Genomic DNA, 135,171 nt, shown 5'->3' with positions numbered 1-135,171 from the left:
CATATTGAAAAGATGTCAGTTCACAGCTTTGAGCAATAGAGTCAACAGAATTCTACTTAAAAAACCCAGCAAGTGCTTTATTTCTATAAACAAATTTGTTCTAAAGTTTATATAGAAAGGGTAAAAGATACATAAAGCCAGCACAATACTGATGGAGTCAGGCCTTACTTCAAAATGTACTACAAAGCTACATTGAAATAGAAGATGAGACATTAGTTATTTCTTTGTGTTGTTGTTGTTGTTAAATGTTTTTAAAAACATGACTAGATCAAAGAAGTAGCATAGAGGACCTCACAGCACACCCATACAACATAAAAATCTCATCTCCATAATTAATCAAGGACCATTCCATGGAAAGTAATCTTTGAGCGTTGGTCCTGGAATAGTGTAATATCCATATGCAAAACTATGAGTTTAGGCACAGGCCTGACAGCTATAAAAATTAAATAAAAATGTACATAAACATAAAAATGTTCACAAGATAGCAGAAGAGGAAAATCTAGGTGTTTTAGCTAGGTCTCTGTTGTGGTGGTTTAACAACGTGACTAGAAGTGGCTTGAGGAGGAGAAGGTTTATTTCATCTTCCAGAGTGAAGTCCGTCTTCTAGGGAACTCAGGGCAGGAACCTGCAGACAAGAACTGAAGTCATGGAGGAAGTTTGTTTACTTTCCTGGCTTGCTCCCCATGGCTTGGTCAGTAGGCTTCCTTTCAGAACCAGGAACCACCAGCCTGGGCAGATGACAACACTCACAATGAGCTGGGCCCTCCCACAATTGCTAATCAAGAAAGCACACTACTGGTTTGTCTTGTGTTACCAAAGGTCGTCTGGTGGGGTTATTTTCTCAATGGAGATTCCCTCTTTCCAAATGACTCCAGATTGGCCTAAAATCAGCCTGCCCTCTTGAAGCTTTGCTTGCGCTTGTTTGAATGTTTTACAACACAACACCAAAAGTGTGATTCTTTAACCTAATAAGCCAACCTTGAACTATGCTAAAATGAACATTCCTTGGGCTCAGGAGGCGCTCAGTGTAATACACTGGTTTCACACAGTGGGAGGACGGGAGTTTGCATCTTCTGCACCCAGGAAAATGATGAGTAAGCATGAGGCCACTTGTAATCCAATCATCAGGAGGCAGAAGCAAGATCCAGTGAGCAAGCTGCAGCTAGACTCGCCTAAGCAGAGGGCTCTGAGCTCAAGTGAGATACTCTACCTCAAGATATGAGGTGAAGAATAATGGGAAAAGACACCTTACCTTATCTTCTGACCCCACAAGCATTTGTAAGGCATGCACATGCACCTATATGCGTACTTGTGCCCATACACATACAAACACACAAATGCATGTCAGATACATGCACAGTCAAAAAATGAAAACCTCTTTTGAGAATAGACAATATTAGAAGAATGAAAACAGCAGGCAAAGACTAGGACTAAATATTTTCAAAATACAAATGTGATAAAGGGTTTCCATTCATAATACAAAAGACAATTTAACATGCAACAGATATAGACAAGCAGCCTAATAAAACAAGGGCAAACATCTGAATATATGTACATATTTTGTAAGAAGATGTGGGGATGGAGAATGAATGTGGAAAGGTATGCAATATTGCATGTGATCAGTGAATCATGCATTAAAAACTAGCACTGGGCATCATTTGCAATATCAAGTGCTGGAAATGCTGGTGCCGTGTGGATACAGAGCTAGAGGCCTCCCACTCACTGCTGGGGAAAATAAAAATTTTCTGGTTTTGCACCAAGCTAACATTATGCTATCGTACAACCATTATGCTTTTTAGCTATTACCCAAATGATCTGGTCCTGTCAGGCAAAAGTTTTCACATGAATTTATAGCAGCTTTTTTTCATAATTATCAAGACTCAGAAACAACCAAGATGTTTCTCAACAGGTGAACAGATGAGCAGGTGACGGCACAGTCATCTATTACCCAGTGATAAAAAGAAATGTGTTGGGCTGAGGTGTAGCTTAGTTGTGGAGTGCTGGCCCATTGTGCACAAGTCCCTGAGTAGATTCTCAAGAATGTGGCAAGAAAGGAGGAACTAAGAGAAAAAGAGGAAGAGAGGAGGAAGAGAAAGAGGAAGAGAGAGGGGAAGAGGAAGAGTGGAGGAAGAGGAAGAGAAGGGAAGAGACGAGGAAAGAGAAAGAGAGGAAGAGAGGAATTTGAGGAGAGGCACTGTCAAGCTCTGAGAAGAGGCAGAGGAACTGAAAACGTTTACTGCTAAGTGAAAAGGACATTGAGAACGGGTACTGACTGCATCCTTCCGACCGCGTAACCACAAGATAATCTAGGAAAAGCAAATTACTGACACTGTAGGCATATCAATGAGTTCCAGGTATACTTTTTTTGGGGGGGTTGAACAGATAGAATCCAGAGGAGTTTTAGAGATTCAAATAATTCTGTTATGATAATTTAATGGTGAGTCTGAAAAATTATGCATTTGTCAAAATTCACAGAACCAGACAACTCTGAGAATGAACTCTACTGCAAACTAGAGACTAATTACTAAGAGTGCATCTGTATTGACTCATCAGTTATAACTCACAGACTACATGAATCCAACATGTTAATAACAGGGGATGTTATTATTGGCCAAAAAGGAGATATGGAAACTCTGCTGAAAAATTTTTCTGTGTATCGGAAACTTTTCTAAAAAATAAAATCTGTGAGCAAGACAACAGCACAATGTCACTCTGTAGAAGTTAGCTCAATTCGGGAAATAACCAGGCTAGCTAAAAGATAAAACAATTGTATTTTATTTATTATAAGGGGAAAACTTACAAAACAGGAGCGAGAAGTACAAGCTCAGCTGTGCTGCGAGGGAAACACACACACACACACACACACACACACACACAGAGCGCACCTGGGCTTTGTGCCCTCCCGTTTTTCTCCAAGTCTCAGAAAGCCACACCCTAACTTGGTCCCACCTCTTAAAGATAATTGGTTAACAAAGTGTCTCCATCATCACTCCTTGTCTCTAGGACATCTTTGGTCACAAGGGTGATAATAATAGGTGTTAGGAAGGATGTGGGGAAACAACACTACCCCCCATTGGTTATTTGTGAGCATGGGAAATGGTGTGATCATTTTAGAAAATATCTGGCTGTTCATGCAAAGGCTAACCATGAATTATCAGGTGATCCCAGAATCCCAGTCTCAGGATCATAATAGGAAAATGTAAATGTCCGTCAAGGATGAGTTCATAAATAAAATGTCATGCACCCATATGATGGATTAAAGAAAACATTACAGCATGGAGGGACTTTGAAAACATGCAGCCAAGTGAAACAAGTCAGCCAGAAGTGACGACACATTGCACAATCCTATTTATATGACGTGTCCAGCACAGGAGTGTCTGAAGACAAAGAAAGCAGAGAGGAGAGAGAAATGGAACAAACTGCTTATGGTTGTGGGATTTATGCCAATCATATTAAGTGTGGACTGAGAGGATGGTACTTATCATATAACTTTGAGTATTCTATATTGGATTACATACTCAAAGCATGTATGTTATGGAGAAATTATTTGTCATGGAAGTAATTATCACACACACACACACAAGCAGGATACCTCTATTTTGATTCTGTAGGTTTAATTTGCCTACTTTCAAAACTTCTGAGTGTCAGACAAATATTATGTACTTGGAATTAAGAGGTGCTCCCTAGTATATCGTATTCACCTGATTTTTCTTGAAATAGAAGGCATTTCTGATGTCTCACAGCCTTGAGACCTAAGTCATCAATTTATATTACTTCATTTTCATTTCCTCTTTCCTCCCCCTGAGAAAAGTCATAGCTAGTTCTTGAGATTCTGGGAAGAAAATTATTCCAAGTCTTGGAATAGTAACAATTACTGCTACACTTTTCAAGACCTTTATGGTGTATAGGACTTTGTGTGCAGTGTCTGAACTTCTGCAGTAACCATGAGGGAGATTGATCATGAGTCTTAGAGATCAATTACTCTGATATGGAGATGCCAATCCCATCTGTACTCAAAACTAAGATACCCAATAACCATTTAAACAAATGTTGCGAATTTGTCTACTATCTTGGTTCACTTCCTGTTGTTAAACACAGTACCCGAGTCTGGAACACTTTTACATGAAGAGGGTTTGGCATGGTTTTGGTGACTGCAATGTACAAACACCATGGAGCCGGCATCTGGGTTCCACCGGGCTGTCACAACATGGCAGAAAATTGAAAACAGAAATAGCTGTGTGCGGAAGAGATTCAGGAAGTTATGCTTTCCTTGATATTTCTGAACTAGGTACATACTCGTCATTAAAAATAAAAAATCTGGGGTTGGAAAGATGACTCAGTGACTTAACACTTTACAATTATGTATTTTTTTGGGGGGGGGATTGAGTCAATATCTTTATGGGAGTTAGACTCTGATGTCCCAAACAGAGGTCTAGTGGTCTTGACCTGTATTGGTTAATTTGTTCTGTCAACTTAACCATCAAGAGTATTATTGAGGTACTGCTGGGTGTGTCAGGGAAGGCATTTCCAGAAAGAATTAACCAAAGGAGGAAGACAGACACCAGCTCAAGAGCTGTGGTCCAGCTGGGCACCTCACCCCCTTCTCTGTGTATGGTACCGATGTGGGAAAGCACTCACTACTTGCTCCTGGAGCCACAGACACACTTGTCGTCAGGCCTTTGCCGCACAACATCTCCTCAAATTGAGAGTCAAAGTAAGTCTCTGCTTCCTTGAGTTCAGAGAGGTGTTCCAGAAACCTCTTAGTAACTCCTCAGAGGCCACACGCAGGAGTGTTGAGGGAGCTGCGGTGGGCTGCGTTCCCACCCAGCTCCGCGCGGCTAGCTTTACCTGAAATAATTACACGGAAACTGTATTCTTTTAAACACCGCTTGGCCCATTTCTATCTAGCCTCTTCTAGGCTAATTCTCGCACCTGGACTAGCCCATTTCTAATATTTTGTGTAGCCCACGAGCTGGCTTACCAGGAATGATCTTAACCTGCGTCTGTTTGGAGTGGGAGAATCATGGCGACTCACTGACTCAGCTTCTTTCTCCCAGCATTCTGTTCTGTACTCCTCCCACCTATGTTTTAACCTATGAGGACCAAGCAGTTTCTTTATTGCTTAACCAATGAAATCAACAGACTCCCACATCACAAGAGTTCTATCAAGTACATGAGTGCAAAGACAGTTTCTAGTAGAGGCAATGTGTGGAAGGAAATCCTTCATATATAAAAAAGGCTAATTTGAGTTATCTAGAAATAATAGCCTTCCAGAAATAAACTCAATCCAGCACCAAAATGCATGACCGAGGCAGGAGGATCTCAGGTTATAGCCAGACTTAGCTTCATGGTAATACCTTTTTGATACAAAAATTGAAACACATCACTAAAGAAGGAGATTGATTTTTATCTTCGTCCTTGTATTCAATGTCTTACAGAGTGGTGATTGAACCAGGTGACTAAATAATTCTGTCCTAGAATTTTGGAAAGAGATTCAAGTAGAGTTTACATAATTATGAGGTGCTAAGAACTTTATAACTTCGTAAATAGCTAATTCTAAAATTTTGTCAAAGGTCCGTTCGGCACCTAATGATCATGTACTTTTTGTCTTCCAGTCCATATATGTGATATATTATGTTTATTGATTTATATATGCGGAACCATTCCTACATCTCTGGGATAAAACTAATATGATTATGATTGTGGTGGATACCTTTTTAAATGTTTTACTTGTTTATGTAATGCATGTAAGTGTTTACCTAGGTGTGTGTATCTGTGCACCACATGCATGCAGAGCACAAGGAGGGCAGAGGGGGTATTTGATCCTCTGGAACTAGAGTTACAGAGATTTGTGAGCTGCCGTATGAGTGCTGGGAACCAAAGCCAAGTCTCTGTAAGAGCAGTCGATGATCTTAAACTCTGAGCCATCTCTTCAGCCCCATAGTAGAAAACATTTTTGATGTGTTTTTAACTTCCGTTTGCAAGTATTTTATTGAGAATTTTTGCATCTATGTTCATAAAGGATATTGGTTGATAATTTTCTTTTTTTCTTGAGTCTTTATGTAGCTTTGGTATCAGGATAATTTGGTTTCTTAAGAAGAATTAGGAAATGTTTCCGTTTCTATTTTACAGAGTACCATGTAGAGTATTGGCATTAGTTCTTTGTTTAAGGGCTGGTAAAATTATGTGCTGAATCCATTTGTCCCTGGACTTTTTTGGTTGGGAGGATTTCTTCAATTCAGTTAAAATACATGTATATAGGGGTTTGCGTGGATGTATGTTTGCCCACCACATGAATGCCTGGTGCCCACAAAGGCCAGAAGACGGCATTAGACCTCCTGGAAGTGGAGTTTTAGACAGTTGTGAGATGCTATCTGGGTGCTGGGAATCAAACCCTGATCTGGAAGAGTAGTTGGTGCCCAAAACTACTGAGTGACCTCTCCAGTCCCCTTTGGGGGAGTTTTAATTGTTGTTTCTATTTTACTAAGATTTATCAATTAGTTTAAACTGTTTACTTAACCTTGATTTAACGTTAGTGGGTCATATTTACCAAGAAACGCATCTATTTCTTTTAGGTTTTCCGATTTAGATAAAATACTAAGAAACTCTTTGTGATTGATGTCTGCTGGAATATGTCCAGTGGATATGTGAGCCACACTCCAGGGCAGGCCTCATGCATAGGAGAGGTTGACTAATGCAAAATGAAATTTTGTCAGCTTTCTTTTCTTTTAGGTTTCTTATTTAATTATTTATTATTTTATTTCTTTTGAGAGAAAGAGAGAAAATGAAGTTGGATGGGTAGGTAGGTGGAGAGAATCTAGGAAATCTGGGGGACAAAAAATAACATGATCAAATATACTGTATAAAAATTAAAAATAAATTAAAAAATATAACTAAAAAAGAAAAAGTACCTGAAAAGGAACAAGAAACTGTGAAACAGCATGAACAAAATTTCACCTTTTTTGTAAAAAATATTATTAAGGTAAAATCAGTTGTTTTAAATGATCCAGTCATGAGTGGAAAGTTTCTAAGTTTTAGAAATTGTGATGATGGAACAGTCCATATACCTTGCCTCGTATAACCAGGTTAGATGTAGACTAAATTTAAGTGCTTATATTTGTGCCTGTGTATTTGTTCAAAGCTAAAAACCATACACTGAACTTAACAGAGAGAGGACTCTCAATGAAACGAAATGAAGTCATTCTTATTTGAGAAACTAAACACCGTACACAAAATACAATTATTAATTAGGTATATGAAATGCGCAGTGAAATTGCCTTTATTTGGTGTTACATTTGGAGTTTCTCCAAATTTCATATTTAGGACACTGATCTATTACAGGTTTTTTTTTTCATGTACAAATGCATTTTTCCAGGCAGAACAACATATGCTTCTAATTGAGAGAAAGGAGCATCAACTACAGGTCTAAATTTACCCGGAAGTAGTTGTTTAGACAAGGACTGCAGAAACCTTGGCTATATTTTCTAAAAACCACTTTAAAATCCCAGTTTACAGGTCATTATTGCCATCTGCTGGCTATATGGCTTAGTTGCATTTTTCATGAAAATGCTGTCACTGATCACAGTTCACAATACCTAGGAAATGGAAGCAAACCTACGTGTCCTTCAACTGAAGAGCTGGTAACGAAAATGTGGTACATATATGCTACGGGACACTGTCAATCTTTAAAAAAAATTAATCTTGAAATTTTCAAAAAACCAGATGGAACTAAAAGGATCTGCGGCTCACAGCTCCAGGTTTCTGGATGGGAGAATATATCCTGGAGGAACTCAGAAAACAAGAAAGTAGAAAGGGGTGTTGCTATTGCTGGGGCAATTGTTTGAGGGAGCAATAGAAAGGGAATAGCAAGCTGCCAGTGATCTGATGGGGGAAACTGGAAAATAGGGGGATTAATTAAAGAAGGGAAAAGTAAATATACAAGCAGAGAGGATAAACATAAACAGTAAAGATATCCTAAGAAGTCATAAGGAGTCATACTATAAAAATCTACCTAAAATGCCTGTAATACATGTAAGTTGATGTATAAATACACATAATATAGTTTAAATAAATATCTTCCATTTGGGATGGCAATGCTCTCTCCAAAGGTCAAAGACCACCTAACAAAACCCCCAAACACCAAATATGAGAAGCCTCCTTTTGAGTTGTTGATCAGGACTGTCCAAGAGACTACCAAAATATTATAGGCTAGGCTACTGATATGCCGTTGGTTGTCCCCCAGAGATGGAAGGTAAGTCCCATTGCTGAAGATACTATGCCTCAGAGTTGGAAATGACCTGAATGCCTCCTCCCTGAGGACTAGCGTTCACAGTAACTTAAGGTAATATGCAAGTTTCCAAAGAAGGGAAACAGTTAACAACCTTACCTAGCTATGATGCCTATCATAGCAAGGACCAGCATGGCACACTAGCATGAAGGGTACAATAGTGGTGCACATACCTTAATGACAACCAGCTTGTCTCTAAACAAACCTGAGACTCACTGGCACCAGAAACCTAGCCAACAACCTAGAGCTAGTGAAGTCATGGATTTACCACTTGACTAAACAGGCATAATTCAGAACTATGGTCTAAATTCTTGTCCTTATAATCACAGAGAAATGCGATTTTCACCCCTCATTGAGAAAACTTCTCTTTGCAACAGATAGAAACCAATGCAGAAAACTACAACCAATTACCTTGCTCAGCTTTCTCCTTTTCATGGAGAAAAATTTTTACAAATCTTTATAAGCATGAACAATAGGAACCACATGACAGAGTCTATATGACGATGCTTTGAGATATCTTCTGCCAACAGAGCTAATCCAAAACTCCTCACTTTAGTCTCAGGCAGACTCTTTGGCCAAGAGCAAAAAAGCAGCCTCATTCCTTACAAAAATATCCTGAGACCAGTCTCTAGGTCACATACTAACATTCATCTCCTGTAAAACCTCTTGATTCCCACAGTTCATCAAACCACACTCAGCACCACTGTCTTCCATGCTTCTACTAGGATGGCCCATTAACAGCACTTAAAACATTTCATTATTTTCCTAACCCAAACTCCCAAAGTCTATATTATTCCAAACAAAAACATGATCAGAGCTAGTACAACAATACCTCAGTCCCTGGTACCAACTTCTGTCTTTGAGTTTTTATTGCTGTGAACAGACTACAGCAACTCTGTTTTTTAAATGCCTATACATTATTTTAATATTTATTTATTTTTTAAAAGAAGGCAAATTATCTTTTTTCATTAAACATAACAATCTAAGTTCCTACTCTCTCCCCTCTTCCTATTCCCTTCACATACCCTCCCACCCCACCTTCATTCACTCCTCAGAGAGGGTAAGACACATTGCTATGTGGAAGTCCAAGGCCCTCCCTACTGTATCTAGGCTGAGCAAGGGGTATACATCCAAAGAGAATAGGATCCCAAAAAGCCAGTACATGCAGTAGGGATAAATTGTGGTGCCACTGCCAGTGACCCCTTAGTCTGCCCCAGCCATGCAACTGTCAACCACATTCAGAGGGACTAGTTTGTCCTATGCTTGTTCTTTCCCAGTCCAACTGGAGTTGGTGAGCTCCCATTAGCTCAGGTAAACTATTTCAGTGGGTGAACCCATCATGGTCTTGATTTTCTTGTTCATATTTTCATCCCTCCCACTCTTCAACTAGACTTTGAGATCTCAGTCCAGTGCTCTGATGTGGGTCTTTGCCTCTGTTTCCGTCTGTTGCTGGATGAAGGTTCTATGGTGATATTTAAGATATTCATCAGTCTGACAACAGGGCTAGCCAAGATCGGGTCCCCACTCTATTGCTTTGGGTTTTACCTGGGGTCATCCTTGCGGATTCCTGGGAATTTCTCTAGAGCCAGGTTTCTGCTAACCCTATAATGGCTCGCTCAATAAAGATATTTCTTTCCTTGCTCTCATCTCTGTCCTTCTTCCTTCTCTACTATCCCATTCCCTCGAGTTCTTCTCAACCATCTCCTTCTCCCCTCCTCTTCCCTTTTCACCCTCTCTTCTCCCCTTACCCCCATTTTTACTTCCAATTTTGTTAGGCAATCTTGTCTATTTCCAATTTCTAGGTCAATCTATATATGTTTTTTTGGGGGTTTACCTTATTATTTAGCTTCTCTAGGATCATGAGCTATAGGCTCAATATCCTTTGTTTATAGCTAGTATCCACTTATGAGTGAGTACAAACTATATTCCTCTTTTTGGGTCTGGGTTACCTCCCTTAGGATAGTGTTTTCTAATTCCATCCATTTGCATGCAAAATTCAAGATATTATTATTATTTTTTTTTTAACCGATGAGTAGCACTTCATTGTGTAAATGTGCCACATTCTTTATCCATTCTTCAGTTGAGGGGAATCTAGGTTGTTTCCAGGTTCTGGCTATTACAAATAATGCTGCTATGAACATAGTTAAACTTTATAGTATAATTGAGCATCTTTCGGGTATATGCCCAAGAGTGGTATTGCTAGATCCTTAAGTAGGTTGATTCACAACTTTCTAAGAAGCTGCCATACTGATTTCCAAAGTGGTTGTACAAGTTTGCATTCCCACCTGCAATGGATGAGTGTTTCTCTTACTCCACATCCTCTCCAGCATAAGCTTTCATTGGTGTTTTTGATCTTAGCCATTCTGACAGGTGTAAGATGGTATCTCAACCATGGCAACTCTTACAAGGAAAACAGTCAGTTGAGGGTGGCTTGCTTTTTCAGAGGTTTAGTCCATTGTCATCAGGTGGGGAGTATGGTAGCATGTAGGCAGACATGGTGCTGGAGCTGAGAGTTCTACATATTACAGATAACAGAAAGTCAACTGAAACACTGGATGGTATCCTAAGCAACCGAAACCTCAAAGCCTAGCCCCAAAGTGACACACTTCCTCCACCAAGGCCATACCCACCTCAAGAAAGCCACGCCTCTGAATAGTGCCATGATATTATGGGGGCTAATTCCATTCAAACTACCACAGAGGGATATTGGGAGGGTTTGGAGGGAGCAAATGGAAGAAGAAAATGTGATTACATTATAATTTCACAAAACATTTAAAATTTGATTTAGCACAAAATGGGGGGGCAGAGGCAGGTTCTATATATATAAATGCATAAAGTACCTTTATGTAAAAATGATTATCAGCCGGACGGTGGTGGCACATACCTTTAATCCCAGCACTTGGGAGGCAGAGGCAGGTGGATCTCTGTGAGCTTGAGAAACACTGTCTCAAAAAACCAAAGAGAGAGAGAGAGAGAGAGAGAGAGAGAGAGAGAGAGAGAGAGAGAGAGAAAAATGCTTGGGTCCCAGTTGGTGGAACTATTTGGCAAGGATTAGGAGGTGTGGGTTTTGGAGGATATGGCTTTGTTGGTGGAGGTGGGTCATCTGGGGTGGGATTGACATTTCAGAAGCCCATGCCATTCCAATTGGTTTGATTGCTGCCTTGTGGTTACTTTCTCAATTTTTAAACTCAGCCACTGCCCCAGTAGATGCCTAACAGCCTGCTGCCATCCTTTCCCCACATGGCCATGGACACCACTACTCCCTAGGACCATGATCTCTAAATTAAACACTTTCTTTTCTGTTGTCCTTTACACAGTGTTTTGTCAAGGTATTAGAAAAGTAGCTAGGACAGGAGTTAGTACTAAGGAGTGGTGTATTGATGTGGTTGGACTAACCATGCTCTTCCGTCCTTCCTTCTTTCTTTCTTTCTTTCTTTTTGAGATTTCTGGATGATTTGGGGACTTTGGACAAGGAAAGTGGGTTGAGTTTAACAGGCCAGTCTAGTAGGAGCTTAGAAGACAAGAGTGCTGGGGACAATGTGAACTGTGGAGGTCCAATTCAAGAGGTTTCAGAGGGGAACAATATTAGCAACTGGGCTATCGTCTATTCTTTTGATGTTTTGGGAAAGAATGTGGTTAGTTTCCTCCCCTGTTCTAAGAATTTGCCATTTGAAGCATTTGAGCTAATTTCATTTCTTCAGGTGATGCTCCCTACTGAGTGACAAGTTGACACTTAAAACCTAACAATATACATATCGGGTTGGATTCAGAAGACACATTCAGCTCGTGTTTCTTTTAACACTGTATACTATTTTCTATTATCACTAGCCATTCACTCAAAATGAATTAATGGCCCCAATACAGTATGACATGAGTAATTCTGTAACTTGGAGTTTGATGTTGAGGCTATTCTAATTTTAAAATTGACAATAAATAATGGAACAATGGTTATCTGTGCAAAAGATTATTTTAAGGGTGAAAGGGACTAGATTTTATTTGTAAGGGATGAACCAAAGGCATCTTCAGGCAGCTGGAAAGAGACTACAGGAAATTAACAAGAAAAGAAGAGGTAATCCCTGCACTCACCTTATTGCTACAAAATGCAGAGTTAAAACGTGCTCATTAAAAATAAGGAGCTCCATTTTGATTTTGTGGATTCATTTAAGAACAGGTTTTTGCCAGCTTAATATGGAGACAAAACTTGTAATCTTAGGATTAGGGAGACTGAGATAGGAGTTCAAGGCCAACCTGGACTACATGGCAAGATGTGTTAAATATACATTGTGTGTTTGCCAAATAATAATTAATAATATCTTGTATTTTAAACTCAAAATTGGATAGACAAAGTTACAACCTATTAAAATATGAGCAAAGTACTATATTTCTGGTCCTTTATTTCCTATGAACATCTTGAGCGCAACAAACAGTACCAGGAATGCAGAAATGCCTCTAGAGAAAAATCTTATAAAACATAAATTAGCAACAACTTACTTGTTTCACATGTACTGGATTTAGTCAGTAGATAAATATAACTACCAGTGAGCACTCTAGCTCTTAAGTGAAGGCATAATTAATGTGAACTAGAGAAAGGGCTTGGGGTCAGAAGACAGCATTCAAACAGGCAGGAGAAAAGGCTGGGAAAGCCATGGGATGGCAAGTATATGTGCGTGTGTGCGTGCGTGCGTGCGTGCGTGTGTGTGTGTGTGTGTGTGTGTGTGTGTGTATTTTACTGATACTCATCGGAAGATCTGTGTCCAGGAAAGTGGAAATTAAAGTCGGAAAGGTAGATTGGGAAATATTACTGAAGGTATCGCGGAGTAAAACCAAGTTTAAACTCTGAGGAATATGGAGGAACTAAGCGTTTTCAAGCAGTGTTCTTCCATGAAGATGAACTTGGTCAACATTATGGTAATTGTCTGTTAGAAGCTCAATAAAGTCCTAAAATGGATGCGTGAAGTGTTGTGGACTCCAGCCGTACAGACTGACGGCTGGAATGTGGCGTGGCAGTGGCCTCTATAGTGCTGTATAGAAACTGTGAGGCCAAGACCCTTTCCTGGACCAGGGTGGCTTCTGGTTTAGGAAGATAATGAACTGCTGATCCCGTCCCTTTCTTCTCCGAGCCAGGATCTGAGCAACTTCGTTGGAACAGACCATGTTACTTAAAGAATGAGCTAAGGAGTACTGTACTTCAGGGCCCAGGCCCTGGGGCAGGTCACACCACTCGCAAGTCGCGTTGTCGCGCTGGCGTGCGCGCGGGCTGCACGTGGAGAGCGCAAGGCTTCCTGAACCACACGCTCGCCATCTTTGTTTCACGGTCGCCATGACGACGAGTCTGCCCGCAACGGCGGCGGGGGCTGGTCGTTGAGGCTTCCAAGTGAGTCCGGCCCCCGAACCTCGCCCTGCGGTGACCCAGCTCCATCCACCTGACCACAGACTATGAGAAGATGGTGGGGCCGACGAGGAGTCAACTCAGGGAATCGGACCCCGACGCATCGCAAACCAGGATGAGCCGGGGCGCAGGGCCAGTGGAGCCCCCGCTGGAGCGCGCCAAGAGGTGGCTGCTGCCGCCTTTCTTCCTGGGCGGCAGGAACCTGCCTGGGGGCGCCCGGAACTACGCGCAGCGGAAGACCCGAAATCTGAACGAGCAAAATTACTTACACCTGGAAGAGGTCACCAACCTCCTTCTTCACGGCCGCTTCCAATTCCTCCACAGCCTCTTGGACCAGCTCCGCGACAGGGTGCAGGTCCTGCATAATCGTCGCTTCTCCCACAGGACCCTCTTTGGTGTAGGTGAGCAGAGCCTGCTCCAGTCCCAGCCAGGCAGGATTACCTCTCATCCTAAAGCTTTGAAGGGTTGACATAGGTCTTGGGGAATTTCATTCACCAGTGTTTGGTGTGTTGGAAGAGTTGATGGTGATGTCTGAGAATCTCATGCCAGGAATTCTCAGCCTTCGAGCTCCTGTTTTAAACTATCTTGTGGGATTGTCCGACTTAGTGGTCGCCTGTATGCCAACAAAAAGTTAACCCTATCAGAGCAACTAGTTAACACAAGTTTGTAGAAGTGATTGACTACCTTCGGGACAGAGTTATGCTGCTTTGTATTTTAAATCAAAGTTTCTTAGCTGAAATCACTAAAGGCGGAGTAAGGAGGAGAGTAGACGGTGCATTCATTACCCCTGCTGATACCCTCTTACTTCCATTCTGCCAAGCTTAACAGTAGCTGCTAGGAGTTCTTTCATGCAAGCATTTCCTCCATTTATACCTCTAATTTTCTGTGGTTTCTGAGGTAACTTAAGCATTGCTGCTGTCTGGTATTTGGGACGAGAGCTTTGCCACACTAACTGCGGATATAAATAGAGACACAAATACCTCAATACAGGTCATTCCCGCCTCTTCCCACCATATGCTATGTGGCTGCTGGGATAAAAAGGGGTTGTCACATTGAAGTGTTAACAGTAATTGAGGAATAATTGAAATTCGTACTTAGATTTCCATCTGCCGTCTATGCCAACAGACCCGTGCCACAGCCACAGTCCATAAGGGCTGGTTTCTGAAATCCAAGCTCCAATGTACCGATGTACCGAGGTGTGGCACATGGTTACCCGTGAGTGGCTAAGGAAATCATGGATGACTTTATTAAATGAATAATAACTTTACTAGCTGTGCTCAGGAGAGACAGTTAATTCTTTAGAATGGAAGGCGAATGTAGGAGAGAGAGAGAGAGAGAGAGAGAGAGAGAGAGAGAGAGAGAAAGAACTTTTAGAAAATGGTGGAACTTCAGTTGTAGCAAAGAGCTGATATATGGCCATGTGGAGCTGGGAACAGTGTGTGTGTGTGTGTGTGTGTGTGTGTGTGTGTGTGTGTGTGTGAGAGAGAGAGAGAGAGAGAGAGAGAGAGAGAGAGAGAGAAATGCTGACAGAATGGCAAGTTACCTGTCTTAACAGTAAGACAGCATGGTGTGGAAACAAAGTTAGGATGAAAAGAAAGGCATGAAGAATAGAAGGAGGATGCTATTGACATAAGCTTTCAGCTCAGTGATGGGTGTGAGGCATTTGAACTCTCTGTGTGAAGGCATGGATTCTTTTCTTGTTTTTTTTGTTTTTTAATTGTTAATTATTTTTAAGATAATAAAATTGCATAACTTATCCCCTCCCCTTTTTTCTTCTCAAATCCTCTCATGCATCCTCTTGCTCTCCTAAAAATTCATGCTCTCATTTTCTTTAAATACTGCTACACACATACACACACATTCCTAAGTACATAAATATAACCTTCTCAGTCCATATAATGTTACTTGTCTGTATATATTTTCAGAATTGACTATTTAGTAATGGATAACAAATTGGTGTGTTGCTCCTTGGGAAGGCTGTTCAAACAGTCTTTATGAATAACTAAGTGTTCACTTTATATACAAATATGGTTATTTATATTTAAAACACTAATTGTTCTAAAAAAAAAAATCCATGGCATTTGGTAGCTGTGTGATGTTGGCACTGAGTGATTTCTCCCTCCGGGAAGGCTACTTGGTCAGTGCGTGCTCTCGAGATCCTGCAGGCTGAAGTGTGTGCTGTGGACTGGAGGGTACTGAGAACGAAAGCAGAAAGAATAGTTGGGAAAGAGAACCAGGCTACAATGCTCTAATGATAGCAGCAGCAGGAGGGGTGGGGAGAAGATACTGACAGAGAAGGTAGCAGATGAGATTGTAGCGGCTGAAATTGAGGCAGTAGGAGGGAGAGAGGAGGGGAATGAAGGCAATCACTTTGGGTGTTATCCACATCTGAGTGAATGTGGACAATTAGGTGGCAAGGAGATTTGCAAGGCAAACACCAATGTACAGAAAGAATAGGGGCAGAGTAAAGACAAGTGGGGACAGGAAAACTGAGATGCATCTAAGCATGCATCTTTTGGGGAGTCGTGGCAGGAGGGGCTGGGAGACACGGTTGGATTTTGAGGATCTTTGGAAAGATAGGTGGATCATATTTGGTCTTTTGTGAGAATATGTGTGCGTGGGGTGGGGTGTGCACTGTACTGCACAGACTTACAGAAGCCAGAGCAAAACCTGGGCCGTCCTTTTCTGCCAGTCTTTACCTTACTTGCTTGAGACAGGTTCTCCCACTGAAATATCAGCTCACCTTTTAGTGTAGTCTGGCTGGCCAGCCAGCTCTCAGGCTCTGCTTGTCGTCACCCCTAGTCTTGGGTTATATAATATGCAGTTATGTCTGGCTTTATCGTATGGGTCCTGGCGATTTGGACTTAGGTCCTCACACTTGCAGAGCAAGTTCTTACTCCCTGAAGCCAGCTCTTCCATTTTTTTTATTTTGAAAATGTAATTTTAAATATTTCCCACTATATATCACTAACAAGAGTCTGGAAAAAAAAGAAAAAAAATAGTCAAATAGGACACCCTCTGTCATTGGTAACTAAACTATCTCAGGACATTTTTTTCCCAGCTGAATATACAGGTTATACGTTTTTATTTCAGAGTGTGCAGAGAACATTTATTTTGTGTAAGGGACTGCACGGCATCTATTGAATCGTTGTTTTAATAACCTTTTGAAAACAAAGAACATTTTAGCTTGAGCATAGCATGAAAACAGAGAGTGGGCTATAGTTTGCCCTCCCTGATACAATACAAGCAAATCTGAGAAGAATTTAAGATGAGCTCAGCATGGCCATTATGTAGGCAGAGGAGCAGGGCTGGGAAATTCAACATGGTGAGTTTATGTTTCTTTATTGAATTGCTTTGCTTTTATTCTGTTATCCAAGATGCGTGGTTAAAAAAAACAGTTTTAGAAGTTAATGCTGGTGGCTTATGAGGTATCGTGCCAAGTGTACTTGGGGCAACTCTGAGAAATGCAACACAAAGTCTGTGTGACTACTGCAGTGGCTGAGTGAGTTACCTCCTCGCTGTCAGCAAGGACCTGGGGAATGACTAAAACTAACATTCAAAACTTTGGAAATGAGTGTAAGCTTATTGTGATGAAAGGGCATTCATTTAGGAAGAACCGTTGGAAGAAATAGGGGCGTTGTGGCATTTAACTTGTTCTTTTGCCTCCTCGCTCCCAGCTCCCTCTCCTGATCACTGTGCTTGGAGCTCTGCAGAAAGCTGCAAACCTAGAGTAGCATGGAACTGGACTTGTTCCTCATCCCCTGTTAGCCTTGTGCTCATCTGGACCCTTGATAGTGCCTGGATCTAGGTTCTGTCCAGGAGCTGGCAGTTCATCAGGACCTGAATAGTACAACTTAGCTTTCAAAGGCATGCCTAAACAAGGGATTTTCTGCATTTAATGATCACTGAAGAGTGCAAGGGACAGCGTTCTAGGCTGGATTATGCAGAGTGTTTTCCAGAAGAACCTTACCTTGGCATAGTATACATGCTTTAAAAAACACTCTATATAAAGGAAGAAGAGAATAAAAACAATAGCCAGTCATACTGAAAAGTCACAAAAAGATCAAGTCACCCACTTAATCACTCTTAAAAGGAGGGATATGTAAAGCTTCTAGGTCCTCCCCACCTGCAGAGGGAGCATGGCTCAGTTTACTTTACTTCCTTCTGGGCTGCTTTCCTGGCTCAAGCAGACAGAAAGAGCTGACTGTCTAGCTCAGTGAGCTCTGGCTTTAGCTGTGCATTTGAAGTGCTAAGTGCTTATTTTAAAGACATTTAGCAATAAAACGTTTTTTAATTATTTCTCTTTTTTCTTTTCCAGCTGCCTTTGTGGGGATTTTGCACTGGTAAGATTTTTGTCTCAGCTTAAAATACATAGAAATATGTGGGTTAAATTTTGGCACTGCCATTTGTAAATAGCAAAGCAAGACATCGATACCCGTGTCAACTGACACCTATTCGTCGCTTCTGTATACAGTTCATGTGCACAGCATCATTTACAGTGTAGATGCCCTGGGGGCTAGTAAAAATTTTATATGCATAGGTATTTTATCTGTATGTATGCTTGTACACCACGTGTGTTCTCATAGAGGCGAGATGAGGGCATCAGATTCCCTGGGGCTGGAGTCAGACGTGGTTGTGAGTGCTGATCATCTTACCTTCTGAGTCTTCTCGCCAGCCCCACAAATTAATTTTTTCGCTTTACCAAAAGACTCATTCCTCTATTTCTTTAAGTGTCTCCCACCCCCACAAGGCTTTTCAGTTTATCTCACCTAAAGCCTTTGCTTTCCTGGAATACCTGTACTTTATTGTTGACTTAAGTTTAGAGCTAAAGTCTTAGGAAAGCCTGCAATCTAAAACTCAGAAAAGGAGATAAAGCTCACTTTCTTTCTGAACTGGAAATGGTGGAGCACGTCTGTAGTTCCAGCACTTAGAGACTAAGGTGGCAGAATTATGGGTTTGAGGACAGCCTGCGAGGCATAGTGAGATCCTGCCTCGAGAAAGCAAGCCTTTCCCGCAGTGGTGTGGCAGAAGTGCTCTGAGTCTGCACTCTGCGTTCCCTGGCACTCTCTTTAAAAAAAAAATTAAAAAATTATTTTTTTTAAATCATGTGTTAAAAAAACCTGAAAATTTTATCTGGAATATTTCATTTCTATGTGAGCTAACATCTCATAGACGTAGGAAGGTTTCCTGGTGAGTGTTTCTCTGCCTTCCCATCTGCCTAACAATTTTGCTGTGAGCCCTGAGGCTGGACCAGGAAGAAGCCATTCTTCTACACTGTTGGTTTTCTGGCATATGACCTGCATGTGAATCCAGGGCAGAAACTATGTTGACACATGAACTTTGTTTGTATTTTTGTTGGGAAGATTTTATAAACTGAGGGCAGCGTGTTCCCTGACTGTGACTAATTTCACCACATACACTCCTTGGTCACTAGCAATGGCTGCTGAGTTTCAATGCTGTGGACCTTCAAGTATAGGCCTCTGGGGGACTTAAAAGACCATTCTTTGTATGAACTTACACTTCTTTAACATAGTGGACAATGAGGACTACTGAGAACTCAAGAACAATGGCAATGGGTTTTTGATCCTACTGCACGTACTGGCTTTGGGGGAGCCTAGGCAGTTTGGATGCTCACCTTACTAGACCTGGATGGAGGTGGGTGGTCCTTGGACTTCCCACAGGGCAGGGAACCCTGATTGCTCTTCGAGCTGATGAGGGAGGAGAACTTGATCGGAGGAGGGGGAGGGAAATGGGAGGCGGTGGCGGGGAGGAGGCAGAAATCTTTAATAAATAAATAAATTACCTTATTTAAAAGTGATTTTATTTAAATTATATTAGAAGTGCTTTTCAGTGGTTACAAAAGTATTTTCCAACCCATTTGAATCACTCCTGCAACATAAAAAAAAAACTTTCTGATTTTTAATTTTTTGAGACAGGGTTTCTCTGCATGGCTTTGGCTGTCCTAGATCTAACTCTATAGACCAGGCTGGCCTGCAACTCAACAGGGATCTGCCTGCCTCTGCCTCCTGAGTGCTGGGATTAAAGGAGTGCGCCACCACTGCCCAGTTCTTCCTGTGTTCCTAAGGAGCTGGATGTGGAAGAAGAGTGGAGGGCACCATAGGAACTGTGCGTGTACAATAGGAGATGTGCATGTTCAATAGGAGATGTGCATGTTCAATAGGAGATGTGCATGTTCAATAGGAGAGTGTATGTACAATAGGAACTGTGCATGTACAATAGGAACTGTGCGTGTACAATAGGAGATGTGCATGTTCAATAGGAGAGTGTATGTACAATAGGAACTGTGCATGTTCAATAGGAGATGTGCATGTTCAATAGGAGAGTGTATGTACAATAGGAACTGTGCATGTACAATAGGAGATGTGCATGTACAATAGGAGATGTGCATGTACAATAGGAGATGTGCATGCTCAATAGGAGAGTGTATGTACAATAGTAACTGTGCATGTACAATAGGAACTGTGCATGTACAATAGGAACTGCATGTACAATAGGAACTGTGCATGTACAATAGGAACTGTGCATGTTCAATAGGAGATGTGCATGTTCAATAGGAGATGTGTATGTACAATAGGAACTGTGCATGTACAATAGGAGATGTGCATGTTCAATAGGAGATGTGCATGTGTGCAATAGGAGATGTGCATGTACAATAGGAACTGTGCATGTACAATAGGAGATGTGCGTGTACAATAGGAGATGTGCATGTTCAATAGGAACTGTGCATGTACAATAGGAGATGTGCATGTACAATAGGAGATGCGCATGTTCAATAGGAGATGTGCATGTGTGCAATAGGAGATGTGCATGCGCAATAGGAACTGTGCATGTACAATAGGAGATGTGCATGTACAATAGGAGATGTGCATGTTCAATAGGAGATGTGCATGTTCAATAGGAGAGTGTATGTACAATAGGAACTGTGCATGTTCAATAGGAGATGTGCATGTACAATAGGAACTGTGCATGTACAATAGGAACTGTGCGTGTACAATAGGAGATGTGCATGTTCAATAGGAGAGTGTATGTACAATAGGAACTGTGCATGTTCAATAGGAGATGTGCATGTTCAATAGGAGAGTGTATGTACAATAGGAACTGTGCATGTTCAATAGGAGATGTACATGTACAATAGGAACTGCATGTACAATAGGAACTGTGCATGTACAATAGGAGATGTGCATGTTCGATAGGAGATGTGCATGTGTGCAATAGGAGATGTGCATGCGCAATAGGAACTGTGCATGTACAATAGGAGATGTGCATGTACAATAGGAGATGTGCATGTTCAATAGGAGATGTGCATGTTCAATAGGAGATGTGCATGTACAATAGGAGATGTGCATGCTCAATAGGAGAGTGTATGTACAATAGTAACTGTGCATGTACAATAGGAACTGTGCATGTACAATAGGAACTGCATGTACAATAGGAACTGTGCATGTACAATAGGAACTGTGCATGTTCAATAGGAGATGTGCATGTTCAATAGGAGATGTGTATGTACAATAGGAACTGTGCATGTACAATAGGAACTGCATGTACAATAGGAACTGTGCATGTACAATAGGAACTGCATGTTCAATAGGAGATGTGCATGTTCAATAGGAGATGTGTATGTACAATAGGAACTGTGCATGTACAATAGGAACTGTGCATGTACAATAGGAACTGTGCATGTACAATAGGAACTGTGCATGTACAATAGGAGATGTGCATGTTCAATAGGAGATGTGCATGTACAATAGGAACTGTGCATGTACAATAGGAACTGTGCATGTACAATAGGAGATGTGCGTGTACAATAGGAGATGTGCATGTTCAATAGGAACTGTGCATGTACAATAGGAGATGTGCATGTACAATAGGAGATGTGCATGTTCCATAGGAGATGTGCATGTGTGCAATAGGAGATGTGCATGCGCAATAGGAGATGTGCGTGTACAACAGGAGATGTGCATGTACAATAGGAGATGTGTATGTACAATAGGAGATGTGCATGTACAATAGGAGATGTGCATGTTCAATAGGAACTGTGCATGTACAACAGGAGATGTGCATGTACAATAGGAGATGTGCATGTACAATAGGAACTGTGCATGTACTACAACAGGAAATGTACGTGCACAATAGGAACTGTGCATGTACAACAGGAGATGTGCATGTACAATAGGAGATGTGCATGTGTGCAATAGGAGATGTGCATGTACAATAGGAGATGTGCATGTACAATAGGAGATGTGCATGTACAATAGGAGATGTGCATGTACAATAGGAGATGTGCATGTGTACAATAGGAGACGTGCATGCGCAATAGGAGATGTGCATGTACAACAGGAGATGTGCATGGACAACAGGAGATGTGCATGTACAATAGGAGATGTGCATGTACAATAGGAGATGTGCATGTACAATAGGAGATGTGCATGCACATGGAAGAATGGAGTCAAGCAGCTTGGAATGTGTGTGATGGTGAATAATAAAATTCTCAAGAATATACAAGCAACTACATCAGTCAACTGTAAAATTATCTCAGCATTTGTTATAAAACTTGTTTTCATTGTATGGCTTTCTGAGCCCTGAAACTGTTTTAGGGCTGGTTCTGAAGCCCATTCTCATTATTATCATATGTTTCTTCCCCCCAGGATACACTTAATAACACTTTTTGAAAATGACCGTCATTTTTCTCACCTCTCATCTTTGGAACGGGAGATGACCTTCCGCACGGAAATGGTTCGGTTCTTTCTTCTAACTAACCTGTGCTGTAAGGATAGTGGGACAATACGGTAGAGATTTAGCAGGAACTGAAATGGTTTTGGGCAACTCCCATTGCCTTTATGCCCATCCTGTATGAGTTGGTCAGTACACAGATGATGGTGCTGCTTTCTGTTTTCTTCCAATTCCTCTTGAAGCACTGGAGGATTCGTTCGGGGCTTAGGTTCAGGGATTGAATATATCATTAGTGTCTGTGTGGCTCTTGAATACCTCAAAGGCATTATTTCCAAGGGCGCCATATGAACTACTATTAAATAAGAACATAGTTGTGGTGGGCCTTTGGGGACAGACACTGGGTGCAGACAGCAGTCCTGTGCTTATTTCTGTGAGGACTGATCAGTTGTCTCTGAGACTCAGTCACTTACCTGTAAGGTAGAAATCATATCAGAGTTACAGGACTGTAGTGAAATGAAGGGGTGAATGGATGAATGCACACACTATAGCATCTCCCATAAAACAATAGCTTATTATGAACAAAAATCATTTTTATTTTATTTCCCTGAAGGTAGACATTGGCATGTTAGGTATGATTTGGTAGTTTTATTGCTGTGTTATCTTCATTAACTGAAAGGAAAATCTAAACCCCGCAGAAACAACCAATTAGGAACCAGCTTGAATTTAGAAGCCCCTGGTGTTGGTTAACATATCAACACTGAAGCAGTTGGGTGAAGCAGGAATGAGCATGGAGTTTCAATTATTTCAAAATTTTGAAGAATGGGGCACTTGCTTTACTTTGAAAAACACTGTGGCACTTTATTTCTTTACTTATTTTGGCAAACAGCAAATTTAAGATGAAAATAACATAAAACAGTATAGACTTTTGAGTTGACATCCCCTCCTGGTCTAAAGAGGACATTGTTCCCTGTGCTGGAACTACACAGGGGTGATCACTTTATGACACAGCATTTGTGAACAGCAGAAGGCAGCTCAGGCACCAGCTGCAGCTCCAAAGTAAGCTGGACCAGTCACCCGATGCTGACGAGCATGCGTTATTAGTTAATAAAACTGTCGTTCCTTTCCAAATGCGGAGTTGCACTTCGACATGAAGACACCTCTGTTTTTGATAGAATTTATTATATGTCAACTTCTAAGCATATGGGAAAATAGATTTAGTCAAGTTAAAAGTACACTGACTAGATGCATGTCTTAAAGCACCATCCGTGCTACATGCAACCATCCACATAATCTGAATAATCTCAGACCTTCAGAAAGCTAGAAAGAACCATAGAGAAGACACGTGAAGATACATGTTTTTTAGTCTGAGAATCTTAACACTAAGAAGTCATTAGGAAGTCTTCTTCATGACCTTCTTTTTTTAACAGAAGAAAGATGATCTAAAAAATTGTTTTAAAAATGTTCTATAAACAACTCAAGGTTTTATTGACATTGATAGTGTCTTTCTTAAAAGGGACTTTATTATTCCTACTTCAAGACCATCATCGAAGCGCCTTCATTTCTGGAAGGACTGTGGATGATCATGAATGACAGGCTAACTGAATATCCCCTGGTAATCAATACAGTGAAACGCTTCCATCTTTATCCAGAGGTAAGGGATCTTTAGAAATGAACAATGCTATTGTCAAATAAAAGTGGTAAATATAAGAACAGAGGTGAAAAAAGAGGCTTTCTATTTTAGGTTCGTTAACTTTAGATGTTTTTAAGATTTGATCACACCATAAAGCGATCCTCTCTTAAAATCCATCCTACTGAATCCTCTTACATGATGTCAGAGAGGACACCTTAGTGTGGGAATTGTAACTAAGGCATCAGAGGACAGCTGGGACCAGGGCTTCTCTTGGGGCCACAAGGGTTGACATGGAGAGCACACGGAGGGACAGTGAGACTGGCAGCAAAACAAGGGCCTCGGAGTTCACTGCCAAAGTAAGATTTACTTGGTCACATGGCCAGAAATCTGTGGATTTAAAAAAAAAATATTTAGCCTTACAAAGTATGTTTTTTTAACGGGAGTTTAGAAATTTGATAAACAAGAACAAAAAACTTTGGCAAGTTTCATTTGTGAATTCTTTTTATTGAAAATATTTTTTATACAGTATATTCTGACCATTGTTTTCCTTCCACACCTCCTAGATTTCCCCACCTGCCCAACTCCACATCTTCTATATCTCTCTCTTTGGAAAGCAAACAATCAAACAAAAAAAAAACATGAGAAAAATGGAATAAAAAGTATCAAAAAAAGCACAAGAGACAGAGACAAAAATAAAACCTATAGAAATACAAAATTGGAAATCATAATATACATTCAAAAAAACAGTGAGATGAAAAAAAAAAGTCAAAGTGATTAAGACAAAAAGTATACGAAACTACCCCTGGAGTTTTGGGTTGGCCATCTACTTCTAGTCATGGGTCTTACTCTTAAGTGTGGTTAATATCCCCAGTGAGACTCAGTTGGCAAAAACTAATGTTTCCTTTGCAAGTGATGCGAGCTAGAGCTAGCTTCTTGGCTAAGGGTGGGAGCTGGTGCTCATTCCCCACTCTCAGCTCCTGGGACTCTGCCTGACTTAAGCCTGTGCAGGCCCTGTCCAGTTCCAGAGTTGGTGGTCAGCGCCAAGCCCTGCACAACACTGCTGCACCCTTAGGGCTATTGTGCCAGTCAATCTTGCTGCAGTTAATAGGCTTCATAGCTGGAGGACTGTTGGTGGCTTCCCTCCTTTGTAAGGTTGCCTGGCAACTCCTGGTACCATGAAAGTTAGTCCTCAGGGAGGAGAAATTCAGGTCAGTTCCAGTTCATGTCCCTGGGGCATGCATCTGAAGTGCATGGTGTCTTGAGCAATAGGGGCTTACCTTCTCCATCTGGGGGACCACCAAGGCAATAGCAATAGCCTGTATGTTTTGGGAGTCTCTTGTACAACACTGACCAACAACTTAAAAGAGGGCTTCTCATGCCTGGTCGCTGGGTTTCCTTATGTGGTCTATGGCTTTTAGAGGGAACATGGTCAGTCTACATGAGAAATTTCATTTGAACTACATGTGTATATTTATAAGCCAACTTCTTATAGGTGTCTTAAGTAGGTAAATAATCGTATGACTTTTTGTGACTTTTTCAGATATCCTTACTATTTTTACCTTTCTCCCTTTTCAATATTTATTTCCCTTCCCTTCTTAATTAATGCTCCCCTTTCCACTTCCCCAATTTGGTCACTTATTCAATACTATTCAAGTGGCTCCCTTTTAATACTTATAGTTTATGTACTTTAAGTAACATACCCATACCTAAAGATTTAAAAGTAGGAGCATCCTATGACAGAACATGTGACATGTCTTTCTAGATCTGGGTTACCTCACTCAATATGATTTTCTACTTCCACCCATTTACCCACAAAGTTCATGCCTTCATTTTTATTTACAGGTGAATCGTCTTCCATATTGTATATGTACCACATTTGCATTTAGTTTGTTTCCATTTCCTATATTATGAATAGAGCAGCAATGAACATGATTGAGCAAGAGTGTGTGGAGTACACTGTCCAAGGACTGCTACAGCTGGGTCGTATAATAGATTTACTTTTAGCTTTGCGAGCATCCTCCGCACTGATTTCCCCAGTAGCTGCACCAGTCTGCAGTACAAAGAATGAGTGTTCCCTTTACCCCACACCTCCTCCAAAATGTGTCGTCCTTTTCTTTTCTTCTTTTTCTTTGATCTTTGTTGTTTCCATTCTGACTGGTGTAAAATGAAATCTCAGTTATTTTGATTTGCATTTCCCTAAATAATAAGGACCAATGAACATTTTTGAGATATTTTCTAATCTTTTCTTTTTCTCCTGAGAACTCAGGCTATTGGTTTTGAATGTGTCATTTGTTTGTTTAATTCTTGCTTCCGAGTTCTTTATATATTATGGATTTCTTACACTGTCAGATGTGTAGCTGGCAAAGATTCTCTTCCACTTTGTAGGCTTTGTCATCAGCCAGGTGATTTCTTCTTCAGCTCTGCAGGAGCTTTTTGTTGTATGAGGTCCCATTTGGCAGTCGTTGCCCTTAATTCTCGGGCAAATGGAGTCCTCGTCAGAAAGTCCTTTTATACACCTCTATCTGATAGGGCACTGGCTATGTTTTCTTTAATAATTTCACTGTTTCATGTTTCTCATTTAGGTCTTTGATCAGTTTTGGCCTTAGTTTTTGTGCAAGGTGACAGATTGGGTTTAATTTCATTCTTCTGCATGTGAACATGCAGTTCCCAGCAACATTTCTTGAAGATGCTTTTATTCCTTCAGTGTAAATTTTTGGCACCTTTGTCAAATAGCAGACATCTGAAGTTATGTGAACTCATGTTTGGGTCTTTAGTTGTTTTCCCACTGGCCCTCATGTCTGTTTTTGTGCCAGTACCATATTGTTTTATTACTATGGCTCTGCAATATATCTTCAGATCTAGAATGGTAATCCCTCCAGTATTGTTGTTTTTATTCAGGATTGTTTTAGCTATTTGGAATCATTTCCATATGAATTTTATGACAATTTCTTTTACTTTGGTGATGAATGAATTAGGAATTTTTATTGAGATTGCTGCATTGAATTTGTAAATAAGTTTGGGGACTTTGGTTATCTTCACATTACCTCTGCCAATCCATGAGCATAGGATTCTTTTCCCTTTTCTAGCCTGCGATTCCTTCCTTGTGGCCCTTCACGCCTTTAGTTAGGTTTCAGTGGATGAATTCTATCTTGGTCTTGACCTTTTTGCTCATATTCTCATTCCTTCCACTCTGGGGAGCTCAGTGTAGTACTCCAATATGGGTCTCTGCCTCTGTTTCCATCAGTTGCTGGATGAAGGTTCTATGGTGATATTTAAGATATTCATCAGTCTGACAACAGGGCTAGTCAAGATCGGGTCCCCTTTCCGCTATTGCTTAGGGTCTTAGGTGGGGTTCTCTTTGTGAATTCCTGGGAATTTCTCTAGAGCCAGGTTTCTGATAACCCTATAATGGCTCCCTCAATCAAGATATCTATTTCCTTTCTCTCATTTCTATCCTTCCTCCATCTTGACTATCCCATTCCCTCAAGTTCTCCTTAACTCTCCCCTCCTTCTCCCCCAACCCCTTGCTTCCAGTTATGTGAGGCAATCTTGTCTGTTTCCAATTTCCAGGTGGGTCTCTATATATTTTTCTTTGGGTTCACCTTATTACTAACCTTTCTAGGATCATGAACTATAGGCTCAATGTCCTTTGTTTATAGCTAGTATGCATTTATGAGTGAGAACAAACAATATTCATCTTTTTTGGTCTGGTTTACTTCACTCAGGATAGTGTTTTAATTCCATCCATTTGCATGCAAAATTCAAGATGTCATTGTTTTTTACTGTTGAGTGTACTGTTTTTTACTCTAATGTGTAAATGTGCCACACTTTCTTTATGCTTTCTTTAGACGAGGGAAATCTATATTGTTTTCATGTTTTGGCTATTACAAATAATGCTGCTATGAACATAGCTGAACGAATGCTTTTGTAGTATGATTGAGCATCTTTGGGTATACTCCCAAGCATGGTATTACTGGATCCTGAGGTAGATTGATTCCCAATTTTCTGAGAAACCACGATACTGATTTCCAAAGTTGTTGCACAAGTTTGCATTTTTACCAGAAATGGATGAGTATTCCCCTTAGTCCACATCCTCTCCAGCATAAGCTATCAGTAGTATTTTTGATCTTAGCCATTCTGACAAGTTTAAGATGGTATCTCAAAGTTGTTTTGATTTGCATTTCCTTGATAGCTAAGGATGTTGAACATTTTCTTAAGTATCTTTTGGCCATTTGAACTTCTTCTGTTAAGAATTCTTTGTTTAGTTCCATACTGCATTTTTTAAAATTGGATTATTTATAATTTTAATATCTAATTTCTTGAGCTCCTTATATATTTTGGAGAACAGACCTTTGTCTGATGTGGGGTTGATGAAAATATTTTCCTATTCAGTAGGTTGCTTTTTGTCTAGTTGACCGTGTCCTTTGATTTACAGAAGCTTCTCAGTTTCATTCCCATTTATTTATTGTTGCTCTCAGTGTCTGTGCTGCTGGGGTTTTAGGTAGGAAGTGGTCTCCTGTACTCATGTGTTGCACTTTCTACTTCCCACTTTCTCTTCCATCAGGTTCAGTGTTGTCTGGTTTATATTGAGGTCTTTAATCCATTTGGAATTGATTTTTGTTCATGGTGATAGATATGGATCTATTTTCATTCTTCTACAGGTTGATATCCAGTTATGCCAGCACCATTTGTTGAAGATGTTTTCTTTCTTCCACTGTATAATTTTAGCTTTTTGTCGAAAATCAGGTGGTCATAGGTGGGTTAATATCCAGGTCTTCGATTCAATTCCATTGGTCAATGTCTCTGTTTTTATGCCAATACCAAGCTGTTTTCATTACTGTAGCTCTGTAATAGAACTTGAAGTCAGGGATGGTGATGCCTCCGGAAGTTGCTTTATTGTATAGGACTGTTTTGGCTATCTTGGGTTTTTTGTTTTTCTATATAAAGTTGATTATTTTTCTCTCAAGGTGTGTGAAGAATTTTGTTGGGATTTTGATGGGGATTGCATCGAATTTGTAGATTGCCTTTGGTAGAATTGCCATTCTTACTATGTTGATCCTACCAATCCAAGAGCATGGGAGATCCTTCCATTTTCTGGTATCCTCCTTAATTTCTTTCTTCAAAGCCTTAAAGTTCTTGTCAAATAGATCTTACACTTCCTTGGTTAGTTTTACCCCAAGATATTTTATGCTATTTGTGGCTGTCATGAAAGGTGAAGTTTCTCTGATTTCCATCTCTCCTTCTTTATCTCTGTGTATAGGAAGGCTACTAATTTTTTTGAATTGATTTTGTATCCTGCCACATCACTGAAAGTATTTATCAGCTGTAGTAGGTTTTTTTGGTAGAGTTTTGGGGGTCACTTATGTACACTATTATATCATTTGTAAATAACTAAAGTTTGACTTCTTCCTTTCCGATTCAAGTCCCCTTGATCCCCTTATGTTGTCTTATTGCTATTGCTAGAACTTCAAGCACTATGTTGAAGAGATATTGTGAGAGTGGACAGCTTTGTATTGTTTCTTATTTTAGTGGAATGGCTTTGAGTTTCTCTCCATTTAATTTTATGTTAGCTATTGGCTTGCTGTATAGTGCTTTTATGATATTTAGGTATGATTCTTCTATCCCTAATCTCTCCAAGACCTTTATCATAAAGGGGTGTTGAATTTTGTCAAATGCTTTATCAGGATCTAATGAAATGATCATATGGTTTTTTTCTTTCAGTTTATTTATAATATGGATTATATTGATAGATTTTCATATGTTGAACCAGCCCTGCATCTCTGGGATGAACCCTACTTGATCATTATGGATGATTTTTTTTTGATGTTTTCTTGGATTTGGTTTGCCATTATTTTAGTGAGAATTTTTGCATTGATGTTCATGAGTGAGATTGGTCTGTAATACTCTTTCTTGGTTTAGTCTTTGTGTGGTTTTGGTATCGGGGTAACTGTAGCTTCATAAAAAAGAGTTTGGCAATGATTCTTCTGTTTCTATTCTGTGAAACACATTAAGGAGTATAGGTATCAGCTCTCCTTGGAAGTTCTGGTAAAATTCTGCATTAATACCATCTGGTCCTGGACTTTTTTTTGGTTGGGAGGTGGTTTTTTTTTTCTTGATTTAATTTTGGTATATGGTATTTATCTAAAAAATTGTCCATTTCTTTTACATTTTCCAATTTTTTTGAGTACAGGCTTTTTTGTAGTAACACCTAATGATTCTCTGAATTTCCTCAGTGTCTGTTGTTATGCCACCCTTTCCTTTCTGATCTTGTTAATTTGCGTGTTCTCTCTATGCCTTTTGATTAGTTTGGATTGGGGTTTGTCAATCTTGTTGATTTTCTCAAAGAACCAGCTCTTTGTTTCATTGATTCTTTGGATTGTTTTCTGTGTTTCTATTTTGTTGATTTCAGCTTTCACTTGATTATTTCCAGTCTTTTACTACTCCTGGGTGAGTCTGCTTCTTTTTTTTTTTTTATAGAGCTTTCAGCTATGCTGTTTAGTATCTAGTGTGAGTATTCTGTTTTTTTGTTTATTTGTTTGTTTGTTTGTTTTGGGGGGGGTATTTAGTGCTATAAACTTTCCTCTTAGCACTGCTTTCATAGTGTTCCTCAGGTTTGGAATCTTGTTGTATCTTTATTTTTTTTTAATTCAAGGGGGACTTTAATTTCTTTCTTATTTCTTCCTTGGCCCAGGGTGGTTCAGTAGTTGACTGTTAAGTTTCCATGAGTTTGTAGGCTTTCTGGGGGGAAGAATTGTTGTTAAATTCCAACTTTATTCCATGGTGATCTGATAAGACACAGGTGGTTGCTAAAATATTTTTGTATCTGTTGATGTTTGCTCTGTTACAAAGTTTGTGATCTATTTTCGAGAAGTTTCCATGAGATGCTGAGAAGCAGGTATATTCTTTCCTATTTGGGTGGAATGTTCTATAGATGTCTGTTAAGTCCATTTGATTCATTATTTCTGTTAGTTCCCTTATTTCTCTGTTAAGTTTCTGTCTGGTTGACCTGTCCATTGATTGGTGAGAGAAGAGTGTTGAAATTTCCTAGTATTAGTGTGTGAGGTCTGATATGTGCTTTGAGTTTTAGTAATGTTTCTTTTACATATGTGGTTGCTTTTATATTAGGGGCATAGATATTCAGGATTGAGACTTTATCTACCTGATGAATTGTTCCTGTTATGAGTATAAAGTGTCCTTCTCCATCTCTTCTGATTTTAGTTTGAAATCAATTTTGTTAGATGTAGTAATAAGGGGCGGCGGGGCTGCGTCTCCAGCACCCTGGCCGCCTGCTCGGCTAGCTTATGCCCGAAATAACAACACACAAACTGTATTCATTTAAACACTGCTTGGCCCATTCTCTTCTAGGCTAATTCTCACATATTAATTTAGCCCATTTCTAATCATCTGTGTATGGCACCCCAAGGTGCGCTTACCAGGAAGATTCTAGCCTATGTCCATCCTGGGTCGGAGCTTCATCCCGGGAGCGGGGCATGGCTTCTCTCTCTGGCGTCTGCTCCCGAGAGGAGAGCTGTCGAGACTGACCTCACTTCCTCTTCCTCCCAGCATTTTGTTCTGTTTACTCCACCCACAGGGCCAAGCAGTTTCTTTATTGCTTAACCAATGAAATCAACAGATTGATAATATGACACTCCCACATCAGTTAGATATTAGTATAGCCACACCTACTTGTTTCCCTTGTGACAGTCTGAATTTTTTTTGTTGTCTTGTAGCATTTCCCTATTTATTTCAGACTGTGTTAGTTTGAATCTTTTCTTTCTTTTTGTTTGTTGGGCCAAAGCTTTGTTAATCTTTTTTATCTTCTCAATGAACAGGTTCTTAGATTCACTATTCTCAGTATTCATTTTTTTATTTATATTTTATTAATTTCTGCTCTAATGGTTATTATTTTTTGCCACTCTCTGGGCCTGAACTTTGTTTGGTATTCCTTTTCCAAATCATTTAGCTGCATCATTAAGTTATTTTTTTGTTCTTCTTGTGATTTTTTTATTTATTTATTAAAGATTTCTGCCTCCTCCCCGCCACGGCCTCCCATTTCCCTCCCCCTCCTCCAATCAAGTCCCCCTCCCTCATCAGCCCGTAGACCTGGAAGGAGGTGGGTGGTCCTTGAACTTCCCACAGGGCACGGAACCCTGATTGTTCTTGTGATTTTTTTGTATAGACATTTAGAACTTCTAATTTCTCTTGTAGACTAATGTCTCCCTGAGGTATATTTGCATTATCTTTTCATTTTGTTCTAGTAATTTTTTTAGCTTCTTTCTTGATTTTTTTCTTTGACCCATTCATCATTAAGTAATAACTTGTGTAATTTCTATAATCTTGTCTGTTCACTGGGGTTAGTTTGATGACAAGTTTAAATTCTATCGCATTGTATTCAAATGGGACACAAAAAGTTATTTCAATCTTTTAAAAAAAATTTAAGATTTGTCTTGTGTCCCAGGGTGAGGTCTCTTAGAGAAGTTTTTGTGTGCTGCTGAATAGGATGTGTATTCTTTAATATTTTGGCAGACTATTCTATAGGTATCTATTAAATTGATTTGATTTATGATGTCAGATATTTCTGATGCTTTTTTATTTAGTTTTTGTCCAGATGATCCATCTTTTAGAGAAAGTGGGTTATTTAATCATATACTTTTAATAGATTGATGCTAATCTGGGTCTTTAAATTTAGTACTATACTTTTTTATGAAATAGGGTGCACTAGAGTTTGGTGCTAGTATGTTTAGGATAGTAAGTCTTCTTGGGTAACTGTTCCCTTGAATAGAATGAAGCGTATTCCTTCTCTCTTAGTTTGAAGACTGATTTGTGAGCTATTAGAATAGGGACATTGTTATTGAGGATCTTGTAGACACAGATGCAGATGTAACAAGAAATGCACCAGAATCTTAGCATCCAAATTATCATCTTCAGGAGGTAAATGTTCAGCTTTTAGGCATTGGAATGTTATCTCAGGTAAAACAGAACAAGAGATGGGTTGGATGTATAGGACTAGAAGGACATAGAGGAATATTAAAGCCATAGATGAGTAACATAACAATGAACTTATGGGTATGTGATTTTTTATAGTAGTGGAAGACTCAGATTAAGATTCCTCCAATGTCAGAAACAAATCATAAATTAACATATGTTTCTGGGACAATATTAGAAGATATTATAATGAACATTCACTGATCATTCAGGTTGTACAAGAAAAGGACATAACAGCTACTGATCTTAGGTAATTTAGCCAATGGATAGCCTCTTATTCACTATACTTTTATAAGAAAGAGAGAGAGAGAAATTTGCCTTCACGATGCTTGTTAAGAGATATCAATGGAAGAGTCCCCCACAGGGAATGTTAAATAGCCCTACCCTATGCCAACTTCTGTAAGACAGCCATTTGAAATGATTCATAAGCAATTTCCTGAATATATATTTTACCATCATATGGACAACTTCTTACTAACTGATTCAAATGTAGATACTTTAGAAAGAATGTTTAAAGAAGTAAAGAAAATTTTGCCTTGTCAGGGATTACAAATTGTTCTGAAAACACAAAGAGGAAATTCTATTAATTATTTAGGGTATAAAATAGGTCTACAAAAAATTTTAACCCCAAAAGGTGCAAATTAGGAGAGATCGATTACGGACTCTTAATGACTTCTAAAGATTGCTAGAAGACATTTCTAATCTATGGCCCACTATTGGGATAAAAATAATGAACTGAGTAATTTGTTCAAAATCTTAGATGACAAGGACTTACATAGTCCAAGAAAATTATGCACTGAATCTGAGAGACAATTAACTCTGGTAGAAAAGAAATTACCGGTTGCATATCTGAATCATTTATATCCAAAGCTTGATTGAATTTTGGTTATTTTATTCTCTAAGCATTCTCTTAAAGGAATATTAATGCAGAAAAAAGAAATTATCTTAGAAGTGATTGTTTTATTATATAAACAGAGTAAACGAATTAAAATATTACCTGGAAAAGGTCTATGAGTTGATTTCAAAAGAAAAATTGAAACTTCATCAATTAGCAAGAACAGACCCAGCAGAAATTGTAGTACCTCTTAATAATGATGACTGACAAATTAAGGAAAGAAAGTGAACCTTGGCAAAGAGCTTGCAGCAATTATTTTGGGATATGCTAACATCAAATATCCCAAAAGCAAGAGAATTCAATTTTTAAAAGAGAACTAATTTGATCCTTTCTCACATTATAAGGGGAAGACCAATATTTGGAATCCCACATTCTATACCTATGCAAATAAATCAGGAAAGGCAGGTTGTAAATCAGAAAAATTTAAGTAGAGTGGCTCAAAGCCCTTATGGCTCTGTCCAAAAGTCATAATTATATGCTATTCATATGGTATTAATGAATTTTATGAAACCTCTTAACGTAGTACTGATTTGTAATATGAAGAAAGAGTTGTTTTGCATATTGAATCTACTGAATTTATACCAGATGATACAGAATTGACTTCATTATTTATTCAGTTACAAGAAACAATTAGGAGTAGGAATCATCCCATATATGTAAAACATATATCTGATCTCTATGGGTCTGCCAGGCCCTCTAGCACAAGGTAATGAAGAAATTGATCAACTATTAATAGAAAATGTGCTGGAGGCTTTAGAATTTCATAAAAACATCATGTCAATAGCAAAGGTTTAAAAAAAGAGTTTTTCCATCACTTGGCACCAAGCCAAGGAAGTTATAAGGAAATGTCCTACTTGTTCTTTATACAACCAAACTCTACTACCTGCAGGAAGTAACCCAAAGGGTTCTCAAAAGAATGAAATATGGCAGGTGGATTTGTCACAGTTTATAGAATTTGGAAAAATAAAACATGTAACCACACCATTGACACCTACTCAGAATTTCAATGGGTGGCTGCTTTGATTTCAGAAAAGGCTGATTCTGTAATCACACATTTGCTAGAAAGTTATGACCATCATGGACTGATAATACTCCAGCATATATCTCTAGTAAAATTAAACAGCTTTTTGCTTACTACAATATAAAGAATATTACAGGTATATCATACAATCCTACAGGGCAAGCACTTATAGAAAGATCAAATCAAACTCTAAAGGATATACTAAACAAATAGAAAGGGACAATAAAGACCCTCAGAAATAGATTGCACAAAATGCTTTATATTAACTTAGAATTTTCTAAATGCTAATGAGGAAGGATTTTACTTTCTCTGTAGGCATATAATGTAAATGGTCTTTTGTAGTCACAGTTCAATTTAAAATTAAAGCTGGCTCTATAGTTGGAGTGTGGCTCTCTCCTTCTCTAAACATAAGCATGCTTGTTAAAGTAAAATCCAAAATCTCTATCTCATGTCAGAAAGACCACCTGATAAGAAAGAGAAGATAAACCAAAATTTAGGGACTATTTTATTGACACTAATCTCATAATCCTTTGGTTTTATTTAGGTTCTTTAACATTTTTCTTAAGGTATAAATATTATCTCACAATTCCCAGTATATATTAATTTTTTGTTATGACATTAATGGTTATATAGAGTACTAACTAACTTTTCTAGAGAAAAGGCTTCATCTATCTTTCTTTAAATGATTTCTTGTTAGAGTCTCTATCAGAAAACTAGAAATTAGGTTTTTTACTCTGGATGTACATAACAAATATTAATCCTTTAAACTTTTTGAGATCTGCTGCATATGACACTTAAAATGTTTAAGTTTTCTGCAGTGAACCATGACCATGCCTAATAGCAACCTTTGAAGTCTCCAAAAGGAAGATGGGGGCCCTACAAATGATACCACCAGGATGATGATACCACCACTAAATTGAAAAAAATTGATGATACCACCTAAAGACCGGCTTTGGACTACAAGCTGCTCAGGACAATTTCAAAGTGGCTAGCTGAGATGATCCAGCGTAACAGACTACTCAAACCAGGACTTGGGACAAGTCCTGCAGTTTCCTATTATGCAAGGACTGGACAACAAATGATACAGCTATCTCTCCCAGGACTTGATGATTAACCCAAAATTTTTCTTTTCAGGATCCCCTAAAGATGTCATCACCCCCAGACAGAAGAACATGACTCCCACATTCCCAAGAGGTAGGGTTGGTGGTTTTTGGTTGTACAGTGGGTTATGGTTATTTGTCATCATTTAGGATGGTTGGTTACAAATTGTTATTAGTAATGGTGAGGAAAAAAAGCAGAACAAAATGATGAAGATACAATAGAGGAAATAGACTCATAAGTCAAAGAAAACATTAAATCTGACAAAGATTAACCTCAAAATATCCAGGAAATATTGGACACCATGAAAAGGCCAAACCTAAGAATAATAGGTATAGAAGAAGGAGAAGTTCACCTCAAAAGCACAGAAAATATGTTTAACAAAATCATAGCAGAAAACTTTCCCAACCTAAAGAAAGATATGCCTATGAAGATACAAGAAGCTTACAGAACACCAAAAAGAATGGACCAAAAAAATTTCCCATGCCACATAAAAATCAAAACAGTAAACATACAGAATAAAGAAAGAAAATTAAGAGCTACAAAGGAAAAAGGTCAAGGAACATAAAGGCAGACCTATCAGAATTACACCTGACTTTTCTCTGGAGACAATGAAGCCAGAAGATTATGGTCAAGCATTATGCAGACATTAAGAGACCAAAGATGTTAGCCCAGACTACTATAACCAGCAAAACTTTCAATCACAATAGAAGGACAAAATAACATATTCCATGACAGAACCGGATTTAACCAATACCTAGCCATAAACCCAGCCCTACACAAAATACTAGAAGAAAAACTCCAACCCAAGGAAGTTGGCTACATCAACAAAAACACAGACAATTGAGGGTCTCATAGCAGAAAATCCTAAATATGGGGAAAATGCACAAATTATCGTCAACCAACAATGAAAACAAAATTAACAGGAGATAACAATCACTGGTCATGAATATTCCTTAATATAAATGGACTCAACTCACCTATAAAAAGGCACAGGTGAACAAATAGGATACAAAAGCACAATCCATTCTTTTGCTGCATACAAGAAACATAACTGAACCTCAAAGACAGACATTGTCTCAAAGTAAACGGTTGGAAAAAATATCCAATCAAAGGGACCTAAGAAACAAGCTGGTGTAGCTATCCTAATATCTAACAAAATAGACTTAACTAAAATCAATCGAGTGAAGGCGTAAGTCACAAACAATGCCACACCAGTTTGGAATTATGATTAATAGGGTATTTATTTAAAGGGGAAAAAACTTACAGATCACCGTCCCAGACAACAGCCTTCTGCACAACCAGGAAGGGAGTCTAGTCGCCGGCGGAGCAGGAAGTGAAGAGAGAGAGGAGAGGGAAGTGGCCACTTTTTTAAAGGGAGAGAGACCACGCCCCAATGGGCTGGTATCTCAGTGGCTATAGGCTGGAGGAGCAGAAGGACCTCCCACAATAATCCAGAGACAAAAAGGACATTTCTTATTAGTCACAGGAAAAATCCATTAAGAGGAAATCTCAATACTGAACATCTATGCCCCAAATCAAGGGCACCCTCATATGTAAAAGAAACACTTCTAAAGCTTAAATCAGACATTAAATCCCACACACTAATAGTGGGAGACTTCAACACTCGCCTCTCACCACTGGACTGGTCAGTCAGACAAGAAATGAACAGAGAAATAAGGGAACTAACAGATATTATGATTCAAATGGACTTATCAGACATCTATAAAATATTCTATCTAAGCATAAAAGAATATAACATCTTCTCAGCACTTCATGAACCTTCTAAAAATTGATCACATACTTGGTAACAGAACAAACCTCAACAAATACTAATAATTGGAATAACCTCATGTACCTTATCAGATCACCATGGTTTAAAACTAGAATTCAACAGCAATGCTAATTCAAGAAAGCCCACAAACACATGGAAATTAAATAATGTTCACCTGAATCATCAATGAGTCAAAAAAGAAATAAAGGAGGAAATTAAAGACTTCCTAAAATTCAATGAAAACAACCTCACAACATACCCAAATTTATGGTACACAATGAAAGCAGTGTTAAAAGGAAAGTTCACAGCACTAAACGCCTACATAAAGAAGCTGAAAAAAATTCCACATTAGTGAATTAAAAGAACATTTGAAAACTTTAGAATAAAAAGAAGCAAACTCAACCAAGAGAACTAGATGGTAGGAAATAATCAAATTGAGAGCTGAAATCAACAAAATAGAAACAAAGAACACAATACAATGAATTAATGAGACAAAGAGTTGATTCTTCGAGAAAAAAATCAACAAAATAGGCAAACCTTTATCCAAACTAAAAGGCAGAAAGAGAATATCCAAATTAACAAAATCAGAAGTGAAAATGGGACATAACAACAGACACAGAGGAATTACAGAAAAAAAATTAGAAAACTTAAAGGAAATGGAAAACTTTCTGGATAAAATATCATTTACCAAAATTAAATCAAGACCACATAAGCAAATTAAACAGACTGATAACTGCTGAAGAAATAAACAGTCATCAAAATCTTCCAACCAAAAAAAGCCCAGGATCAGATGGTTTCAGCTCAGAATTCTAAGACTTTCAAAGAATAACTAATACCAGTACCCCTCAAATTATTCCACACAATAGAAACAGAAAAAACCTTGCCAAACTCTTTTTATGAGGCTCCAAATACCTTTATGCCCAAACCACAGAAAGGCATTACTAAGAAATAGAATTACAGACCAATCTCACTCATGAACATTGATGCAAAAATACTAAATAAAATACTGGCAAATCGAATCCAAGAACACATCAGAACCATCATCCACCATGATCAAGTTGGCTTCATCCCATAGATGCAGGGATGGTTCAACATATGAAAATCTGTCAACATAATCCACCATATAAACAAGCTGAAAAATAAAAGCCACATGATCATCTTATTAGATGCTGAAAAAGCTTTTGATAAAATACAACGTCCCTTCATGATAAAGGTCTTGGAGAGAGTAGGTATACAAGGAACATACCTAAACATAATAAAAGCAATATACAGCAAGCCAACAGCCAACATCAAACTAAATGGAGAGAAACTCCAAACAATCACACTGAAATCAAAAACAAGACAAGGTTGTCCACTCTCTTCATATCTATTCATTATTATTCTTCAGGTCCTAGCTAGAGCAATAAGACACCAAAAGGAGATCAAGGGAACACAAATTGGAAAAGAAGAAGTCAAACTCTCACTCTTTGCTGATATGATAGTTTACATAAGCTATCCCAAAAATTCTACCAAGGAACTTCTACAACTCATAAACATTTTCAGTAATGTAGCAGGATACAAGATTAACTCAAGAAAATCAGTAGTCGTCCTATACACAGATGATAAATGGGCTAACAAAGGAATCAGGGAAACATCACCCTTCACAATAGCCACAAATAGCATAAAATATCTTGGACTAATTCTTCCAAACAAGTGGAAGACTTGTATGACAAGAACTTTAAATCTTTGAAGAAAGAAATTGAAGAAGATACCAGAAAGTGGAAAGTTCTCCCATGCTCTTGGGTAGGTAGAATTAACATAGTAAAAATGGCAATCTTGCCAAAGCAATCTACATATTCAATGCAACTCCCATCAAAATCCCAGCAAAATTCTTCACAGACCTCAAAAGAATGCTACTCAACTTCATATGGAAAAGCAAAAAACCCAGGATAGTCAGAACAATCCTGTACAATATAAAAACTTCTGGAGGCATCACAATCCCTGTCTTCACACTCTACTACAGAACTACAGTACTGTCAATTGCCTGTTATGGTCATAAGAACAGACAGGAGGACCAATGGAACTGAATTGAAGACCCGGATATTAATCCACACACCTTTGAACACCTGATTTTTGACAAAGAAGCAAGAAAAAATTCAAATGGAAAAAAGAAACCATACTTAACAAGTGATGCTAGCATAACTGGATATCAGCAAGTAGAAGAATGAAAATAGATCCATATCTATCAACTCAAGTTCAAATGTATCAAAGACCTCAACATAAAGTCAACCACACTGCACCTCATAGAAGAGAAAGTGGGAAGTACACTTGAATGCATTGGCATAGGAGACCTAAATATAACCCCAACAGCACAGAGTCTGAAACAGTTAATAAATGGGATCTTATGAAACTGAAAACCTTATGTAAAGTAAAGGACACAGTCAACAAGACAAAACAGCAGCCTACAAAATGGGAGAAGATCTTCATCAACCCCACATCAGACAGAAAACTGATCTCCAAAATAATCAAAGATTTCAAAAAATTGGTCATTAAAGAACAAGTAATCCAATAAAAAAAGGGGTACAGACCTAAACAGAGAACTCTCAGCAGAGGAATCTAAAATGCCTGAAAGACACTTAAGGAAGCGCTCAACATCCTTAGCTATCAGAGAAATACAAATCAAAACAACTCTGAGATTCCATCTCATACCTGTAAGAATGGCCAAGATCAAAAATACTGATGACAACTTATGCTGGTGAGGTTGTGGTTTAAAGGGAACACTTCTGCATTGCTGGTAGGAATGCAAGCTGGTACAGCCCCTTTGGATATTAATGTGGTTATTTCTTAGAAAATTAGGATACAACCTTCCTCAAGACCCAGCAATACCACTTTTGGGTATATATCCAAAGAATGGTCAATCGTGCCATATGGACATGTGCTCAACTATGTTCATAGCAGCATTATTTGTAATAGCCAGAACCTGGAAACAAGCTTAATGCCCCTTGACCAAAGAACGGATCAGGAAAATGTGGTACATTTACCCAATGGAATACTACACAGCAGAAAAAATAATGACATCTTGAATTTTGCAGGCAAATAGATGGAGCTATAAAAACATCATTTTGAGTGAGGTAACCCAGACCCAGAAAGACAATTATCACATGTATCAATAATAAGTGGTTTTTAAACATAAAACAAAGAAAATCAGCCCACAAATCACAATCCCAGAGAACCTAGACAACAATTAGGACCCTAAGAGAGACTTACATAGATCTAATCTACATGGGAAGTAGAAAAAGACAAGATCTCCTGAGTAAATTGGGAGAATGGACAGAGGCATGGAGGGGAGCAGAGAAAAATGTAGAGCTCAATAAAAATCAATAAAAAATAAGTGCAAGTTAGTAGTTAGTCATTATAATTTAATTTTTATTCATATTAGGTATGTTTTTAATGCCAAACATATATTTTCAATAGACAGATCATCTTCGACAGTTCAGAAATATTTAGAATCTGGAATTTAAGATGTTTTAATAGCATAAGTTCTTTTAGTATGAGAATGAGACATGTCTGTTCCTGGCAACACCATTCTACTTCAGAGAAGATGATGGACAGCAAAGAAACTCCATATGGAGCTTACTTTCTTTGTGACAAAAGTTAACCATTGGGTAACAAGGTGCTCTTTCCTCAACTACAATATGCTGTCCAAATTGGATGAGCAGGACACAAAAGAAAGTGACTACCAAACTTTGCCAAGACAAGGTAAGACAGCCATTTAGAATATCTGGCTTTACAGAAAAATCTATTAAATATTCTAGGCCAGTAGATATGGATGTCCCAACGTTACAGAAGAACCTTTGGTGACTGTCTAGGCAGCTAGCTGTTCTGTCACTTCCCATATTTTTTTTGGAAGTCATTTGTTTGCACTTCCTGATTACTTAGATAATATTACTCTGTGATATATTTGATGATTACTGTTTTCCTTAGAATCAGATTCAGAAAAGAAATTCATTAAAGAAATGCAAATTGCATACAGTTGAGAGATATAAAAAGATAGTTCTGGTAATGCAAGTTAGAATAAAATGTAAATTAGGTAAAACCTTTTTGGCTCATCAAAATAGGATAATGGAATATTTTCTCTGAATTTGTCAAATGTTTATAGACTAGACATTTTTGATATATTTATTGCCTGTATATATTATATTCATTGATATAGTTTTTCTTATATTAATTATAACCTTTTTTATTTTAGACAAAAGGGGGGTATGTGGTGATATTTTGTTTGTTCTATAACAAATAAAGCTTGCCTGAGGATCAGAGTGTGGAGAAAGCCACTAGTTAGCTATAGAGGTCAGGCAGTGGTGTCATACACCTTTATCCCCATTACTTGGGAATCACACACCTTTAATCCCAACACTAATGAGCTGGAGACAGGAAGGGATTAGGCTGGGCAGAGAGAAATATAAGGTGGGAGGATACAGGAACTCATGGCATTTAGTCTGAGGATGTGTAGAGAAAGGATACCCCATTCTGCCTGTGGGTTTCATAGAGGTAAAAACTAGTGACTGGGTTCTCTGCTTCTCTGATCTTTCAGCTTTCGCCCCCTAATATATAAGTCTGAGATTTTATTATTAAGACTAATTAGAAATTACGCTACATTTGACTAATATTCCATTATGTAAATGAACTGCATTTTCTTTATCCATTCTTCAGTTGTGGATCATCTAGGGTTTTTTTTTTTTTTCCAGTTACTGGCTATTATAAATAATGCTACTATGAACATAGTTGAGCAAGTGTCCTTGTATTAGGTTGGAGCATCCTTTGAATATATGCCCAAGAGTGTTATAGCTGGGTCTTGAGGTATATTGATTCCCCAAATATCTGACATACCACCATATTGATTTCAAAAGTTGCAATACAAGTTTTCACTCTCAACAGCAATGGAGGAGTGTTCATTCCCCTTGCTCCACATCCCAACCTGCCTAAAGTATCATTTGTGTTTTTGATCTTAGCCATTCTGGCAGGCGAAAGATCGAATCTCAAGAGTCATTTTGATTTTCATTTCTCTGATGACTAAAGGTATTGAACACTTCTTTGATGGATCTCAGTCATTTGAAATTCCTCAGTTGAGAGTTTTGGTTAGATGTGTACCCCATTGTTTAATTGGAGTATTTGGCTTGTTGATATCTAGTTTCTTGAGTTTTCTTTGTATACTTGGAGATCAGTCCTCTGTTAGATGTGGCAGATCTTTTCCCATTCCTGTAGGCTGATTCTTCACATGTTTTTATTGTTGTTATCAATCCTATTTAATTAATTCCAGTCCTACCTCTTTTTGGTGTTATTTTCTCTTTTTGTTGTTGAGTTTTTCAGTGTTCTGTTCTGTTACTAGTATCAGCTCTCTCCATTTTTTAATATAGGTACTTAGTGCTAGGAACTCACTTCTTAGAAAACTCTTCATTATGTCATAAAAGTTTGGATATGTTGTTTTTTTTATTCAATTCTAGGTCATTTTTAAAATGTCCTCCTTAATTTGTGTCTTCACCCCTTTTTCCTTCTGCAATACTTTAATAATGAGCTGCATACTTTCCATGAGTTTGTAAGTATTCTGTTGTTTCCTTTGTTATTGTTAATCAGCTTTAATCAGTGCTGGTCAGATTGGATGTGGGATGTTCTGTCAATTTCCTTGTATCTGTTGAGATTTGCTTTGTATGTGGTCAATTTTGCTGAGTAGGTATATTTCATTGTTTTTTAGTGAAAGGTTCTATAAATATCTGTAATGTCCAATTTGGTTTATGATGTTAGGTAGCTCCAACATTTTTTTCTTCAGTTTTTGTCCAGATGACATGTCTATTGTTGAGAGTGGTGTACTGAAGTTACCCACAACATTGTGTGAGGTTTTATATGTGATTTAAGATATTGAAGTACTTTTTAAAAAAAAATGAACTTGGATGCCCTTATGTTTCATGTATACACACTAAGAATTGCAGTGTCCTCTTGGTTTTTTCTTTGGTGAGTATGTATTATTCTTCTCTGTATTTTCTGATTAGTTTCGTTTGGAGTCTATTTTGTCCGGTATTAAAATGGATACACCAGCATGCTTTTTAGGTCTGTTCACTTGGAATATTTTGTTCCATCCTTTTCCTCTGAGGTAGGGTCCATATCCTTGATATAAAGGTATGAACCCTGTCTCGAAAAACCAAAAAAAAAAAAGGTATGTTTTTTCGGATGCAGGAGAGAGATGGGTCTTGTTTTCTACTCCATTCTGTTAGTCTGAGTCTTTTTGTTTGGAATATTGAAACCATTGATATTGTGAGTTATCAATGAGCAGTGTTTTATGAGTCCTGTTATTTTTTTTGTGTGGTGGTGTAGGATTCTGTCTCCCCTTTTTGATTTGCTGTCCTGGGCTTATTATTCCATGTGTTTTATTGGGTGTGGTTATCCTTTTCAAGTTGAAGTTTTCTTCCTAGCATCTTCAGTAGAACTAGATTTATACATAAATACTGCTTAGTTTTTTTAAAATCATGGAATGTCTTTTTTCTACATCTAACATGATTGAATGCTTTGATATATATAGTAGTCTGTGATCTCTTAGAGCAGGGTTTCTCAACCTGTGTATCATGACCTCTTTGGGAGTCAAACAATCCTTTTTCAGGGGTCACATATCAGATATATTGCATATCAGATATTTATATTGTGATTAGTAATAATAGCAAAATTTCAACTATGAAATTTATGATTGGGGGGTCACCACAACACAAGGAACTGTTTTAAAGTATTGTAGCATTAGGAAAGCCGAGAATCACTGTCTTAGGGTTTGTAGAATATCTGTCCAAGCCCTTATGGATTTTAGAATCTCCATTGAGAAGTCATTGTTATTCCAATAGGTCTGCCTTTATTTGTTATTTGGTCTTTCTCCCTTGTATCTTTTAATATCCTTTCTTTGTTCTGTACATTTAGTGTTTTGATTATTATGTGATATGGGGAATATCTTTTCTTGTCCAGTCAATTTACTGTTGTGTATGCTTCTTATCCTTTGATAGGTGTCTCCATCTTTACTTTGAAGAATTTTTTTTCTATGATTTTGTTGAAAATATTTTCTTTTACCTGCATTTTTGCTCTTTCCTCTAATGATAGAACTCATAGATTTGGTCTTTTTATGGTGTTCTAGATTTCCTGGATGTTTTGTTCCTGGTTGTTATAGATTTTATACTTTTTTGACTGATTTATACATTTCCTATAGCTTGTCTTCAGTGCCTAAGATTCTCTCTTCCATTCCTTGTATTTTGTTGATAAGGCTTGCTTCTGAGGTTCCTGTATGAGTTTCTAAATTTTTCATTTCTAGTTTTCTCTCAGTTTGGGTTTTCTATTTCAGAGTTCATGTATTAAACTCTTTTATTTATATTCTTCCACTGTTTGTGTTTTCATAGATTTCTATAATAGATTTAATAATTTCCTCTTTGGGGACTCCTAAAATATTCCTAAAAGCTCTTTTGATGTCTTTTTCTTGTGCTTCAGCCATGTTGCATTTTTTTTTAAACTTACTGTAGTAAGGTTGCTGGGCTTTATTAGAAATATATTGTTCTGGCTGCCACCAATTGTGTCTTTACACTGGTGTCTAGCATCTTAGTTTGGGAAGGTGGTGACTCTAGGTGCTGTTACCTGGTCTCATCTTTGTTGGGTAGGTGTTCCCTTCCTTGGTTTTTGCTGCCTTCTCTGGTTCTTACAAGAGTGTGGTTGCTGTGTGTCACCTGGTAGGGAATGTTTCTTCATGTGACCACTGGGGGTTCTGGGTAGAATGTGTTTCTTGGTGTTGGGACAGATGGTTAGGGATGAGATGGTTTGGGGAGGTACTACAGGAGAGAACAAAGCAGGGTGTGATACCAGGATCTGCTGAGTCCCCTAGGAACAGGGACAGAGAGGGAGAAGAGGATTCAGCATGTAGTCTGCCACAGAACTGGGGCTGAGGCTGGAAGATTAGATTTGGAAAAGAGGAGGGAGAGTGAAGGTGTGAAGACCTCTTGCCTGCTTCCTGTCTAGGGTGGTTAGTGGGCTCCCAGGGAGTGCCCAGGACAGACAGGTTTTGAAGAGAAGATGCACTTGATTGGTATTTAATATTATTTCCATTTTGATGATGAGATCTTAGCATGTGAACTATTTTGTCAGTTTTGTATCTCACATAGACAGAGCAGGTTGGGGAGGAAGATAGGATACTGTGGGACTTGGACCTATGGGTTGAAAACGTCATGAGTGGAATGAAGTCAGGTGGAGAGGGAGAAGGGCTGGTGTATAGGATGTATCTCCTGGTGGAAGCCAGGAATGTGCAGGAAGAGTTGGCTAGGTGGAGAGGTGGGTTGTGCATGTCAAGGGCCTGTGCTATAGTGTTTGGGTATAGGTTGGGAGAGTCTTTGCAGAAGCGTAGAGATCAGTTTTGGCACAGCAAGGAGGGCAAGCTAGGCCAGGGCATTGGTTGTTGAACTCAAGCTAGGTCTGGTGGGTTGAGGAGGGTGTGTAAAGGGGACAGTCAGAGAGACTCACAGGGCTTGGCCTTAAAGAAAGATGTGGAAGATCTTGTGAATGGGGAGCTTATGTGTATTTCAGAAGGGGACTGTGGGTGATGGCAAGTTGTGTGGATAATGGAGGATACCTGGACGTAGGTTGTGGTACAGGCAAAGGGTGATCAGACTTGATTTGGTGCTCTGGATGTGAAAACCAGGCTAGATCTACCCAGTTGGGGAGGAAGCCTGGCTAGGTAATGGAAGAGAGACTTGCAGGGCTAGACCATGGAGAACAATATGAGATACCTAACTGGGTGTGGTGATTGGACATTGCCAACAAGAGATTTGTGGCTGCTCACAGGTGGGATGATTTCTGCCAGATGCCTAAAAGTTAGTTACAGCACAGACAGCGATGACCCGAAAAATCAGGACACTGGCTGTGGGACTCTGTACTAATAGTATGATGATTTTTTTTTGGTTTTTTTTTTGTTTGTTTGTTTTGTTTTGTTTTGTTTTGCTCTGGGCTCCACCACTCAGCTCCCAAATAAATTACACAGAGGCTTATTATTAGTTATAAATGGCTGACTTTAGCTTGGCCAGATTTTCCTTAAGTTATATTATTCCATCTACCTTTTTGCCTCTGAGCTTTTCCTGTTCTCTTCTGTAAATCTTACTATTAAACTCTAGATTTCTGGGTAGTTGGATGACTGGCCCCGATATTCTCCTCCTCCTCTCTCTATCCCTTAATCTCTTTTCTCAATTTCTCCTCCCATATATTCTCTCTGCCTGCAAGCCCCATCTATTCTATTTTCTGCCTCACTAATGGCATTCACATCTCTATTAGACCGTCAGGTGTTCTAGACAGGCAAAGTATCACAGGTTCACAGAGTTAAACAAATGCAACATAAACAAAAGTCACACATTTTAACATAATATTCCATAACGAGACTCTGCCTAGACTTGGTGGTTGGGGAGAAGGCAAAAATGGGGAGGAGACTCACAGGCCTAAATCCCTGAGAAGGAAATGGGTGACTCTGTCTTGGTGGAGAAGTTGGATGCAGAGCCTTATTATTAACAACATTCATCAATTTTTTATTACTTTGTAAATAATACCAATCAAAAATTCCACTTCCTTCCCTACTCCCACTTCCCTCCCACTCCTCCACTCACTCTCCCCTATCCCCCTCCAGTCCTAAGAGAGGGCAGCGTACCCTTCCTTGTGGGAAGTCCAAGGCCCTTCCCACTCCATTCAGGCTTAGGAAAGTAAGCATCCAAATAGACTAGGATCCCAAAAAGCCAGTACATGCAGTAGAGACAAATCCTAGTGCCATTATCATTGGCTTCTCAGTCTGCCCCAATTGTCAGCCACATTCAGAGGGTCCGGTTTGATTCCATACTCATTCAGTCCCAGTCCAGCTGGATTTGGCGAGCTCCCATTAGCTCAGGCACAATGTCTCAGTGGGTGGAACAACTCCGGGTGGTCCTGACTTCCTTGCTCATATTCTCATAGTCTCCCTCCTTCTGCTCTTCAACTGGACCTTGGGAGCTCAGTCCGTTGCTCTGATGAGGGTCTCTATCTTTATCTCCATTTGTCGCCGGATGAAGGTTTTTTGGTGATATTCAAGATATTCATCAGTGTGACTATGAGACAAGGCCAGTTCAGGCACCATCTTCTCTGCTACCCAAGGGCCTAGCTGAGGACATCCCCGAGGATACCTGTGATCTCCTCTAGAGCCAAGTCTCTTGCCAAACCTAAAATGACTCCCTTAATGAAGATATATCCCTGTTCCTACATCTGCCCTTTCTACATCTCAACCCTCCCACCCCCAAGCTCTCCCCAACTCTCCTCTTCTCCCTTCTCTCTCCTCCTCTCCCCTTCCCCCTACCTCAACCCACCCCCATACTCCCAGCTTTTGCCTGGTGATCTTCTCTGCTTCCAATTTACAGGAAGATCTATATATGTTTTTCTTTGGGTTCACCTTATTACTTAACTTCTCTAGGATTGAGAACTATAGACTCAAAGTCCTTTGTTTATTGCTAGAGTCCACTAATGAGTGAGTACATACCATATTCATATTTTTGAATCTGGGTTATCTCACTCAGGATAGTGTTTTCTATTTCTATCCATTTGCATGCATATTCCAAGATGTCATTGGTTTTTTTTTGTTTGTTTGTTTGTTTTGGTTTTGTTTTTACCCTGCTGAGTAGTAAGTATTCTAATGTGTATATAGTCCACACTTTATTCATTCTTCCATTGAAGGGCATCTAGGTTGTTTCCAGGTTCTTGCTATTACAAATAATGCTGCTATGAACATAGTTGAACAAATGCTTTTGTAGTACGATTGGGCATCTCTTGGGTATATTCCCAAGAGTAGTATTGCTGGATCCTAAGGTAGGTTGACTCCCAATTTTCTGAGAAATCGCCACACTTATTTCCAAAGTGGTTGCAAAAGATTGCATTCCCAACAACAATGAGTCAATGATCTCCTTACTTTACATCCTCTCTAGCATAGGCTATCATTGATGTTTCTGATTTTAGCCATTCTGACAGGTGTAAGATGGTTTCTCAAAGTTGTTTTAATTTGCATTTCCCTGATAGCTAAGGAAGTTGAACATGTCCTTAAGTATCTTTTGGCCATTTGAAATTCTTTCTTTGGGAATTCTCTATTCAGTTCAGTACCCCAAATTTTAATTGGGTTATTTGAAGTTTTAATGTCTAGTTTCTTGAGTTATTTATATATTTTGGAGATCAGACCTCTGTCTGATGTGGAGTTTGTGAAGATCTTCTCCCATTCAGTAGGTTGCCTTTTTGTATTAATGACAGTGTCCTTTACTTTACAGAAGCTTCTCAGTTTCAGGAGGTCCCATTTATTCATTGTTGCTCTTATTGCCTGTGCTACTGGGGTTATACATAGGAAGTGGTTTCCTGTGCCCATGTATTCCAGTCTACTTTGCACTTTCTCTTCTATCAGGTTCAGTGTAGTCGGACTTATATTGAGATCTTCAATCCATTTGGACTTGAGTTTTGTGCATGGTGGATCTATTTTCTTTCTTTTACAGGTTGACATCCAGTTATGCAAGGACCATTTGTTAAAGATGCTTTCTTTCTTCCATTGTATAATTTTAGCTTCTTTGTCAAAAATCAGGTGTTCATAGGTTTGTGGATTAATATCTGAGTCTTCAATTCAATTCCATTGGTCAATGTCTCTGTTTTTGTGCTAATACAAAGCTGTTTCCATTACTGTAGCTCTTTAATAGAGTTTGATGTCAGGGATGGTAATGCCTCCAGAAGTTCCTTTATTATATAGGATTGTTTTGGCTATCCTGTTTTCTTTCCATATAAAGTTGATTATTTTTCTCTCAAGGTCTGTGAAGAATTTTGTTGGTATTTTTATGGGGATTGCATTGAATTTGTAGATTGCCTTTGGTAGAATTGCCATTCTCACTATGTTGATCCTACCAATCCAAGAGCATGGGAGATCCTTCCATTTTCTGGTGTCTTCTTCATTTTTTTTCTTCAAAGCCTTAAAGTTCTTGTCAAATAGATCTTACACTTCCTTGCTTAGTGTTACCCTGAGATACTTTATGCTATTTGTGGCTATCATGAAAGGTGAAGTTTCTCTGATTTCCCTTTCTTCTTCTTTATCCTTCTTGTATAGGAGGGCTACTGATTTTTTTTGAGTTGATCTTAGAGCCTGCCACATCACTGAAGGTATTTATCAGCTGTAGTTCTCTGGTAGAGTTATTGGGGTCTCTTATGTATCCTATCGTATCATCTACAAATAATGAAAGTTTGACTTCTTCCTTTCCAATATGAATCCCCTTGATCTCCTTATGTTGTCTTATTGCTATTGCTAGAACTTCAAGCACTATGTTGGAGAGATATGGTGAGAGTGGACAGCCTTGTCTTGTTTTTTATTTTAATGGAATGGCTTTGAGTTTCTCTCCATTTAATTTTATGTTAGCTATTGGCTTGCTGTATATTGCTTTTATGATATTTAGGTATGATTCTTCTATCCCTAATCTCTCCAAGACCTTTATCATAAAGGGGTGTTGAATTTTGTCAAATGCTTTTTTCAGCATCTAATGAAATGATCATATGGGCTTTTTCTTTCAGTTTATTTATATGATGGATTATATTGATAGATTTTCATATGTTGAACCAGCCCTGCATCTCTGGGATGAACCCTACTTGATCATTATGGATGATTTTTTTGATGTGTTCCTGGATTCAGTTTGCCATTATTTTAGTGAGAATTTTTGCATCAATGTTCATGAGTGAGAATGGTCTTTCTTGGTTGAGTCTTTTTGTGGTTTTGGTATCAGGGTAACTGTAGCTTCATAAAAAGAGTTTGGCAAAGACTCTTCTGTTTCTATTCTGTGAAACACATTAAGGAGTATAAGTATCAGCTCTTCTTGGAAGTTCTGGTAGAATTCTGCATTATTGCCATCTGGTCCTGGGCTTTTTTTGGTTAGGAGTTTTTTTTTTTTTATGACAGCTTATATTTCCTCACTATTTATAGGTCTATTTAAATTGTTCACCTGGTCTTGATTTAATTTTGGTATATGGTATTTATCTAAAAATTGTCCATTTCTTTTACATTTTCCAATTTTGTGGAGTACAGGCTTTTGTAGTAAGACCCAATGATTCTCTGAATTTCCTCAGTGTCTGTTGTTATGTCTCCCTTTTCATTTCTGATCTTGTTAATTTGAGTGTTCTCTCTATGCCTTTTGATTAGTTTGGATAGGGGTTTGTCAATCTTGTTGATTATCTCAAAGAACCAGCTATTTGTTTCATTGATTCTTTGGATTGTTTTCTGTGTTTCTATTTTGTTGATTTCAGCCCTCAGTTTGATTATTTCCAGTCTTCTACTACTCCTGGGTGAGTCTGCTTCTGTTTTTTTTTCTAGAGCTTTTAGGTGTGCGGTTAAGTCACTAATGTGAGCTTTCTCAGTTTTCTTTATGTGGGCACTTAGTACTGTGAACTTTCCTCTTAGCACTGCTTTCATAGTGTCCCATAGGTTTGGGTATGTTGTGTCTTCATTTTATTTGAATTCAAGGGAGACTTTAATTTCTTTCTTTATTTCTTCCTTGACCAAGTTGACTGTTCAGTTTCCATGAGTTTGTAGGTTTTCTGGGGGAAGTAGTATTATTAAATTCTATCTTTACTCCATGGTGATCTGATAAGACTCTCACTTTTTTGTATCTGTGGATATTTGCTTTGTGATCAATTTTTGAGAAGGTTCCATGAGGTGCTGAGAAGCAGGTATATTCTTTCCTGTTTGAGTGGAATGTTCTATAGATGTCTGTTAAGTCCATTTGATTCATTACCTCTGTTAGTTCTCTTATTTCTCTGTTAAGTTTCTGTCTGGCTAACCTGTCCATTGGTGAGAGAAGAGTGTTGAAGTCTCCTACTATTAGTGTGTGGGGTTTGATGTGTGATTTGAGTTTTAGTAATGTTTCTTTTACATCTGTGGGTGCTTTTATATTAAGGGCATAAATATTCAGGATTGAGACTTCATCTTGATGAATTGTTCCTGTTATGAGTATAAAGTGTCTTTATCCTTCTCTTCTGATGGATTTTAGTTTGAAATCAATAAATTTTGTTATATATTAGGATAGCCACCCCTGCTTGTTTCTTAGGTTCGTTTGATTGGAAAACCTTTTCCCATCCCTTACTCATGAGGTAGTGTGTCTTTGAGGTGGAGGTGGGTTTCTTGTAAACAGCAGAATGCTGAATCCTGTTTTTGTATCTATTCTCCTAACCTCTGCCTTCTTATAGGTGAATTGAGTCTATTGATATTAAGTGGTATTAATGACCAGTGGTTGTTAACTGCAATTATATTTTGGTGGTAGTATTTGTGTATTTTCCTTCTTTGAGTTGTATTGGTGGAGGGTTATCAGATGTCTGTGCTATTGTGGGTGTTGTTGGTGTCCTTGGGTTGAGATTTTCTTTCCAGTACTTTCTGTAAAGATGGTTTTGTGTATATGTATTGTTTAAATCTATTTTTGTCTTGGAATATCTTGTTTTCTCTATTGATGATGAAAGAAAGCTTTGCTGGGTAGTCATGTCATTATGGTCCTTGATATGCTTGGTTCTTAGGTAGAAACATTGGTTGTCTCCTTCCTTTGGAAGCCTTCATGGTACTTGCTTGAGGGCCTTTGAAGTTTGTCAGTGGCTTTTTCTGTATCTGTGAGATGCCATGTGGTTTCTGTTCTTGAGTCCATTTATGCGATGAATTAGATTTATTCAAAACTAGAATCAGCAAGTGAACTGAGTGGGTTTTAAAAAAGAGCGCACGAGGTTGGTAGGGTGGGAGAGGTGTTGAGAAAAGGGAAGGAATCAGAAGAGTGAGAATGGGAAGTGAATTTTCTCAAAACAAATTATATACATGTATGAAATTCTAAAACAATAAAAATAATAAAACAGAATCTTCATTGAATCCTATCTTTCATATCTAAAATTGTCTTATTCTATTCAACTGTTTGTCTTGTATTGGTTTTCATTTAGGTGGTTATTCATTCTCCCTTTGAATTCTTTGTGCATATTTATAACTGATGCTTTGTGTTTATTGTACTGTGGCTCTTCTAAATTGTTTTTCTCAAAGAGAATGACTACGAGAATACTGTATTTGTTCTTTGTGTTGTGTTTCCACAGTAGAAATTGGGCATCTGTGGTTAGGCCATTGCCTGGGTCATTTGGTATGGATATCTGTGCTGCCATTGTTGGGTGGGTATTTGGATCCCTACTGACTGCCACCCAACTTTGAAGATTTGAATCTTCTGGGTTTGTGCTTGTGATTCAGTCTTGGGGCCACTCAGTGGTGATGTGCTATTGGGGTTTAGAAGTCATCCATGCTCAGCTGAGCCAAGATGAAGCTTTGAACACATGAAGGGGCTTTTATGGAGCTAAAAGATTTTCCCTGAAGTTCCTCAGAAATTGAGGTTAGAGTACAGAGAGAGACAAAGGTGAGATTTACCAGCATGGTGCGCAAGCATTTAATGTAGATCTCCAACTGACAGTCTTAGAGCCCTGATGGGCAGGGGAAGAGGAGGGCTTCCTTGGAGTGCACCAGGGAATCTGGCTTCAGATATGGGGACTTGAAATTACCACAGAGTGCTAACTAGCAGTGCTAATTGTGGAATACATGTATTAGTCCACAGATGCCACGGCAGTGAGGACTTTGGGATACAGGAGAGCAGATGCTACTTGTGAGATGTATGTATGTCTTAGTTAACAGCTTAGTGTTATATGGGTTAGGGTGAGGCTACCTGAGAAACACACACATGGGCTTGCTGCAAAGATCCTCATAGCCTTATTGAAGGTTTACTGTATTTTTAGTTTCCTCCTTGATGCCTTAAAAGTCATCGTGAAAATGTGATAAATTGCTTGTTAAAACATGATGGCATTGTCAAGACCTGAAGCCGGGGGTTTGTTCTGAGTTGTATTTCCATCTTGAGATGATGAAAAATGTGGAAGGCCTAAGTTAACTGATGACTACACAATATCACAGTTTTGTGTGTTCCCACTTTCTGTGTTTATATCGTCAATATCTAATCTGTGGGTTAAAAATGTAAGTTTATAACTTTTTTTGAGAAGATTAAATATATTTCATGCTTATTCTATGCCAGCCTTTTACACAGAAGTTCTCTCACTCCTTTCATGGTTAAAAATGGTTATTATTAAATTCACTTGAAAGACGAGCTGATGTTTTGAGGCTGAAAGTTCACTCAGAAACATGGAAATTATAAAATGCAGAGTGAGAATAGTTTTTAAAATCAGATTTATTTTATTTTTAATTATGTGTAAGTGTATGGTTTATACATGTGTGAGTGAAAGTGCCTGCAGAGTTAGGAGGGGACATCTGATCCCCTGTAGATGGAATTATAGGTGATTGTTAGTTACCATGGGTGCTGGGAATGGAACTGTAGTTCTCTGGAAAATCAGTGTGTTTTCTTAACCACTGAGATATCTCTCCAGCCCCAGAGACAGAATTTGAGTTAAGTTTGACTCCAAAGCTTTGCTTTCCTTACTATGTCAAAGTTCATACCAAGAGAAATATAATTCTAGATTTAGCATATACATATAATGTGGTATTTTTTGTACAGGCATGGCAAAAGTCACAAGAATAAAAATGTTAAAATTTTAACAGCGTGTAATTTTTAAAAGACAAAAGTATAAATCTATAGTTTGGACTGAGAAAGAACATTGTGAGGTTGTTCAGAGTTGTGTGTCATTGAGTAAGTGTAGCTACATGCTGTCAGTGCCAGAGAGATGACAAGGTGACTCCCAGCATTAAGTCTCAGATCCATGTGTTTCTTTTTTGAAATTCTTTTTTTACTTTCTACCAACAATTCTCATACCTTTTATCAAAAATTCACCTAGTTAAAAATCCCAGAGAGAGCATTTTGTGTTATTTTATTTTTCTCTGTTTTTATTTCCCTGTCTTGCTTTAGAACTTTCAAACGTAGGTTTCAGATGGAAAAGAACCAGTTGCTTCGGTCTTGTCCGTGTTCCGGTTGTTAATGAGCCCTGGAGCTGTTACCCCATTGTACTGCAGTTTTTAAATGATGTGTCTTAACAATAAAGAAATTCAGAGTTATACTCTCATATTTGGTTGTGTGGTTATATTACTACAATTAAATTGACTAATCTATGTAAATATTACTAATATAATAATATAAGTTTTTCTCAAATAAATTTGCTTAGGTTTATAATGTTATAGCAACCATCAAGGAGTAGCATTTTAGAAAAGCTGTCTTTGTGATCAGAATATGTTTTCTTTCATCTTCTCTTTTATAGGTAATCATAGCCTACTGGTATCGCACAATCGTGGGAACAATGGATTTATTTGGGTTGGAAACTAAGACCTGCTGGAATGTCACCAGAATAGAGCCTCTTAGTGAAGTTCAGAGCTGTGAAGGCATGTGTCCTATGCTCACTGGTGTTTTCGTAGACATCTGATGTTGTGACACATTTCCATGTTTATAATAAACTGTGATCAATTTTATTTAAGACAGTAAAGAAATGATCCATCACAATAAGTATTTCACACCTTATAGTTATTTTACGAAAAGGCCACATCCCTAATAATTTGAGTATAAACTGAAAATTTAACTTGAGCATCGATATATCCCAACATAAGGCACTTTTGAGTAAGAGTTTGTTTCAGACTGAGACGGTACAAAGAATATTTGGGGCAACGTTAGTACATACATTTGGGGGGCAAAGGGTCAAATACATACTTATAATAGTTACAGATTAGTTAATGCTAATAATCAGCTATTATAAATATTGCTTTACCCTTGTTCACACTGTAAGAGGAATTTTAATGAAACTCACCCTGAATATCTTCTATATTGGCATCTCTCCCAAAACAAAACAAACAAAAATGGAGAAACAAAAAAATCAAACTCTGTTGGAATCATGTAACAGTTTGCCACATGCCTTATGAGACTGTTGATAGCCACATAGAAACATGGATCTAACACAAAGTGCTTATAATATCTTCACACATGACTATTTTCCACAATATTGCTACTTACTACATTTATTTAATTCTTGGCATATTAAAAACATTGAATTTCCTGTACTTTTTAAAAATTGATTTCCTTAAAAGCCTAAGGTGATACTGGTGGAGAATGTTTAAGGAGTGAAATACTTCGTGAATTTGGCAACATACAGGAATGGAAATTATGGCTCATCAAACACTAGACTTTGTAGTGTGTCCATCGTCAGCTTTTCTGAGGGTAAAAGTCATCACCTTGAAGATGTGTGGTGTATATATTAAGTTCCCAATCAGAGCAGGATGGTGTTTGGTACTTGGAGTGCACAGAAGAGTGGAGAGACATGGGTCTTAAACTTGGAGAGCTTATACTATTAACAGGCTGTTAGCAGTTATAACCATAGTGCATACTATACTACAAAGGTTGATGCGCTGGGAATTTAATCAAGGACAGAGCACACTAGACCATGTACTGGCTGGGGACTTACTTGCCTCTTATCTTCGGATGTGCTGTAACAGATCTACATCCTGAAGCATCACTGCAAACTGCAGGAAAAGCACATTTGTAAGGGCAGTGGTGGCTTCCATGTGGTCAGGTAGATGACTGATATCCTCTCGGTCAGTTCATGAGAAAGATCACTATAAATGTCTGGATTTTGGAAGCAGCGTGTTTGGGTGAGAAGGAGAGTGAAGAATCATACTATTGGCTTCTAGCTTGAGTCTTTGGATGGACAGAGAATGAAAAGTAGCTAGTATGGATGTTGTTTCCCTTCATGTATTGGTTCAAGATAACTGAAAGATCCAGAACTGGAAATAATCAGTGGGCACATAGCTGTAGAAGCATAGAAATAGGAAAAAGATCAGTTTGGATATAGACTTGACACCGACTGTGCCTGGATGGTATCTGGAAGTAGAGAGAGCATGTGACAGAGGCCCTGTGGTCTTGGGATGGAAGGCTTAATGAACCAGAGCAAGCAGGGTCACAGGACCCACCTCCCAGCAGATAGAGCAGCATTAGCTTTGGAAATTATTTAGGTTTTTAATATTGTTTCCTCAAATACAAAAATCCTTTATACCAGTTAATCTCAAACCTGGCCTGAGAATTGTGTAAATCGATGACTATAAAACACACAGAAAGTGATGCACATACAAATACAACTACATGTATCAGATATGCTAGCATTCTGTCCACACCATAACAGATGAAGTGATTAGATCATATCACAGAGACTAAGGCTTTTCCAGACGTTAGGAACTGTATGCCACTCCTCAAGAGCCTAGGAAACACAAAATAATCAGTGGCTCCAGGGACTTCAAGTGGCTCTGCAGAAAGTCCCCCACACTGAACTGTAGCATTATCACTTCAATTATGTGAACCCCAACATACCATTACATTATAGAAGCAGGCCATTAGGGGAAAGTATTAATGTAACCAAATATATGTTGTTGGGGTTGGGGCTGTGTGAGAGGCCATGGCTTTTCCCCAGGACAGCAAACAGTACCGTCCTCTATGGAGGTGAAGATGATTGTAGCATTAAAGACTGATCATGAAAGCAAATGCTTTTGGCAGATTTATGAGTTCTTGAGTATAAAGCTCTGAAATAATTTTACTCCTTAAATACTAATCAAATCTGTGTCTTATTTTTTAAAGGATTGGGAGACCCAGCTTGCTTTTATATTGGTGTAATTTTTATTTTAAATGGACTAATGATGGGATTGTTCTTCATATATGGTACCTATCTGAGGTAAGACTAGTAAAGACTAGCAGAGAGAGTGAGCCTATAAAGACTGGTTGATACCTGTGACTAAATGAAAAGGAAGCTTGAGGAAGCCAACTGACTGGGCATAAGGAATTTCGTAGATTTAATTTTCCATAACCAATGCCACACAAACAGAAAATGAGATTCCACTGAAAAACACTCTACAGGTCTCTATTTTACCCTTTGGGGATCTTTGAAAACTAAGATTTACTAACAAAAATGTTAGTGAAGATAACTCTAGTGTAAGCAGAGACTGCAAGTTGGCTTTTGCCTGCCTGGAATGAATTATTAGACAGAAACTATGTTAATTACAACACTGTTTGACCAATGGCTCAGGCATATTTCTAGCTATCTCTTACATTGTAAATTAATCCATTTCTATTAATCTATGTATTACCATGGGGTTGTGGCTTACTGCTAAGGTTCCAGCATCTTTTTCCTTTGGTAGCTACTTGGGTCTCCCTAACTCCATCTTCTTTGCCCTATCTCTGCTAGGATTTCCTGCTTTGCTATATTCTGCCCTGCTATAGGCCAAAGCAGCTTCTTTATTAACCAATGGTAATTAACTATATTCACAGCATACAGAGGGGAATCTCACATCACTCCAGTTCATGTGTAAATCATGACAACATTACATAGCAGAATGTTGCTTCCAATTTTATTCTTTTTGACGTGAGAATTTAAAAACTATCAAAGTTTTTTAATATCATTTGCAGAAGACACATTAATTAGCCAGTCTTTATTGATCATAGTACCATAATTTTGTTTGAAGTGTAAATGTGCCTAGTCGCATGTCATAAAGTTAATTATGACAGTCACATATTATTCCCCCACTCCCCATTTCTCCTTAGAAGAGCCAAATGAGTTAACTTTTCTCATTAAAAATTAAGGTAAAGTCATCATCACAAGCAAAGCAAGTAGGGGAGAGAATAAATTAATGGCACATTTGTGGGAATACGTTTTAATAAAACTCATTTGTTCCTATGCTAATTTAAATAAAAATTTAAAAGTAGCAGAGGAGATGTGGTAGATATATAAATGGCTTTATCCAGCTATAAATAAAAATGAGATTATTTTGCCTGCAATAAAATGTATGGAACTGGAGAGTATCATAATTAAACAAAAACCCCAATAAAGACACATACCATGTTTTCTTCTATAAGTAGATTAAATCTAGATTTAAAAAATATAGGCTGAGCCATGAAATTGGAAGGACTACTGTTATTGGAGAACAAGGGACTAACGGGTGTGGGGATAGGGGACAAGAGTGATCAATGGGTGTTAATGGAGGACAGGGGACTAACGGGTGAGGGAATGGGGACAAGAGTGACCAATGGGTGGGATTGCTCAGTGATTAAGAGCACTTGGTGTCCTTGCAGATGACCAGTGTTCATATTCCAGCATCCTCATGGCAGGTCACAACCATCTGTAATCCTAGTTCCAGAGGGAATGGCATTTTCTCCTGGATTTCTTGGGTACAAGGCATGCACTTTCAAGGTGCACATAATATACATACATACAGGCAGGGAAACATTACCACATGTAAAGTAAAAATAAATAAATGTAATGGGGAAAGCATGCATATATGATTATCCAAATCTAGATTTTTATAGAGATATAATAGTTTATGTAATGTAGGTTAGAAATTAAGTATATATATATATATATATATATGTGCATATATGAGCGAGGAAAGCGAAGGCAGACCAAAAAGAATGCGAAGTGAGAAAGGAACTGAAGAATATAATGGGTTTAATATGTCCAAATTAAAATTATATATACTCATATGTATATATACATAGATATGTATGTATGTATGTATGTATATATATATATATATATATATGTGAAAATTTTATAATGAAACCATTATGTTGTAAGCTAACAAAAAAATTTCTAAAGTAAAATCACAATGACTTGTCACATTTCCCTTCTGGTCAATGTGAGGAAGCTGACAATGACTTATAACATCATTCTACTCCTCACTCAGCTCTTCCGTAGTTTATTACCTTATTACCTGTACACGGTGGTCAGGGCTGCTACCACAGCTTGCTGTTTTTGTTTTTATTTTTCATCCCATTCTTTCCTCATCCTTTCATTTCACCAATATTTATTGTATCCTAAACTAAGCAAACAGTGAGGAGTAGGCATATATAGAGTCTGCTGGCTTCACGGCCTGGGATATGGGCCGTGGATAAACGTACAAGATAAAACCCACTATGCAGCATGGATCTGAGAGTCTGTGATGATTATTAGGCCCTGTAGGTCTGCTGTGTAGAGTCTACAGCGTGGCTCCATCAGAGTATTTTCAGTCAGTCAAATGGTCATGCGTTTCTGCAAAGTGAAGCTGTTAGTCTTTTGACTTTAATCCTCAGTCCCTTAAGCCTAATTTCCAAAGACACAATTAGCACATTTACATTATTGACAGAACGGCATACAGACCAAAGGGCTGGGCTGTGTGTTTAAAATTATTTTTGGTCATGGTTTATTTAGAAAATATTTTGATGTAATTGTAAAACTGAGATTGTATTACATGTGCACTTTGTGTTTTTATACAGCCAGGATTAAAAATCCAACTACATGGGCTTTGGGGAAATATTTGTGGTTTTATGACTTCGTTATTCATGTTTTCAGCATAGAAAATTATGGTTTTAATTGTGATATAATTTTGTGGGAAGAGCCTATATGTTGCATGCTATGACTGTGTACTTTATTATTTTTACAGTGGGAGTCAGCTAGGAGGTCTGATTACAGTGGTGTGCTACTTTTTCAATCATGGAGAGGTCAGTTTTCTATTCAACCTTTTTGAAACATAGAGTGCCTTGTATGAACAAGAATATATAATCACTAAACTACTATGATTGCATTGTGTTGTGACTGTGAGATCTTAAAGTACTTTACTTTGTAAAATGATATGTTAATTACTAATCTAAAATTGTAAATCAGTACAATTTAAAACAGGTTATCCGTCAATATTTTAGTGCGTATTTATATGCATATGTTTTGTAGATAAATGACAACATTGCACTCCAGGAACCAGTCATTTAATACACGTCATTCATTGACTATTAGACGTCTGGTGTGTCGGTGTTATCTTCATCATATGGGTTATGAAATTGAAATTTAGAGAATTATATTACTTAACCAAGATTTCAAGGTGAAGATAGGCTACCTAATCTGTGTTGGTCTGAATCTAAAACCTCAGTTTCCTGTCTTTCTGAAATATAAACCTACCCCTTTCTCCTTTTCAGACAGGGCCTCCCTGTGTCTTCTAGTCTTGCTTCAACACTTTTGATTCTCCTGTCTCAGCCTCCTAAGGGCTTGAATTACATTGCCTGTACACCATGTCTGTCTTTGAAAAGTGTTTTCTTAATGGTAAGAACACTTAACACAATACCCACCCTCTTAACAGTTTGGTTTTTTATTCTACAATACAGTATTTTTAAAGATGGTGTGTGTGTGTGTGTGGTACAGGCAGTTATGAGCCACCATGTGGTTACTAGCAATTAAACACCAATCCTCTTGCCTCCAGATCCATCTGCCAGCCCTCAAATTTAACAAAATGTTGAGGGCATCATATCTCCAGAACTTGCCCATCTCCCATACTTGAAATTTTACGTCTTTGCTCTTCCCAGTGATTAGAATGGTGTTGGCCTGACAACAGGCACACAGTTCATTCAGTAGCTGCTCCGTTCCTTTGCCGCTTTTACTGAATTATTCTTCCTTTTCTATAAGCCATCCCAAACACAGTTGGCTGTAATGCTCCTAAAAACAGTTTATGACATAATGTTTTCACTGTGAGTGTGATCCATGTTCTGTGTTATGTATTAGGTGTTGAATGCATGGTAAGAAGACAGAATCTGACTATTAATGTTTGGAATCAGATGTGTTATGCAGTGGCTCAGGTGACATGCAGTGGGTGTTCTTATCTGCTGTTATAGTGGGCCAATTTAAAAATTGCTTAGATAAAGAAAGAGACAAAGTCACACATAAAATGCTTTAATATATGATATCCAGTGAAGACAAATGCCTTGTAATTCATCTGTTGGCACAAAGAAAAACATTTTATTTGGATGTGCAGGCTTTGGTGGACTGAGATTGAATAAAACCATTACTCATTTCAAGGTTTGCAAGTTTATAATTATAATTTTTGGAGGCTCTTAATAAAGCAGTCAGACTCTTACCAAATGATAAAAACTCAAATTCTTTCTATAAGTTTAGGGTTTCTGATAGGAAAATTTAAACAGAAAATGTTGATCCATATGTCTTAAGGCAATCTAAATATGTATATTCAAGTTTAATATTGTCACTGTGTCCATTACCAGCAATTCTTAGTGCTTTCAACTGTTTTTAAAAAGCTTGACTCATGTAGAGTATATTTGATTAACTCAGATTCAATTGACCGCTGATTATGTATATCTATATTAGTTGGAACTTAATGTGTATAGACTCCTGAGTTTTGCAAGTGCTTTATGTTTTTGATTAACATGGTTTCCTAGCCAGATCATGTACCTCAAAGCCCCAAATGCCAGGTTCAGGCTGCAGTGCACTCTGAGCCAGTAGTCCTCACAGCGCCTATCCCTGTGTATTTGTTGGTCCTTTGGCTAAATTGCGTGTGATTTAATACAGTTTTTACTGGTTTCTGAATTTGACAGTAATAGGGCTCCTCTTAATGGCCATGAGAGAGGATGTCAAAGGACCAAAAGCTATTCCAGACAGTGAGAAATAGGATCTAACGAGCCCAGTGTTAAAACTCTGAAAGTAAGCCAATCCCTGAGTTGTAAGTGAGTAACATTTACTTTCATGGAAAATAATGCAAACTGTAATTTTTATGGTTTCAGGCCACCCGTGTGATGTGGACACCGCCTCTCCGGGAAAGTTTTTCATATCCATTCCTTGTACTTCAAATGTATGTCTTAACTACTATACTCAGGTAATTTCTGTCATAAAACAAAGCTAAATAAGTTGTCTTATTTTTCTTAAGATTTGCTTTTACCTAAGTCATAATTACCTAATTTAAACTGTGTTTTACGGCTATTCAAAAATGAATTGATTAATAAGATAATTGCAACATAAATTTGTAAACTTTTTTAACATGAAAATGTTAGCCTACAGGTTCTAAATAATACTTAATAATTAAAAGAAATATTTATTTAGTTTTTATTTGTGTGAATAAGTATCTTGCCTTCATGTGTGGCATGTTCCACTTTATACAAGCCTGGTGCCCACAGAGGCCAGAAGAGGGGGTTAAATCCTCTGAAAAGAGCAAAAGATGGTTGTGAGTCACCATGTGAGAGCTGGGAATTGAACATTGGTCCTCTGCATAAGCCATGTGTCCAGCCCCATTCAAATGCTTTTGACAAATAAGTTCTTGATTCCTCAAAGCTGACATACTCCAGCTCTTTGTTTCCCAAGCTGTGTCTTTGAAAGAAGATTGACATAGTGCCATGAAAGGGGGACCCATGTTACACATGGATTTGGGAAGGTGTAAATTTTATAGTACCAGAGTACACACACACACACACACACACACATTCATGGATGGGTATATGAATGTTGTACATATGTGTAATATATGTAGGCTTCTGAATGATGTTTCTTGTAGTTCAGCTAGTTTCATATTGTCTTGGACACACTCTTTGGTGAATTAAGTTTTAAGCATTTTAGAAATGTAAGAGGTCTGAAGAAGTAAGAAGAGTAGAATACAATAAATAGCTTTGTTATAGGAATAGAGTTCGTAGAACATTAGTGAAAGTTGCCACTGAATGAAATTGTGATGATTATGCCTTCTAAACTCGCAGAGAATAGCCATAATCAGTTACTAAGCTCTGGCAGCCTCTGCCTCATATGGAAATCCTCGCCCCTTCCTGCCCTTCTTCCTAAAGTTGTGCATTATGCATTTAAAAGTACCCATAGACGCAGGAATTATGCCAGATTTCAATCTTTAGCCATAGACTACTTGGCACTGTCAAGTAAATGGTTGAGGCAACATTTGCTAGTGGACTGAGTGGCATGTACATCCTGAGCTCCCTGCAGATCTGGAGAGCAGGCTGCCCCCTGGCGTGCCAGCAATTAAAGCTTGAATGTGGCTTTGGGAATCTGTTCCCAGTTCAGGTTTCCAGATTCATTCCTTACACTGTGTACTTAGAAAAATTATAGAGAAAGATGCTACCCTCTCTTTTCCCAGGAGAAGAGGATTGTTCATTTGAAGTAATATTAGCCTGGCTAATTGAGGGTTAGGGAAGTCATACAGTGGAATGTGTTAGTTGGGACATTTAAGATCATGACCTTGAAGGCATGTACTCTATTTAATGAAAACCAGTTTTGTCTGAATAAATGCATGAATGCTCAGACGGACTTTGTGCTTTGCTTGGGACATGGGACTTGAAAATAAGGATCCCTCCCACCCCAGATTATACAAAACATAAAGCTGCAACTGCAGATTGGCTTTGTTCTTCACACACATTTATCTTTTTCATATTCTAAGAGATGCTCCACTTTCTTTGTGGAAGGTGTTGGCTCCCACAGTCGCTCTGTTGCAAAGTACACAATTCAAATGCCAGCTGCAACAGCTGGACTGTTCTCAGCTTTGCAGTTTTAAGAACTTCCCTGCAGTCCCCCACAAGTGTTGGTGTACTCCCTGACAGCATGTGTGCATCTCCTCACTAGTTTCTGAATCATGTGAGTGACCAGTGTGGGAAGGACTTCACCGTGCACCATGGGACACCCCGAGGAACACAGGATCAGTGTCAGGTCCTGTTTCCTGAGCTCTGCCTGGAGGATTAAAATTGAATGGCAAACATTTTTTTTAATAAGGAACTAAAGTTGTATTTAAATAGTTTAGTTTACTGGAAAAATCTGTCCAATACTATTTCTAAATATCTAATTTTGTTTTATTTAATCTTTCTATTGTTCAAGCATTTTAACTAATTTTAGCAAGTTAATTTCCAAAATGGAATTTTGTTGTGTTATATAAAAGGTAAGGAGATGAGTTAGGTTTCTGTGGTTAGCAAGAGCTTCATTGTTTCTGAGTTACCGGGCGTCTTCACAGCAGAACTTACTGGTGTTGCTTCCCTCCGTCAAGGACCTCCACCGTCCACAGAAAACACTACATAGCGCTCTGTCTCTCCAATGTGGCCTTTATGCTTCCATGGCAGTTTGCTCAGTTCATACTCTTTACGCAGGTAAGATGAATGCACGTGGCCATGATTGCTCCAGTAGAGGGTAGTAGAATGCTTGTTTGACTTTGTATTTTGAGGCTAGCCTCAAATTCACTCTGCAGCCCAAGTTGACCAAATTTACGATATTCCTGTCTTCTCAAGTGAAGATGTAACAGAGGCAACTGTCACACCTAGTTGATTTCCTTTATGCTTTCAAGGGCTTTCAAATTAATGGCTGATCCTAAAGTCTTTATAAATGTCTGTATCCTGTCTTTATAAATTCTTTATAAATGTCTGTGTTCTGTCTGTTTTGTGTGAGGAGCAAAAGTGTACTAGGAGCCATTTCTCAAGATTCTCTCTCTCTCTCTTTCTCTTTCTCTCTTTCACTCTCTGCTTCCCTCCCTCCCTCCCTCCCCCACCATTTTTGGAGAAAGTTTTTTTTTTTTTTAAATTTTGTGTGTGTGTGTGTCTTGGACACTGTCTGTCCTAGAACAGGCTGGCCTCAAACTCAAAGAGATGTGCCTGCCTCTGTCTCCTGAGTGCTGGGATTAAAAGTATGCACCACCACTGCCACCTGGCCATTTCCCAAGCTCTTATCAAGTTCTTTTTTATGAGAATTGAAGCCACATTCTTTTTTTCCTAAAATTCTTACGTAACTAATAGCAAGAAATTAAACTAGTGAAGCAGAGTTAAAAAACAAAGTGGTGAAGATTTACAGCAATAAGCATACCCAGGACAATGTAGTGAAGATTTATTGCAATCAACATACCTTGACAACGTGGTGAAGATTTACAGCAATAAGCATACCCATGTAGGTCCTTACCACCAACAGGGATGTGCTGTACCAGAAGCAAAATGTGACTTGTGACTTCAGCTCCATAAGCACAACTTGTTTGAAAAGTTATTAAAGGATTCTCAGTTTTTATTAGAGTTGGCTATAAGAAATGTCATTGTTTTTGCAGTCTGAAATAGTAGAATACAAATAACTTTATGTGTTGTTGTTTTGCCTGCTTATAAGTCTGTGTGTGCCATGGAAGCAGTCCCTGTAGCGGTCAGAAGAGGGTGTTGGATCTTCTAGGACTGGAGTTACATTGGTTGCTATGATCTGCTGTGTGAATGCTGAGAATCAAATCCAGGTTCTCTGCAAGAGTAACTAGTGCTCTTAACCACCAAGCTGTGTCTCCTGGCCTTGTATTTTAACAAGTCATTGTAAGCAAATTTATCAACCAAGCACTTTAAATGAGTTTGAAATTACATTAATGACTTTGCAACTATTCAAAGCATATTCAGGACTTAATTATTTTAACTTAAACGTGCACTTCCATTTGTGTCAGTATAATGGGGAGATTCAAACTTATTTTTTTCTGGTGGTAACAGCCCTGCTGTCCTGGAATTCATTCTGTAGACCAGGCTGGCCTCAAACTCACAGAGACTGCTTCTGCCTCCCAAGTGCTACGATTGTAGGTGAGATTCCTTCCTTCCTTCCTTCCTTCCTTCCTTCCTTCCTTCCTTCCTCCCTCCCTCCCTCCCTCCCTCTTTCTTTCTTTCTTTCTTTCTTTCTTTCTCTCTTTTTTTCTTTCTTAATAAGTGTGAAGATTAGTTCATATCCTCTAATCATTTTGTCTAAGACATGAATATAAAGGAAAGATGGCCCACATTTCAAAGAACAAAATAATGAGAATCACAGGAACCTAGGACATTTAATCTGACAAGGCCTTAGACATGATCATTTTAAGATGCTAAGAATTTTGGCAGTGAGTTTTAATTTATAATTTATCCAGCTTCCCTTTGAAAAATTGTATCAGGGCAAGGTGAGATGGAAGAAATTGTAAAACAAGTTAGATAGATAGAAATTGTATTTAGACAAGATAGTGCTAACATATTTATACCAAATTCATTATCAATTCAGTTGTCTTTCTTTAATATGACTGATTTTCAATTTAAGGTACATAATTAGTTCATATCTTTTGTAATACTTAAGTCAGTGTGACTGCATGACTTTCTGCTATCGTTGACAGCAGGGCCTGTTTCGCTGCCTGGAGTTTCTCCTTCTGTCACCAAAAATGCTTTAGGACAAGGGAAAGCTCCAGATGTCTAGGCTAACATAGGAGCTGGAAAGCAGACTGCCTGCATTGGCAAGGCTGTGTGCCCATCATGTATTCTGTGCGCTGTGGAAATGCCAGCATGCCCTTTTATGCATGAGAATGTGGCCTTCCATCAGCCTCCCAGCTCTTCCCTTTCACATGCATGAATGCGGCCTTTCCATTATGTTGCCAGGCGCATTGCTTGATTACTGTCTAATTGCGCCTCAATGGAAGGACTCCCAAATGAGCTGCATTCTATCTGAGGGATCACTGAACCTAGTGCTTGTTTAAGTAAGGAGACAATTGTTTTTTCTTTTTCTTTTTTTTAAATTTTTTTTATTGAGAAAAAGAAGAAAAAAAAAGTTTCTGCCTCCTCCCAGCCTCCCATTTCCCTCCCCCTCCTCCCACCCTCCTCCCCCTTCCCCCACTCCTCTCCCCCTCCCTCTCCAGTCCAAAGAACAGTCAGGGTTCCCTGCCCTGTGGAAAGTCCAAGGACCGCCCACCTCCGTCCATGTCTAGGAAGGTGAACATCCAAACTGGCTAGGCTCCCACAAAGCCAGAACATGAAGTAGGATCAAAACTCCCTGCCATTGTCCTTGGCTTCTCATCAGTCCTCATTGTTCACCATGTTCAGAGAGTCCGGTTTTATCCCATGCCTTTTCAGTCACAGTCCAGCTGGCCTTGGTGAGCTCCCAATAGATCAGCCCCACTGTCTCAGTGGGTGGGTGCACCCCTCGTGGTCCTGACTTCCTTGCTCATGTTCTCCCTCCTTCTGCTCCTCACTGGGACCTTGGGAGCTCAGTCCGGTGCTCCAGTGTGGGTCTCTGTCTCTATCTCCATCCATCACCATGTAGTAAAGGCTATGGGGCTGCGTCCCCGGCACCCCGGCCACTTGGCTAGCTTATGCCCCAAAATAACAACACACAATCTGTATTCTTTTAAACACTGCCTGGCCCATTAGTTTCAGCCTCTTAACCCATTTCTAATAATCTATGTAGCACCACGAGGTGCGATTACTAGGAAAGATTAAGCATGTCTGACCTGGTGGCTGGCTGCATCGCCATCTGCCTCAGAGAGCAGAGCTAGAGTGTCTGCCCGGGAGAGGGGAACATGGCGTCTCTGAGCTCACTTCCTCTTCCTCCCAGCATTCTGTTCTGTTTACTCCACCCACCTATGTTCTAACCAATAAAATGGGCCAAGGCAGTTTCTTTATTTTTTAACCAATGACCTTCCTCCATCATTTCCCCTTTTTCTGTTTAAACAAAAAAAAGGAAGGCTTTAACTTTAACACAGCAAAATTACATATAACAAAACAGTTATCAAGTAAAAATTACAATAATCTTTATCATAACTAAGGAAAACTATAACTATAACTAACTATTCTTAACTCCATCAAAAGCTCCAGAAAGATACAATATTACCTAAGCAAAGAAGAAAAATCAACTTTCAAAACTCTAGAAATGACAGAGACATTTTGCTGCCTGGACAGTCACCCAAAGTTCCTCTTACTATTGGGGCATCCATCTTCGGCCTACAGGCCCATAGTTTCCAGCAGACATTTCCATGAAGCAGGAAATTTCAAAGGCAGTCACTATCTGCTTGTCCTGAAGAATGTCTTGCAGACTCTTTCATGAATCACGAACCCCAAAAGATCATCTCACTTTTAGACAAGTTCAGTAGTCCTCTCTCTGCAGGTTCTCTGTGTCCAGTTTATGCAATAGACCAGGCAAGAACAGTTTCTTGCCCAAATGGCTATCAAACTCCATAATGATCCTCTTCAATGCCCATCTTCTTCTTGAAGTAGATTGGTGCTGCCAGGAGCAGAGTGTCTCATTGTCATGAAAAGTCCTCAGTTATTAAAACATTTAATAGCATATTCCATAGTCTTTGAAAGATATGAAGAATGCCGATCTAACTGAAATATATATCTATATATCTAGAAAATCTAACTAACATGACTACAAACTTGACTATTATTAATGATTATCCATTAACAACCTATATACATTACATTTTTAAATGAACGACACAATCACAATACCTTAATAAAGATCAGAAATACATATACATGTAACAAAATTGACCTTAAATCTCTATCAATAAAGCAAAATCTATACTAATGCAAATTATTCATATCTATATCATATCCCCCTTTAAATGTAAAAGAACATTTATAAACCATATTTGGGAACATGGGCACAGTTTTTTCTCTCCAAACTGCTTCCTGCTGAATGGGGGCGTCGTTAATTAGGTCTTTCATGGTATAACCTGCGTGCTAGTTTCATCTCAGTTGGGAGTTGAGCGAAGCAATTTTCTGAAGGTGTTCACAGCAACCCTTCAGGAGGGTGTTGTCCATCATACCGTATTGGAATAAAAGCGATCCACAGACTCTCACCCTCTGTGAAAACAAAATAAGAAACTTCTTTTCAAAGCATCATGTCCTTAGATCCAAATTTCAAAGTCAAGGCATTTTCAAAATATCTATGTTGGATTAGTTTAGCAGCTTTTATCTTTTAGCAGCTGTTGCTCCTTCCTCAGTATTCAAACAATTCAAACAGAGCATAATAGCATACAGTATCAAGATTCTCTGTGTATTTTCCATCTTTGTGTGGCTTTATTTTAATCTCTATTTCGTTTATTTTTACTTTTAACTTTTTGCTTTTTGAGACAAGTTCTCTGTATCTTTGACCTGGAATAACTCTGTAGACCAGGCTGTCCTTGAACTCTCAGAGATCCACCTGTCTCTGCCTCCCAGGCATTCAGGATTAAAGGTGTGTGCTACCACACCTAGAAGTCACAGAAGTCAATCTCCCTCTGCCTCTCAAGTGTTGGGATTAAAGGTGTGTACTACCACACCCAACTACTCTCTGTCTTCCATTTTTTACTTTTAAGAACTTTTAACTTTTAGCTTGCATATATTTTTAACACACTGTAAATCATTTAAACATTTTCTTTGTCTTTGAATCTCTCTTTACTATATATCTCTCTTTTTCTGACCACATGAGTCTTTAATGTACCAAGAAATATCAGTAGGACTAAAGCAGTGGCTTTGCCGGATAGATGTAGCCTATTCCTTAGCTTTCTGCCATACCAACCTTGTGGCTGAGGTACCGGCCAGAGCCGCATTCAGTGCCACAAGTCTACAGTGTTTCAAGGTCCTTGCCATCAAACAAGCTGCAACAGACAACACTCAAGTCCTCTCTCTGTAGCTGGCCCTCCTGCCTCAAACAGTCAGAGTTTGCCCTGGCAGGACGGTCCAGAAAGCCGGCATTTTAAAACAACACAGGTTTTTTCCTGCTACTGCTGAAAACAAACAAGCATTCAATCGGCTTTTATCAACACCATTTAAATGTTTCGTGGCAGGACCTCTTAAGAGCTGCAGGGTTTTGCAGCTGAAGTTGAGTCAGGAAGCCTCTCTTAGATGAGAGCTCTTGCTTGCTTCTAGCAAGCAGAGCAGACCCGAGAAATCGCTGCTACCAAGAAAACATGCTTTACTCTTTCCCAAGCTTTCTCAGGCTTTCAGTGGATTCAGTTGTCCACACGTCTGGGCGCCATTCTGTAGTAATATGAGGAGCGGGACTGCGTCCCCAGCACCCCCGCTGCCTGGCTAGCTTATGCCCCGAAATAACAACACACAAACTGTATTCTTTTAAACACTGCCTGGCCCATTAATTTCAGCCTCTTAACCCATTTCTAATAATCTATGTAGCACCACGAGGTGGGATTTCTACAGAAGAGAACCATCCACCTGGAAAATTGTGTCTCCTGTCCCAGTGCTTCTGAGGGAATTGAAGAAGACCTTTGGTTGGGCATGGCCATCAAGAACTCAGACAAAACAATGTCACCAGGGCATAGGTGTTGGGTTTCCTGCACAGATGGACCTGGACAGAGGGCTTGCCTGTGTGAGTCGCAGTCATTCTGCCTCACAGACATAGAAGAGGCTCAGCATCAACCATACAACCTCTCTAGAACTAGCTTTCTTCTGAGGCGGGCCTCCAAGTGCCAGTGATGGGCAAGTACTTAAATCAGGTTTTCTTCCCTGCGCAATTTGTGTTGCTGTTCTTTCCAGGTTAGGATTAGAATTTAAAGGTATCCGAACACAGTTAATTCTTACAGAAAAAGATTTCCAATTCAAAAGCTCCTGGTTTTGCAACTTTTTAATCTAGTTCTTTCTTCAGCAAACTTCAGATTTGACAGACATTAAGGAGCCAAGGAAGGACAGTCTTTGTTCATCAAGTCCACAGAACATTCCATTCAAGAACAGTGAGAACCTGCTAGTCTTGGGAATGAAATGCCAATAGAGGCCACTAAATGTGTTTCCCCACAGGCAATTTGATGTTTCTCCATCTAGAAGATGGTTGCTATAGCACTTCTCTTACTTGAGACCCAACCTCCCTTTGGACAAGCTTTGTCTTACTTGGTATCCCATTTAAGACTGTTAAATACTCCTTAAAAAGAAAACATTTGAAGAGTGGATTTCTCCGGGTTAGTTAAATGTCATGATGCTTAAAATATAATGTAAATTCTCTCTTTGTAAAACAAATAGCAAATGACAAGAAATATGTTTATACGATTTATGTTAATGGTTTCAAACCTCATAACTAATTTAATTTAAGATATATGAACACAGCTCTGATTTCAGAAACTAAAGTTTCTCAAGGACTTGAACAGATTCAAATCCCTCCTTTTGGTTCCTGGAGACAAATTCTCACCTGGAAGCCAGTGTCTAAAAGAAGCACCTGGAAGCAAGGAGCCAGGCCCATTTTCTGTGTTTCATTTATCAATTCCACTTCTTGTGTCTTGAGATAGAAATGGTCTTTAAACCAGCAATTAAGCTCATGACATTTCAGAAACCCTGCAGAATCTTTGCCTTTTAAAAGTATTTTTCTCAACCAAAGCTTAGCTGTGGCATTTTAGAAAGTGCTGAAGATGAGTGGATCCTAACTGTAAGAATGGAAGACTAATTGTGCCAAGCTTCAGAAGTGGGGGTCATTTTGCTTCAACCCCAGAGTAATCCAGTCCAGCAGGTGGCACTAGCTTCCTCTAACTGATGGAGACCACCAGGCCCAGGCATTCATCTAAGCCAGGCTGGTCTGTTAAGCACCTGCACTTTGTACTTTGTTTCTGAGACACACCCAGCATCTTAGACTGCACTCCACTCAAAGCTATGGTCTGACTGTACTGTTTATATTACTGTGATAAAGAAAGGACTCCAACTTTCATGCAGCTTTGATAAAGAAAGGCTTCTATATCCTGTATAAACTATCAATTAAATTTACTGTTACTTAATGGTTTTTCTATGTAAAAAAAAGCATTCAATTTTCCTCACAAGATGATCTTATGAACTGTCTTTCAATGCCTAAACTGTTTTATTAAGTGATCAAGACTCAGCAGGAAGCGTACGAAGCAATTGTGTTTTTTTCCCTTAAAACCTGATTGCTTTCCTTCTTTCTTTCTTCCTTCCTTCCTTTGCTGCTTTTTCTTAACTTGGATGAAATCCCAAGTTATTCCATATGTTTGTCTTTTGTTTAAAGAAAAAGTAATTTTAATTTAATCAAAGTAATTGTAGAATTTTTAACCCTCTCTATTACATCTTAGAGCATACAAAAATAATTTAATTGATATTTGATGATATCAGGCATATTTTTGAATGTCCTGATCTATCTGTCTGTCTGTCTGTCTGTCTGTCTGTCTATCCATCCATCCATCTAGATAGATAGATAGATACAGATTTATATCTATATATAATTGATGTGAATGTTTGTAAAAAATGGTCAAGAAAAGAAGGTGCAAGGGGGAAAATTGTGACACACTGAGCAGATCTGGCCTTTCACATAACGTTGACGGATTTGTGATGTAGGAGATTTTTTAAACATCTATTTCAGGAGTCTTTTGTGTTTTTCTATTCCCATGCCTGGTGGGTTGGTTTTTATGTGTGATTTAGAATTAGTGTAAGGTTAAGTTGATGATAATTTTCTCCAGGGAATAGTGAATTTGTTTCCAACAGGCAAAAGCACAATCAACCTTGAATTATTGTCACCCAGTGATGATCCAAAGTGGGTTTTGTTCTTTCTGATAGCTTCCTTCTTCCTGGTTCACATCTAGAGTTAGACCTTTGAAGCTTCAAACCAAAGCCTGAGAAAAGCAGGAGACATTTCCTTCTCGGTGTCCCCTTCGTGGAGTCTGCCATCTTAGTCTGCTAAGTCTGTCATATACCCTGCACGCTTCAGCCATTATTGGCTGAAGTTATTCTGGACGAGAAATAATCCAAATATCATGGTCAGAGGTAGAGATTCACATTATTAACTGGGAATTATCTTCTTAATTCTTAATCAGCTTGATAATAAAAATAGTAATAATAATATCATGAATGCACTCATATATGCTTATACTTTTGTATGTTTCCCCCAGCAATTACATTTCTAGGCCGGAAAATTATTTTATTCCTGCCATCAGAAATATAACTGCTCCCTTGTATTTGCTTTTTCTATGGATAATGAGCTGTCTGTTTTCTATATTTTTTCACTTTTGGGTTTTTATGTTTTTGTTTCAGATAGCCTCATTATTTCCCATGTATGTTGTGGGATACATTGAGCCAAGCAAATTTCAGAAGATCATTTTTATCAACATGGTAACATTTTAATATTTATAAGTCTGATATTAAGTTATCTCTGTTTGAAAAGCATTGTAATTCTCTTTTCCGGGGTACTTCTCTTGGTATTTCAGGTGCATGAGACTGACGCTGTCTCGAGGGAAAGCTGGAAATGACACGCCACGCTCTGTGGTGCGCTATGCTTTTTTTAAAACTGACAACCACACTACAGATGGACTGTCCTCTCTAAAGCTTTTATGTTTTAAAGATATGTTTATTTTTGTGTTAGGTGTTTTGAGTGTTTGTGCATGCATGTATTATGCACTGAGTGTGTGCAGTGCCCACAGAGTAAGAAGGCATCAGATCTCCCGGAACTAGTTACCGATGGTTGTGAGCTGCCACGTGGGGACTGGGAATAGAACCTGGGTCCTTTCTAAGAGCAGCCAGTGCTCTAAGCTGCCGAGCCATCTCTCCAGCACTTTAGTCTTTATTTTTACATTTTAATATTGTCATTAATTTTAAAATGCCTTTTATACTTGGGATTTTTAACATTGTGCAAATGTGAAATTTTGTGAGTGAACTTTTATAGTTGCAATTTTATCTTAGTTCCCAAATGCATCTTCTTTTAAAACATAAAGTGATAATAAATCTTTATAAGTTACAAAAGTCATAAAATGATACAACAAGACATTAGTGAAAATACATTTATCATTGTCATATTATGTCACTCCATTATTGGAACTACAGAAACCACAGAGGCACATGGAAAAGTATTTAAATTCTGCTCTAAGTAATTTATGATATTGAATTTTAATACTTAGATCATAGCAGTAACTTGAAATCTTATTTTATTTAGAAAACTTCATTAATACTTTAATCAATGGCTTATATGATATGATCAAATTGTATGGTCTTCTTACGTGAAAATGTCATAATGAAATATGTATAGTGAATATCCACTAATAAAAATGCTAAAGATATAATTATCTAACCTGCCTCCAAAGTGTGAATACATGTTATGAATACAAATCATTTTTGTTTCCATTTCTCAGAGTTCTGTTGTCCTCTGTTTCATTTTGATGTTTGGAAATCCAATGTACTTAAGTTCTTACTATTCCTCATGTTTGTTAGTGACATGGGTAAGTCACAGAAAGTCAAGCCTAAGTTTTGAGGGAAGGGGGATGTGAATATCTGTGTTATTATGAAGTAGAAAGGATGTCGGAAGCAAAGATATTAAAATTCCAGGGCAATCCCCAATGATTCAGTTAGTGCATTGTACCTGGGAAAGGCCAGTTTTGCTTTTCTATATGAAATGAGAGGGAACAGAGGGCAATCCCAATTCAGGCTTAAGCGTATCAGAGGTGTGACTAAAAGTCATAAAATGATTTATGGAGCCATTGCTATAAATATAAGAAGTAAACATCACGGTTTGTTTTTTAACAGTTCTTCAAACCAGCTTAGGCCATCTATAAATATAACACCAAGCCCCTGCTGATAATCTCCTAGCTACCCAAAACGAAGTAGAAAATTACTAATAGCCAATCTTGCCTGCAAGAGTCTTGCCTGAGAAATATTAAAATAAGCAGAGAGTGACTGCAGAGAGAAAAACACAAGTATAAGGATTAGAAGGACATATAAGGCTTCAACGGTGTAAAAATGTCCTTTCTGATTACTTGATAATGCAGAAATAGAAGAAAAGCACGCGCTTGTCTTTGTAAAAACTGACTTTGTGCAGAGTGCAGTTGACTGTCTCCGTGTTTCCCACATCCATCTTCTCTCCACAGAGAGCAAACCACAGAAGTGACTGAGGTAGAAATGTGGAAATGTGTTGCAGGAGACAACATCTCGGCACACAGGGCAACATCCTCTAGCTTCCAGGAAGTTTATTTGTCCACAGTTTGAAAAGTCAATAATTAAGACAGAAATTGCAGAAATAGTTGAGATAGGAGGGAGAGATTGTATAATGTAAATGTTAATTTTATTTCTTTCGTTTTTTGTTACATGTCTTCTAGGCAATATTGCAAAAGAAGAATAAAATCCAAAAATTAGGATCCTCTGAACTCCAATTGTGGGTAAGAGTTAATGTTTTTAAAAGTTTCTTACAATCTGCCTTTTTATTTCTTAAACTGAATGAAGAAGTGGATTTCAATTACGAAAAGAAAAACAAATGTACTGATCTTCTAGGTTCTTTCTGAGGCATTCTTGTACCATCTGGTGAAGATGGAGAAAGATCTGTCTGACACTTTTAATACACAATATTCCTAATTTCAGAAGAGTGTCATTTGATAAAATTAATGAATATCAATTGCTTTACTTGTGAGCAGTAAGTAGAACCATGGAGGCCATAAAGACAGGTGACATGAAGACAGTCGTGTTACTCATATTCCCATAATTGTACAAAAATGGCTAAGAAGAAAAGAAAAAAGGCATATTTGATTTATATCAGAGGTGCCAATCTATTGCCACTTGGCCCTGTTGTTTCTGGGCAGCAGTCATGTGGAACAGTGAGTTCGTGGTTACTGGGCAGCAGTGATGTAGGACAGGGAGTTTGTGGTTACTGAGCAATGGTGATGTAGAACAGGGAATTCGTGGTTACTGGGCAGCAGTGATGTAGGACAGGGAGTTCGTGCTTACTGGGCAACGGTGATGTAGGACAGGGAGTTTGTGGTTACTGGGCAGCAGTGATGTAGAACAGGGAATTCGTGGTTACTGGGCAACGGTGATGTGGAACAGTGAGTACGTGGTTACTGGACAATGGTGATTTAGGACAGTGAGTATGTGGTTACTGGGCAGTGGTGATGAAAGTTGCTCACCTCATGGCAGCCAGGAAGTAAAGAAAGAGGGAGGGAAGGAGTTGGGAACCTTTTATAACCAAGTTCCACTCTCAAATTCTATTAATCTAGGGATTGATGAATGGATTAATATTTGTGAGGCCAGGGCCCTTATGATCGAGTCCCCTCCCAGAGGCCAATTCTCAACCCCGCTGCACTGAGAACTCTCTGCCTTCAGCACATGAGCTTTAGGGAATATTTAAGATCCAAATCAAAATAACGTCTAATAATGAGCTCTCTACTTCCTACACCTTGTATCTGCCACCCTCCACTTAATGGCAAGAGGGCTGGTGAGGGGCATTCTCTCCCAATAGATAGCAAGAGTGAGGACTGAGAGGAAACCTCAGAGGCACCAAGTGAACTAAACTGACAAAAATAGCTCTACAAAGACTCTAAAAACTAAATTGCTTTTGTAACAAGAGTATATGAAAAGGTCAGGGTCTTTGCAGGATGATATGGAGTATAGGTTAAGATGGGGTGCTAAAATAGGTTCTACAATCTCTATCACATGATTCAGAATGCACTAGATGCAATAGCTACCACCCATAATAGCAAGAATGAGAAAAATAATGAGTTAGAAAAGGTGATCAGCAAATCTTCATTGAGATAAATTGGGTGGTGTTATCTTTGGAAATTGTTTTTTTTTTACTAATTATTCTAATTGTTCAGATTTATAGGATACTGTGTGATCATTGAGTCATGCATATAGTGTGTAGGGACTAGAGTAGTTAACTTTTCAAACTCCTTAACTGTTAACCAAATATATTACCTTGTAGTAATTCCATATATTTATGGTATAAAATTTGGTATTTCAGTTCCTGTATTCTATTGCTCTGACAGTCGTGATGACTTCGGAAACCTCTCCATCACTACTTTGTGTTTAGAGTTCTTGCATACCTAACTTCCGGTTTTCATAAAATCCACAAGAGATTATCATGAACTATAGCCGTGTCTTGGTGGTGTGGACCACTATTACTTACTCTGGCTAGATTGCCACTCTGGGTTTACAGCCAAAGAAAATGGCGTCGGTATATCAGATGGACACCTGACAGTCTATGTTTATGGTGCACTATTCTCAATAACCGAGACATGGGATCAATGTGCTTGCTTATTGGTGGATGAATAGAAAAAGGAAATGAGGTGTGCCTATGCACAGAATAATTTATCAGCTATAAATAAGAGCGATAACCTATGATATATAGAAAATACATAAAGCTGGAGGACATTATACATAAGGAGAGAAGTCAGGCACAGAAAAATTACTGCCTGTTCTTGCCCATGTGCAGATGTTTTACAAACACTGGCTGAAGTGTATTATAGTGATTACTCCAGGCTGTGAAGAGTGGAGGGACACAGGAGAAGGAGACTGGGTTTGGGCACTGGAATTATTCAATGAAGATTTTAAAACATCCTTCTTAAAATGCTTCAGTGAACATATTTAAATATGTTAGAAACAAAGAGATTATAACATCTCAGGAAATAGATGCTTTTAGAATAAAGAACTTGGGAATTATATAATTGAAAAACACAGTAACTATAAATTTAAAATTTGATGAATAAGGTTATGGTAAAAATGAATAAAAGAAGCCACATCATTGAAGATAGAGCAAGAGAAACAGCTTGATCTAAATTAAGAATAGACTGGAAATACGACAGTACCTCAGAAATATGTGGGCAGTAAGAATATATACATACTATTCTTATTATATATAATATATATAATAAAAATTCTAGAAGGGTCCAAAAATAGGCTAACAAAACTTGAAAAGCAATGACTGAAACACCAATCTGTCAAAAGGTGAGTCCTGATTAAGATAAATCCAATGAAATTGTTAAGTAATTTATTTAAAAATGTCAGAAAAAGAATTCATGCCATGCAACAAGGCTCACATAGGAGGTTGTTTTGGAGGGGCAGAGATGGGGGCAGAGACTGGTCCTGGGGATAAGAATGGCAGAAGAGAAAGGGAGAGAGAAAGAGAGAGAGAGAGAGAGTGGAGGTGGGCAAGGTCCACCTTTGGAAAGGAAACATAGCAGTTGTGCACATGGGTTGCTCTTAGTGACTTCAGGACTCCAAGGGCAGGCCAGTAAGATGCCTTTATTATTATAAAAAGGTGAGGAGTTAGAAAGGGTAGCAGGTGAGGTGGGGATGAGGATACTGTGTTCTGGAGACTTCATGCTGACCTGGGGGCATCACAATATTTGAGGTACCTGAGAAATCTGGGGTGCTGGCACCACATCCTGGGGTAGCTGGCTGTTTCACTTCATTGTCCAGGCTCTGTGGATCTGGCAGGCACCTCTTGGAACTGGCAGGTACCTCTTGGAACTGGCAAGATATTGGTCGAGGGGGATCCAAGTTGACTGCCTGGATCTTAAAGTACCTGATCATTTCCCATCAACACAGCATCACCTGGAAACCCTCTTTCTAGCCAACTAAGAAACACAGGTTGATTACTGAGGACAGTCATTGTAGAGTTAGTACCTTTTAAAGAAATGAATAGTAAAGAGGTACATTAGAATCTGTTCTGTGAGTCTCTTTTCTGAGTCTTGGGGAACGTGCATTCCTCTGGGGTGCTGTTGGTTCTCACCACCTTGCTTGTTTGGTAGTTGTGTGCCTCCAGCTCTGTATCTAACAGTTGGTAGTCCTGTAACAATAGCTGATTAGTTGTTTGATCAGGGATTTTTGAGGGTATGGTTGGAGATACATAGAAAAGAAATTGATGAAGCAGGGTGTGGTAAAAAATAGGAGAAAAAGGGAAAGGGTCAGGAAGGAAAGCATCCACTTTCATAGGAGTTTCCAATCCAGTAGAAAGCAGATTTTGAAGCAATGAAAAAGAAATAAAGTGGAGAAATTTTTTTTCTGTATTCCGCAACTGGTCCAAAGAATACCAAGACCAGATTTGATTTAAAAGGAGTGATCAGTGGGTGTCTAAAAGGCATCCCAATGGGAGCGAGGAGGCGTGTGACTCAGTTCCCAAGGATGGGGCAGAAGATTGAGTGGGTACAGCAAGTAAGCACAGGAGGTGCTCTTAATGGCTGCAGCTGAGGATGTATCCTTGGGGTCAGGCCCGTACAGATGCTTGAATACTAACAAAAACTAAAAAGAGAAATCTTGATATTAGGTAGAGAGAATCAGCATGTTGCCTCAAAGTGTAAGATTGAGAATTATAGAAGACTTCTATCTCCTACTGTGGAGACAGGAGCTGGCAGTATTTTTGTCTGGGTGTGAAGAAATGTGTCAAAAATTCCATACACAGTGATGGTGTCTATTTTAGTCACTTTTTGGTAGCTGTGATAGACACCACCACAGAGGCAACTTGTAGAAGGAAGACTTTATTTGTGTTTAGAGTTGAGAGGGATAAGAGTCAATCGTGGTGGGAGGCAAGACAGCAAGCAGCACACACTGCAGCAGGAGCAGGGAGCTCCGGTTTCAACCACAGGCACAAAACAGAGACCTTACTAATGGAAGTGATAAGAGGCTTTGAATTCTCAAATCCCACCCCTAGTGATGAACTCCTGCAATAAGGCTGTACCTCCTAAAGCTCACCAAATAGCACCACCATCCAGGTACCAAGTATTCAAATACATAGGTTAATGGAGACATTCGTCACATGAACTGCTATAGTACTGTCCATTAAGAATGAAAGGAAGGTGGGGGCATTCTTGATCAAGGATAAGTAACAGAATTTGTTACTAGAGAAACAATGGAGGATTAACTCTAGTTCATAAAACAAAATGAAAAGGAGATTTTAGAATGGCCTGGGGATGTAACTCGTTGTTGGCCTCTTTGCCTGGCATGTTTAAAGGTTCAATACCCAAATCCTCAAAGATGGAAAAAAAGCAAAAAGAAAGAAAGAACATCTTAACTATATGTATATATACATATGTGTGTATACACATATGTACACATACATACATGAGAACTTCTATAATAATAAGTTTCTATATGGCTTTTTCTAAATGTCTTTAGTACTATTGAGCCCTCCCTATACTGTCCTCTATTCAGCCCTCCAATCTTTTACCCCAATTTAACTCTCCTTGTTCAATTATTCCCCTTTAACCCTTTATACCCCCTCATCCTATCTCTTCTTTCTTGAAAGCACTGCCACCCATCCATGGTTCCTTACTAATTTTCAGACCTTTATGGGTATAGAGTGAAACACACATAGCTGAAGATTCAAAGGCAATGTCCACAAACAAGAGAAAGCATGTAACGTTTGCCCTTCTGGGTCTGACTTACTCAGAATAATTATTTCCAGCTCTATCCATTTACCTGCAAATTTCATAATTTCACTTTACATAACAGCTGAGAAATGGAGCATTGTGTAAATGTACCACATCATTAGATGTTGATAGACATCTAGGCTGTTTCCATTTCCTACCTATTGTGAATACAGGAGCAATGAACATGGGTGATCAGGGATCTCTGTAGTAGGTTATAGAGTCCTCTGGATATGTGTCAAAGAGTGGTATAGGTGGGTCTATGGTAGATTTTTTTTTCAGCGTTTGGGGAACTGCCACACTGATTTTCCCAGTGTTTGCATCAGTTTGAACTCCCACCCGCAGTGAATAACTGTGCCCCTTTCCTGACGGCCATGCCACCATTATTGTCATCCGTTGTTTTTTTAAACATTAGCCATTCTGAATGAGGTAAGATAAAATTTCAAAGTAGTTTTAATTGCATTTCCATGATGGCTAAGAATGTTGAACAGTTTTAAAAGTGTTTCTCAGACTTTTGTGTTTTATCTTTTGAGAACCCTATTTAGCTTCATTCCCGATTTTAATTGTTGGTATCATGTCTACATTCTTGGTCTTCTGCTCAGAAAGTCTTTTCCAGTGCACATGAGTTCAAGCACATTCCCTACTGTCCCCCTTCTCAGGTTCAGGTTATGTTGAGGTTCTTGCTCCATTAGGAGTTGAGTTTAATGCAGGATGAAAGATAAAACTCAAGTTCAGTCCTTCTACATGAGTTCTCCAGTTTGACGAGTGGAATTTTTTATAGATACTGTTTCTCTCTCCAGTGCCAACAATTAATAAATGAAACCTTATGAACCAAAACCCTCTCTTCAGCAAAGGACACTATTATTTAAGTGATCAGGCCATCTATAAATGGAGAAAAAAATATCAATTATATATCTATTGGGGGGGTTATATGTAGAATACACGAAGAACTAAAAAGAAATTAAATATCAAGAAAAATGAGTAACTTAAGTTTTTGGTTATGAGCCTTGCCTTTAACAACTGAGTCCTTTCTCCAGCCCACAACTCAGTTTTTAAAGAGTGGTAGTAGAAACCCTAGCTAAGGTATGTGCATAGATGAAGGGTATCTTTTATTGTGGACAGTTTGTTTTCTGTTGTCTCCTTCTCAGGAAATATAGTTCTGATAATGTGTTTATTCTCCTGCTCTGTTTCCTGTCCATTCTACCAGTCTACCCTCATTTCTATTCTGCTTGCTTATTTAGTTGCCTTTAATATCTTTGCCAAATTTTAACTTGGGTCTTTTCTGTAGACATCCTCTCTTTTCCTTTGTTTTCAATTATAATCTTCCTCACTCTGTGTTTAGTGAAAGTTTTATTTTGTCCTATTTTTCCCAACTCCATTATTGGCTTTTGAATTTCTTATGAATTTATTTTAAACATTTATGCATTTAAAAATATCTTCCCTACTGTTCAAAGACACTTAATTGAGCTCTTATTTTTTAATAAATATTTATTTATTTACTTACTTATTTTACATTCTGGTTACAATTTCTTCTACTTCCTCTCCTCCCCACACCCCTTCTGTTTGCCTCACAAATCTACTCCTCTTTTTCTGTTTAGGAAAGGCTGGTCTCCTATGAGCAACAATAAAACATGGCGTATAAAGTTGCAGTAAGACTAAGCATGCCCCATGTGTTGTCTTAAGGCTGGGCAAGGCAACCCAGTGGGAGGAATGGGGTCCCAAAAGTAGGTAAATGAGTCAGAGACAGCTTTTGTTGCCACTGTTAGAAGTCCCACAAGAGTACCAACTACGCAACTGTAACATATATACAGTGCCTAGGTCAGTCCAGTGCAGGTTTCCTGCTTGTTTTTTTTTTTTTTTTTTTTTTTTTTTGGAGTATCTGTTGGCCCCTAGGAGCCCAGGTTAGTTGATTTTCTGAGTTTTCTTGTGGTGTCTTTGTCTCCTTTGGCTCCCACGATCCTTTCCCCACCCCTTCTGCAGGATTTCCCGAACTCTTCTTAGTGTTTGTCTGCATCTGTTTTCATCAGTTTCTGGATGAAGCCTCTCTGATGCAAATTGGACTTGGCACCAATCTGGTCACAAGAGATGACCAGATCAAGGAATGTATCTGCTATTGCTAGGAGTCTAAGCCAGGGATCTTCCTTGTAAATTCCTGGGAAATTCCCTTGTGCCAGGTTTTTACCTGCTCTCAAAATACCCTCACTTCCAGTAGTCTCCCCCTGTGTCATCCCCCAACCTGATAACTCATGTTCCCATCCTGATCCTCCCTCGGTTCACTCACAAAATCTTTTCTATTTTCTCTTCTCAGGGAGATACAAGCATCCTCCCTTAAGCCCTCCTTGTTACCTAGCCTCTCTGGGGCTGTGATTCATAGTATGGTTATCCTTTCTTTTACAGCTAATATTCACTTATGTTTTTATGCCAATACCAAGCTGTTTTCAGTATTTTAGCTCTATAATAGAGCTTGATGTCAGGGGTGGTGATGCCTCCAGATGTTCCTTTATTGTACAGGATTGTTTTGGCTCTCCTGTTTTTTTTTTTTGTTTTTTGTTTTTTTTTTCCATATGAGTGTTATTCTGTCAAGCAAGGTTTGTGAAGAATTTTGCTGGATTTTTGCTAGGAATTGCATTGAATCTATAGATTGCCTTTGGTAGGATGGCTATTTTTACTATATTGATCCTCCCTATTCCAGAGCATGAGAGATATTTCTATTTTCTTATATTTTTCACAATTTCTTTCTTGAAAGACTTAAAGTTCTTTTTGTAAAGGTCTTTCACTTTGTTGGTTAGCACTACTCCAAGATATTATTTGTGGCTATTATGAATGATGATGTCTCTCTGACTTCTTTTTAAGCCCCGTTATGATTTGTATATAGGGGGGCTACTGACTTTTCTGAGCTGATCTTGTATCCTGCTACATTACTGAAGGTGTTTATCAGCTGGTGGAGTTCCCTTGTAGAATTTAGGGTCACTTTTGTATACTACCATTTCATTTGCAAATAGCTAGAAGTTTGATTTCTTTTTTTCCAATTTGTATCCCCTTGATCTCCTTTTCTTGTCTTATTGCTGTAGCTAGAATATTGAGTACTAAAATGAATAAATATGGAGAGAGTGAACAACCTTATCTTGTTTCTGATTTTAGTGGAATCACCTCGAAGTTTTCTCCCTTTAATTTGATGTTGGCTGTTGGCTTGCTATATATTGCTCTTATTATGTTTAGATATGTTCCTTGTATCCCTAATCTCTCCAAGACCTTTTTCATAAAGGGGTGTCAGATTTTTAAAATGATTTTTTAGTATCTAATGAGATGATAATATGGTGTTTTACTTTCAGTTTGTTTATTTGGTGGATACATTGATTTTCATAAGTTGAACCAACACTGCATCTCTAGGATGAAGCCAACTTGATAATGGCGAATAATTTTTCTGTGTGTTCTTGGATTTGTTTTGCCAGTATTCTGTTGAGTATTTTTAGAATCAATGTTCATGAAGGAGATTGGTCTAGAATTTTCTTTCTTGATTGAGTCTTTGTGTGGTTTCAGTATCAGGGTAACTCATAAAAAGGATTTAGCAATTTCTTTATGTTTCTATTGTGTGGAACAATTTATGGAGTACGGGTATTAGCTCTTATTTGAAGTTCTGATATAATTCTGCACTGAAATCATCAGGCCCTGGGCTTTTTTATTCTTTTTCCTTACATGTTATAGGTCTACTTAAATTGTTCATCTCGTCTTGATTTAATTTTGGTATGTGGTATCTTTTTTGAAAATTGTCCATTCCTTTTACATTTTCCAACTTTGTGGAGTACAGGTTTTCCAAGTATGACCTAATGATTCTCTGGATTTCCTTAGAGTCTGTTGTTATGTTTCTCTTTTCATTTCTTATTTTGTGAATTTGGATGTTCTTTCTCTGCCTTTTGATTATTTTGGATAAGGGCTTGTCCATCCTGTTGATTTTCTCAAAGAACTAGTTCTTTGTTTCATTGATTCTTTTAATATTGTTTTCTTTGTTTCTGTTTTATTGATTTCAGTCCTCATTTATATTATTTCCTACATCTGCTACTCCTGGATGAGTATGTTTCTTTTTGTTCTAGAGCTTTCAGATGGGCAGTTAAGTAGCTAGTGTGACATTTCTCCACTTTCTTTATGTGAAACTTAGTGCTATGAACTTTCCTCTTAACACTGCTTTCACAGTGTCCCATAGGTTTGGATATGTTGGGCTTTTATTTTCATTCAATTTTAGGAATTATTTAATTTCCTTATTTCTTCCTTGACCTAGGGATGATTCGATTGAGCTTTGTTCAATTTTGAGGGGTTTGTAGGCTTTCTGTAATTAGTGTTGTTGTTGACTTATAACTTTAATCCTGGTGATCTGATAAATTCACCAGGTAGGGAGTTGTCCCAATTTTTTTGTATCCATTGAGATTTGCTTTGCTAGCAAGTATGTGTTCAGTTTTAAAGGAGGCTCCATGAAGTTCTGAGAAGAAGGTATATTCTTTTGTGTTTGGGTGAAATGTTCTATAGATGTCTCTTAAGTCCATTTGAGTCATGACATCTGTTAGTTCTCTTATTTTTCTATTAAGTTTCTGTCTGGTTGACCTTTCTATAGGTGAGAGTTGGGTGATGACGTCTCCTACTATTAGTGTGTAGGATTTGATGTGCAATTTAAGCTTTGGTAATGTTTCTTTTACATATGTGAGTGCTCTTGTATTTGGGGCATAGAAGTTCAGGATTGATCCTTCATCTTGTTGGATTTTTCCTGTGATGATTATGAGGTATCATTCTCCATCTATTCTGAATGATTTTAGTTTGAAGTCTATTTTGTTAGATAATATGATAGCCTCACCCACTTCTTTCTTAGGTCCATTTTATTGGAAAATTGTTTCTCAACCCTTTATTTTGAGGTAATGTCTGTCTTTAATGTTGAGGACTGTTTACTGTATGCACCAGAAGAATGGATCCTGTTTTCATATCCATACTGTTAGCCTGTGGTTTTGTATAGATGAATTAATTCCATTGATGTAAAGAGATACTAATGGTGGCAGTGTTTGTGTGTTTCCCTCTTTTGGTTTATTTTTGTGTGTGTGAAGTTATCTGTGGCCAGTATTTTTGTGGATGCAGCTAGATTCCTTGGTTTTAAATTTTCCTTCTAGTATTTTCTGTACTGCTAGATTTGTGGATAGATACTGTTTAAATCCAGTTTTTTCATGGAATATCTTGTTTTCTCCATCAATGGTAATTTAAAGCTTTGCTGGGTGTAGTAGTCTAAGCTTGCATCCATGGTCTCTTAGTGTCTGCAGCATATCTGTCCAGGACTTTCTGGCTTCAGGGTTTCTATTGAGAAGTCAGGGGTAATTCCTTTATATGTTACTTGGTCTTAATATTCTTTCTTTATTCTGTATGTTTAGTGTTTTGATTATTATATGGCAAGGTGACTTTTTTTTTTGTCCAGTCTATTTGGCGTTCTGTAAGCTTTTTTGTACCTTCATAGGCATTTTCTTCTTTGGGTTGGGAAAGTTTTCTTCTAGGATTTTGTTGAATATATTTTCTGGGCCTTTGATCTGGAGTTCTTCTCCTTCTTCTATCCCTATTATTCTTAGATTTGGTCTTTTCATGGTGTCCCAGATTTCCTCGACATTTTATGTTAAGGATTTGTTGAATTTAACATTTTCTTTGACTAATGAATCTATTTCCTCTACTGTATCATCAACTCCTGAGATTCTCTCTTCTATCTCTTTTAATCTGTTGGTTATGCTTGCATCTGTAATTCCTGTTCATTTATCCAGATTTTCCTGTTCCAGAATTTTCTCAGTTTGTGTTTTCTTTATTGCCTCTATTTCATATTCAAGTCTTGAATTGTTTTGACTGTTTGCTTCAAACTGCTTGATTGTTTTTCTTGATTTTCTTGCATTTCTTCTATTTTTGGTTGTGAGCCTAGCCTTTAATGGCTGAGCCATCTCTCCAGTCCTTTCTTGCATTTCTTTAAGGGATCTATTGATTTGATTTAATTTTTGTTTGCCTTTTCCTCCATTTCTTTAAGGAAATTTTTCATTTTCTCTTTAAGTGTCTCTGTCATTATCAGAAAGTTATATTTAAGGATTTTTTTTTCTGCTTCTTCTGGGTTAGAATGTTCAAGACTTCCTTTTGTAAGACTACTAGGTACAGGAATTGCCACATTGCTCTTTAAGTTATTGATTGTATTCTTGCATTGACATCTACCAATCTCTTCCTTCAAGAGGTGCAGTTGGGGCCTGTGCTTCAGCGGAGGGTTCTCTTCGTCCAGTTGGTGCAGGTGAGTCTTGTGGCTAGGTGGTCCCTCTTCCTCCTGGTGCAGGCAGGGCCATGCCTCTGATATGGACAGAGCTAATGTGACTCTGGGGGCTCCTTTCCAGGTACAGTCAGGACCAAAGCTTCAGTGATCATAGATGCAGTGAGGGATGTTTGCTGGTGTGCAGAGGCAGTTCAGGGGTCTCTGAGTTTTAGTGGCTGGGGTGGGGCATAGGATGTTCCTCCATGGGCTAGGGTTCAGAGAACTGGGCCCTCCAGCCATGAGCCCAGACACTTACCTTTCTAGGTACAGCCAGGGCCAAGGCTTCAGTGGTCAGAGATACAGTGGCTGATGGCTGTGAGTATGGAAAGATTGCTCCCAGGTCACTGGGGCCTAGGTGAGTGGGGGTGTGAATGGAATGTGCCTGAGGTGGTGGCTAGGTTCCAGAGTACTGGGCCCTCCAGCCATGAACCCAGACACTCATCTCTCCAGTGACAATCAGGGCCAAGTCCTTGTGTTGGAATTTTAATGGGGATTACATTGAATCTGTAGTTTGCTTTTGGTAAGATAGTCATTTATACCATGTTAATCCTACCTATCCATTAGTATAGGAGATCTTTCCATCTTCTGATATCTTCTTCAATTGCTTTCTTCAAAGATTTGAAGTTCTTGTCATACAGATCTTTCACTTGCTTGGTTAGAGTTACACCAATGGATTTTATTTGAGTCTACTGTAAATGGTGTTGATTCTCTGACTTTTTTCTCAGCCTATTAACTGTTTGTATATAGGAGGACTCCATTTTTTTTAGTTAATCTTGTATCCAGCCATTTTACTAAAGTTATTTATCAGCTATAGGTGTTCCCTGGTAGAGTTTTGGAGGTCACTTGAATATATTATGTTGGAAAAGGGGCTCGTTTGTTCCCAGATGCCGAGACTCTAAATAACCACACAGAAACTATATTAATTAAATCACTGCTTGGACTATTAGCTCTAGCTTCTTATTGGCTAGCTCTTACATCTTAAATTAACCAATTTCTATTATTTTATATTTTACCACAAGGTTTGTGGCCAACCAGCAAGGTGGCTCGTGTCTCTCTCCTCTGGCAGCTACATGGCATCTCACTGACTCTGCCTTCTTTCTCCCAGCATTCACTTTAGTTTTTCTGCCTAGCTCTGCTCTGCTCTATCACAGGCAAAAGTGGCTTCTGTATTTATTAACCAATAAAAGCAACACATACAGAAGGACTTCCCACATCAATACAATCATTTCATCTTTGAATAATGATACTTTAACTTATTTATTTCCAATTTGTACCCCCTTGATTTCCTTTATTGTCTTATTGCTTTAGGTAGAACTATGAGTACTATGTTGAATATATATGGAGAGAGTGGACAGACTTATCTTGTTCCTGATTTTAGTGGAATTGCTTTGAATTTCTCTCCCTTTAATTTGATAGTGGCTGTTGGCTTGTTGTATGTTGCATTTATTATGTTTAGAGATGTTCCTTGTATCCCTGATCTCTCCAAAACCATTATCATGAAAGGATGTTGGATTTTGTTGAATGTTTTTTCAGCACCTAATAAGATGAATATAAAGCTTTTTTCTTTCAGTTTATTGATATGGTGAGTTATATTGACAGATTTTCATTTGTCGAGCGATCCCTGCATCTCTGGGATGAATCCTATTTGATCATGGTGGATGATCAAGAACAAAAAGATGTGTTCTTGGATTCAATTTGCCAGTATTTTTTTAGTACTTTTACATTAATGTTTGTGAGTGAGATTGGTTTGTAATTCTCTTTCCTTTTTATTTATTTATTTATTAAAGATTTCTGCCTCCTCCCCGCCACTGCCTCCCATTTCCCTCCCCCTTCCCCAATCAACTCCCCCTCCTTCATCAGCCTGAAGAGCAGTCAGGGTTCCCTGCCTTGTGGGAAGTCCAAGGACCTCCCACCTCTTTCCAGGTCTAGTAAGGTGAGCATCCAAACAGCCTAGGCTCCCACAAAGCAAGTACATGCAGTAGGATCAAAACCCAGTGCCATTGTTCTTGACTTCTCATCAGTCCTCATTGTCCCCTATGTTCAGCAAGTCCGGTTTTATCCCATGCTTTTTCAGACCCAGTCCAGGTGGCCTTGGTGAGTTCCCGATAGAACATCCATAATGTCTCCTTATGTGGGTGCACCCCTCGCGGTCCTGAGTTCCTTGCTAGTGCTCTCTCTCCTTCTACTCCTGATTTGGACCTTGGGATTTCTGTCCAGTGTTCCAATGTAGGACTCTGTCTTTGTCTCCTTTCATTGCCTGATGAAGGTTAATATCCAGGAGGATGACTATATGTTTTTCTTTGGGTTCACCTTCTAATTTACCTTCTCTAGGATCACGAATTATAGGCTCAATGTCCTTTATTTATGGCTAGAAACCCATTATGAGTGAGTACATCCCATGTTCCTCTTTTGAGGTCTGGCTTACCTCACTCAGGATAGTGTTTTCTATTTCCGTCCATTTGCATGCAAAGTTCAAGAAGTCATTGTTTTTTATTGCTGAGTAGTACTCTAACATGTATATATTCCATACTTTCTTCATCCATTCTTCCATTGAAGGGCATCTAGGTTGTTTCCAGGTTCTGGCTATTACAAACAATGCTGCTATCAACATAGTTGAGCATATACTTTTGTTGTATGATAGAGCATCTCTTGGGTATATTCCCAAGAGTGGTATTGCTGGGTCCAGGGGTAAGGTTGATCCCGAATTTCCTGAGAAACCGCCACACTGCTTTCCAAAGTGGTTGCACAAGTTTACGTTCCCACCAGCAATGGATGAGTGTACCCCTTTCTCCACAACCTCTCCAGCAAAGGCTATCATTCCTGTTTTTGATGATTTTAGCCATTCTGACAGGTGTAAGATGGTATCTTAAAGTTGTCTTGATTTGCATTTCCCTGATCGCTAAGGAGGTTGAGCATGACCTTAAGTGTCTTTTGGCCATTTGAACTTCTTCTTTTGAGAATTCTCTGTTCAGCTCAGTGCCCCATTTTATAATTGGGTTGATTAAAATTCAACACCCCTTTATGATAAAGGTCTTGGAGAGATTAGGGATACAAGGGTCATACCTAAATATAATAAAAAGCTATTTACAGCAAGCGCACAGCTAACATTAAATTAAATGGAGAAAAACTCAAAGCCATCCCACTAAAGTCAGGAACACAACAAGGCTGTCCACTCTCTCCATATCTCTTCAATATAGTACTTGAAGTTCTAGCAATAGCAATAAGACAACATAAAGGGATCAAGGGGATTTGTATCGGAAAAGAAGAAGTTAAGCTCTCGTTATTTGCCGATGATATGATAGTATACATAAGCGACCCCAAAAACTCCACCAAAGAACTCCTACAGCTGATAAACACCTTTAGTAAGGTGGCAGGATACAAGATCAACTCCAAAAAATCAGTTGCCTTCTTATTCACTAAGGTTAAGGAAGCAGAGACAGAAATCAGAGAAGCATCACCTTTCACGATAACCACAAATAGCAAAAAATATCTTGAGATAACTCTGACCAAGGAAGTCAAAGATCTATTTGACAAGAACTTTAAGTTTTTGAAGAAAGAAATTGAAGAGGACACCCGAAAATGGAAGGATCTCCCTTGCTCTTGGATCGGGAGGATCAACATAGTAAAAATGGCAATTCTACCAAAAGCAATCTATAGATTCAATACAATCCCCATCAAAATTCCATCAAAATTCTTCACAGACCTTGAGAAGACAATAATCAACTTTATATGGAAAAACAAAAAACCCAGGATAGCCAAAACAATCTTATACAATAAAGGATCATCTGGAGGCATTATCATCCCTGTCTTCAAACACTATTACAGAGCTACAGTATTGAAAACAGTTTGGTATTGGCATAAAAACAGAGAAGTCGACCAATGGAATCGAATAGAAGACCCTGACATTAACCCATAAACCTATGAACACCTGATTTTTGATCAAGGAGCTAAAAGTATACAATGGAAAAAAGAGAGCATCCTCAACAAATTGTGCTGGCATAACTGGATGTAAACTGTAGAAGAATGAAAATAGATCCATATCTATCACCATGCACAAAACTCAAGTCCAAATGGATTAAAGACCTCAATATCAGTCTGAACACACTGACCCTGATAGAAGAGAAAGTGGGAAGTACTCTACAACACATGGGCACAGGAGACCACTTCCTACGTATAACCCCCGCAGCACAGACATTAAGGGCAACATTGAATAAATGGGACCTCCTGAGACTGAGAAGCTTCTCTAAAGCAAAGGACACTGTCACTAAGACAAAAAGGCAACCCACTGACTGGGAGAAGATCTTCACCAACCCCGCAACTGACAAAGGTCTGATCTCCAAAATATATAAAGAACTCAAGAAACTAGACTGTAAAATGCTAATCTCTTTCTTTTTTTATTCTTTGTGTGGTTTGGGTATTAGTGTGACTGTGGCCTCATAGAATTTGGCAATGTTCCTTCTGTTTCTATTTTGTGTAATAATCTGAAGTGTATTAGTATTAGTCATTCTTTTAAAGTCTGATAAACTATTACATTGAAACTGTCTGGCTCTGGACTTTTTGGGATTGGGGGACTATTAATGACAGCTTCTTGTGGTGATATTTTGTTTATGCTGTAACAAAGAAAGCTTGCCTGAAGAGGCAGGTGGATCTCTGTGAGTTCAAGGCCAACCTGGGATACTTGAGATTGTTCCAGTCTACAAGAGAAACCATTTGATGATAGCTCACATTTTTAATCTCAGTATTTGGGAGTCACATATCTTTAATCCCAGCAATAGAAAGATAAAGACAGAAAGGGATGCAACTGAGTAGAGAAAGGAATATAAGGCAGGGGGAGACAGGAACTCAGGCATTCAGTCTGATGATTTGTGGAGAAAGAATTTTGTTCACTTTGGTCTGAGGATTTGGTAGAGATAAAATGACTCTCTAGTGGTTGGCTCCTTTGGTTTTCTGATCTTTCAGCATTTTCTCTGATATCTGACTCTAGGTTTTTACTATTAAGAGCAATTAGGATTTATGAAACAGCATCTATTTGCTTAGGGGTGATAGACCTACTTAAGTTACTTAACTGATCTTTATTTAACTTGGATAAGTGGTATTATCAAGAAATTTGTCCATATTTTTAGATCTTCCAATTTTGTGAAGTACAGTTTTTGAAGTATGACCTAATAATTGTCTATATTTCCTTGGAGTCTATTGTCATTTTCCCCTTTTCATTTATGATTTTGTTATTTTGAATATTCTCTCTTTTAGTTAGTTTGGACAAGCGGTTATCTACTCTTTTGGTTTTCTTGAAGAACCAAGTCTGTTTCATTGATTCTTTTTATTGTTCTCTTTGTTTCCATTTTATTGATTTCAGCCCTCAGTTTGATTATTTCCTACCATCTTTCCTCTTGGGTGTATCTGCTTATTTTTGTTCTAGAGCTTTTGGGTGTGCTGTGAATTTACTACTATGAGATCTCTCTCAATTCTTCATGAAGGCATGTAGTGCTATGAACTGTTTTCTTAACATTACTTTCATTGTGTCCCATAAATTTGAGTATGCTATGCATTCATTTCCATTGAATTCTGGAAAATCTTTAACTTCCTTCTTTATTTCTTCCTTGACATAGTGGTAACTCAGTAGAGAGTTGTTTAGTTTCTATAAGCTTGTAGACTTCCTGTTGTTTCTGTTGTTGTTGGAAACTAGCTTTATTCCAGGGTGGTCTGATAAGATACAGGAGGTTATTTTGTTTTGTTTTATTATTTTTTTTGTATTTGTGAAGATTTGCTTTGTGGCTGAGTATATGGTCAGTTTTGAAGAAGCTTCCATGAGATGCTGAGAAGAAGGCATATTTTTTAGTATTTTGGTGAAATGTTCTGTAGATATCTGTTAGGTACATTTGAATCATCAAGACTGTTAGGTCTGTTATTTCTCTGCTTAGTTTCCCTCTAGATGACCTATCCATTGGTGAGAATGGGTTATAAAACTCCAAATATAATTGTTTGGCGTTCTATTGTGATGCTCTTACATTTGGGGCATAGGTGTTCTTAATTGAGACATCACCTTGGTGAACTTTTCCTTTTATGAGTATGAAATGCCCCTCTCCATCTCTTTTTAATTTTGATTGGAATTCTGTTTTATTAACTATTAGGATAGCTTGCTTCTTAGGTACATTTGATTAGAAAATCTTTTCCAAGACTTCACTCTGAGGTAATTTCTATCTTTGATATTTCTTGCAGGTGTGTTTAAGGTTATATGTGTTCCTTGTATGGAACAGAATGATGGATCCTGTTTTCATATCCATCATGTTAGCCTGTATCTTTTTATTGGGAATTTGAGTCCATTCATATTGATAGATATTAATGTTCAATAATTGCTAATTCCTGTTAACTTATTGTTTGTGATGGTAGTGTGTGTGTGTGTGTGTGTGGTGTTTCCCTTCTTTGGGTTTTTCTGGTGTAATATTATCTATTGCTTGTGTTTTTGTGGGTGTAGTTAACTATTGGGGTTAGAGTTTTTCTTCTAGTATTTCTATAAGCCTGGGGTTTTGGATGGATACTGTCTAAATTTGACTTTGTCATGAAATATCTTGTTTTGTCCATCTATAGTGATGGACAGTTTTGCTGGGTATAGTAGTCGGAACTGGCATCCATAATGTCTTAGAATTTGAAAGCCTTTAGTCCAGTCCCTTCTAGATTTTAGTGTTTCCACTGAGAAATCTGGTGTGATTGTAATAGGTCTGCCTTTATATTTTACTTGGCTTTTTTCACCCTTGCCACTTTTAATACTCTTTCTTTGTTCTATATGTATGGTGTTTTTCTTTTCTGATCCAATCTATAAGCTTCTTGTGACTTTATAGACATGTCCTTCTTAATGGTGGAAAAAATTCTTTATTATTTTCTTAAATGTATTCTCTGGGTTTTAAAGCTGTGTTTCTTCTCCTCCTTCCATTCCTATGGCTCTTATGTTTAGACTTTTCATAATTTCCCAGTTTTTCTGAATGTTTTGTGTTAGGAATATTTTAGATTTAGCATTTACTTTGACTGATGAATCTATTTCTGGTATTGTGAATGTTAGCCCCAAATGAGGAGACTTCCAGATAGGCTGCAGCATGATTCCACTCAAATAACAGAACCGGGAAAACAAGTGACCCAACTAAAGAGTACGGGCTGTGGATCTGAACACTTGCTTCTCCAAAGAAAAATAAAAGGCTAAAAATATCCCTCATTATGTTTATCACCCTTAAAATTATGGAAATGTCTCGAAAAACCAAAAAAAAAAGGAAATATAACTTTAAATTACTCTGAGAATTCATCTTACCTCCATCAAAATGACTAAGATCTAGAACATTATTGCATCAAATGCTGTTGAGGATGTGAGGAAAGAGAAACGCAATTCACTGTGGGACTGCGAACTGGTCCAGTCACTGGGCAATCACGGGAGAGGATCTTCCAAATGCCAGGAATTCGTCTTCCATATAACCAGGCTCTGCCCCTTTTTGGCTAGTGCCCAAAAGAATTGACATCCTACTCCACAGATATTTGCTCAACCATGATCATGGCTGCTCTACTCATAATAGCTAGGGAATGGAACAAGCTTAAATGTCTTTCACCTGCTGCAAAGGTAATGGAAATGTGATACATGTATAGTAGAGAAATGTATTTAGCTGTATAAAAATGAGCTGAAGTGTTCAGGGAAATGGATGGAACCAGAGCATGGACTGAGTGAGGTACCCCAGACCTATAGAGACAAGTACTGTATGGCCTTTCTTTTTTGAAGAACTTAAATCTGGAAATTTAGATATGAGAAAATTTTCCTTTGCTTGAAGAAAAACTCATATTTTCACAAGAGTAGTAAAAAATATTTGATAAAATATTTTTATTATTTTTTTGAGAATTTATATGATGTATTTTAATCATACTAACTACACTTCTCCCACTAACTCCTCTCAGATCCACCCACATCTCTCAATCCCTCAAATTCAGGTACTCGTTTTTATTTTCTAATAACCTACCCAATATCTACTGCTGCTCACAAATACATGCTGTATGGCCCTCCACTGCAGTGTTGTCCATGTGCCAGGGTCACATTCTTAAAGAGAAATTGACTCACCCTTGCACAGAAACCATCAGCAATCTGTCCATAGCTCTCAGTTAGGGATGGGGTTTGTGAACTCACTCTCCAGTTATACAAAAGTGTAGACTGGCTTGATTTGTTGAGGTCATGTGCAGTCAGCCCCAGCTGTGTGAGTTCTTGATTGAAGTAATCCCGTCCCTGTCATGTCCAGAAGACACACTTCATAGAAGCAGCTTGTACCCACCCCCATCCTTAAACTTGGGATCTTACTATATTTCTTATCCTGCCCCTTTAACCACTTTTCTGAGTCTTGGCTTTAGCTGAGAATAATGTTCAGAAATATAACTGTCCCTGTCTTCCAAGAAATTAAAAGGATGTTTAATTTTTTTGTTTTTTGTTCTTTACAATTATCTTCATATTTAAGATGTGTATTGCCCTGGGGTTGTTAGGTACTTGATCATACTGTGACAGCGTCATCAAATTCAATTCCTTGCCAATACACTGAACTGTAAGTCAGCTTTCCTTCTCTTCCCATTCATGTACATGGCACACTAATGCATCTCACATGGTTTAGTTTGGCTATTTTGAGTATCACTGAAATATTTTAACTGAAGCACATGTTATTTTTAAAAGTCAAATTCTACTTATTTCCTAGTTAATCCAAGGCTGTGCTTGGTGGAGCGGAACAATTATTTTGAAATTCCTGACATCTAAAGTTTGTGGTGTTTCAGATCATGTAAGTACTCTTTACTTAAAACATTAGTATCTCTGACGGTACATCCCTGGCTACAAATCTGAGGCAGCCTGTTTGTATCTCTTCATTTTGATGAGACTCCAGGTCGAAAGCACATTTTCTGCAGAGTGATCATATATGCCCAGGGAAAATAAGTCGGTGGATGCTGCTTGAAGACTTTCAAGAAAGAAAACTAAGAATTACCTTATTAGTAATTTGCATTATTTCAGCTGAAAATAAGTATGTCCTTAATGAAAAAATTTCCCTGTTGAAGATGTTAATATATGGCCAGTGTCTACTTATCTTTGAAATACAGACTTTACATTTTTTTCAGATTAGTTTTTCTAATTTAATATTAGAAGCTAAAATTATGTGTTGGTATTTAAGACTATTTTTATCATGTAAAACATGTTAATAGGCCTTTGTCTTTTTATCTTCTAGAAAAATATAGAGAGATTCCTTATTTTTTTTTATTTTTTTATTTTTTTTTGGTTTTTCGAGACAGGGTTTCTCTGTGACTTTGGAGCCTGTCCTGGAACTAGCTCTGTAGACCAGGCTGGTCTCTAACTCACAGAGATCCGCCTGCCTCTGCCTCCCGAGTGCTGGGATTAAAGGCGTGCGCCACCATCGCCCGGCGAGATTCCTTATTTTTAATTTGGTATTTGTCTTAAAACAAATATTTTAATGAAAGTCTCTTTTCAAGTCCTAACTCCCAGCATGCTAACTAGTTTAAGGAAAGTAAAATAAAGCATATATATACACATTTGATATTTAGTACTTTCTATTAAGAAATAAGCACACATGAAGATAACAGGAAAAACTGTATAATGAAATTTTCTCTATCTGAAACTGTCCAGTAGGGGCCCATGCAGTACAGAACCACCTTACTTTTGGCAACTAATTGCAGCGCTGTTCCTGTGACAGGCCGGGTGGTAGGGATGGCTGGTGAGCTGGTTTACACACACATGAAAGAGTTTCTGCACACAGACCCCATTTTGTACTTACTGATATAGAAAACATGGATTCGTAGGTTTATTTGTTGTTTTTGTTTTCTGGGGATGTGTGTCACCATTTTTCCTTATTATGCTTAACTTTTTATTTAATAAAGAATATATTTAATTAACTTTATTTAAGCTTTCCACATTACTTATCCATTTGATTGATTGTTAATTTTATTCCTTATGTTTTTCTATATTCTCATTCAACTTCTGTAAATCTATGAAGAAACACACATCATTACAGGATAAAGTGAAAAGATAGCCCAATAATTTTATGATAAATTATTAGATTAAAATTTCACAATTAAAGGTCTGATAGTAGTCCCAAATGACTTTCTCTAGGTGTGAAATTTTAGTATTTTAATTCAATTATTATTAGTTTTGAGGACTATTTTAAATTAAAAATGGTAACTTTAAGAAAAGCTTGAGTATTGGTCAGTAAGAAAACTCTTTGAATTAGTGTAAACACTGATCATCGTCAGAGTTGTTAAAATTGTTTCTGTGCCTCTCAGAGAATTTGAATTTTTCCATGTCAAACATCTCAAAGTAGTAAAGTGATTGTCTCTTCAGTGTTAGAAAGCAAGGGTTCTGGACTGCGTTTAGTTGATGGTGTCAAGACCCTGAGTCAGAACAGTATGATTCCTATGAGAAGGGTTCTCATGTTTAATGGATACATGGATGTCTGAAATTATTAAGTACCAAACACAGTCACTACATGAGGCTTTGTGAAAACTGTAATACCTAGAAATGTTTATGATTTATAGTGTCTCGTGAAGAGAGTGAACTGGAAGTGTTTCCCCCCACAAATTGCATGATTATAAATGTCTTAAACTAGTTTATTCCAGAGAAACACTGGCTTCAGGCTTACCATCCCTGCCAATTTTTTCCTGACTTTTTTCTACTTCTTATCATGTCTGTATTTTGGTATTAGTTCTTTGAGAATTTCGAGTCTCACCTCCTACCTCAGCTCTGCATCGCTACCCACACAGTTTTGTGTCCTTTATTTCTATACCCCTCTTTCCACTGGAGCTTGATCAGATCTCTAAGTGCTACAGACTTAAAGAAAACTGTCCTACCTGGCTGTGGTGGTGCATTCCTTTATCCGAGCTAGCAGGAGACTGAGGCAAATGGATCTCTGTGAGTTCAAGGTCAGCTCGGTCTATAAAATTCCAGGACAGCCAGAGCTATAGAGAGAAACCCTGTCTCAATACCTCCACAACCACCACCCCCCCCCCCAAAAAAAAGAGAAAAAATGTTAAGGAAGGAAGGATGGAAGGAAGGAAGAAAAACTATCTCTCTCTACCAGCAGCTAACAGTTTCTAGTCACTCCTTGGCTAGGGATGGTATTGTGTATCAACTCCCTTGTCCATGCTGGGATTTGGTCTGACTTGGCCTTTCACAAGGTTTGTATATTGTAGCCATGGCTTTTCTGTGTCCCACCCAGTCCTACAGCTGCTTATAAAATAATCACTGACTTAATATTAACTATAATTTGCCAATGACTCAGACTTATTATTAACTAGCTCTTACAACAAAATTAACTCATTGCTATTAGTCTATATTTTGCCATGAGGCTCATGGCTTGCTATCTCACATCTTGCTTCCCCAGTGGCTGCTGAGTCTTTTTCCCAACTATGCCTTTTTTCTTTCTGTATTCAGTTTGGCTTTCCTGCCTAGCTATATTCTGCCCCACCATAGGCTAAAGCAACTTTATTCATCAACCAATAAAAGCAATACATAATCACAGCATACTGAAGGACATCCCACATTATTTCCTCTTTTCTGTCTAATTAAAAAGGAAAGTTTTAACTTTATCATTATAAAATTATGTGTAACAAAACAGGTATTAAGCAATAATTACAGTTATAATAGTCCATTTGCATTTGGCAAAATTAAATAAAATACTCTATCATCCATCTATCTCTCTGAGTCTGAAGTTTCATATCTAATATCATATCTTTTATCATAGCTAAGAAAAATTATAACTATATAGTCTTCAACTTCATCAAAGGCCCCAGAAAGACATAATATTACCTGAATAAACAGGAAGTACAATCAAGTGACTTCCAAAAAATGCAAGAAATGACAGAAACAGCTGACTGTCTGGTCAGTCACCCAAAGTTCTTCTGTAATGTTATGGCATCCATCTTCAACCTACAGGCCTAGAGTGTCTGGCAGATTTCTCAGGGAAGCAGGAAATTTGAAGGATTGTCCTGCCTATTTTGGGAAAATTCATCAGTTACTTCCTTCTGTGTCCTGCAGAATATCTGGAAGACTATTCCGTGAATCAGGAACCCTGAAGGACTGTCTCACCTTGTTTGGCAAGTTCAGCCGTCATTTTCTGTGGGCCCTGCATGTCCAGTTTATACAGTATATTGTCAAGCAGTCTAGGCAAGAGCAGTTTCTTGACCAAATGGGTGGCATTGCCACTTTGAAAGAAAACTCCATAGGAGCTTCTTTGATGCCCATCACCCTTGTGAAGTAATTGGTGCTGCCAGGAGCAGACATTTCTCACTGTCAAGAGAAGTTGAAGTTTTTAAAACATCTTAAATGCCATATTATGTAGGTCTTTGAAGTGTTTGAAGACTACTTATCCTTCTGAAATATACTTCTTATATCTAGAAAATCTATCTAACATGACTATAAGTTTGACTATTAAAGATGACTATTAATTTATATTTCTTAACTATATATTACAATTTTTAAATGAGTAGTATAAATATACCTTAAGTAAGAGTAGAAATATATATACAATATAATAAAATTGGCCTTAAATTTGTGTCAATAAACCAAAATCCATACCAGTGTATTTTAAGATTAGCAGTTGTCTTTCAATAATCTACATTTTTCATCATTTCCATATTATATGCCCCATTTTTCTTCAGAAAGAGATCGACTATGACCACTAACCATTTATAACCAACCCACTTTAAATGTAAACAAAAAACATTTATATATAATATTTTGAGAATTTATGAGTAGTTTTCTGTACTTCCTGTTGATTGAGGGTGCTGGTAATCTTATGGAGATTCTAAGAAAATTTAGAATTTTGTCAAGTCCTGATGGGTATTTAGTGTGGTTGATTCATCTCAGCCAGTAGCTTTGAAGCTGTTGTGGATGTTGGATCATCTGGGCCATTGTTTCCATTGGAAACCTTTCAGGGAGTCTGGCTTGATCAAACCATATTAACCTGAAAGCAATACACAGTTTCTCATTTTCTATGGAAACAAAAGCAGAATCTCTTTTCCAAAGCAACATATTCTTAGACTTAAATTCTGAAGTCAAGATGCCTTTAAAATACGTATTTTGGTTAGCTTAGCAATCCCCACAATCAACTATCTCTCTACAATTAGCTCATTAACAGTCAAAAATTCAAAGAAAACACAATAGTTTAGTATACGTAAGCCAGACTCCCTGTGTATTTTTCATCTTTACATGGCTTGTGATAATTTTTATTGTTCTATTTTTCAAGGACATTATCTTAATCTAGGACTGTCTCTATCCTTTTTCCTCTGCCTCTCAAGAATACATACATTTTTAAAATCTACTGTGACTCATTTAGAGGTTTCTTTTGGTCTGAATTTGTCTTTATTGCGTATCTGTAATCTTTTCTGATCACTGTTTTAAACTGCTGAGTAGGCATGGTTAAAACCAAAGTGGCCACTTTGGCTGTTGGCTTCACTCGGCTTTACTTTCCAACATGTTAGAGACACATTTAATCACAAGCTCTGAGAGCATATTTACTGTCCCAACTTTGGGAATCAGTGGGTCCATGCTGCTACGTAGTGTGAAGTCCACTAACCTTTTATCTCTGTATTGCATCAGTCTCTTAACTCTACCTTCTTTCTCCCTGTATTTATTTTGGCTTTCCTGCATATCTATATTTTGCCCTGCCATAGGCCAAAGTAGCTTTATTCATCAACCAGTAAAAGCAGTACATATTTGCAGCATACAGAAGGACATCCCACATCAGTATATGGTATTCCTACTGCTGTAAGTCCATAGGTGCAGCTGCCCTGCTGTGTTAAAGTTATCTTCTAGTCATCAGCTTCTTCTGGTCATTCCACAGATCCCTAAAACATTGGAGGGCTAATTATTCAGTACTCTTATTCTCTGCCCCTTGTATAGTTGTGGGTCTCTGTGTTAATCACTATTCACTGCAAATAGAAGTATCTCAGTTGAGCTATGAGACACATAATGATCTATTGGTATAATGATAAGCCATAAGGAGTCAGTATTAATACTATGCCTATTTGGCAGTGTAATAGTAATAGGATCACCCCTGGGGTCTATAACTTGTTTAGCCAGAGGTTGTTGGATCAATAATGGTCCCAGTTATGGGTTGCATCTTGTGGAGTGGGACTTAAATCCAATTAGAAAGTTATTGTTTATGCCAGTGATGATCACGCCACTGCTCTCACTGCCATTATAAAACATTGACCAAAGCAACTTGAGGAGGAAAGAGTTAATCTAGTTTCTCTGTCACTGTTCTTTTCTTGAGGAGAGTCAGGGCAGAATCTCAGCAAATAATCTGGAGGCAGGAACCAAAGCAGAGCCCAGGGAGGAACACTTCTTACTAGCTTGTTATCCATGGCTTGCTTATCTTGCTTTCTTCTCCAACACAATGTCCTGGGGTTGGCACTATCCAGGGTAGACTGGACCCTCCGCGTCTCATTGATTTAAAGAGATGCACCACAGACATGCCCACAGGACAAGCTGATAGAAGCAGTTCCTCAATTGTGGTTATTTTTTTTCCAAAAGACTCTAGTTTTTGCCAAATTGCAAAAAAAATAAAAATAACCAGCACACTTGATATTCCTATTTATTTTCAGTAGTCTTATAAGTCACTGCTGAATATATTCATTTCTTTATATTTGATTTTTGATGTGGAGGCACACCTCTGCATCTTTGATTCATCTACTCTATTACACTTGGACAATATCATTTATCCATGTAATTTTTGTTCATTTTGCTTTATTTTTTTCCAGATTCGCTTGAGTGACCTTATAGCAGCCAGAATCTTAAGATACACAGATTTTGATACCTTAATATACACCTGTGCTCCTGAATTTGACTTCATGGAACGAGCGGTATGAATGTTTTTCTCCTTTTATTCTCTGCACATATAATGATTGTGTTCTTTGCTGGTTTTTTATTTGGTTTGAAATACCAATTTGGAAACACCCGACTTATTCTATTTCCTGTAGTGTTGGCTAGCCATGTGGCATTTTTCAACAATTTTACCTATAAAATCAATGCCTAATAGTCTGTTTCTAAAAGAACTCTAGATAATGGCTAAAGCAGTTAATTTAGGTTAAATGTATAATCAAAGTAATAATAGCTAGTCCAAAAAATTGCTTTGACTAGTGCCACTGAGAGACCAGGTAGAAAAATTAAATTAAAAAAATTTTTTTCTTTAAGAAAGTTACTCTTACTGCATTATTACCCTAAACATTAAAAAAGTATTTAAACATAAAGCAAATAAAACCAGTCACAAATCACAATCCTAGAGAACTTAGACAACAATGAGAGACATACATAATCTACATGAAAAGTAGAAAAAGTCAAGATCACCTGAGAAAATTGGGAGCATGGGGACCTTGGGAAAGGATTGAAGGGGAGAGGAGAGGCAGGGAGGGGAGCAGAGAAAAATGTAGAGTTCAAGAAAAATCAATTTAATAAAACTTGTAACAGATTATTGCCTAGATAGACAAACTGCTAGTGACTCTTAGTGAAGAAATACAGTTTAAGTTATAGAATGGCATGCCATTCACCTTTGAAAAGGCTCAGACTCATAGGTGTTAAAACATTGCTTTGCGGTAAGACTAAGAGGATGTAACCATGTAACATAATTCTTCCACGTGCAGTGAAAGAAAACTAGGCACATTGTCTCTAATGGGTCATTGAACCCCCAATGCAGTGCACTTCTTCAGTGCACAGCCTCAGAGTGAGGCTTACTTTTCTTCTTAGACTATAAAAATGTTGTCTCTGGATCTGTTCTTGCCTAATATCTATGAATTCTAAGTTAACAAAGTAATGAAATCTTATTATTTCTTACCCAGTAACTCAGAAACTGTTGTTGACTGCTATCTATTGAGCAGGTCACAGTAGGACTTCAGAGTGGGAGTTTCTTGCACATATGACACTTAAGCATAATTAGTAACGTGTCAAGTGAGTTCATATGAGAATTGCTGTACAGAACTGTCTGCCTGGTAACACTCTGCACTCTCTCTACTTTCTGTGGTTACTCTGGTGTGCTTTCTTCTTAGCTCAAGAAACAGTCATGAAAATAATAGAACTTTTCAGTATAGAAAGTGAGACTGTAGGACCTGTACTTATTAACACACGTAAAATCTTGCATTATTCATATGTAGAAAAATATCACCTAAAAGAAAGGAAAATATATGTAGGCATAATCATATCTAGGTTCATAGATGTTATGGATAATTTTTGCCTATTAATTGTTTAGTTAATCTCCAAATTAAGATAAAAATAATGGGTTGAATTATAGATTTTAAAATTATATTTATATGTATAGCTCCTAATATTTTTTCTTATTTATTCCCTAGCCCACGGCTCTACTCCATAGTTCCTTGGCCCACTGTTACTGGCTCCTTCATCTGGAAAATGCTAAGCTTCTCTACTTTCATGACACACATGTTCATTAATTCTACCCTCCTCCAACAAAATACATTCGTCCCCTACCATAGTCCCCATTTCTTCTTTCATGACTAAAACAGCAGACAAACACAGACACCAATATTTCATGAGTGAAATGAATTCCAACTTCATCCATTTTCTTACAAAGTCATGATTTCAATATTCTCTACTACTGAATAAAGTTCCACTTTGTATCATCATAACATTATTTTTATCCAGTCATCTGTGATAAAAACCTAATCTTGTTCCCTTTCTTGTGAATAGTGAAATACTAGACATGGATGTGCTCGTATCTCTGTGATAGCTGGCTCAGAATTCTGTGGCTCTGCCACAGATGTGACGTACTGATCTTTTGATAGTTCTACTTCTAGATATTTGAGAGACATCTGTTAGTTTCTATTGTGGCTGCTCTGATTTCCATCCCGCCAGTAGGTTCCCCTTTGTCTGCACCTTTGCCAACATTGTTTTCTTGATGAGAGCTATTCCGACGGAGCAAGATGGCTAAGAATGTGACTATGGACCCCTTTTCAAAACCCATTGTCTTTTCCACTTCTTTTGGAAAACTACCTATTCAGTTCAAGTTATTATTTAGATATTTTAGTGTTTATTTTTTAAGTCCTTTATATAATTTGATATTAAACTCTTGCCTGCTTTGGCAATTGTTACCTTTCTCATGAAGAAACTTAAAAATTTTTGCATAGCCTGTTTGTTAATTTTTGGCATTATTTCCTTTGCTATTGGCATCCTTTGCAGAAAGTCCTTGCTATGCTGAGACATTCAAAATTTTATCTATATTTCCCTCAAGCAATTTCAAAGCTTCAGGTCTAATATTTGAATCATGTGAGGGCTGGGGGCTTTTCTGAAGGGTAGGACTGCCAGTCATTTTCTTAAAGCCAGGGCCAGCTGGCCTTCCTTTTGCATGAGCCTTTTTTTTCTTCCCCTCTCCCTACCAGGTAATGACAAAGTTGAAGTTAATTTTTGGTACATTGTCTTAGTCAGTATTCTATTGCTATAAAAAGACTTCACAACCACGGCAAACTCTTACATAAGAAAGCATTTAATTGGGTCTGGCTTATAGCTTTTGAGGTTTAGTCCATTATCATCATAGTGGGAAGCGTGGCAGGAAGTTTGGCAGCATACAGACAGACTTGGTGCTGTAGAGAGAGCTGAGAGTTCTCTATCTGAATCTGCAGGCAGCAGGAAGCAAGAAAAACACTGGGACCAGGCTTGAGCTTTTGGACCCTCCATGTCCCCCACCCCCCTGCCCCAGAGACACACTTTCTATTAAAAACACCTCTTAATCCTTTTAAATAATGCCACTCCTTGATGACTAAGCATTCAAATGAACCTATGCGGACCATTCATACCACTGGTCTGAATACAATGATAGTGTTCTCGGCACATCTCAACTGGTCTTTCCCCACTTTTGTAAATTTCTGAAGGCCCTCTCAGCCCTTGGAGTAGAGCCTATTACTCTTAAAGCTTTCCACTTAACCATGTCATAGAACAGCTTCTAGGCTGCTGTCTTCATTGAATGGTCTTTATAACCATTTTAATTGTTTTATTTTTTGGAAATTAATAAGCATATATTTTGTTAAAGACAAGAAAATTTAAACTTTAGTAAATATCATTATGACACTCAGTTTGACATTTACTGCTTCAAAGTAAAATTTCATAATTAACCATTTTTAATCTTTTGCTGTATTTTAGACTCCACTGAGATACACAAAGACATTATTGCTTCCACTTGTTATAGTGATTACGTACTTTATCTTTAGAAAGGTATGTAAAGATTTATCACTTTTTGTGGTTTCAAGAAAAGAACTATAATAAATTAATGCTAATTGCTCAAATCCCTTCTTACTTTTAGGTTTAATTCTTTTTATCTGTCTAAATAATTTTATTCAGGTGGTTTTGGTATTAAACTTTAAAAATCACACTATTAAAGATGCTTTATTTTATTATTTCAAAGGTAATTTTACCAATCATTGACTATATATAAAGAATTGCATTTACTTGAAAGCATGATGGATAAGCCAAACATGGCCACTCTCTGACCAAGCATGCGGTGTGAAACACCGCACAAGTAGCTAAAGAATAAAGTCGTAGTTGTGTGACATGAGAGAGAAGTAGTGTGAGCACATTCAAAGTCTTCATCTACTCTGAGTAGATGTGCAGTGTGTAGGAGAAAGCTACAGAAGCACCAAAACAATCTTTCCTTACACATGCGCTGTTTTTACATCAAAAGACCTTTCCATGTTAAAAGAAACTATCTTTAAATTTTCACTAGCATATTTTCATGGTTTAAGACTTTAATGACAGAAATCCTCATGGTTAATTTTAGTATATTGGAGAATCATTTCCTTCCTTCCTTCCTTCCTTCCTTCCTTTCTTTCTTTCTTTCTTTTATGAATTAGCATACAGGAGCCATCTTTATTTAGATTGTTAGTAGTGTCTTAAGTCAACCTGGGTTTGTTTTTCCCTGTTTAGCAGAAGCTATAACATGATTCCTTACCCACAATTTCAGTTATGGTCTAGTTGAAAGAGTTTTATATATTTAATGTTAAAAATTGCATGGCTTTTTCATGTAGTCCCTGTGCCCTTTTCTTCTCCCTGTCTTTCAGCATAGAATATGAGTAGTCATTTGAATAAAGAAGGCACCGCCCTCCAAGTCTATACCTGACTTAGCTCCTTTCCACTGGGGCAGTCAGAAGGGAGGGGAAGATGAATGGACTAGATGACAAGAAGGCTACTGTTCTCCTGTGCCCTGGTCTACCATGCTCAAAGCGGAGATATTTTAGAGTGTGTGTTTCTGTACTCCATCAAAGTAGACCATGGCATTCTTGCCAGGCTCAACATAAACTTAGAGACTAAAGTGTGAAGTAACTGTTGAATGAAGTGCAGCAAAGGATAGCTATGCTATTTTTTTTTATCAAACACAGATACTCTCAAATATTTTATTAGTATTCAAATACTGCAAAGCCTAAACTTGTGTGTACATAAACACATATGTACACACGCACACAGAGACATACACCTGTAGCCACTAAAGCTCCACTCCTTTCTGTTTCCTTGTCAACTCTTCATTCTTACCTTGCCTGTATGGCTTATTTTTCACTTCATGGATATAGCTGATGTTCAGTTAGATTTTCACTTGTATAAAAGAACCTCATAGAAGAAGGATGATGTATGTAATTTGATTCTACTGAGAAAGCATAAATATTAAATTCCTACAAAGTGATATTTGTATTGATACCCTCATATTGTCTGAATATGTGACTAGAATTATATATATTATTTGATACATATTAAATTAATATTACATTTATGTTTTCCTTGAATTTGAAATATTTTCTATGAAACATGCTCTTAAATTAATAAATGAAATTAAAATTTCTATACTTAAATTTTATTTCTTCTAAAGATTAATTATCTATTCAGCTATCTATATTTACATATTCATTTGGGTTATAAGCTACTATTTTATGAAGTACGAACTTTTAGGTATCCATGGATTCTTTTGTTTATACTGTAAATCCTTTGTGGCCCATCTTAGTTTACACATTTCCTCCTTCCCTCTCATCATCTGGTACTTTCTGGTGAGAATTAATAATCCTCCAATAGCAGCTACCTTGAATTGAGAGTAGTTAAGAAAGCAGATGGATCAAAAACTTATTTAATAATTACCTAGAGTTTGGAGTAAAACCGGAATATAAATGAGCAGGGAAGAGGAAGAACCAGAGGAAGAGAGGGATGTTGCAGCTATGGTGCCTGGAAGAGGTTTTAGGTAATCTGTCTCCCCCCACCCCGCTGCCCAGCTAAAATAGTTTCAGTACTTACCCAAGCTAAGTGCTTTAGAACTGAAATAGACGTAAGATTTATTCTACCACTTCCACTGAATACACCAGGAAGCTATCATAAGTTTATGATTTAAAGCTGGTAGCCATCTATTACAGAGGCTTTAACATTAAGAAGGTGATTTTCATGGTGATACCTGTAATCTCAGGATGTGGAGGCTGAGTCACAAGGATCATTAGTTCCAGGGTGACCTAGGCAAAGGACACGTTTATATCCAAAAAGACAAAAGAAAACAAATGAAGAAAGCAAAGGAAAAGAACCTTGGTGGTACGGGAGGTTTATACTAATGAGTTCATGTTTCCATATGTCATAGTATGTCATAAAGTCTCATTGATTGATTCTGTTTACAGATTGCTCGTGATATCATATGTGTCTTATGTACAAACACTCACATAAGGTAATTCTTTCAGAGTTCTTTTTAATCATACCATCTTCATTATTAAGTAACTTATTGAAATATTAATTTTTGAATGACTGTTTACTTCAACATTATGATCAAAAAAGGAAATAAAAAATAAATTTAATTTTTAAAAAAATGTTACTCTTATGGATTTAGACTATCTATTCAAAATTGCTTTAGGTATATGTATGTTTTGAAATAATTAAAATTTTAAACTTACTAATTTGTATATATATATATATATCATGAGAGTTTAAATTTCATAAACAAATAACCTGTTTTATTTGAGCCATCATTATTTTTAACTTTCAGAAAAGAAATAACTGTTATATTTCTATATAACTATTAAATATTAAATGTTTTACCAAATTGTTTCTTAAAATATTTGTCGTATCACATCTTTAGTGGTTTCAGTAAAATTTGTTGAAATATGAGCGGTGGGCTGTGTCCCGCCACCTGGCTAGCTTTACCTGAAATAATTACACTGAAACTGTATTCTTTTAAACATCGCTTGGCCCATTTCTATCTAGCCTCTTCTAGGCTAGCTCTCGCACCTAAACTAGCCCATTTCTAATAATCTGCTGTAGCCCACGAGCTGGCTTACCAGGAATGATCTTAACCTGCATCTGCCTGGAGTGGGAGAATCATGGTGACTCCTTGACTCAGCTTCTCTCTCCCACCATTCTGTTCTGTTTACTCCTCCCACCTATGTTTTAACCTATGAGGGCCAAGCAGTTTCTTTATTGCTTAACCAATGAAATCAACAGATTGATATATGACATTTCCACATCAAAAATTGTAATTAGGTCACAGACTGGAGCCAATGAAATATAATATAACTCGTATCACACATAACTTAGAAAAATACCTTCTGAAGAAATGTTATTTCAAACTATGTTTAATAATAGTAGTTATATCAGTTAATTTTACTTAATATCTTTTAATTTTTGGATAGTTTATATTTTCAGAAATATTGTACCAACCATGCTGAGTGTTCTTTCAAGCCCTGTGTACTCTATGCTTATGTTTTTATTAGCAGATTTTGTGTGGTTGTCAGTGAAGCTATTAAGACCTCGAGTGCCATTGCTGCAATGTTTTCCAAACCAGGGTGCTAATAAACACCCTCTGTTTCATGTGGGTCAGATGGAAGGCGGAGATGTGTGTGGTGCTAAATTAGTGTCCTTGATAATTCCTTCCATAAGAATGCATGAAGGGACGTGGACCATTTCACTGTATGAACCATAACTGATAGAGATGTGAAAACTGTCCTCAGATACTGGCAAAGTGATGAAATGTGGAAGAAGAAAGGCTTGTGAGGGCAAGTGGGTGTGAGGCACTAATTCAGAATAAGGAAGTCTTTTATTGACTACATATCTGAAAGTGAAGTTTTAGATCTTTTTCAAGATTTGTTTAGTATATTTATTCTTAGTGATTTATTTCTTCTTAGACAATAAACTTTTATATATATTATCCATACCTAATATAATTTGAAGCAAGGAATAAATTCCTAATATATGTGAATTTTGAAATGTCTGTATAGTCAAAACCATATGAAACTTCCTGGTATTCTGTGTTCGTTTGTTGGTTACATATATTATCCACATAAAAAGGAAAACTATTCAAAATGCCTTAGATAGCTTCCTGTTGTACACAGAGATCATTGTGGTAGTTACTGGTCTCATTGCTATAGCAGAAATACCATAAGACAGGGAGGGTTTATTGTACTAATTTTGCAGGGGACACAGTCCATCATGGTCACAGGGAGAAGGCAGTGGAACACTGCCTGCACAGCCATAAAGCAGAGTGGTGATGCTTGTCCACTTCAGGCCTTCTCCTTTGAGTTACCCAGCAATGTAATAGTGCACCCACATTTAGGAGGGGGTTTTTCACTATAATTAACCTGATCTAGATCATCTCTCATAGACATTCCAATGATTTGTTTGTTTCCATGGTGATTTTAAATACTGTCAAGATGACAATCTGAATCATCACAACTTGATCAACTTGATTCCCCAAATATATCAGTTTTAAGACATACGTTATCTCTTGTTCCCATTCACTCATGGCATCTCTTAATATAAAACACACTCTTCAGACTTCAAGTACTCATTGTCTTTAGTAATTCAAACACAGTACAAAAGTCTGAAGTCCAAGGCTTATCTGAGACTCATGGCAACCAATACTTTTCACCCTTTACTTTTGCTTCTTGAAAATAGACTGCTTTCAGTCTGCCCCAGCCATACAACTGTCACACACATTCCGAGGGAAATAGTTTGGTCCTACGCTGATTTCTTCTCTGTCTGGCTGGAGTTAGTGAGCTCTCATTAGCTCAGGTAAACTGTTTCAGTGGGTGTTCCCATCATGGTCTTAACCTTTTTGCTCCTATTCTCACTCCTCCCACTCTTCAACTGGACTTTGGGCGGTCAGTTGCTCCACTGTGGATCTCTGCCTCTGCTTCCATCAGTTGCTGGATGTATGTTCTATGGTGACATTTAAGATAGTCATCAATCTGACTATAGGACAAGGCTAGTTCAGGCACCATCTCCATTATTGCTTAGGGACTTAGCTGAGGCCATCCTTGTAGATTCCTGGGAATTTCTCTATTGCCAGGTTTCCTGCTAGCCCCATAATGTCTCCCTCAATCAAGATGTCTCTTTCCTTGTTCTCTATCTCTGTTCTTTCCCCTTCTTGACTATCCCATTCCCTCGTTCGTCTCCCCTACCCTTCTCTCTTCCTCCTCTCATTCCACCCTTCCCCAAACTCCCAATTTTCTCAGCAGATCTTGTCTATTTCCCCTTCCCAGGGGGTATCTATATATGTTTCTCTTAGAGTTCTCATTGTTACTTGGCTTCTATGTGGTTGTGGACTATAGGCTCTTTATTCTTTGCTTTACAGGTAGTATCTACTAATGAATGAGTACATATCATGCTCCTCTTTCTGGGTCTGGGTTAACTCACTCAGGATAGGTTTTTCTAGTTCCATCCATTTGCATGCAATTTTCAAGATTTTTTTCCTTTTTACTGCTGAGTAGTACTCCATTTTACAAATGTACCACATTTCTTTATCTATTCTTTGGTTGAGGGGCATCTAGGTTGTTTCCAGGTTCTGGGTATTACAAATAATACTGCTATGAACATAGTTGAGCAAATGTCTTTGTAGTATGATTGAGTGTCCTTTGGGTATATGCCTAAGAGTGGTATTGCTGGGTCCTGAAGTAGGTAGATTCTAAATTTTTGAGAAACTGCCATACTGATTTCCAGAGTGATTATACAAGCTTGCATTCCCACCAGCAATGGAAGAGTGTTCCCCTTACTCTACATCCTCTCTAGGATGACCTATCTTTGGTGCTTTTTTTTTTATCTTATCTTTTCTCACTGGTATCAGATAATATTTCAGAGTCGTTTTGATTTGCATTTGTCTGATAACTAAGGATGTTGTACATTTTCTTAAGTGTCTTTCAGCCATTTGAGATTCTGTTGAGAACTCTCTGTTTAGATTTGTACCCATTTTGTAATTGGATTATTTAGAATTTTGATGTATAATTTCTTGAATTCTTTATATATTTGGGAGATCGGTTCTCTCTGATGTGGGGTTGGTGAAGATCTTTTCCTCTTCAGTAGGCTGCCTTTCTGTCTTATTGACTGTCCTTTGCGTTACAGAAGCGTCTCAGTTTCAGGAGGTCCCATTTATTTATTGTTGTTCTAGGTGTCTGTACTACTGGTGCTATATTTAGGAAGTGGTCTCCTGTGCCAATTCATTGAAGGCTACTTCCCACTTTCTCCTCTATTAGCTTCAGTGAGGTAAAATTTATATTGAGGTCTTTGATTCATTTTAATTGGTTGTATTTCAAATAGGATTTGTGAAGGGAACATCACCTGCTTTGAGTTTATGTGTGCAACTGCCACTTTATGTCAAGAATAGCATTTTATAGCTTTCCTCCTATCTTCAAGCTCTTACAAGCTTTCAGCCCTCTTCTGTGATGTGCCTTGAGCCTTGGTGGTATACTGTGTTTGATACTGTGGTATTTTAATCTTATGGAAAACAAAAAGTGTGGATCCTGCACAAAACTGATTTGGCTATGTGTGTTCTTTTGTGGTTTCATACTTAGAGTTAATTATTTCTCTTTATTCAAAAAATACATGACGGTTTTAATATTGTACTGAATCTGTAGGTTAATGTGGATGATTTGGACATTTTACCAATATTAAGTCTCCTAATTAATGGGAATAGGATTGTCTTTTGTTACTATAATTTTTCTTTTTTTATTAATTTTTATTGAGCGCTACATTTTTATCTGCTCCCCTCCCTGCATTTTCCCTGCCTCCTCCAAACTTCCCTCAAGGTCCCCATGCTCCAAATTTACTCAGGAGTTCTTGTCTTTTTCTACTTCCCATGTAGATTAGATATATGTAAGTCTCTCTTAATGTCCGCATTGTTGTCTAAGTTATCTGGGATTGTGATTTGTAGGCTGGTTTTCATTGCTTTATGTTTAAAAACCACCTATGTATGAGTAGATGTGATAATTATTTTTCTGTGTCTGGGTTACCTCATTCAAAATAATGTTTTCTAGATCCATCCATTTTCCTGCAAAATTCAAGGTGTCATTATTTTTTTTCTGCTGTGTAGTACTCCATTGTGTAACTATACCACATTTGCCTTGTCCATTCTTTGGTCCAGGGGCATTTAGGTTGCTTGTAGATTCTGGCTGTGACAAACAAAGCTGCTATGAACATAGTTGAGCACATGTCCTTGTGGCACGATTGAGCATCCTTTGGATATATACCCAAAAGTGATATTACTGGATCTTGAGGGAGGTTATTTCCTAATTTTATGAGAAATGGCCACACTGACATCCAAAGGGGCTGTCATCCCCACCAGCAATGTAGAAGTGTTCCCTTTACCCTACAACCTCTCCAGCATAAGTTGTCATCAGTGTTTTTGATCTTGGCCACTTTTACATGTGTAAGATGGAATCTCAGAGCTGCTTTTATTTGCATTTCTCCTGATGATGAAGAATATTGAGCATTTCCTTAAGTGTCTTTCAGCCATTTGAAATTCCTCTGTTGAGAGTTCTCTGTTTAGGTCTGTACTCCATTTTTTTTAATGGATCATTTGTTCTTTTGATGACCAATTTTTTGTGTTCTTTGTATATTTTGGAGATCAGACCTCTGTCTGATGTGGAGTTGGTGAAGATCTTTGACCATTCTGTAGGCTGTCGTTTTGTCTTATTGACCATATCCTTTGCTTTACAGAAGATTTTCAGTTTCAGGAGGTCCCATTTATTAATTGTTTCTCTCAGTGTTTGTGCTACTGGAGTTATATTTAGGAAGTGGTTCCCTGTGCCAATGCATTCAAGTGTTCTTCCCCTTTCTAAGGTTCAGAGTGGCTGGCTTTATATTGAGGTCTTTGATCCATTTGGACTTAGAGTTTTATGCATGGTAATACGTATGGGTCTATTTTCATTCTTTTACATGTTGATATCCAGTTATGCCAGCACCATTTGTTGAATATGTTTTCTTTTTTCCATTTGATATTTTTTGCTTCTTTGTCAAAAATCAGGTGTTCGAAGGCATGTGGATTAATATCCAGGTCTTCTATTTGATTCCATTGGTTCTCCTGTCTGTTTTTATGCCAAAACCAGGCTGTTTTCAGTACTGTAGCTCTGTAGTAGAGTTTGAAGTCAGGGATTGTGATGCCTCCAGAAGTTATTTTATTATACCGGATTGTTTGGGCTCTCCTAGGTTTTTTTTTTTTTTTTTTTTTTTTTTTTTTTTTTTTTTTTTTGCTTTTCCATATGAAGTTGAGTACCATTCTTTTTCAAGGTTGTGAATAATTTTTCTGGGATTTTGATGGGCATTGCATTGAATCTGTATTGCTTTTAATAAGATTGCCATTTTTACTATGTTAATTCTGCCTACCCAAGAGCATGGGAGATCTTTCCACTTTCTGGAGTTTTCTTCAATTTCTTTCTTCAAAGATTTAAAGTTCTTGTCATACAAGTCTTCTACATGTTTGTTAGAGTTACTCTGATATAGTTATGCTATTTGTGACTATTGTGAAGGGTGTTGTTTCTCTGATTTCTTCCCCAGCCCTTTTGTCATCTGTGTATAGGAGGGCTACTATTTTTTTTTTTGAGTTAATCATGTATCCTACCACATTACTGAAAGTGTTTTTGAGTTGTAGAAGTTCCTCGGTAGACTTTTGGGTTTGCTTATGTAAACTATCATATCACCAGCAAACAGTGAGAGTTTGACCTTTTTTTTTTTCCGATTTGTATCCCCTTCATCTCCATTTGATGTCTTATTGCTCTAGCTAGGACCTCAAGAACTATATTGAATAGATACAGAGAGAGTGAACAACCTTGCATGTTCCTGATTTCAGTGGAATCCCTGGGAATTTCTCTACATTTAGATTGATGTTGGCTGTTGGCTTACTGTATATTGCCTTTATTATGCTTAGGTATGTTTCTTGTATCCCTGCTCTCTCCAAGACCTTTATCGTGAAGGGATTTTGTATTTTGTTGACAGCTTTTTTGGAATCTAATGAGATGATCAAGTGATTTTTATTTTTCAGTTTTCAAACTGCATTTATTTCATTGACTTTTTTATTTTTTAGCATTTTGGTTCCATTTTTAGGGCCAGGGTATACTTCTTTCACTGGCTCTGATTCCAGGACCAAAGTATATTTCTTTGGCTCTGGTTTTAGGATCAGGTTATATTTCTTTGGTTCTGGGTTCAGGGCTAAAGTGTTTCTTTCACTAGCTCTGGTTTCAGGGTCAGGGTAGGTTTCTTTCACTAACTCTGATTTCAGGAACAGGGTGGATTTCTTTCACTAGCTCTGGTTCAAGTACCAGGGTTGATTTCTTAGGCTAGCTCTTTTACTCTACACTCCTTCCTATATAAATAAAAATGAAAAATTTTAACTTTAACACAACAAAACAGTTGTCAAGGAAAAATTATGTTTATAATATTTAATCCATCTGTATTTAGAAAATTCAGAGAAAACACTTCACCATCCTTCTCATCTTAGTGATTTCCAATTTTGTATCTAATTTATTTTCTATCATAACCAAGGAAAACAGCAACTCTGTTTAGTCTTTAACTCTTTCAAAGACCCCAGAAAGGTGTGATATTACATGACAACAGAGACATCTTGCTTCCTGAACAGTTACTCAAAGTTTTTTCTGCAATATTGGGGCATCTGTCTTCAGCCTACAGGTCTAGACTATCTGACAGACATTTCAATGAAGCAGGAAATTTGAAGGAATGTCCTACCTTATATTGGCAAAGTTCAGCAGTAACTTTCCTGTGTTTCCTGTGGAATGTTGGCAGACTCTTCCATAAATCAGAAATTTTGAAGGACTGCTCTATGTTTTTCTTTGCAAAGTTAAACCGTCACTTTCCTGTGGGTTCTGCATGCTCAATTTGCATAGCACCTAATCAAGCAATCAAGGCAATAACAGTTTCTTCCCCAATGGCTAGATTTGTTCAAATAGCTAGACTCCTATGAAGTTTTTTCAATGTTCGTCCTCCTTTTATGAATTAATTGGTGCTTCCAGCAGCAGTTGTGTCTCATTGTCATGAAAAACCTTGGGTTATTAAACATCTTAAATAACATATTCTGTAGGTCTTTGAAATGTTTAAAAAAACATCTATCTGTCTAAAATATTCCCATTTAAATTTGAAAACACACCTAATGTGACTATAATATGATTATTATAGATTAACTACTAACCACATTTCTTAATTATGTATTGCATTTTTAAATGAGTTACTACATAAACCACAAACAAGAGTAGAAACATATATACAGTATAACAAAATTAACTTTATATTAAATTTTTATCCATGTCCCAAAATCCATCCTAATGTAAAATATCTGAGATTAATGGTTGTCTTTTTAACTTATATGCTTATAGTCCCCTGAATTATAACAAACCCACCAAATAACCAACAGCCACCCATACCATTTATTGGGAATGTGGATGTCCTTTTCTCTAGACTATTTTCTATTGTCTGTGGGTGAAACATCTTTAAGGTCCCTGAGAAAATTTGAGATAATGGGCAATTCCTGGGAAGACAAACTGTAATCTTTGTTGATAGATATCATCTGTCAAGATTCAGGAGTTCTCCCCTGATCAATCTTGATTGAACTCATTCCTGAAAGAATCAACAGCCTCTTGTCTTCTGTGGGAACAAAATCAAAACCCATTCTCCAAAGGATTTTTAAATTCCCTTTGACAAATACAGTTTTGAATTCTTAAGTATCTAGGTTAGTTCAATCCTGCAGTCTTGTTCACAATCCCATGTCTCTCAGCAGTGTCCCTTTCCCATCAGCATTCAAAAAAGCTCAACATCAATTCAATACCATAAGGATCCAGACTCCCTGTGTATTTCCCATCTCTGCCTGACTTTTTTCTTCTATATTACTCTTACTTTCTCTATAAAGTCTTTATTTTTATAAACTATTCATTTCTTTCTGTGACTGTCTATACCCATTTTCATTTCTTTCTTAAGACTACACACATTGGGAGCTGGGCGGTGGTGGCGCATGCCTTTAATCCCAGCACTCAGGAGGCAGAGGCAGGCAGATCTTCATGATTTTGAGGCCAGCCTGGTCTACAAGAGCTAGTTCCCAGTCAGGCTCCAAAGCTACAGAGAAACCCTGTCTTGAAAAACCAACACACACACACACACACACACACACACACACACACACAAAACCCTACACATATTGTAAAATACACTGGAACCTGTTACCAGGTTTATCCATCTGGATCTCTTTTACTGCATTTTTTTAGATTTGTTTTTTTCATCTAAATGAGCAAAAAGATGCTAAGCAGTGAGGCTAGGACCTCTGTGAAGCTTTGGTGACTGACTTGGCCCACTTCTTGGGTTGAGAAAGCCAAGCCTAAAGTTCACAGGGACATTTGTAACTGAGAACTTCATTCAACATTTCTAGCTGCTGGAAGTCAGCATCTGCATTGCCATTTCTAGTTTCTCTTTAGCACTGCCAGTTGAACAGCAGTGTCTCTTTAGGGAGCCATGTTCTTTTCATTCCTTCTTTCCTCCCTCACTCCCTCCTTTCCTTCTTCCTTTCTGTCTGTATTTCTGTCTTTATTTCTTTTTCCCCCAGATTTCTTAGACATCACATGAAAATTCAGTCACATGCTAGGTTACAAAATGTTGTTTGTTTTTATTCTTTTGGCTCTTTTGAAAATTTGGTTCCAGATTCATATGCCAAAATGTTATTTTTCCAACTCTTTGGCTCTTTAGTCTTTTGGGGGACCACCACCTAGCTTGGAAATAAATCCATCCAGAGTCTTCTTATTATTTATAAATGTCCAGGCTTAGTTTGGCTTATTTCTTGCCACCTTTTCTTAACTTAAATTATCCCAGCTACCTTTTGCCTCTGGACCTTTTCCTTTTCATTCTTCTGTAATCTCACTTTTACTCTTACTTCATGATTGGCTGTGTGACTGGGTAACTTGCCCCTAGTGTCCTCCTCTCCATGTTCTTGTCCCTTCTTCTCTCTTGCTTGTCCTTCTCCTTCTCTCAAAATTCTCCTATTTATTCTCTCTGTCTGCCAGCCCCACCTATCCTTTCCCCTGCCTTGGTATTGGCCATTCAGCTCTTTATTAGACCATCAGGTGTTTTAGACAGGCAAAGTATCACAGCTTCACAGAGTTAAACAAATGCAACAGAAAAGAACACAAAACATCTTTGTATCATTAAGATAAATATTCCACAGCATAAACAATTGTAACACATATGTTTAACAGAAACTGGCACAGAAGAAAAGATCCCATTCCCAAACTGAGGAGTAGGGTCATAACAAAGACATATTTAACCAATGCAAGATTAAAACCACAGCAACAAAAATATTACAAACTAAAGCTCTGTGTCTGGTAAGTGGTGCTCATTATGGAATCATTTGGGCCCCAAAGATCATGGGTACCCAAATCTCTAAATCTCTTCCTCTGGTAGCATACTTAGATCCTCTCTTGGCCCAGCTACAATCCATGCATGCAGATTTCCTCAGTAGATTTTATTCGTTTATTTATTTATTTATTTATTTAACTGCTGACCAGTAGTAGCTCAGGCTTATGATTAACAAACTCTTATATTTCAAGTTAACCTATATTCCTTATTTATGCTCTGACACATGGCAGTACCTTTACTCAATATGGCATGCTGATCTTGCTCTCTCTGCATCTGACCAGCATCTCCCAATGCCACCCTTCTCCTTCCCATCATCTTTAGTTTGGTTGACCCACCTATTTTTTATACCTGGCCACTGACCAGTCTGTATTTTATTAAACCAATTTGAATGACAAATCTTTACAGTGTTCAAGAGGATTACAGCATGGGGAAAAACATAAAATAGCAACAACATAAACAACACAGCTTCATACTTAGGAATGCTGATATATAAAATGTCCCCAGTTGTTACAAGGGATGCGTAGCATCAGGGGTGGTGTCAATCTGGAATGCATTATATATTCTCTCTCTCTCTCTCTCTCTCTCTCTCTCTCTCTCTCTCTCTCTCTCTCTCTTTTACCCAGGTCATCATGACACCAATGGTCTCCAAGCATTGCAGCAGAATTCTGGTTGACTCTTAAAGAAAATAATAATGTGCATGTTTGACTGGCTCTGAGCTGGTTGTTAGTCTCCTCCTACATATTCCCTCCTTTTAATTAGTTTTATGAAGTGTACTCAGTTGGAGTCAGGAAGCTGTTGCCCTGGCTTTATTGACTCTGCCTCAGGGGCACCCAGCAATTGGACTGTGTCTGTCTTAGATTGGCTTGCCTCATTGACTACCAGCCCTCAAAGGGGCCAGGCAGTGGTGGCACACACCTTTAATCCCAGCACTCTGGAGGCAGAGGCAGGCGATCTCTGTGAGTTTGAGGCCAGCAGGGTCTACAGAGTGAGTTGCAGGACAGGCTCCATAACTACCTGCCTCAAAAAAAAGTAGCCCTTTAGGCCAGCATTTGTACCTTAAGGGCGAGGCAAAAGACCATTTCAAACTTTGACATGATTTTTTTTTGTAGATACAAGAACACTTGATGTACCCATATTAAAAAGCCTGATTGCCAAATTCTCCCAAAATACCTGTGGTAGTACAAAGTATAATTGCTAGGAGAGACCTATGAGGCTTGTGTCTAACTAAAGACGTTACAGTTAGAAGAGAGGTTACCCTACAAATGTGAGCCTTATCCTTGCCAAGGGGAAGATTAAGTAAAGGAAATAAGGAATTCATCTCTCACTCCAAAATGAGCAAAAGTAACTTAAGTCAATAGAGCCACAGAGTTGTTGGAGGTCTGCCAAGGTGTATTGGTCCTCAAATGTCAGGCTGAAAGACAAGGGGTGTAATTTTCAAGATATGGCAAATCCTAGAAAAGCATAAGGAGGAAAAGACTGGAGCTTTTCATGGGCCACGCAGAGATTGAGTGTGACCAAATCTTCAAGGAGTGGCAAAGATACCCTTTTAGATATTGAGCAGCAGGATGTAGTCCATGTAATGGACATCATTAGGAACATTGTGAAATGACTGGGAAACATAGAGCTGACAAATAGTAGAACTGTTTCTCATTCTTTGGGGTAAGATTGTCCATTGGTATCTTTGGGCAGGAACTTTGGTGTGGCTTCATATTCCTCTACTCTTGCATTTTTTCATGCCTGTAAAGGCATTGCCAGATGAGTGAGTTTAACCAGTGCTGCTGCATCTCCAGGAATAACCTGTCATGGCTCTGGGGAATACTTCCTGAAGTGGTGGTTCTCAATTAGGGCCTTTTTATTTCCAGCTTAGTCTCCTATCAACATGCAAATTTTGTTTTTAATTACATTTACTACATATTTGTTTTATATGTGTGTGTGTGTGTGTGTGTGTGTGTGTGTGTGTGTGTGTGTTGCATAGGCAGCTGTGTGTGTGTGTGTGCATACCATGACAAACTTGTGGAGGTCACAGGTCAACTTGAGGAGTTGATTCTCTACTTCTACTGTGTAGGTTCTGGAAACCAATCTCAGATCATCAGTCTTGGCAGCAGGAACATTTACCAACTGAATTATCTCGTTTTCTCTATTTAAAAAAAACAGTACATTGAATTTAGCTTCAAAGTCTCGGTATGTGGACAAAAGGTAATCAGATTCTATGCCAGAATATGTGTGAATGGCTTCCATTCCTGTACTCAACAAAGTCCTTGTTCCTCTCTGAAACTTAATGAGTCAGAACTGTATTGACTTTTCTCTCAGTTTTCTTCTTTTCCAAATTCCCATTAGTGTGGCTGATCTGTTCTAGTGCATGTCCAGTGTGAATTTCCTATTTCTTCCTCAATCCTCCTACCCAGATGCCAAGGCCTAAGAACCACGTGATAGCGATTGCTGCAGCAGCAGGAGCGGTAATAATTTTCTGTACTGCTTTTCTCAATGCTGAGAAAAAACATTGCCTCAATGCTTAGGTGGGAAGCTGCAGGGATCAGAGTAATCCAATTCCTCTCCTACCTTCCAGAAGACCTGTGAGCACCTTGAGGACTACACTTGTGAATCCCCTCCAATCACAATCTCACCTCTTTCTTCTAAAATATCCCTTCCTGTAAGGCCATTTATAAAGCACCATCTTTCTGTAGAGAAATAGAAAAGACATTTTTATTTGTGTATCAGATTACTATAAATTCTATGAACATAAAAAATAATTTCTATACTATTCATAGTATACTCGCTGTGCAGTAGCTAGAACACTATATATTACTGTAGATAGTCAATAAATTGGGACTTTCAAGAAATAAAATATTTATATGCCTTAGAGATATTTACCAAGGTATGTATAAAATATTTATGTAGTTTATAATTGTGAAAATTTAAAACAAGCCTAAAGTTCAATGGTAATCATTGAAAGCACTGCATTTATAATTCATAGCTTAAATATTTAAACAGAATTATGTCATTCCAGAGGTAAAGTCTCCAGGGATGAGTAGAACGTATTCTAACTTAATCAAAGATTAGCCTTTTCATATACCATATGTAAAATAATCATAAATTATGTCTTTGAAACTCTTTAATTTAATTAGCATATATAGTGTTTTACAATTTGTATTTCACACAGTTTAGGAAGAATTAAGAACTTAAAATCCCAGATCAAGATAAGCAGCTTTATTGTTATGTAATGATGTTGTAATGGGCTTTCGGTAAACAGATTATTTTTCTTTTCTTTCAGAAATCAGATCCTTGAAAACGGTGAGGTAAAAGCTCTCATTCTTGGTAGCCTTATCTGTTAAACCCTACTTGAAGGACAGTTCGCAGGGGTGCAACCTTCCTGCCGATGCAGATCCGTGCTGCTTGAACTTTGGGCAGTGGTACTCACTTTCTTTGGGGACTTCTTCCTTTTGGTCTCAAAATTAAATAGTAATAATGATTTGAAAGTCAACTCAGAAAACAGATAAAAATTGCCAGAAGTAACCCTTTAACTTTGATTTTTTTTTCGGTGTATTTCTTTATCATCATCATCCTTATTCTCTGTGCTATAGCTACATGGGTTTTTATTTTATTTATTCATTTATTTTACAGAATATTATCCTGTAGATACACAAGTTTGTATTGTAAGGAAGGGCAGCCCACTGGAGTCAGTATGGAATATACCCAGGCACCAAACTCTCATTACAAAGATTGATTACCCTAGAAGGGCAAGTTGAGATGGGAGCTGCCTATAGATCTGGCAGAGGCAGACAGAAAGCAGCAGCAGGTGTTTTGTTTGTTTTGTTGTGCAGGAGTAGGTTTTAAAGGAGGAAAGGGGGAGGTTTATGTTGGGTGAATGGATAGTCCTGATTGGATATGTTAGTCAGTGTATCCAAATAATGAAGTTTGATTGTTGGAACTTGGTGTTTTGTCTTAGGAATAAGTCAGTGACCAAATAAGGAAATAGACCTTGGTGACTAGCTTTAAGATTTAATCTCACAGTTTAATAAGGGGAGAAGGGTAAAAGGCAAAACCACTCAGACCTGTTAGGGAGCCATTCATGTTTCCTAAAACCTTTTGCATTCCTTAAATAATCTTTTAATAGTATTTTTTTTGGCCATGTGGCATATGTGTTATTTTTTCTTCTATATTATTCACAAAGTTTGTTTCCAGTTAAAATACCCTCCAGTGTGTTTTGATCATTCCCTGGGTAAAGTCCTAGAAGGAATGTGCAAGTCAAAGTAATTGGCTGTTCTCTAGGATCTTGGTAGCTTGGGATTACAGAAATTGGTCATTTTATTATTTCAGTGTTTATTTCATTTCATTTCTAAAGTACAAGCTGACTGTATGCCTTTTGATAAATGAAAATACCACATTGTGTTGGGGTATTAGCACACTGTGTGAAGATGTACTGTCGTGTTTGCTGTAATAAAAAGCTGAATGACCAATAGCTATGCAGGAGGCATAGTCAGGATTTCCGGGGAGAGTAAGGAAGAGGAGGAGGAAGCTAGGTACATAAGAGAAGTCAGGAGACATGGAGAGGAAACAGGAGGTACAAGATGGAAGAAAGTTAATGCCATGTGGCAGAAAGTAGGTTAGTATAAATGGGTTAATTTAAGTTATAAGAGCTAGTTGAGACAAACCCAGGCCAAAGGCCAAGGTTTTGTAATTAATAAGAAGTCCTTGTGTCATTATTTGGGAACTGAATGATCAGACAGAAAAACATTTGTTACCCCACACATTTGTATGTGTTGAGTTGAATATTGGTGAATTAAGATGTAAATATTTAGCTGCCATTTACTTTGGCTATTTCCACATTCACTTGATGTGTTTCTAGTAAAGGTTGTGAAAGTCTCAGTTGGGAAAGAGTTACTTCAAACCTTTGCTCTGTGGAGCCTGCAGCCTTGTTAAAGTAAGATGGAATACTGACTAGCACAAACACTCTGGCAATCCTCCTTTAAATACAGCCTGGGTTATGTACTACAATGATAGCTTTTAATGAAACACATGTACATATATGGAGCTTTCTGCATTTGTCACCTTTTCTTCTGCCCCTCCGTGATCAAATCCTTTTCCAGATGTCACTTTTTCAGTTTTTCCCACTGTGTTGATGCTCCTTAAGATACAGTGTCTTCATGTGGCCTTTCACACAGTCTTTGTTGCTTGGCTCTTTCCCCTCTTCCATCTTCTTGCCCATTGTTCTTGTCACTGTCTACTCAATTGCAACTTATTTCTATAAAGTGAGTTACTGGTGTCCCTTTCTCACTAAACGCACTAACGTGTGAGCCTCATGAGGGTAGAATTGCTCAGCACCCTATGGGAAGCACTCAGGACAGTTCCTGGCATTGATTATATTATGAAATCTTAGTTGAATAGTCGAATGCATATCAATGCCATGCTGGGAAATCTCTGCCCTCCTGTATAAGAAAATTTAAGACACTTCATTTTGATCTGTTAATTTAAGATGTATAAAGTACAAAAGGTGACTGTTTTGTGTTTTGCAGCTGATTTTTCACACCTTGCAGTTGCTGGCATTCACAGTTCTTGCCATTTTAATCATGCGGTTGAAGCTGTTTCTGACACCCCATATGTGCATCATGGCTTCTTTGATCTGCTCCCGACGGGTAAGCCACCCATTCTTAAGTGACTGTGACTAGAACAACTAAAGCGACTGCCGTGGGGCTGTCATGACTTTGCTGAGTCATCCAGAATATGAACGCATCAGTGCTTTGAGTTGTCTGTGTTCAATGACTGTAAATGTCAGTTGGTTTGATTCGTTGTCAGCAAGAGAGTGGCTTTGACAAATACTGATCGACTGTGAATGATGTTTTTTTGTGATGAGCAATTGAATATTCCTCGCTCTCTGTTATCATCATGTCTACAAATAAAGTCTTTTAGCATTTAAGTCTGTGCAGGTGAGTTGTGTACATAAACAGCACATTTCCAACGCTGAAAAAAACCAGAGTGGCCCTGCTTGGATAAGATAATTCCTCAAAAGCTCTCCATTCTGCTATTCTTTACTAAAGCTCACAGATACATAAACTAGCTAGAGAACTACAGGAACTAGATAGATGCTCAGTACGTCTAGATGTGCCTCATTTGGCATTAACAATCTAGCAGCCATTTTCCTGACAGGAACATACACATCGTTGCTAGTGGGGTTTCCTTTGCTTACTCAAGTCATCATAAAAATCAGTCAAAAGGTCGGATCATGGTGGTACACGCCTTTAATTCCAGCACTTGGGAGGCAAAGGCAGTCAAATCTCTATGAGTTTGAGGTGAGCCTAGTCTACAAGAGATAATTCCAGGACAGCCAGGGCTGTTACATAGAGAAACCCTGTTTCAAAAAACCAAAAACAAAACAAAAAAATTAGCCAAGATTTCAGTACAGCATATTTCAATGTATAGTTTCCTAATCCTAGTGTCTGTCTGCAAATCAGTCCTGGGAAGACCCTCAATTCATTCAATAACACAGAAAATTCATTTATAACCAAGTCAGTCACTGCAGCATGTTGGCTGTTGGAAGCAACAGGTGGGCATTCTGTGTGTCTGTACTGAGATGAAAGGTAACCCACTTTGGATTCAGTAGGAAGGCGAGAATGTACTTTTGATCCAATAGTACTCTTCATATAAGAAATATAAATAAATGGTTTTTTATTTCAGCTCTTTGGCTGGCTTTTTTGCAGAGTTCATTTTGAGAATGTTGTCTTCGGTATTCTGACAATGATGTCAATACAAGGTTGTGCAAACCTCCATTATCAATGGAGCATCATGGGAGAGTTTACTAACCTGCCTCAGGAAGAGCTCATACACTGGATCAGATACAACACCAGGCCAGGTAAGTTGTTATACATATATAATATAAAGAACACATACATGTTTGTTTGTCACACACAGCTAAGCATTCCAGCTGTGTGTGTGTATATATATATATATGTGCATATATATTTATATGTACATATGTATGCATTTATGTGTGTGTGTGAGTAGGTGTGTTCTTATGTGTATACAATCGTCACATTTAGTAGTTTAATTGTCTTACTTCAAAAAGGTCTGGAAGAAATATACATTCAGTAGGAATTATGTTTCAGTTTTCATTGTCATCTTTCCCCAGATCTAGCCATGATACTCTCTAAGGATGCTGTCAGCTCCAGTGAGCCACTCCATCACTTGAGGATAAAGTTGACACTCCTCATGGTTCTAGGCCCTTAGTTGTTGCAGGCTTGTTGCAATTTCTACACCAGGGATCAATGGGGCCAAGATAGTTGGGGAGAGTGAAGCCCAGGCCACCTCAGCTTCGAAGCACTGCAGGAACAGGCAGCTTCTGCTCCAGGCTCTGCATACTGTGGGTTGAGAGGCCAGGTAGAGGCAATAACAGTGGGCAGGATCCAGGGCAGCAGCCCTCCCTTGGGACTTACAGAACTTTTGCCTACATGGGGTAGCAGGTGGTGAAGAAGGGAAGGCTTCTTCATTCTTCATGATGGGCCTCAGGAGGAGGACAAGGAGAGTCTATGAGGAGGTGGCAACTTTGGTCAGACGATGTAGGGTGAGCGGCAACAATTGTATCTTGGAAAGCAGTGTTCATGGACCGAGTGTGCTGCTTATAGGGAGGGACTTCTGTGGTTTGTTAGGCTGCGGCCATATACTCACATACTGTCTCTGAGCAAAAAGGACCTGTTGGAGGGTCCTTTATTGGTTCTACCTCCTTATGGGGAGGTACAGGGGCGAACCGAGTCATGATGGAGAGTTCCTAACCCGGAATTCAAACAGGGGAAAGTAAAGAAAATGTAGGGATAGAAAAGAAAGCCCCAACTTACCAAGGGCTTAGAAAACAAAGGTAGGGGTCAACTCACCAAAAACAGCGAACTCAAGACACAGAGGAGAGCTGGGACAGGAACAGCAGTGGGGGCAGCAAACAAGAAAGAAAATGACCAAAAAAGAGTATTAAGGAGGACCCAAAAGGCACTCAAAAGGAAAAGGTCCATTCATGTTGGGTGCCAGTTGTTGCAGGCTTTTTGCTGCTGCTTGTTGTATGAACCCTGTTTCCCGTGGGGGGAATGAAAAACAGCAGAAGAGGCAATGATGCAGACTCTGAAAAAGCTCTTTGTTATAAAAAAGTTGGGGGTTTCTATGGGATTAGGGAAACTAAGCTGCCTCAGGAATGTTTTTGGTTGATCCTGTAGAAACTGGGGGCGCTGCTGGCTGGTTGTGATTAGCCGTGAGTGTGTGGCAATAGTTACTGTGCTTTTGATGCCCTGACAAGTTATTTTAGCCAATTTTGCTTATTCATTGTGAGCTTGCATGTGTTTGCTTGTGCTTGCACTATTGCCCTGCCTCACTTCGTATTTATTGACATGTTTTCATGAAGTTGTGTTTGATTAGAGTGCTTAGTTATATTTGGAAAAAATAATTATTTCAGTAGACATAAATAAAATGTCCTATGCTTGTGTAATACTTTGATGTAATACTAATTATGTCCAAGTTTATACTTCCAAAAATGTGTACCAACTAGTAATGAATGATTTGCAGAGCTGGAGAAATGATAAGATGTAAAAGGCAACCGATGAACTTAATTGTTAATATTACAAGAGCAACTATTTACTTTATGCATATGTTCCTGTGTGTATGTGCAGAACATTCGTACAGATGTGTGTAGAGATCAGAATAGGAATTCAATCCCCTTGAATTAGAGTTACAGATGTTGTGAGCCTCCACGTGGGTGCTGGAATCTAAACCTAGGTCATCTACAAGAGAAGTTAGAGCTCTGAACAACCGAGCTGTCTCACCAGTCCCTGAATTATGAATATTGGAATAACGAAATCTTCTAACAGATCCACATGACTGCAATTCACAATAACAACAAAATAATTTGAAAAAATGTGCTATGATATTGGCCTTTTTCATAGTTCATAGTACTACAGGGGATTTTTCCTTTTGTCTAGTTTTCTCCCTGTATACTGGTTCTTGAAGTGTAGTAGGAAGTTTTGATAAAGTAGTGAAGGGTGAATTTGGATAGGTTTCAACTGTACAGTCTTGGAAGATCACTTAGCTTTGCAATGTTTGTACCTATTTATCTCCACAGTAGGAAAAATAGAATTCATTGTCCTACAAACCAAGTCACTAGATCCTTATAAAAATATTGTGCAAGGGGTCAGTGAGAAGGCTCAGTGGCTTAAGAAGGCACTTGTTACCAATTCTGAGGATCTGATTTCAAGTCCCAGGCCTCATCTGGCAGGAGAAAACCAATTCTCAACAATTGTCTCCTGTCCTCTCATGAATGTATACATGTACACACACACACACACACACACACACACGGACACACCAAATTAAAAAAAATGTGAAATAAAATTTAAAAGTATTGTGTATAGCTCTTACCACCAGTGAAGCAAAAACTAAATATTACAGAAGGCAAAGAATAGATATTGAATAAGAAAAATACCTGTGTCAGTGGCCATGATGTAAGGACCCTTCATCTTTCTTATTTTGAATTCCCATATTAGGGGCACATTGGACTTTTTATTTTCTTTGAAATGTTTTGCTAAGAAATGACATCTTGTTTCCCAGATGCTGTCTTTGCAGGTGCTATGACGACGATGGCAAGCATCAAACTATCTACACTGCACCCAATTGTGAACCACCCACACTATGAGGATGCAGACTTGAGGTGAGCGGTCACTTGCATTCATTGAGTACAATTGTTACTACTTGCTACTAGCCCTAAGAAAAAGGAAAATGTGTTTGTTCACACACACACACACACACACACAAACACACACTCATGTACATATATTCCCACAAGCATTTTTATATCCATCTCTGGAAGCAAAAAAGATCTACAAAGAATTGGATGTTGAAGGCACACCTATAACTTGGGAAGCTGCAGTGTGAAAACTGACCTTGCCTACGTAGTGAGTTCCAGGCCAATCTGAAGTACAGAGTAGAACCTTGCAAACAGATATCTTAAGGTACTATTTCTTCTGGTGTGGGTTCAATAGAACCTCAAACCTGAATCAAACATGAGCAATATAATGTTGCAGGGCTGGGGAGATGCTTTGGTCAATAAAGGGCCAGTCACACTGGGATAAAGACCCTATTTCAGGTCCCTTGCTCCAAAAGTCAGTAACAATGGCTTACATAGGTGCCTCCAGCATAGGCAGGACTGGAGACAGGCCTATTCCAGAAACTCACTGGATAGTATAGCTGAACTCTACATTCAGTGAAAGACCATGTGAAAGATTAAGCAAAGAAAGACATTCACCATTGATTGACCTCTGGTCTCCAGACATACACATAATCACATTCATTAGTCAAACACACATATACACAAAGAAATGGTTTTCATGTATGGGGGGGTTATGTGCCTGAGAGAGAAAGAGACAGAGACAAAGAGACAAGGACAACACAAAACAGAGAGATAGAGGCAGAAAACAAGACAGACAGACAGACAGACACGCACACACACACACACGGAGAGAGAGGAGAGCATGTCTGGGACTAGAGGTCAGTGGTGGATGTCTTTTGTGATTGTTCTCCACATTATTCTTGCTGGCCAGTGAGTTTCTGGGATCTCCCTATGCTTTCGTCACAGATATGAATGGATATTACTGGCTTTGGGTATAGGGGACCTGAACTCAGGTCATCAGTGCAACAGGTATGGATTTAAAAATTATTTTGATCAGGCTGTCATTTATTAAAGAAATCATTTTCTCTTAATTTGGGGGCTAGAAGAAAAATTTTAATTTGTTGAAAAATTTCTGTCTGGTTGTAGTGATTGAACACCTCAAACTTTGAGTTTGCTTAGGATCGTGTACGAACTCTAACTTAACAGCCAAATTTCTATTGTGCCATATTTAAATGAACATCCTGGCTTTTCCTATCTGTGGTTGTAGCCTGGATGCCCACTGCTAAATACTTCGTTGGCAGCATTTCATCTCAATTTATCTGTTCCTAGAGGGGAGATTATCTACTGGAATCCATATTACTACAAGCCCCAGCTTCTAGGTGACTATATTCTATTAGCAGACACTTTTGTGGGTTATGTGAAGCAAAATTTACAACCTAAACTATCAGCCTGCCACCCAGTACGACTTTAAATTAGCTTAGATATAACAAACTTCAAACTGCTTTAACATTCAGCACATTAAAAACATAAATATTTGTGTGAAAACCAATCTCTCAAAGCAGCTGCATAATTTGATCATACATATCCATCTCATCCACTGAGAGTTATATTATCAATTTGCTAGCAATATTTCTGTAAATATGTTTGTAATTACTGTTTTTAAATTTAAAGGGCTCGAACAAAAATAGTTTATTCTGCATATAGTCGAAAACCTGCAGTAGAAGTGAGAGATAAACTGTTGGAATTACATGTGAATTATTATGTTCTAGAAGAAGCATGGTGTGTTGTGAGAACTAAGTGAGTATCAATATTGTGTATCATATGATATGTTGTAAAGCAAAAATCATTCCATGTTATCATGTCATGATAAAATGCTGCCTCATAGAAGCCCTGATTTGTTAAGGCTTTATATTTTAGATAAGTCATGTTAAAATACTACTACCACAACACATGATTTAATAAGTTCATCTAGAGAAATTAAAATGTATTTCCTTCTCATAATAACTGTTAAAATTATATTTTAATATCTTAATTTTTATTTGATCTTTTATATTTACTTTGCACAGATATATGTATATGGAAACATAAGATTGAGGAAGTAAGGTGTTTTATCATAGATATTCATCATGTAATTCTCTAATCAGTTAAAGTATCTATTGTAAATTTATATTCCATAATTTTTCAAATTTTTATATTTCTATTGATGTCTGAATTATAAGTGAAGTATCTCTTACTGTTAATTAGATTTGACGTATAAAGCTTAAAAAATTCTTGTAACTGAAGATGACTTAGTAAGTAAAAATATTATAATTTTTTTACATTTGCATTTTCAAAAATAAAAAAATATGTTCAATGTATTTCTTGAGGTTATTGTTTATATTTCTGAGTAGAGGTATCAACAGATCCATGCAAGTAAATTGTTGCCTATAACAACAATCCCATTCATCAGTCAGAAGATCAATACAGGTTCCAGTGTCATTAGACTGTATTACCTATTACATGCCACACTTAATCATACACATGATGGCAAAATGGGACCAAAACTCTGAACATGGGAAGTTATCAGAAACTGATTCAAAATATTTGATTAAGCATATATAGAGTCCATATTCACTATTGAAAGGTTTAATAAAAATAGTCCTGGGGATACAGTTCCAAGGTTCAGCCTTGCCTGGCATGCGTAAGACCCTGGCTTCTGTTCTAGTAACAATAAAAATGGGCCATGCCTTTAATCCCAGCACTGGAGAGGCAGATGGATCTCTGAGTTCGAGCCCAGCCTTGTCTACAAAGATAGCCAGGGCGACTCTGAGAAACCTTTTCTCAAAAACAAACAAACAAACAAAAAGGGGGGGCATGAAATAAAGTAGAATTTACCATCAGTTAGTGGAAAGATACACTGTCTCAACAGAGCTAAACCACCTCTGTTAGGAGCTCTAGAGGGAAAATACTTCAGATGAAACACTTAAAAGTGCTGAACAGAAAAGTTTATTTGATACAACAATAAAAATGCAGTGAACTGAAGTATACCAAGGAAAAGCAACTAATAAGAACAGGGCTTATCTAAATTGTTTTTAAGGAAAACTTGCAGAGACTTGGATAACATAACTAAGTGACTGAGCATGAGGGGAACAGCTGGGACAGAGCACAGGACCAGAGAGAATGAAAAGACAAGTGATAGGAAATGAGAGCTGAAGAAATGTCCAAGTCTCTCAGGTTTGTGAAAGCCATTAACTAAGAGATCCCCTATAAAGTTCAACAAATCCACGCAGGGCAAGTCCAAAGAAAAGCAGAGAAAGGCTCATTGCAGCCCAATGGAAAGAGCATGCCAAAGCACCCTGCAGCCCAACAGAAAGAGCAAATGGAGGACTGTCTTGAAGAGAAGAGGCAAGCACACCATGATGGACATCTGACGTCTCATCAGGAAGATGCTAATCATCTGATGCTGGAATGAGCATAGTGAATAAAGAAGTCAAGAACTCTATACTATACTCAGTGAGACTCATCTGTACAGGAGGGTTGGCTGACAGTGTTCTGATGAGATTCATCTGTACAGAGGGTTGACTGATGGTGTTCTGATGAACTTCATCTGTAAAGGAGGGTCAGACCAATGAAATCTAAGAAGCATCTTGCAAGCAAACTTTTACATTGAGGAGGCCTAGAGTTCTCTATGCTTTAGAGAAATAATTCCTGATTGCAGCCCAGATGCAGGGATCACAGCAATGTGCTGAGAATTTGCACATGCTAATCACCGTGTTGTTCTTCTATGAGAACATTTTAAAATTTTGTGAAATAAAAGAAAATATCAACATATTATTGAGATTAAATGTGAATAACATTACAATAATAGCACAAAAAAGAATAAATAGAAATATAAAGCTTTATTTACTGAAAACAATTCAGCCTACTACCCAGCAAAAGATATTTTGAAGAGTTCTGTTTGTAATCCATAAACAACTACTAATATAAAATGATAAATGGGCTGAGAAATAAATCAGAGAATCAAAACCCTTTACAATAGCCACAACTAATATAAAATATCTTGGAGTAACCCCAACCAAACAGTTGAGAGATCTATATGACTAAAAACTTTAAGTCTTTGAAGAAAGAAATTGAAGAAGTATCAGAAAATGGAAAGCTCTCCCATGTTCATGGGTAGATAGAATTAACATAGTAAAAATGGCACTCTTACCAAAATCTATCTACAGAGTCAATGAAATCCCATCAAAATCCCAACGCAGTCTTTCACAGACCTCAAAAGAGCAATGCTCAGCCTCAGATGGAAAAGCAGCTACTAAAGCACAAAATTTAAAATAAAATTAAAATGAGGCAGCAGGTAATGGAGTGCTATTACTAAATGTTTTACTTGATTTTATGGAAAGCATGCAGTTCTTATCAGATAAAATAGATATTAAAACACAGCACCAAAGGATAACGGCCCAATGCTGAGCAGACCAATACAGCGGGATGATGGAATGACTGTGGCAATGAATGTCTGTGGGTAAAAAGAACACGCGTACATGTGAAACAAAGGCTGATGGCTCAGAAGTAGAAACAGACCAGTAAATATAATTCGACATTGCAACACTTAGCAAGTGATACAAAAGCTTTGTTGAAATCCTCAAGGATATACAACATCAAATAAAATAACATAACCAACTGAAATGTACATAGAACTCTGATACTCTGATAAAAATCTGTAAATACACAATATACAAAATGCATATATATGCATTTATATACATATATTCTATATATATCGATATACAGTATTGATATTTTATATATTATGTCTAGAATATTTGACAGGATATTTAAACTTCTCAAACTTAATAAGAAACTACACAAAATTTGGCGAATTGTACCGGAGAAGATATTCTAAATGACCCATAACAATACTAAAATGACTAAAATTATGAAAACTTGTAGTACCATATTTCTATGTAAATAAAGAACAATTTGAAATTACATACATTGTTTTTAGAACCAAAAAGCATTACACTCACTTTGGAAGATAATGTTGAACTATAAAGTTATAAATCACACTTAGCAGTCTGCCTTTCAGTTCCACTGCTTGGTGTCTGCCTAAAATAAGTTGTAATGTGTCCTCATATTAATGTTAATCACTGTCACCAAGACTCAAATACTCCAAATGTTCAGTAATTTGAGAATCAACAGCAAAGAAACTGTAGTACTTTTGTGTCATAAAATACTGCTTAGGGACATAAGGGCAATAGTACTATACAAGAAATATAATATTCTCATTTTATATTTTATGATAAAATACTCAGACAAAAAGCAAATTATGGGAGAAAAGTGTTTATTTGATTAACAATTCTAAGTCACAGTTCGTCATGAGGGAAGTAAAGTCAGGCATTCACGAACGTAAAGGCAGACTTGCTTGTTATTACTGTGTTATTACACATTGCTGTTATTACCATATTATTACACACACACACACACACACACACACACACACACACACAACACTGGGTTTTAGACTGAGGAACTGAGTTCACCCCAAAGAAGTATGGCAGGAACCATGGAGGATGTTGCTTGCTGGAAGGCTCAAAGGCTCATCATGCTCATCTAGATTTGCATTTATATTTTAAAATATTTACTTATGAATGTGTGTGTATGTTTCTGCATGTGTGTATGCCATGTTTGCAGGTGTTTATGATGGTTACAAAGGGATATAAGATTTCCTGTCTGGCGATACAGACATTTGTGAGCCACCTGCACCTAAGTCCTCTGCAAGAGCAGTTTGTGTTCTGAACCACTGAGTCGCTTCTCCAGCCCCTCAGCTAGATTGTCATGGGATTGGTGCCGCCCACAGTGGCTGGGTCCTCCTACATCAATTAACCACCAACACAATCCCCCACAAACATGTCCATGGGACAACCTGATGTATTCTTGAATTGAAGCTGTCTTTTCAAGTGTTTTTAGGTTGTGGCAACTTGACATTTAAGCTCATGAGGACAAACAGTATCCAAGGTATCCACAGTGCAGTATTCTAAGATAAAAAGGCCAGAAATGAAAAGCTCACTCAATGTGTTTGCATGGAACGATAAACGCTGTAGGCCAGAAACGAGATCCATGCGTGCCCATGGATCTTCCCCATGCGTGGGGAAGAAGACTGCCTACAAGAGGGCATAGGAACTTGTTAGGTGATAGGAATGTCTCTGAATTGGTTGTGATGATCCTTACATATAGTCTAACTTTACATGGGAAATGTCAGGATTTTATATGTTAGACTTCAAAATACACTTCAAAAATCTGATGTCAGTTTTGCCTGACTTCTTCCAATTAATGATTCCTATGTAGGTTACTCTCTATCAAGGCATTATACCCCTCAGTGTGCTCCTATTACCACTCCCCGAAAGGGAAGGGCTAAAGAAAGCAACTGAACCTAAGAACCTCCTTTCTCTGCCTGGATGTGTTTATACTAATTCAAGGCCTTTTATAATTAAAAAAAAATACAAATCTTCTAAGAAATTTAATTAGCTCTCCTTTAATTTAGCTCATGCAGTTACAAACAGATCTTATGAATGGATGGGAATCGTGGTCCACAAGTATAGCTATGTTTTATTTTGGAGGTAAACTATTTCAGTTATAGATTTCTGATCCCATATTTTGCATTTATTGTCAGCATATGTTGACAGGTTTCTAAAGGTATGGTTTGAAGATTTTTAATAGTTAAATCAATTAGCCTCTGGAAATTTAGAAGCTATCATTTAATTTGAATATGTTAATTTATTTACTATGGCTATTTATTTCGTTTATCTTTCAGACCTGGTTGCAGTATGCTTGAAATCTGGGATGTGGAAGACCCTTCCAATGCAGCTAATCCCCCCCTCTGTAGTGTCCTGCTCAAGAATGCCAAGCCTTACTTCACCACAGTATTTCAGAATAGTATGTACAGAGTCCTGAAGATTAACTGAGAACAAGGCTCTCCATCACTCTGCGCAAAGATGTCAAAACAGAACACTTCCAGCCGTGCAACAATAAAAATCACAAGCTTTCCTAAGAGATACTTTCAAAGAAGATACAATTATTTAAAGTTACTGGTTACTAAGGATAAATTACTTCACTGTTTACGTCAACTGTGAGCTTGCCAAGCTTACCTCATAACTGATTTAAGACATCTCATACCTCATCAACAAACGTTCATTTTAGAGTTTTGAGGAAATGTGTATGCAAAATAACAATATAATTTAAGAAACCAAGGATAAATAATTCCTTTTCAACCCAGCTAGATACATTGCTTCTAGTTTCCCTAGAGCTCATGGATCAGCCCAAACCCTCTGAGCCATGAAGACTGCGCAGACTCTGAGAAGCCTGGGGGTTGTGGTAGCCTCAACTCCCACGTGCTCTGAGCTTCCTAGCTAGCCCTGGAGAGAGAGTTTTAATAGCTTTTAAGAACCTTTAAAATCATTTCCAGTCCAAGTGTTTCTACGCACTTTGGCTTATAATAGTTTGAATGCTATGAAGATTATTAACTCAACCAGATAAATATTTGCTACTGATTAATTTCCAGACCAAACCCAATAATTATCATTCTGTTGGTAAAATCCTGTTGTTTTCTTTTAATAGCAGGTAAAATGAAAATTATTATGGAACCAAATCAAATTTGGAACTAGGCGTCAGTATAGAAAATCCAGCTGGGTTTATCAAATGAGGTTTTCAGGGGCTATACCGTAACAAAGCAATGGCCTTCTCTTCTCGGTGGCTCCTGGTTCGCTGAGTATGGTCTGTGTTTGAAGCCACCATCTTTTGTAATTCATATTTTTAAGTCCTCGTTTATTTTTAGTTTATGATGAAGATGGCATTGTTTTACAAATTTTATCTCCCAATAAAAGCTCTCTGTTATAAATTCTTTGAAAATTGGCAATTACCTTGCAAATACAGTGGGTACACGCAAAGAGAAACCCTCTCTTTCTTGATAAGTTTTAAACACACTGAAAGTTTGAATCTGCATGTGCTACAAATTAAGCATCTTGGAGTTTTTATACTTATATTTTCCTTATATTTTTGTCCAGCCATAAGAGATGAGTCAATTTCACTGATTAATTTATTTGCCAATAGGTAAGAAAATATATATAAAGTTACTATAAAAGTTGGAACATATTTTAATGCTGGACACAAAATAGTCAAGAAAGAGTGCTATATTGTGTTGATTTTAACATTTTCAAGTA

General features: G+C 38.0%; 1 protein-coding gene across 1 annotated transcript; it reads left to right on the top strand.

Moving 5' to 3' along the window:
• Positions 1-13,731: 13,731 nt before the first annotated feature.
• Positions 13,732-133,917, top strand: Dpy19l2 (dpy-19 like 2). The gene is made up of 22 exons (XM_041656825.1): positions 13,732-14,077; positions 17,995-18,019; positions 22,343-22,430; positions 23,881-24,018; positions 55,045-55,165; positions 57,399-57,492; positions 60,233-60,290; positions 62,349-62,440; positions 64,592-64,691; positions 73,305-73,382; positions 74,396-74,482; positions 75,356-75,415; positions 95,411-95,491; positions 101,475-101,576; positions 104,857-104,928; positions 107,355-107,401; positions 120,617-120,641; positions 122,859-122,978; positions 124,018-124,192; positions 126,922-127,021; positions 128,651-128,776; positions 133,767-133,917. The coding sequence occupies exons 1-22, from the start codon at positions 13,732-13,734 to the stop codon at positions 133,915-133,917; spliced, it is 2,286 nt and encodes a 761-aa protein (XP_041512759.1).
• Positions 133,918-135,171: the final 1,254 nt, after the last annotated feature.

The sequence above is a fragment of the Microtus oregoni genome, unplaced genomic scaffold (genome assembly GCF_018167655.1).
Source record: "Microtus oregoni isolate MIOR12 unplaced genomic scaffold, Mior012 000008F_ref0000371, whole genome shotgun sequence".
Taxonomy (NCBI): domain Eukaryota; kingdom Metazoa; phylum Chordata; class Mammalia; order Rodentia; family Cricetidae; genus Microtus; species Microtus oregoni.
The sequence above is the reverse complement of the archived record's forward strand: the minus strand, read 5'-3'. Positions and strand labels throughout refer to the sequence as shown.

What these genes read in the sequence shown, in the direction of transcription:
- Dpy19l2 (XM_041656825.1), top strand. Translation starts at nt 13,732, where the DNA reads ATGGTGGGGCCGACGAGGAGTCAACTCAGGGAATCGGACCCCGACGCA. An exon ending in GTCTTAACTACTATACTCAG is followed by an intron (nt 62,441 to 64,591) that starts GTAATTTCTGTC and finishes CCCTCCGTCAAG; the next exon opens with GACCTCCACCGTCCACAGAA. An exon ending in CAGATACAACACCAGGCCAG is followed by an intron (nt 124,193 to 126,921) that starts GTAAGTTGTTAT and finishes CTTGTTTCCCAG; the next exon opens with ATGCTGTCTTTGCAGGTGCT.